Consider the following 120,730-nt stretch of genomic DNA (forward strand, 5'->3'; position numbering starts at 1 on the left):
AGATACTTGAAAAGAAATGCCTATTTTTTTGGAACTGTGAACAAACTGAGCCTTTTATTTCTAAGATACTCGTTTGTTACTTGTACTATGCTGTTATGAACTATTGTGGAATATTGGTGTTGGACCCGACCACTTTTTGTTAGCTCGTCACTACTTTCACCCTAAGGTTAGGTTTGTTACTTATTGAGTACATAGGGTCGGTTGTACTCATACTACACTTCTGCACCTTGCGTGCAGATGTTGGCTGCTGATGTTGTTGTGTTCGATGAGAGCTGGATTTGAAGATGTACCTGCATCCCGGTTGTAGCTGCCTCTTGTTCGTGGTAGCCTTAGATCTATAAAAATTATGTTTATGTACTTTTTCAAACAGACGATGTATTTATTTCATTTCAGCTTTGCAAACTCTATTCTTAGAAGCTCATGATTTGTACTACTAGTTCTTGGGGAACGTATAAGATTCAGATAATGTCTTTACTTAATTGCTTTATTAATTGTTATTGGAATTGGTTAGTGGTTAACTGGCTTACCTAGCGGGTTGAGTTAGGTGCCATCACGACTAGTTGGATTTTGGGTCGTGACAAGGTGGTATCATAGCTCTAGGTTCATAGGTTCTACAAGTCATGAGCAATTGTCTAGTAGAGTCTTGCGGATCGGTATGATGACGTCCATACCTATCTTCGAGAGGCTACGGGACATTTAGGATATACTTCCCATCTTTCATTCCTTATCGTGCGGCATCGATTCAGCTTGGAGCATAACTCTTGAATTCCTTCCACACATTCGTATGCGCATGTGAGCGCTCGGTATCAGCTGTGCATCGATAGCTTGTGATTCCATGGTTAAGGAGAGAGATGAGATTTTTGCGTGCTGATGATGGGCAATCTGGAGGACGTGAGGCCGGGTTTTGACTGTAGCTTGAGCACGGAGATTTCGATTGTGTGAGCACGTGCTTTTGGGATTTATAGGCCCGTTGGTGTCCCTATTAGTGGAATATGTGATTGGATAACTATGTGGTGAGTATGATGAGACTGCGAGATGTGTTCAGATTGTTCGGATGTGACGAGAAGAGTTTACTTGAGATGTAGCAAGGACTATGGGGTGTTTGATTTCTGTCTTGATTTGGCGTATGGTCTTAAGTTATAGGCGTGTTGTGGGATCTCATGTTGTTTAGTTGTGGGGTGAAGTAGATTCTCATGTCTTGTTAATGAATTCAAAATCGAGAAGATTAAGTGATTGCGTAGGAGACGTGACTGTGGAAGGGTATAGAGAGATGTCAGTTTGAGGCAAAGCAGGTGGGTTATCTCCTGCGAGGCGTCTTGAGATTGTGTGATCTCTATAATATTTTGTAGAGAGTTATCTTTTACCAGTGAATGATATATGTTGCAATTTGAGTTTGGATCGCTTGTGGAAGTTGGCTTAACCATCACGAGGATGAACGCGAGATTTGCAGATGATTTAAGGTACTAGATGGTTTGTGTTGCATGAGCGGATGAAGGATTTAATGGAATCTCACTGTGGTATTATGGTAGTAATGGGGTATGGTTATTGTAGGTAATCAGATGTTTTATTCCATGGCTTTGAGCCAAGTGGGTGAGTCTGCTATTCACGAGCTGATTGCACGGTTATGTGTTGTATTGGTTTCGTTTCGGGGTATACTGGTGAATCAGTTATGACTTACAGAGGTCGAGATCGAGGATGACTTGGCTAAAAGAATTTCTGGATACAGGTTGTATCACACTCTATGGGTATATGGGAATCATAAAATAATTGAGGGGTTATTCGCGAAGGATGTAGTGTACATTGAGTAGAAATTTGCTCGGTTGCTTAGGAGTGTGGGTTACTCCCTTGGGTGTTGGTGTGCTAATGGAGCATAGGTCGTTCGGTCCGTTTGGTCAGTTTAATTGAGATTTGAGTAGAGTGGATGACTCTCGAGAATGGTTCTAATGGATTCAAGACTTATATGTAGCGATTTGGAATTTTCAAGATTTGTATATGACTAGAAACTGAGAGTTACATTGGATGGTATCGAGACTTGTGGCATTTTATACCATTGTGGGTTATGCATTTCAGCATCAAGAAGGTGAAGGAAACAGTTTTAGGTTCACATAAGGTCTCTCTAGAGTGGGTGTCGCGCTTGTGGTGCTTTGAGGTGCTTAAGAGGGAAGTCAGCGGCTTATGGGCCTTAGGGCATTGTGGTTTTATACTAGGGTCTCTTGTGTGGTGAATTTTGGTTAAGGATCGTGGTGTTCTAGCAAGGAGAAGTATCAATTTGAAGGCAACTTGGAAAAGACTTGGAGAAATAGGACAACTTGGTAGTATGTTGGATCAGCACAATAATGGATATAATCGGTTCTTTGGGTACTTATGATGTGGCTAGTCTCTACAGGTATTTCGTGGCAATGCTCTTGGGTTTTGGCGACCTGCGTGGCTGGGTTGAGTTAGAGAGATTCAGTTCTGATAGTTTGGTTATGTGCAAATGGGCTTCGAAGAGTTCTCAATGGTTTCTACCATGGTTCGAGGAGTATATTTCCTACTGGCGTGAGGAGCATGTGGGTATAGTGGTTTTCTCCTAGTTGAAATCAAATGGAAGGTCCTTGGCTAATTGAGCATATAGTTGCTTGTGACTCGTAGTGGACTACGAAGTTCTCATATTTTTCATATGATGGCATGGTATACGCGGTGCATTGTGTGGGATTGTGATTTACATGAGCGAGATCACAATTCAGTTTTGAAGGGAATTGTGTCATCTGATTCTCCATGGTTATGGTAATGCACTTTGAGTACTTGATGTCGGATTGCGTGTGGTTATTGATTTGAGCATGGTGGCTGAGATATTTCATATGGATCAGTGTTTGGATGGGGTCACGCATTGCAGTAGAGTTATGTTGAGATATGATCCCTTGTGTTAGATTCGTGAGTTTTGGTTCTACGATGTGTGATAGGTTCTTAGCATTGCGTTGTGGTGGTACTTGTTGAACTTGCGGGATGGTTCTCTCGTTTGAGTCATTTTTGTTTCTTTCCATGATTTGAGTATATTTGGAATGTTGCTTATTGGTGCACGGATTGCACGGGTTATGGATTTAGATTGTATTGATGTGGCATGTCACTAGAATGGTTGTGTTGGATAAGATGAGATCAATGGACCTAGAATGGATACTATCGGAGTTGATTACAACATGTTTGGAAGGATAATATCGAAAGTCGGCTTAAAATTGGCTATAATTCTTGTCGAATGAGAGGGAATTCCATGATTGGTTGATCTGATGAATGGTTATGAGTTCTGCGTGTTTCTTTCATCATCGGCAGTGTATGAAGTTTTAGAACGAGGTTTTTTTTGACATAAGGTTTATTACCGATATTGGGTGGTTTTGAGCAGCTACTGTGATTAGAAATTATTGCTATGAGTATTTGAGTTATACAGTATATCATGTGATTACATTTTGGATTATGGTTACAGCTTGTTCAGACTTATACAGTGTGTAGATCGGAGATTCTGACCTTATAGAAATTCCAGATGTTGGAAATTGGATTCTAAGGCTTATGGGCTAAGGTTGGAGTAATGATCTTCAGTTATGTTGTGTTGTCGGGCCTATATGGAATAGGGTGACGTGGGTGTTACACCCCATGTTTTCGTACGTGAAAGTACGCCATAAGTAAATTGATGAAAGCTCGGAAATGCGATGTTACATTTTGCGTTTTCGTACGTTAAAGTTTCGTCGTAAGTTAATCGACGTACACTCGGGAATGAGATTATTTTTTAGATTATAAGTATTACGCTATTTCAAACAAGTGATAAGTAAATTCGTGAAGGTGAGAGGGTAAGCAAATCGAAGAAGATGAGTTTCGTCGAAGTTTGACATTTTGAGATAAAATACGGTCCAAGCTATAATACCCCGTATTTATGGACTAGTGCCATACAAGGTACCACATGACCATGATAGTAGATGTATAAAGTGTGTTAAGAGTGAGTAGTATTTTAAGTAATTTGAGATAATTCTTAATTATGTGGGTGATTGATTAACTATTGGATTAGTGAAGGATTAATAAGTTGATTAAGGAAAAGGGTGAATTATTGGATAGGCTTGATAAAGGCCCAACGTGGCATCAACATATGATCAATTAAGTGACTCTTAAATCACATTGCAAGGTGGAAAAATTGAAGGAATTTTGGTGGCTAAGTAAGCCTTATCAAGTGGGGCCCACACCCAAAGATTAAAGAGACATCTCTAATTCATTTTGAATCTTTACAATATCAAAGAAGGCTTCAGCAAAAGTCATCCAAAGTTATACTACGAGACTTCTTAGAATAATAGCAACGGGATTTTACGATTCCAAAGGAGTACGATGCAATCTTTCTCAATAATATCATACGGATTTTCCCCTACTTCGATCCGCCATCACGTGTTTTGTCCCGATTGTCGGGTGTTGGAAGGATTGTCAAGAGAATCGGCTCAGGTATGTTAAGGCTATCACTTTTTTCCTTTTGGCATGATCCATACGATACAAACGAAACGAGCAAATGCACAACTTCCATAAATGACTCTATTCATAGAAATGCTAGAGATGCTTATGTTCTTGATTTTTCATGTGTCCTATTATTCTATCATCTGTTCATGGGTCTCAAAAAATATGCAAGTTGATAAAGTTTACTTCATGATATTAATCAAAGGCATAATGGTCTTATGACATTCCGAAAGATTTTATTGACGTACTTCTCATGCATTGCATTCATTTATACATGTACATTGACCCATGACCAGATGGCATTATATACGCTTATATTATATACATATGGGATATGGAAAAAGGTTACATCGTTATATACTGTCACACCCCAAAACTGAGGAGCGCGATCGGTGCTCAACCGAGTGAACTCGACCGAGCAAGCCTGTTAAATTTCCTTTTACCCAAACTCATCCACGAATGAAGATAATACATATTTTCATTAATTAGACAAAAACGTGATCATGGTCTACAATACCAACTCATTACCAATAGTTTGCATCATTTTTAAAGTCTCAAATGGGACAAGTAATACAACCACAACATAACATAGTTTGTCTTTCCCAGCACCAATACTCAACCCACACTATGTATACGGAGCCTCTATAGATAAAGAAGAGTACAATGATAATGCCGGCAACAAGGCCCCGTCTATACCTCAAACAGAATACACAAAGAACAAAAGATACATGACCCCGGGATGAAGTGGGGCTCACCAAGTCAGCTGGCAAGAAGTTGTACTGTTATCACTGATCAATACCTCCTGCTGTGGAACCACCTGCATCCATTTAAAGATGCAGCGCCCCCGACAAAATGGACGTTAGTACCGTTGAATAGTACTTGTATGAAAACCAAAGATCAATTTAAGAATTTAGAAATACAATATGAATATGATGAATCAAGGTGACTATAGAATGATATAGCTAACCGTTTAAACCAGAGCAAGCCTATTAAGAGCTATCAATAACATTTATAGGATTTAAGATGAGACCCTCTATAACCATCTTCAAACAAAGTGGCCCCGCCGCCTCACCCGATGTATGCAGGAGAGGTGTAAGTACAATACCACAACTCTACTTAAGTAGCCCTGCCGCCGCCACCCCGATGCATGCGGGTGGATGTATAACCACAGTACTAAGAACCTACACAAAACGGCTATGCCGCCTCACCCCAATGTACGAGGGTGGAAATGCATCAACGATACCAATACCAACACAAAGCGGATATGCCGCCTCACCCCAATGTATGCGGGTGGAAATGCATCAACGATACCAATACCAACACAAAGTGGCTATGCCGCCTCACCCCAATGTATGCGGGTGGAAATGCATCAACAATACCAATACCAATATAAAGCGGCTATGCTGCCTCACCACAATGTATGCGGGTGGAGGTGCAGCCCCACAATACCATAATCCCTACACAAAGCAGTCATGCCACCTCATCCCAATATATGCGGGTGGAGGTGTATCACAATCCCAATCTCTACACAACTTGGCATAATAACTTTCACATAAATCACGACTTGAATTTATAAAATGTGGATACACAATCCATAGTTTGAAACACATCCTCAATTTATAATGCAATATGATAAGAGCATTTGAAACACGAATTGAACATATATCTTCATCACAAAACTTATCAGAATACTCGATTTGTAATCAACATCTTGGAACTTACAAGGATAATGGGAATTCCAATTCTTAAGAAGAGTTTAGCCAACATACCTCACTTGAGCTTCCTTACACTCTAAATGTTCCGGAATTCTTATCAACTTCAATCTATTTTAGAAATATAACAAGTTGAACCAAAATTAGGACGATGATAATGGTTCTAGCTCATTTGAGCATTTTATCAAACACTAGGTGTGCATTAAGGTTTCAAGGTCCTTTTATGGAGGATTACATCATCCCACAACCCAATCTTTACCATTTTTAGCTCAACAATCTTCCTACACCCTTTGATAACACATGTATGTAAAATAAACAAGTCTCATGCCCAAAACTTATCTTGCTACTTACCCATTTCTAGACAAAATTCAATATTGAGGGTTAGGGTGTAGAATCTTACCTCTAGGATCAAGACCTAGTGAGTTTCCCTTCTTAATATTCCAAAACTTGAGCAAGAATTGAAGAACACCTTCTCACTCTAGGGCACTCTATCTCACTCTAGAATGTTGGATTATAGCTCAAAAATGGTCCAAAGAGTGTATTTAACGAAGTAGGGTCGGATTTTAAAAACCCAAAAATAGAGCTCCGGAACAAGGTCTGCGATCGCATAATCGATATGCGGACAGCATATCGGTCGCATAATCATTGACCAAAACAGCCAAAAACATGTCTGTGTCTGCGATCACTATGCGGCCCGTAGACCTATTCTGCAGTCGCATAATGAACTGCAGAACAGTTATGCCATCGCATAGTCAACCGCAAAATTTCATCCAAACTGGCCCTCTCCTGCCTCACTTCTGCGGCCATTATGCAGCCTGCAGAATGATTTTGCGGTCACATAATGGACCGTAGAAACGCATCTTTCTGTCAAAAATTTTTCTTTACTTTCTGGTGGATTGTTCAACCCAATTTGGCACCACGAAACATTATTTTTTTCTTTTGCAAAATTTTACGGGGCCTTACATAAACGCACTACCACCTGATCAACTGGTATACGTTGATGATTTGCCCACAGTGGCCGAGATGATATGATGGGATGCCCTCAGAGGCTTGATGATGTTATGAACGCATATACCTATGTATGGTATGGCATTTATATGCACATACATGACATTATAAATATGAAATGATTTACAGAGCTATTCAGACTTACATGTTGAGTCTTTTACTCCATGTTTCTCTATGTCTTTTATTTACTAATTTTCATTCCTTACATACTTGATACATTATTTGTACTGACGTCCCTTTACCGGGGGATGCTGTGTTTCATGCCCGCAGGTCCCGATAGACAGGTTGAGAGTCCTCCAAGTAGGCTATCAGCTCAGAGGAAGATGTTGGTGCGCTCCATTTGCTCCGGAGTTGCTTGTATGGTCAGTATGATTAGGACATGTATTGATTAGTATGGCGGGGCCCTATCCCGACCTTTAAGACATTTATGTATCCTTAGAGGCTTGTAGATATATGTCGTATATGTGAAAGATTGTATGGCCTTGTCGGCCTATGTTTCAAGTATATAAAGGATCACATTGGTCTTATAGGCCCGTATGAGTTTCTATATCAAGATGGGTCGTTCTATGTCGGGTACTCCCTTATGTTTACTCTGGTTATCTCATGACGCCCCTTCTGGCCCACTTACCTATGATGATATAATAAGAAAAGATGCCTTATGTTGGTACTCAGTTGAGTAAGGTACCGGGTGCCCGTCGCGGCCCATCGGTTTGGGTCGTGACAAAAGTGGTATCAGAGCAGTTCTATCCTAGGGAGTCTACAAGCCGTGTCTAGTAGAGTCTTATTTATGGGTGTGTTGTGCACCACACTTATAAGCAGGAGGCTACAAGGCATTTAGGACTGTCACTCTTTCTTCTTACTCTAGATCGTGAGATAGAGCTCAGTTGTAAGAACTCAATTTCCTAAACTCTATCTTATTCAGAATACGACGATGCCTAAGATGGTTGGTAAGAGATTGAATATGGCTATAGAAGAGTTGAGTCAGAGGAACTCAATTTTTCATGATGCTTATGATGAATAAATGTAAGGACTTTAGTAGATCATATGGGTACTAAGATATGTAAGCCTCTTGATAAGGAGCCTTAAGGAAAGAATATCTATCCACCCCTATGGTGAAAGGCAATGACAAATTCAGAAGATAGATACAAATTTTAACAAGCAAAAGAAGCAAGATGAAAAAGGGTACGAAGTACCCAGCTAATGAATATTATCGTAGAAGAATATAAGCCTTTTGAGTTACCTTCAACAATAACAGAGGTATGTACAATTGGCCACACCCACCTCATTTATGCCCTATGGGCACTAATAGAAGTAGTATAAGAGAAGGCAGGATATCAGAATCTAGCTAGGTTTAGGGTAACCCAAAATGGTGGATGCATTATTAGCGTTAGCTGACATTTCCAAAGGATATTGCAAATGTGATAATAGCTCTCCTTGTGAGACACCCAGAGGGTGCACTCTAAAATAGTACAGCTAGATATGAGTACTACAAAGATAGGCACTAGAAACCTTGAAGGGATAAATATTACCTTAGTATGGCTCTCGTCCCCGTAGAGAAAGAATGTTAGGCAACCCGAAGAGCCAGTATATGGTGCAAGGGAGCTAAAGGCAAAGGAATATCTTGTTCGTGTTTTCAGGATAAAGTGATAGAAATAAATGTTAGTGGGAAATAAGAAGAGAGTTAATGAAGCATTATGAGTAAGATGTGATACATGGATGACAATGGTAGATCAAAAAGATGACAGTATTATAGTCTATAGTCAAGTGAAGGAAAGAACGAGAGGTGACAGGCTTTGAGACAACAAAAGAGTATAGGCCATAAAGTCATATCCTCATTTCGAGAAATAAGTTCGTGACTCCAACGCGACTACTAGAAGGAAAAATTAGACCCTAGAGTAATACAAATCAAGTATGGGCTGGTGAACAAGGTAAACTAAACATGAATAAGGTATCATGTGAATTTTAGATTGCGTTCCGGTGATAATAGAATGGACGATAGAAGAATAACCTTTAAAGGTCATTCAGAAAGACGCTTCCCTAAAGCAAGCCATGTGAGCAAAGTTAAGCTTAAGGGACTGTATGTGCCAATTACACTAGGTGTCTCGCCCGTGAGTAAGGAATTTGGTTATCCTTGGTACAAAAGGATTACCACGAGGCGAGTAAGGGTCATCGATGATGTGAAAAGATGCCAAAGATGAAGAGGTAAAACATCTATACGTAGATCATCATAGAACTAAATCTTAAGTACTCCCCTAAAGGGGGGAATATGGAGTGATGTGGAATTAAGTTAAAATTAAGTGGTTTTAGTAACTATGGAATGGTAAAGGAGGAATGCGATAAACATGAGAAAGGAATGAGATTACATTTATCCAAATCCTACAGATATGCTATGATTCCATAACATTATGCAAGCACGACGTCAAGGAAAGGAAGTAAGGGTACCTGCCCGAGATGTTATTGATAAATAAGGAGCCAGTGCGAGACGTAAGTTTAAATAAAGGAAATAACCCAAGAAAGATTACGCGGAATATTTATATGAGAATGGGCCAACGAGTAGTTAGTAATTGATTCAGGAAGAGCCTAGTTATGGCTAGACCAGAGGATACAGACAAATCAACAGATCGTGCAAGATAAACATAGTGAACCCCTATTGATACCCAATTTTGCCCTCATAGTTTTTTCAAAATATATACATGCCATCAAAATAGCATTTTATGCATCATTATTTAGTTTACAAATCTATACAAACATTTCCTATAATTTTCCATATTTTTAGAGCTCTTAAATTAATTTTCTTGCATTTAAATTATATAAATATCTAGTAATTATCCCTTTAAATTATTTTGTGATGTCTTAGTTACCTAAAATTATTATTTTGCACCTATAATATATGTTTCAAATATTTTATTTCATTCCATATAATTATATTAGCATTTTAAGCTATTTATCTAATTTTGCAATAATGACCTATATTCATACACAATTACTCTTTATTTTATATTAGTTGTGTCAAAATAGCATACTTATATTTTTTATAATACTAAGTTATTATTTTAACCATTTCAGTGCATAAATAATATTTTCATTTATCTATTAAGCATTGTTTATAAACCATATTGTTAACATTTTGGGTATTTAAATAATAGCCCATTCTAACCAATTTTGGACCACATTAGTGGCCCAAAACTACCCAAACCTTATCCCAGTCCCTCCCAGCCCAAAGCCAAATGGCCCTTAGTCTCAAACCCGGTCGGTACCCATCTCAAATAACCCGTCCCATTTTTCTTGTGATCCTGGCCGTTGATCTCAAATGATCAACGACCCATAATTAACCTACCCGTTTTATATTACCCCTCACCCTAAAGATCCATTTTCGCCCGTCCGCCGCCCCCAAATCCTCTCGAACCTTCTCCTCTCTCCACAGAAACCCTTGCCTCCCCCTCAAACCTCTTCAAATCCATCTCAACCATGGATTCTCTCCATGATTTCCTTACCTTCTATGTGTTATCTCATTATTTTCTACAAAACTATGGTATCACCTAGTACATGCCTAAACATGGCAAGTACTATCTCTAAGAATCCGGCCATTTGACTTCAATCGCTTGAATCTGGACAGTATTTAGTCCATAACATCATGACCATGGCTATATGGGTCCGATTAGCCAAGATCTTCGGCCAATCTTTGATTTCTGTCAATTAGGGTTTACCTATTGTTTCCTTTAATCCGATTTTTATTGATTCTGCATGTTAATACTTCCTTATTTATGTTTGATTTTACAGTTTTGCTTGTTTACTGGTTCGGTTTCTGTCACTATATAAACCCCTCCCCACCCCCTTTGAAGCGGACGGGAATCGATATACTTTCACTAAAACAATTGGAGCTTTGTTCTGTGATTCCCTCATTCTCTTGTTCTGTACTTCATTTTGGCCGGCTGAAAGCCAAGGCCCTTGAGATTCTGTTATTCGAAATTTCTCTTAGTGTGAGCATTTCCCGGAGTTCTTCTAAAGCTCTTGGGAACTTTGACGCATTGAGATTTTGGGTTCTTGTGGAATTTTTGTTCTTTGTTGTTGTCCGTTTAACTGGTAAGTCGCTTGATCTTTTGCAATTTCATTTTTTATGTGTCTCTGATTTGCATGTTCCCTCGCTTCTGAAATCTATGGCTTAATATGTTTTCTAGGCTACTTTTATGCATAACTCTGTTAGCTCTACACTCATTTTAAATCTCTCTAGCATTTAACTCCTCCTAATGCTGCTAGTTTTGAGATTGTCTATGTCTAACTTGGATAATCTGAACCCTCCTAAGCTCGTTTAGCTAGTGTATTGGTGTCTGAATGTTCATGAATATGCTTACCTGCCTTTTCTTGAATCTCTGTATGAATGCCTCACATATATAATAACCTGTGTTAAGACCTTCACTGTTAACTATGACTTGTTTCTCTGCTATTGTGTCACTCAGCATGCTTACTTGATCTCATACCCCTTTAATGATGACTTTAAATTATATAACTGTTATCTCAACTTGTTTTCCCTACCATGTTTGAACTGTTTCGATATTAAGATGAATCCCTGGCATAACTTAGACCTTCAATAGTTAATTAGTCTACTGGTCAATACTTGAATGCCTACGTTTTCCATTTGACATGAGTTTATTTTCACTCTGTTCTGAATCTCTGCAATGATTGTCTTGCATATGTAATATTTTCTAATATGTGTTAAGATTTTTCTATCAACAATGACCTTGCTTCCCTGCCAATATGTCCCAACATATCTTTGGCTAACTTAATTCCTTGTTCCTTCAGTGATTACTTGACTTGTCACAATGTGTGCTCCCCTATCATGTCTAAATGTTGTCTTGTTTCCTGATGAGAGTTAACATGTCTGTTTCATAACATCAAGATTTATACTTAGCACAATCTCGACCTTCTTTAGGTAAACAGTCTACTGGGTCGATGCTAGAATACCTACATGTGTTATTTAACATTAGCTTACTCTTCACTCTATACTTAATCTCTATGATGCTCGTCTTGCATACATAATGTGTTTTAATGTCATAAGACCTTTTCCCTCAGTTGTGATCTTGCTTCCATGATAATATGCCCCCAGTATGTCTTAATCCCATGTTCCTTTAGTGATTGCTTGGACTGTCATAATGTGTGCTCCCTATCATGTTTGAATGCAATCTTGCCTCCTGATGAGAATTAACATGTTTGTCTTATGATACTAAGATTCATGCTTAGCTTAATCCAAACCTCTTAGGTCCCAATTGGGTTAATGTCATGAATGATAATCTATGCATATTTTGCAAGCCTATTTCTTTCCCAATTTCTTTCAATATGAGGCTATCTATGTGGTGCTTTGCTATCCTGCTGAACCTACTGGCCTATTTGATTAATTACTTTATATGCTCAATTTGGTTATATCTACTTTAGGATATGAATGTATCTCCTAACTTCTGTCCATATTCCTCACTGGCAACTTATGATGTCCTGAATTCTTCATTCTTAGCCGGCTAAAAGCCAAGGCTACCTAGGTTCTATTATTGGCCTCCCTAGTGTGAGCACTACTCGGGGTCCACTTGAAGCCCTTGTGAACTCTGACACACTAGGGTTTGGTCCTAGTCATTCTCTCAACCTCTAAAACTATCCCTATTACCCTATTTCCCTGTCATGTACTGCATATCTATATTGGTTGTTCCATGTGGTGCAACTGTTGGTGCTGTGGCTCATTTGAATGGGTATGGTCTATTCTATGGACCCATGATCGTGTATTGAACATGGCTCTTTGTTGAAGGCCCAGTAAGGCTGGGTATTTATTCATTTTATTTGGGCCTACTGTGGGCATGTTCACAGTTATGTAATATTTTTACTCATTGTTGGGCCTGTAATAATCTTTGTATAAATAATTGGGGTTGTTAGTAAAAGGGAATGGGGGTAGATTTTAATATTTACATGCGATGGGTAGATGACATGCCTATAGGACTTGATAATGTGTTTGCTATATGTGTTGTTCAATTACATGAGCACTGTAAATATCATGACATTAGGAGAAGCACACACGCATTGCTTGTTTACCATTAAACATGAGTCCAAATGCTATGTCTACTGCTACGTGGTTATAGACAACATGCCTATAGGAAGTGAGCACTCTTTCAATTTGCATGACTGCTTTCAACCGCATTAGAAACCTATCTATAGAAACAAAATGAATATTCCTTCAATTCACTTCAGTTATTCACTAGGAATCATTCCTATAGGATTTTGATCATTTCATTTGCTATTGTATCACATTGTTCTCTAGAAATCTTGTTCATAGGACTAAATAAAACAAGCTCTAAAGTACTATGCGTTAGAGATCCTGCCTATAGGAAATAATTGCTCGCTATAATTGGTTAATGCTAGAACATTCAAACACTGCTTCATACACGTTGTATGAATAATTCAGGGACCCTTTCCCGAGCAGATTTTGATTTACCCAACCGCGTAGATCACATAGGCATCGCATATATAGGATTGGTAACTTAAAACTCTCAACAATTAGCTTATGATACCCGCATGATTCTGTCTATAAGCTATATCCTGCATCTGAAATGACTTGCATACTTTGATCGCTTAGAAAGCATGTCTATAGGATTCTGCAGATTCCTGGTCGGCAGATGTGTTTGCGTGCATTTATTGCTTAAGTGCGGAGGCAAACTTGAGCCCCCTTTATTGCCATATTTGAAGTCCAATGTGTTTTGTATGTCGCCTAGCTTTATCATTTTGAGCAGCTTAAGTTTAAGTCTAGAACCATCCAAAGTAAAGGTCCAATACCTCCTGGACCATAGGTATGGGACGGGTAGTGCACGCATAGGGTACGACCTATAATTGAATTAGAACGCTTTTAGGTAACAACTTTAACATAGTAATCGGGTAGCAGGAGATGATAGTCTGTGCTCGCTGAATAATATGAGTAACACCCCATCTTGAGGGAGTTATGAAGTATTATTTATGTTGCACGGGGTAATCCTTTAGGCTAAAAAACTTATGACCCCCTCCTCTTTGTACGTTTTTATTAGATCTAAATAGTTGTATTCTTATATTCACACTAAGATCTATATCAATCATACTGAAATAAAGTTCTGTGACTTCTGAACTCCTTTGTTTATTTGATCACCTAGCTTAATCATAATCCACATAATCTTAAGTTCAGTCGGGACCCACAGTTATAGACCTCGAAGAGTGCCTAACACCTTCTCTTTGAGGTAATTTGAGCCCTTACCCGATCTTTAGTGATGCTGACTAGTCAAACAAAGTCACTTGCATAATAGGTGCCCTAACATACCTTAAACCTTTAGGTGGCGACTCTCCTCTTTTAATACCTCCTTAAAAGAGTTATCATATGTCGAAACCCAATTTCGCGAGAAGAAAAGGGGGCGCGACACCATGGCGACTCTGCTGGGGATTTACACTTAGGCTCTTACCATAATGAACTTGGCTTATGTGGATTACATTCTTTGTTACATGAACATCCTTTCCCCTACTCCCCTTTATTTTTTTTAATCTGCTACGACATGCACATCCCTTCCCCTACTCACCTTTATTTGTTTAAATCTGCTATGACAGTCACATCCCTTTCCCCTATTCACCTTTACTTGCTATGACCGCTCTTTTATCTTGTCAAAATTGCTATATCATGCCTACTTCCTTAACTGCTTTATTACATTCCCGCATATAATTTTATGAACTAAACTAACTCCTTCCTTTTGTCTTTCTTCTATATTCTTTCCATGTTTACCTTTGTTATATTATTTACTGCTTTTACATATCATGCAAATACTTGACAACGTGTTATTATTGCTGCATGAAGCATGCTCCACATCATACTCCACTCGTGCCAACTATCATCATAGCGTCACTTGATGAGTGTCCGCGCTCTTCCAAAAATTACCGTTTTAAATTGGAAAGGCTTATTTGCGGTAGACTAGTCGATCAGCGGTGCAATCAACGGTCCCGTGCCTTTCCCTCTCAAGTTGTCCACTTGGGAGTACTAGTCTAGACCATTCTAGAAACCCTACTCCAACTTGAAATGTACATGAATCATGCTAAACCTAGTACGGGTTGAAGCGTTATTAACGTAACAACCCGCTAAGATGAACCTCGTCCAAAGTCCGACGGGATTTCCACAATCCCAATGGATGCTATCATACTATGTGAATTACTTGGAGAAAAATATGCCAACGTGTTGATCATTATTACGTAAACATTTTTGGCTTTAATGAAATGACGCAAATGTTGGCATCAATTTTTTCCAAGTCTACGTGTCGCTTAGGCCTACCTCGGGCACAATGAGGTCCCCAAATTAGGACGCGAATTATTGCATGACTTTGTGAAATATGTTTTAATATCGCAAACACTCTTTTAATATTCCTTACTAACTTAGTTACCTTTTTCTTTTTCTTTCTTTGATTATTCCCATTCCCAAAGGTTGGTTCGTGCATACTGGCATCTTCTCAAGAACTGGACTGCTGCACCATCTCAAGCCCGTTGAGTTCCTTGGTAGCCTGGAAAATTAGCATGAATTACATTAAAAAATAGTTTTGAGCATTTGAGACATTTTTCAGTATTCTGTTTTGAAATAATTGCTCGAATCATCGAACTGCACTTAGTATGTCGCCTTGGGGTGCACCGGTGTTATTCATGAAGAAGAAGGATGGGACTATGCGGATGTGCATTGATTACCGCCAGTTGAACAAAGTTACCATTAAGAACAAGTACCTGTTGTCACGTATTGATGATTTGTTTGATCAGTTGCAGGGTGCCAGGGTGTTGTCTAAGATCGACTTGAGATCGGGTTATCATCAGTTGAAGATTCGTGATTCAGATGTTTCGGAGATGGCTTTCCGAACTAGATATGGCCACTATGAGTTTTTAGTGATATCCTTTGGATTGACTAATGCCCCAACAACATTTATGGATTTAATGAACCAGGTGTTCAGGCCATACATTGATTCATTTGTCATTGTCTTCATTGATGACATTTTGATCTACTCGCGTAGCATGGAGGAGCACGAGCAGCATTTGAGAGTGGTGCTCCATACCTTGCAGGAATAGAAGATATATGCAAAGTTCTCCAAGTGTGAGTTTTGGTTGGATTCGGTGGCATTCTTGGGACATGGTGTATCAGGCGAGGGTATTAAGGCAGATCCCAAGAAGATCGAGGCAGTTCAGATTTGGCCTCGTCCTACCACAGCGACCGAGATCAGGAGCTTCTTGGGGTTAACAGGTTATTATCGCCAGTTTGTAGAGGGCTTCTCATCTATTACAGCACCTTTGACTAGATTGACCCAAAAGGGTGCTCCATTCCGATGGTCCGATGATTTTGAGGCGAGCTTTCAGAAGCTCAAGACCGCATTGACTTCAGCATCGGTGTTAGTGTTGCTTTCTAGTTCAGGGATGTATAATGTGTATTGAAATGCTTCACACATTGGTTTGGGTTATGTATTGATGCAGGAGGGATGAGTTATTGCATATGATTCACGTAAGATGAAGCCTCACGAGAAGAATTACCATGTACATGATTTGGAGTTGGCTGCGATAGTTCATGCTCTCAAGATCTGGAGGCATTATCTTTATGGGGTGTCCTGTGAGGTTTACACCGATTATCGTAGCTTGCAGCATTTGTTCAGGCAGAAAGATCTCATTTTGAGGAAGCGCAAGTGGCTTGAATTACTAAAAGATTATGATATTACCATCATTTATCATCCGGGCAAGGCGAATGTGGTTACGGATGCCTTGAGAAGAAAGGTGGAGAGTATGGATAGTTTGGCATTCATTTCAGCAAAGGAGAGGCCACTAGCTTTGGGCATTCAGTCCTAGGCTAACAGATTTGTGATGTTGGATATTTTAGAGCCCAGTCGCGTTCTTGCATAAGTCATCGCCCAATCTTCACTATTTGAGTATATCAAGGCTCGTCAGCACGATGACCCGCACTTATTGGTTCTCAGAGAGACGGTGCTACAGGTTGGTGCCAAGGAGGTTACTATTGGTGAGGATGGTGTTCTTCGACTCCAGGGTTGTCTATGTGTTCCTAATGTTGATGTAATGAGGGAAAAGATTTTAGAGGAGGTGCACAGTTCTCGGTATTCTATTCATCCAGGTGCTATGAAGATGTACCCGATCTGAGGCAACATTATTGGTGGCGGTGGATGAAGAATGACATAGTCGCGTATGTAGTGAGGTGCCTAAATTGCCAGCAGGTTAAGTATGAGCATCAGAGGCCAGGTGGACTATTCCAGCAGATGGTTATACCTTAGTGGAAATGGAAGCGCATCACTATGGACTTCATAGTTGGGTTGCCACGTACCTTGAGGAAGTTTGATGCAGTTTGGCTCATTGTCGATAGGTTGACCAACTCGGCACACTTCATTCCGATTGTGACCACGTATTCTTCAGAGAGATTAGCCAAGATTTATATTCAGGAGATTGTTCGGTTGCATGGTGTGCTTGTTTCCATCATATTAGATAGAGGTCCTTGGTTTACTTTGCATTTCTGGAGGGCAGTACAGAGTGAGATGCGAACCCGGGTAGAACTCAACACAGCCTTTCATCCGCAGACCAACGGGCAGTCAGAGCGGATGGTTCAGATCTTGGAGGATGTGCTCAGAGCATGTGTGATTGACTTCGGAGGGCAGTGGGATCGATTCTTGCCTTTGGCCGAGTTTGCTTACAACAACAGTTGTCAGTCCAGCATCGAGATGGCTCCATTTGAGGCATTATATGGTCGATGATGTCGTTCGCCCATCGGGTGATTTGAGCCCGGCGAGGCTAAGTTATATGGTACTAATTTGGTGAAGGATGCATTGGAAAAGGTAAAGTTGATCCAGGAGCGACTTCGCACATCACAGTCCAGACAGAAGAGTTACGCAGATCAGAAGACGTGTGATTTATCATTTATGGTGGGCGAGAAGGTCCTCTTGAAAGTCTCGTCGATGAAGGGAATCATGAGGTTCGGGAAGAAGGACAAGTTGAGCCCAAGGTTTATAGGTCCATTTGAGGTGTTGAGATGAGTTGGAGAGGTTGCTAATGAGCTTACTTTGCTTCCCAATCTATCGGGAGTTCATCCGGTTTTTCATTTGTCTATGCTCCGGAAGTATCATGCCGACAGGTTGCATGTGTTAGACTACAACACAGTTCAGCTAGATGAGAGCCTGGGTTATGAGGAAGAGCCAGTTGCCATTGTTGACAGGCAAGTTTGCCAGTTGAGGTCCTGTCACAATCCAAGATCCAACTAGTCGTGATGGCACCTAACCCAACCCACTAAGTAAGCAGTTAACCACTAACCAATTCCAATAACAATTAATAAAGCAATTAAGTAAAGAAATTGTCTGAATCTTATACGTTCCCCAATAACTGGTAGTACAAATCATGAACTTCTAAGGATAGAGTTTACAAAGCTGAAATGAAATAAATACATCGTTTGTTTGAAAAAGTACATAAACAGAATTTTTATAGATCTAAGGCTACCACGAACAAGAGGCACCTACAACCGGGACGCAGATACATCTTCAAATCCAGCTCCCATCGAACACAGCAACATCAGCAGCCAACATCTGCATGTAAGGTACAGAAGTGTAGTATGAGTACAACCGACCCCATGTACTCAATAAGTAACAAACCTAACCTTAGGGTGAAAGTAGCGACGAGCTAACAAAAAGGGGCCAGGTCCAACACCAATATTCCACAACAGTTCATAATAGCAATGTACAAGTAACAAATGAGTATCTCAGAAATAAAATGCTCAGTTCATTCACAGTCCCAGAAAAATAGGCATTTCTTTTCAAGTATCTCAGTGAAAACCAAAATCTTTTACCGAAAAAGCCAAAATACAAGTAAGTTTGAAAACTGTGATTTTTCCCAAAAAGAAATCCATTCAAAAATAAATAAGATGTTTCATTTTCCTTTCAGATAGCAAGTGTAAGATGCCTCTCTATGCCCATATGTAAAAATGTATGAGAAGTCATAAATGACGAGATACTATACAGCATGAGGAAAAATACATCTCTATGCCTGTATGTCAAGTGTGCATGCCAAATGCAACGCAAATCAGTGATAAAGATCATATGCATACTCTCAGAGTAACAATTCACTCCGTCCTCCCAGTCACTCACCACTCGTCACTCGTCACTCGTCACTCGTACTCAGTAGGTACCTGCGCTCACTGGGGGTGTGCAGACTCCAGAGGGGCTCCTACAACCCAAGCTCTATAATACGCACATATAACTCACATGCTGCACGGACAACTCACGTGCCATAATATTAATATCTGAAATAGCACGGATAACTCACGTGCTACACGGACAACTCACGTGCGATAGTAGTCCAATCTAACCCGTTGCGGCGTACAGCCTGATCCCATAATCATCCTCACAACCAGGCCCCTGGCCTCACTCAATCATCAATCTCTCCTGTCTCTCGGGCTCACAATGTCATGATACCAGCCCGAAAACAATGATATGATGCATCAATAAATAACAACAGAGACTGAGATATGATATGCATATGAATACGTATGACTGAGTATGTAATACAATGAAAGCAGATTACTCAACAATAGAAATTACCTCAGTGGGTCCCAAAAGAATAAGCATGTAGCCTAGACATGGTTTCTAACATAATCACAGCTCGATAGTCTAGTACGTAGAGATTTCATAATTTCAGACAAGTTCAGGTAACTACACAGTACCACAGAAATAACAGAAATCATAGTTCACACGATGCACACCCACACGCCTGTCACCTAGCATGTGCGTCACCTCAAAATCAAACACAGAATACGTATATTCAGGGTTCATACCCTCAGCTCCAAGATTAAAAGAGTTACTTATCTCGAACAAGCCAATTCCAACACCGAGCAAGCCAAGCGATGCTCCAAAATGCCATCCTGTGCGTTCCGACCTCTGAACGGCTAGAAACTAACCAAAAACAACTCAAGTACATCAAATAATGCTAAAGGAACCAATCCTGATCGAAAAGATCAAATCTTGAATCAAAAGCCCAAAACCGGCCAAAAGCCCAACCCGGGCCCACACCTCAGAAACCGACAAAATTTATAAAATCTAACAACCCATTCAATTACGAGTCCAACCATAATAGTTTCACTCAAATCCGACTCTAATTCGATGTTCAAAACTCAAAAATTTATATTATGAAACTTTAGGCCAAAACCCCCAATTTCCTCTTTAAAATTCACAATTCAATTACCAAAAACGAAGATAGATTCATGAAATATAACCATAACCGAGTAGAGAATACTTACCCCAATCCTTGTGATGAAAATTGCTCCAAGAATCGCCTCAATCCGAGCTCCATAGCTCCCAAAATGTAAAAATGGCTGAAACCCTCGAAATAGAGTACTTTATACTTCTGCTCAGGCATCCTATTACGCGAACGCGGGAAGTCCATCGCGAACAGTCCATCGCGTTCGCGATGAACAAAAAAAACACTACCACTAAAAGCACTACGCGTTCACGAGACACACCACGCGAACGCGATGACCACTGATGCAAAGCTTCGCGAATGCGACTCACCTTTTGCGATCGCGTTGAAGAATTCTCCAACTCCCAGCTGCCAAACCTCAACACCACGCGAACATGATCCCCCACACGCGAACAAGAAGAAGACTTGCCCCAACTCTACGCGAACGCGGGCCAATATTCGCAAACGCAATAAAGAAATGCCACTGCCATCAAAATACACTACGCGTTCAGGATACATGCCATGCGAACGCAATGAAGGAATGAGACACCAGAAACCAGCAGAACACAGTAGTGAAAACATGAAGGAAAATGATCTGAAATCAATCTGAAACACACCCGAGCCCCTCGGGACCCGTCCTAACATACCAACAAGTCCCATAGCATAACACGTACCTACTTGAGGCCTCAAAACACACCTAACAACATCGAACTGATGAATCAAACCTCAACTCGAAATCAATGAACTTTGAAACTTCAAACTTCCACAACCGATGCCGAAACCTATCAAATCACATCCGATTGACCTCAAATTTTGCACACAAGTCACATTCAACATTACGGACCTTCTCCAACATCTGAAATCAGAATCCGACCCCGATACCAAAAGTCCACTCCCGGTCAAACTTTCTAAAATTTCAATTTTTGACATTTCGAGCCAAATTCAACCACGGACCTCCAAATCACCATTCGGATGCACTCCTAAGTCCAAAATCGCCCAACGGAGTTAACAGAACCATAAAAACTCTAATCTGAGGTCAAATGCTAAAAAGTCAAACTTGATCAACTCTTTCAAATTTAAAGCTCCCTAGTTGAGAATCATTCTTCCAAATCAGTCCCGAATATCCGAAAAACCAAAACCGACGATTCACATAAGTCAAAATACCTCATACGGAGCTACTCACGCTGTAAACTACCAAGCAAAGTGCAAATGCTCAAAACTATCGGTCGGGTCGTTACATCCTCCCCCACTTAAACATACGTTCGTCCTCGAACGTGACCAGAGTTGTTCTCAAAACCATCAACTGCCGTGTAACCTTACCATGCACACACCCAGGGTTGATCCCACTGTCACGACCCAAACCGATGGGCCGCGACGGGCACCCGGTACCTTACTCAACTGAGTACCAACATAATGCATCTTTTCTTATTACATCATCATAGGTAAGTAGGCCAGAAAGGGCGTCATGAGATAACCAGAGTAAACATGAGAGAATACCCGACATAGAATGACCCATCCTGATATAGAAACTCATACATGTGACATACGGGCCTATAAGGCTAATGTGATCCTTTATATACTTAAAACATAGGCCGACAAGGCCATACAATCTTTCACATATGCGACATATGTCTACAAGCCTCTAAGGATACATAAATGTCATAAAGGTCGGGACATGGCCCCGCCATACTAATCAATACATATCTTAATCATACTGACCACACAAGCAACTCCAGAGCAAATGGAGCGCACCAACATCTTCTGCTGAGTTGATAGCCTACTTGGAGGACTCTCAACCTATCTATCGGGACCTGCGGGCATGAAACGCATCGTCCCCCGGCAAAGGGATGTCAGTACTGTAAGGCCTCGTAAAATTTTGCAAAATAAAATAATGTTTTGTGGCGCGGCTCAGACTTTTTGGATTGAACAATGTACCGAAAAGTAAAGAAAAATTTTTGGCGGCAAAGTACATTTCTGCGGTCCATTATGCGACCGCAGAATCCCTCTGTGGATCGCATAATGGCTGCAGAGTGAGGCAGTTAATTGGGTTAGTTGAAAGCAATTATGTGGTCGACTATGCGGCCGCATAACTGTTATGTCGTGTACTATACGACCACAGAACATTTATGTGGACCGCATACACAGACAAATTTTTTGATCATTTATGTCAGCAATTATGCGACTGATATGTGGTCCGCATATCCATTATGCAGTCCGGAGCTTCATTTTTTTATTTTTAAAACCCAACCCTACTTCGTTAAATACACATTTTGGGCCATCTTTGAGATATAATCTGACATTTTAGAGTGAGAGAGAGTGCCCCAGAGTGAGAATGTGTTCTTCAATATTTGTTCTTCAATTCTTGCTCAAGTTTTGGAAGATTAAGAAGGCAAGCTCACTAGGTCTTCATCCTCGAGGTAAGATTCTACACCCTAAACCCTAATTTCAAAATCATCTGAAAATGGATAATTAGCAAGATACTTTTTGGGCATAAGAGTTGATTATTTTACATGCATGTGATATCAAGGGGTGTAGGAAGATTGTTAAACTAAGCATGGTAAAGATTGGGTTGTGGGATAATGGAATCCTCCATAAAAGGACCTTGAAACCTTGTGCACACCTAGTGTTTGATAAAATGCTCAAATGAGCTAGAACCATGATCATCTTCCTAATTTTGATTCAATTTGTTATATTTCTAAAATAAATTGAGGTTGCTAAGAATTCCGGAATGTTTTAGAGTTTAAGGAAGCTCAATTGAGGTATGTTGGCTAAACTTTCTCTCTTGGAATTGAATTCCATAATGTTCCTGTGAGTTTCAAAGTATGGGTTGCATATTAAAATGTTGTGGCTTTGAATCGTATTTCAAATGAAAGCTAGTATGCCAAATTGTGTGAGAAAATCTCAATATTCTTAAGACTCTTAATTGCTCATATGTGTACCTAAAGTCTTGATTGGGAATGTCTTATTGTTGATAACCTATAAAGATAGTTGGAAGTAAAATCAGTGAATTGGGGATATAAAGTGTGGCCAACGTGCCAATAGTGAAAGTTATACTTGTGATCAATGGTGCCAATAAAGAAAAATAATGTGAGAAAGATTATGAAATGAGTTTGACTCAACTATTCCAAAATTGACTTCGACAATATAATAGGCTAAAAGTTTATGAACTCAAGTGATGCACATATGTGGCTGTTTTAGCTAATGCTATGCTTTGTAAGTAATTTTCAATGTGTTTTGCGTTCTTATATATCCGTGTGTGGAAATTGTGTATGATTTTAACTTGTGCTTCGATTGCCAATCATTTTACTCCATTTATTGGAAAGAAATCGATTGTGTTTAAAGCCTTCATTTTACTTCATTGTGATATGAAATCCTGTGGACGGTCTATGAAACGCATAGGTACATTGTGTTTTGAAATCCTGTGGACGGTCTATGAACGCATAGGTACATTGTGATATGAAATCCTGTGGACGGTGTATGAAACGCATAGGTACATTGTGTTATGAAATCCATTGTGATATGAAATCCTGTGGACGGTCTATGAATCGCATGGGTGCATTGTGATATGAAATCCTGTGGACGGTCTATGAACGCATAGGTACATTGTGTTATGAAATCCATTGTGATATGAAATCTTGTGGACTTTCTATGAAACGCATATGTGCATTGTGTATAAGAGGTATAGGTGTATGGTATGAATAAACACTATGAACGGTCTATGAAATGCATAAGTGTATAATATGATATGTGAACACTAAGGACGGTCTAATGACACACATTATAGGTGCCCCTTTTGTTATCCTTGTTTGTAGAGGTTTTTTCAATTACATTATATTATGTGTTCCACGTATAGATCATATGGGCATTCTATTTTGAAAGAGGATTTCTAGCTATACATACTAGTGCTATTCGACAGTACTAACGTCCCTTTTGTCGGGGGCGCTACATCTTTAATGGATGCAGGTGGTTCTACAGCAGGTGGCATTGATCAGTGATAGCGGTACACTCTTTTCAACTGATTTGGTGAGCCCCACTTCATTTTGGGGTCATGTATCTTTTGTTTCTCATGTACTTTGTGGTTGAGGTATAGCCGGGGCCTTGTTGCTGGCATTTCCATATTACTCTTCAGTTGTACTTAGAGGCTCCGTAGGCAGTTTGTGGGTGGTATTTGATGTTGGAAATTGGATTAGAACTATTGGTATTTGGCAACATATTTTTCATTAAATCTATAAACTCGTACTATTTTAGAAATATTGAATGATGCTGCTAATGGGAATGAGATGGAAGCGGTTAATGAAATCTCTTCAGTATTTGATTAACGGAGTACATCTCCTCTTTATTTGCAGATGAATTTGGGTGGAATGAAATCTAATAGGCTTGCTCAGTCGGGTTCACTCGGTTGAGCACCGGTCGCGCTCCTCGGTTTTGGGGCGTGACAAGTACAAATAATGTACCGAGTATGTAAGGAATGAAAATCAGTAAATAAAAGACATAGAGAAACATGGAGTAAAAGACTCAATATGTAAGTCTGAATAGCTCTGTAAATTATTTCATATTTATAATGGCATACATGTGCGTATAAATGCCATACAATGCATAGGTATATGCGTTCATAACATCATCAAGCCTCTGAGGGCATCCCATCATAACATCTCGGCCACTTTGGGCAAATCATCAATGTATACCAGCTGATCAGGTGGTGGTGCGTATATAATGTAGTAACCTTTTCCCATATGCCATATACATATAATATACGCGTATATAACGCCATCTGGTCATGGGTCAATGTACATAAATAAATGAATGCAATGCATGAGAAGTACGTCAATAAAATCTTTCGGAATGTCATAAGACCATCATGCCTTTGATTAATATCATGAAGTAAACTTTATCAACTTGTGTATTTTCTGAGACCCATGAACAGATGATAGAATAATAGGATACATAGGAAATCAAGAACATAAGCATCTGTAGCATTTCTATGAATAGAGTCATTTATGAAAGTTAAGCATTTGCTCGTTTCGTTTGTATCGTATGGATCATACCAAAATGAAAGAAGGGATAGCCTTAACATACCTGAGCTGATTCTCTTGACCATCCTTCCAACACCCGACAATCGCGACAAAACACGTGACGGCTTATCGAAGAAGGGGAATATTCGTATGATATTCTTGAGAAAGATTACGCCGTACTCCCTTAGAATAGTAAAATTCCGTTGCTATTATTCTAAGAAGTCTCGTAGTATAACTTCGGATGACTTTTGCTGAAGCCTTCTTTGATATTGTAGAGATTCAAAATGAATTAGAGATGTCTCTTTAATCTTTGGGTGTGGGCTCCACTTGATAAGGCTTATTTAACCACCAAAATTCCTTTAATTTTGCCACCTTGCAATGTGATTTAAGAGTCACTTAATTGATCATATGTTGCTTCCTCGTTGGGACTTTATCAAGCCTATCCAATAATTCACCCTTTCCTTAATCAACTTATTAATCCCCCACTAATCCAATAATTAACCAATTACCCATATAATTAAGAATTATCTCAAATTACTTAAAATACTACTCACTTTTAACATACTCTATACATCTTACTATCATGGTCATGTGGTACCTTGTATGGCACTAGTCCATAAATACAGGGTATTATAGCTTGGACCGTATTTTATCTCAAAATGTCAAACTTCGACGAAACTCATCTTCTTCGATTTGCTTACCCTCTCACCTTCACGAATTTACTTATCACTTGTTTGAAACAGCGTAATACTTATAATCTCAAAAATAATCTCATTCATGAGTCTACATCGATTAACTAACGACAAAATTTTAACGTGCGAAAACGCGAAATGTAACCTCGCATTTCCGAGCTTTCATCAATTTACTTATGGAGTACTTTCACGTACGAAAATATGGGGTGTAACATCATTCCTCCCTTTGGAACATTCGTCCTCGAATGTTGAATGATGCACTTATCATAACCATAACCTATAGCTCTTGCGAATACTTTAGTACTCTACTTGCCATCTAGGAAACTGTTCTGTGAATAAATCCAAAGGCCAGGGCATTCCCCCCTTTAGGCCTCTTTCTCACACTACGACTTGTGGTCAGAATTCTTCCAATCTTGTAACTATTGCTACCTTCTATCATGCAGTCTGTACGACTTTGACCTTGTATGTGCGTTTATGCGACTCTTCTCTCTTTTTTCCACCAGCATTTAGCCAATCTCTAGGCCTCACTTTGTGAACATATATGGAATTATAACAAGTTGTACCTATGGGCGTCTATGGTTGTACTACATCTAAGTAGATCATAATATTTACCATAACTCTTGCCGCGATTTATCGTTACTGAAGTCTGCTACCAAACTCCAGGTTACGTTCGTTGCTTATCCCATATGTATAAATCTATGTCCCTTAAAGCTTCCTCATTACTGTTCATCTTATGAATGACGGCCTAATCTCATCTGATACTTTGTAACTTTCATCCATCCATTGTTGATTTACCTCAACATTGATCTACAATCGACCACTGATAACTTGAAACCTTTTGCGTAATCACTAGGGCTCACATTGCATCAAGGAACATTTGAAGTGATTTTCCTGATCCACCTAGGGGCGTAACCATACTTCCATAAACGTTTTTCATAGCATCCCAATAATCTCGTGCCGTCCGTGAAATCCTTTTTTTTCTTCAAATCATTACTCAATCAAAGGCCCAAATGTCATCCTTTATCTATCACAATTACACCCTTATTCTACTACCACAGCAGCATTCCATCTCTTCTAAATGCTATTAGTCTTAGACTCCTTTGAGTTCACTCAGGCTATACTGAACTTTCTATAACTTAGAGAAACCATTATCTCTCTTGTTTTCCCAGGCTTAACCCCGAGGACTTATCCATTCTCATCACCTTCTCACTCGCCTTTCCTTATCCTTACCAATGTCTTCCTAAAACCTTGCCGCTCTACCATATTTTAGCTTGCGACCTACACATATCTATTTACACAACTCGCAATCTTCCTTCAACTTACTTGCACCATAGATTTCCTTATGTTATTCTGGAATATCAAGCGAGACATCACATCGTCTCTAACTCTTCTTTACTCTTTTAACTAGACCTCTCGATACCTAGAAACCATAGGCTAGAAAATATGCCACTGACGATGCCGCTATCATTCCTGGATACTGAATCCCCACACTTCTAGCCTTTTATTCGAAGTATGGACTATACACAACCTTCTGCATGTGAGTATCTCGTACGTTGTTCACCTTTACCTTACTTACCTTAAAATCTCAAATTGCATCGTCTATCTCTTTCATGACTTCCCTTCCACATAGGTATAATTCACATCCACAACTTGAAGCTCTATTATAATACTTGCATCTCTGGTGCATACACGATCCGGTGGGAGCTTTATACTGACTTGTTATGAGGCTGGTACTCTTCTAACTGGTTTTCTCGTAGAGCTGTTACAGAATATGGTTGTTGTACTATCTCTCTTGTAACTCTGATATTAAGAGTGATTCTGCAATGTTCTCAATCATGATTTCTAATTTTCTGGGTCCAATAATCAGACTCTTTATTTACTTAGTTGATGTAACTCTTTAGTTTCCTCTTCCTTCTGATCAGCCTTTATGTAGGCTTAAGCTATCTTTCGATATGCGGCTCATGGTATTAGTTATTACTTTAGCTTTTCATGGACGCTATGGAATATCCATGATACAATCTTCTAACAATTCAATCCTTTGTCTATGACCTGGACTCAGTTCTATCATTTAACTTATACCGGAGTCTTCTACGGTTGTATCATTGTCAACATATATGCTGCATGGATAATACTCCGAAATCTTAAGTGCATTCATAATGTAACCAACTCTGGATTATTGATCGAATAATTCCTTTTTTCCTTCTCAACTTTCTTTAAACGTAAGCTATTACTTTTCCTGGTCTTTCCGCCCCTTGTTGTACGAATGCTTGGCTTATCTTAGTGCCCACATATATTGGAATTCCATACAACCTATATGATCTTGAACATCACCTTTGATTTTACTTCCCGTTCATTGGCCACGGTAGGTGCCACTTTCTTATGGAGTGCATATAATGTTGTAGTGAGACTATTCTTACACGACCATTTCTTCTTCAAGTTACTATGCTTAGGTTGAAGCCTTCTCCCTTATTTCATCAACTTGTCTTTCATTGTAGTACTTAGGGAGGACCCTCTGACTCTTGTAAAGCTGCGAGCTTATTACATTGCATATTTGACAGAATTTTTGATGTTCTTCCTCGCCTATAATTATCCGTAGTTACTTACCTTCATGCCCTTGTGCTTGTAGGGTTGCTTCTGAACTGATATTTTGACTGTCTTCACAGTGGCACTCTTTTCTATTTCTGTAACACTCATACGGTACCTTTAACTATCCCAACTCCTATCTGAATATTTCTCAAGGCTCACGATGTCATATCTGCTAGACTGAATTCCCCATGTTGGGGTTGTCGTGCCCCCTTTCTTCTAGCAAAATTGGGTTTCGACATGTGACAACTCTTTTAAGGAGGTATTAAAAGAGGAGAGTCACCACCTAACGGTTTAAGGTGTGTTAGGGCACCTATTATGCAAATGACTCTGTTTGACTAGTCAACGTCACCAAAGATCGGGTAAGGGCTCAAATTATCTCAAAGAGAAGGTGTTAGTCACTCTTCGAGGTCCACAACTGTGGGTCCTGGCTGAACTTAAGATTATGTGGATTATGATTAAGCTAGGTGATCCAATAAAGAAAGGAGTTCAGAAGTCACAGAATTTTATGTCAACATAATTGACATAGATCTTAGTGCGAATATAGGGAAACAACTATTTAGATCTAATAACGACGTACAAAGAGGAGGGGGGTCCTGTGTTTTTTAGCCTAAAGGATCACCTCGTGCAACATAAATAATACTTCGTAACTCCCTCAAGATGGGGTGTTACTCATATTATTCAGCGGGCACAGACTATCATCTCCTGCTACCCGATTACTATGTTAAAGTTGTTACCTAAAAGTGTTCTAATTCAATTATAGGTCGTACCCTATGCATGCACTACCCGTCCCATACCTATGGTCCAGAAGGTATTGAACCTTTACTTTGGATGGTTCTAGACTTAAACTTAGGCTTCTCAATATGATAAAATTAGGTGACATACAAAAACACATTGGACTTCAAATATGGCAATAAAGGGGGCTCAAGTTTGCCTCCGCACTTAAGCAATAAATGCACGCAAACACATATGCCAATCAGGAATCTGCAGAATCCTATAGACATGCTTTATAGGCGATCAAAGTATACAAGTGATTTCAGATGTAGGATATAGCTTATAGACAGAATCATGCGGGTATCATAAGCTAATTGTTGAGAGTTTTAAGTTACCAATCCTATATGTGCGATGCCTAAGTGATATACGCGGTTGGGTACATCAGAATCTTCTAGGGAAAGGGTCCTAGAATTATTCATACAATGTGCATGAAGCAGTGTTTGAATGTTCTAGCATTAACCAATTATAGCGAGCAATTATTTCCTATAGGCATGATCTCTAATGCATAGTACTTTGGAGCTTGTTTTATTTATTCTTAGTCCTATGAACAAGATTTCTAGTGAATAATGTGATATAATAGCAAATGAAATGATCAAAATCCTGTAGGCATGATTCCTAGTGAATAACTGAAGTGAATTAAAGGAAAATTCATTTTGTTCCTATAGGCAGGTTTCTAATGCGGTTGAAAGCAGTCATGCAAATTGAAAGAGTACTCACTTCCTATAGGCATGCTGTCTATAAATACGTAGCAGTAGACATAGCATTTGGACTCATGTTTACTGGTAAACAAGCAATGCGTGTGTGCTTCTCCTAATGTCATGATATTTACAGTGCTCATGTAATTGAACAACACATATAGCGAACACATTATCAAGTCCTATAGGCATGTCATCTACCCATCGCATGTAAATATTAAAATCTACCCCCATTCCCTTTTACTAACAACCCCAATTGTTTATACAAAGATTATTACAAGCCCAACAATGAGTAAATATATTACATAACAGTGAACAGGCCCACAGTAGGCCCAAATAAAATGACTAAATACCCAGTCTTACTGGGCCTTCAACAAAGAGCCACGTTCAATACACGATCATGGGTCCATAGAAGAGCCCATACCCATTCAAATGAGCCACAGCACCGAGTGTTGCACCACTTGGAACAACCAATATAGATATGTATTACATGACAGGGAAATAGGGTATTAGTGATAGTTTTGGAGGTTGAGAGAATGACTAGGACCAAAGCCTAGTGTGTCAGAGTTCACAAGGGCCTCAATTGGACCTCCAGCAGTTCTCACACTAGGGAGGCCAAGAACAGAACCTACGTAGCCTTGGCTTTCAACCGGCTAAGAATAAAGTGTTCAGGACAACATAAGTTTCCAGTAAGGAAAATGGACAGAAGTTAGGAGATACATTCATATCCTAAAGTAGACAAAATAAAATTGAGCATATAAAGTAATTAATCAAATAGGCCAGTAGGTGCAGCAGGATAGAAAAGCACCACATAGATAGCCTCATATTGAAAGAAATTGGGGAAGAAATAGGTTTGCAAGATATGCATAGATTATCATTCATGACATTAACCCAATTAGGACTTAAGAGGTTCGGATTAAGCTAAGCATGCATTTAATTATCATAAGACAAACATATTAATTCTCATCAGGAGGCAAGATTGCATTGAAACATGATATGGAGCACACATAATGACAGTTCAAGCAATCACTGAAGGAGCAGGGGATTAAGACATAATGGGGCATATTAGCAGGGAAGCAAGATCACAGCTGAGGGAAAAGGTTTTATGACATTAAAACACATTATGTATGCAAGACGAGCATCATAGAGATTCAGTACAGAGTGAAGAGTAAGCTCATGTTAAATAGCACATGTAGGTATTCTAGTATCAACCCAGTAGACTGTTTACCTAAAGAAGGTCAAGATTGTGCTAAGTATAAATCTTGATGTTATGAAACAAACATGTTAACTCTCATCAGGAAACAAAACAACATTTAGATATGATAGGGGAACGCACATTGTGAAAAGTCAAGTAATCACTGAAGGAACAGGGAATTAAGTGAGACAAAGACATGCTGGGACATACTGGTAGGGAAGCAAGGTCATAGTTGATAGAAAAATCTTAACATAGATTAGAACACATTACATATGCAAGACAATCATTGCAGAGATTTAGAACAGAGTGAAAATAAACTCATGTCAAATGGAAAACGTAGGCATTCAAGTATTGACCAGTAGACTAATTAACTATTGAAGGTCTAAGTTATGCCAGGGATTCATCTTAATATCAAAACAGTTCAAACATGGTAGGGAAAACAAGTTGAGATAACTGTTCTATAATTTAAAGTCATCATTAAAGGGGTATGCGATCAAGTGAGCATGCTGAGTGACACAATAGCAGAGAAACAAATCATAGTTAACAGTGAAGGTCTTAACACAGGTTATTACAGATGTGAGGCGTTCATTACAGAGATTTAAGACAAAGTAGGTAAGCATATTCATGAACATTCAGACACCAATACACTAGCTAAACGAGCTTAGGAGGGTTCAGATTATCCAAGTTAGACATAGACAATCTCAAAATTAGTAGCATTAGGAGGAGTTAAATGCTAGAGAGATTTAAAACGATTGTAGAGCTAATAGAGTTGTGCATAAAAGTAGCCTAGAAAACACATTAAGCCATAGATTTCAGAAGCGAGAGCACATGCAAATCAGAGACACATAAAAAATGAAATTGCAAAAGATCAAGAGACTTACCAGTTAAACGGACAACAACAAAGAACAAAAACTCCACAAGAACCCAGAATCTCAATGAGTCAAATTTCCCAAGAGCTTCAGAAGAACTCCGGGCAATGCTCGCACCAAGAGAAAGTCCGAATAACAGAATCTCAGTGGCCTTGGATTTCAGCCGGCCAAAATGAAGTATAGAACAAGAGAATGAGGGAATCAAAGAACAACACTCCAATTTTTTTAGTGAAAGTATATTGATTCCAGTCCGCTTCAGAAGGGGGTGGGGAGGGGTTTATATAGTGATAGAAATTGAACCGGTAAACAAGGAAAATTGTAAAATCGAACATATATAAGGAAGTATTAACATGCAGAATCAATAAAAATCATATTAGGGAAAAACTTGTTAAACCCTAACTGACATAAATCAAAGACTGGCCGAATATCTTGGCTAATCGGACCCATATAGCCATGGTCATGATGTATATGGACTAAATACTATCCAGATTCAAGCGATTGAAGTCGAATGGCCAGATTCTGAGAGATAGTACTTGCCATGTTTAGACAAGTACTAGGTGATACCATAGTTTTGTAGAAAATAATGAGATAACACACAGAAGATAAGGAAATCATGGAGAGAATCCATGGTTGAGACGGATTTGAAGAGGTTTGAGAGGGCGGCTAGGGTTTCTGTGGAGAGAGGAGAAGGTTCGAGAAGATTTGGGGTCGGCGGACGGGCAAAAATGGATCTTTAGGGTGAGGGGTAATATAAAACGGGTAGGTTAATTATGGGTCATTGATCATTTGAGATCAATGGCCAGGATCACAAGGGAAACGAGGCGGGTTATTTGATACGGGTACCAACCGGATTTGAGACTAAGGGTCGTTTGGCTTTGGGCTGGGATGGATTGGGCTAAGGTTTGGGTAGTTTTGGACCACTAATGTTGTCCAAAATTGGTTAGAATGGGCTATTATTTAAATACCCAAAATTTTATCAAAATGATTTATACATAATGCTTAATAAATAAATAAAAATATTATTTATGCACTGAAATGCTTAAAATATTAACTTAGTATTATAAAAATATAAATATGCTATTTTGACACAACTAATATAAAATGAAGAAAAATTGTGTATGAATATAGGTCATTATTGCAAAATTAGATAAATAGCTTAAAATGCTAATATAATTATATGGAATGAAATAAAATATTTGAAACATATATTATAGGTGCAAAATAATAATTTTAGGTAACTAAGTCTTCACAAAATAATTTAATGGGATAAATACTAGATATTTATATAATTTAAATGCAAGAAAATTAATTTAAGAGCTCTAAAAAATATGAAAAATTATAGAAAATGCTTTTATAGATTTTTAAAGTAAATAATGATGCATAAAATGCTATTTTGAAAGCATGTATATATTTTGAAAAAAGTATGAGGGCAAAATTGGGTATCAACAGCTGCCCCTCTTTACCCCGGAATGATGAAAGAGTTGTCGGGTAAAGAATATGATGACCAATTTTGGCCGAATTGAGTGAGGGATGGTGTGATTTAAAAAATGGGCACTGAACCCTGGTTCATGAGTTGCCTACATATCCCTGGTATTACGGGAATCAGGTCGTGTGTAGTTCTGGATCTAATGGTGAACTGAACCGATGGAGTTGTCATAGGAATGGTCGTATGCTTCGGAAAGGGTCCTTTAGGGTAGGACAATATCAGATGAATTTATACAGAATCGTGAATGCGAATCTGAAACGTTATGGATGTATCTCAAAATGAGTATCTGAACGGTTATCAAGTAAAAGTGGGTAATTGATGGTGATTGGTTGCGTTTGAAGTAATTGCAGGATGTGAACGTTGAACAGAAATCGGAGCAAAGATTGCTCCCGTTAGGAGAACGGTTACTTCTTGGATTACCTGCAAAACTTAAAACACGATGCATGCAATATATATGGGTTATTGCGAAAATTCAAACTTGATGCAAATTCCCTTTGGACCATGAAGATTGTCTTTGGACGGTGAGGATGATGTCCTTAGACCATGACATCCTGGGCCATGAATCATGTGATAAGGGATTCGCAGGCTATGAAATGATGTCCACGGGCCATGAAAATGGTGCCTCTGAACCATGACTCCTTTGAATAATGATGTGCAATACTGAGAGATCCTCAGGCCATGGAATGGTGTCTTCCGGCTATGACGATTATGCCTTCAGACTATGACGCCTTTGGATAAAATGGCGATATTTCAGCCTATGAAGTGCAAAGATGTAACGCTTGGTCACATGCGAAGATGAGACAAGACAAGGCTAAGTCTTGTGTAAGATGAGGGCAGTGCTTAGTCCTAGGTGAATAGAGGATAGTGCTAAGTCTTAGGTGGTGTAGTGGGGATAGTATTTAATCTTGAGGAAAAGGCAGTGCTTAGCCGTATGCAAGAGGGGGGGGGGGGCAGGGCTTAGCCTCATGCAAAATAGGAGACAGCGCTTAGTCTCATGCAAAGAATGTAGTGCTTAGCCTTGTGCAGTTAAGGAGGCAATGCTTAGCCTTATGCAGTTAAGGAGGTATGTTTAGCCTCGTGCAAATAGGAGACAATGCTTAGTCTCATGCAAAGAAAGGAGACAATGTTTAGTCTCATGTAAGGAAAGGCGCTGCTTAGCCTTATGCAGTTAAGGAGGCAATGCTTAGCCTTATGCAGTTAAGGAGGCGATGCTTAGCGTCATGCAAATAGGATACAATGCTTAGTCTCATGCAAGGAAAGGCGATGCTTAGCCTTATGCAATTAAGGAGGCGATGCTTAGCCTCGTGCAAATTGGAGACAATGCTTAGTCTCATGCAAAGAAGGCAGTGCTTAGTCTTGTGCAGTTAAGGAGGCAATGCTTAGCCTTATACAGTTAAGGAGGCGATGCTTAGCCTCGTGCAAATAGGAGACAATGTTTAGTCTCATGCAAAGAAAGGAGACAATGCTTAGTCTCATGCAAGGAAAGACAGCTCTTAGCCTTATGCAATTAGGGAGGTAGGCTTAGCCTCATGCAAAATAGGAGACAATGCTTAGTCTCGATGTAAGGAAAGGCAGAGCTTAGCCTTATGCAGTTAAGGAGTCAATGCTTAGCCTTATGCAGTTAAGGAGGCAATGCTTAGCCTCGTGAAAATAGGAGACAATACTTAGTCTCATGCAAAGAAAGGAGACAATGCTTAGTCTCATGCAAGGAAAGGCAGCGCTTAGCCTTATGCAATTAGGGAGGCAGGGCTTAGCCTCAAGCAAAATAGGAGACAATGCTTAGTCTCGATGTAAGGAACGCAGAGCTTAGCCTTGTGCAGTTAAGGAGGCAATGCAGTGCTTAGCCTTGTGCAGTTAAGAAGGCAATGCTTAGCCTTATGCAGTTAAGGAGGCGATGCTTAGCCTCGTGTAAATAGGAGACAATGCTTAGTCTCATGAAAAGAAAGGAGACAATGCTTAGTCTCATGCAAGGAAAGGCGGCGCTTAGCCTTATGTAATTAGGGAGGCAGGGCTTAGCCTCATTCAAAATAGGAGACAATGCTTAGTCTTGATGTAAGGAAAGGTAGAGCTTAGCCTTGTGCAGTTAAGGAGCCAATGCTTAGCCTTATGCAGTTAAGGAGGCGATGCTTAGCCTCGTGCAAATAGGAGACAATGCTTAGTCTCATGCAAGGAAAGGCGCTGCTTAGCCTTATGTAGTTAAGGAGGCAATGCTTAGCCCTATGCAGTTAAGGAGGCGATGCTTAGCCTCGTGCAAATAGGAGACCATGCTTAGTCTCGATATAAGGAAAGGCAGTACATAGCCTTATGCAATTAGGGAGGCAATGCTTAGCCTCATGCAAAAATAGGAGGCAAGTGGAAAAGTATTTCTTAGCTGAAGATATTTGTGCTAGATAATCTGAAGGCAGTGTCTTGATGTATCTGCGAGTATCGTTATCTTATTGTACCTGCATTCAAAGAAATATTGTGAGTTCTTTGGGGGAAGGTTGGTTCGCGTTTTTGTCTTCTGCCTTGCCTGTGCTCCTATCTTTAGATCCTGTTTGAGTTACCCTGGGTAACATCTTGTTGTTTATAGAAATAAAGTTTTTCGAAAAAAATGCGTGCATTTGATGCATGTAGTTATTTAAAATATAGTAGTATGCAATATCAACTAAGTTATATGAACCAATGACCGTGACATATTTTAGAGACATTACGACTTCCTTGCTCTAGAATTTTGTGGGTCCTCCTCAAAATTTTGCCCCAGTTTAAAAGCAATTCTTTGATTGTTCTGCGTATGAGGAAATTGGCTGGACTTGCTTTCCTCAAAATTCTGCCCCAGTTTCTGACCATGGCAAAAATGAAGATTTTATTAAGATGTGACCGAACACACAGGGCTGCCTACGTATATCCTATTAAACTGGAATCAGGTCAAGCGTAGTTCAGTTACATCGAATGAAGAAATGTAAACAATCTAAACATAGTATATCTTGACTGTGTCTGAGTTGATAGGTTTTGGCCAAACATCTCCGTCCATCTCTACGAGTATGAGTGCTCCTCCTGTTAGTACTCTGTGAACCATGTAAGGCCCTTGCCAATTGGGTAAAAATTTCCCTTTGGCTTCATCTTGATGCGGGAAGATCCGCTTCAGCACCAGCTGCCCCGGTGTGAATTATCTAGGCCTGACGCTTTTGTTGAAAGCTCTGGACATTCAGTTCTGGTAAAGTTAACCGTGATATACTGCGTTCATTCTTTTTCCGTCAATGAGATCCAGTTGCTCATAACGACTTCGTATCTATTCTGCATCACTGAGTTCAGCCTCTTGTATGATTCTCAAAGAAGGAATTTCTACTTCTGCGGGAATGATGGCTTCAGTGCCATAGACCAGCAAATAAGGAGTTGCCCCGGTTGATGTGCTAACCATGGTACGATATCCAAGTAGGGAAAATGGTAATTTCTCATGCCATTGTTGGTGATTATCTACCATCTTCCTTAATATCTTCTTGATGTTCTTATTGGTGGCTTCCACAGCTTCATTCATTTGTGGCCTGTATGCTGAGGAATTTTTATGCTTGATCCTGAAGGTTTCACACATGGATTTCATCAAATCACTGTTAAGGTTGGCGGCGTTGTCGGTAATGATTGATTCGGGTGCCCCGAATCGACAGACAATACGATCCCTAACGAAATCTGCGACGACCTTTTTAGTTACAGCCTTGTAAGATGTGGATTCAACCCATTTTGTGAAATAATCTATGGCCACTAGAATGAACCTGTGCCCATTTGAAGCGGCGGGTTCAATTAGACCGATGACATCCATCCCCCAAGCAGAGAAAGGACAAGGTGCACTTGTTGCATTGAGTTCATTGGGTTGCACTCGTATCATATCCGCATGTACTTGGCATTGATGACACTTTTGGACATACCTGGTGCAGTCAGTTTCCATAGTCATCCAGAAATATCCTGCTCATAATATCTTCTTAGCTAGAACAAAGCCATTCATGTGTGATCCGCAAGTTCCGGCATGTATCTCTTCAAGCAATTTGGATACTTCCAAGGTGTCGACACACCGCAATAATCCCAGATCTAGAGTCCTTCTATACAGAATTCCTCCGCTTTGGAAAAATTGGTTGGATAATCTTCGGAGTGTGCGTTTCTGAGTATGATTTGCGTGCTCCGGGTACTCTCCTTTTGCCAAACATTCTTTGATGTAGTGGAACCAAGGATTTCCATCCATTTCCTTTTCAACATGAGCACAATACGCTGGCTTATTATGAATCACTACTAGGATAGGATCGATGAAATTCTTGTCTGGGTGTTGTATCATGGAAGATAAGTGGCCAATGCATCTGCGAACTCATTCTGGATTCTCGGAACATGTTTAAACTCTATTTTTGTGAATCTCCTCATCAACTTTTGTACATAGTACAAATATGGTAATATCTTGGTATTCTTTGTAGCCCATTCTCCTAGAACCTGATGTACCAAAAGGTTTGAATCTCCAATTACCAGAACTTCCTGAACGTTCATGTCGATGGCTAACCTGAGTCCTAAGATGCAGGCCTTGTATTTTTCCATGTTGATAGTACATGGAAACCTGAGTTTTGCGGATACTGGATAGTGTTGACCCGTTTCTGACACTAAAACTGCTCCAATACCCACTCCTTTTAAATTCGCAGCCCCATCAAAGAATATTCTCCAACCATCATAGGCTTCGGTGATATCTTCTCCGACGAATGATACCTCTTCATCGGGAAAATACGTTTTCAGTGGTTTGTATTCTCCATCTGCAGGATTGTTTGCCAGATGATCCGCCAATGCTTGCCCTTTGACCGCCTTCTGAGTTACATAGATAATGTCAAACTCACTCAATAGTATCTGCCATTTTGCTAACTTCCCCATAGGCATGGGTTTCTGGAAGATGTATTTTAGCGGATCCATCCTTGATATGAGATATGTGGTGTAGGCACAAAAGTAGTGCCTCAACTTTTGAGCTATCCATGTCAAAGCGTAGCAGGTGCATTCCAGCAAAGAATACCGTGCTTCGTAGGGTGTGAACTTCTTACTCAGATAGTATATGGCCTGCTCTTTTCTTCCCGTCTCATCGTGTTGTCCCAAGACACAGCCGAAATTCCCATCTAGTACAGATAAATAGAGTAGCAGAGGTCTCCCAGGTTCCGGTGGGACCAGAACAGGTGGTTTGGATAAATATTCCTTGATCTTGTCAAAGGCTTTCTGGCACTCTTCAGTCCAACTTGTTGCAGCATCTTTCTTCAATATTTTGAAAATCGTTTCACAGATCACAGTTGATTGTGCTATGAAACGGCTGATGTAATTGAGATGCCCTAAGAAACTTATCACATCTTTCTTGTTCTTCGGATGTGTCAAATCTTGGATAGCCTTGACCTTTGATGGGTCTAGCTCAATTCCTCGGTGGCTGACAATGAACCGTAGTAGTTTTCCAGCAAGGACTCCAATAGCACACTTTGCGGGGTTCAGTTTCAAGTTGTACCTTTGAAGTCGATCAAAAAATTTCCTCAAATCTGCTATGTGATCTGTACCCTTTTTAGATTTGATGATGACGTCGTCCACGTACACCTCTATCTCCTTGTGTATCATGTCATGGAAAGTGGTTGTCATGGCCCTCATATAAGTGGCTCCAGCATTCTTTAGGCCAAACGGCATCATTTTGTAACAATATACTCCCCATGGTGTAATAAAGGCTGTCTTTTCGGCATCCTCTTCATCCATCCAGATCTGATGATATCCCGCAAAGCAATCCACAAAGGATTGAAGTTCATGCTTGGCACCGTTGTCAATCAGTATGTGTATATTGGGCAAAGGGAAATCATCTTTGGGACTTGCTCTGTTTAAATCCTGATAGTCGACACACACTCTGACCTTCCCATAATTCTTTGGAACCGGCACAATGTTAGCCAACCAGGTCGGATATTCAACTACTCTGAGAACCTTGGCTTTGATTTGCTTGGTGACTTCCTCTATTATTTTCAAACTCATATCTGGCTTGAACTTTCTGAGTTTCTGCTTTACCGGTGGACACATAGGGTCGGTAGGTAGTTTATGAGCCACTATGGACGTGCTCAAACCTGTCATATCATCGTAGGACCATGCAAAAATATCCCTATACTCTTTTAGAAACTGGATGTATTCTTCCTTTCTCTGATGGTGATAGATGAATGCTTACATGCATTTCCTTGATTGTTTTGGAGTCTCCCAAAAATACTGTTTCAGTCTCATCCAAATTGGACTTAGGCTTGTTTTCAAAATTTTCCAATTTTCTGACAACTCCCTCGGGTATTATATCCTCTTCCAGATCCTCTGAATCACTATCATTATGTTGTGTTATCTCATTACATGTCATAGTCGTAGGTTCATCGAGATAAGTAATAATAACGTTGTAGAGAGAGAAAATGTAAAGGATAATAATAAATACTAAAAACAACAATACATTGATAAAGATTTAAAATGTCAAATAAGTGCAGTTCGATGATTCGAGCAATTATTTCAAAACAGAATACTAAAAAATGTCTCAAACGCTCAAAACTATTTTTTAATGTAATTCATGCTAATTTTCCAGGCTACCCAGGAACTCAACAGGCCAGGGATGGTGTACCAGTCCAGTTCTTGAGAAGATGCCAGTATGCACGAACCAACCTTTGGGAATGGGAATAATCAAAGAAAGAAAAAGAAAAAGGTAACCAAGTTAGTAAGGAATATTAAAAGAGTGTTTGCGATATTAAAACATATTTCACAAAGTCATGCAATAATTCGCGTCCTAATTTGGGGACCTCATTGTGCCCGAGGTAGGCCTAAGCGACACGTAGACTTGGAAAAAATTGATGCCAACATTTGCGTCATTTCATTAAAGCCAAAAATTTTTACGCAATAATGATCAACACGTTGGCATATTTTTCTCCAAGTAATGCACATAGTATGATAGCGTCCATTGGGATTGTTGAAATCCCATCGGACTTTGGACGAGGTTCATCTTAGCGGGTTGTTACGTTAATAACGCTTCAACCCATACTAGGTTTAGCATGATGCATGTACGGTTCAAGTTGGAGTAGGGCTTCTAGAATGGTCTAGACTGGTACTCCCAAGTGGACAACTTGAGAGGAAAAGGCACAGGACCATCGATGGCACCGCTGATCGACTAGTCTACCGCAAATAAACCTTTCCAATTTAAAAGGGTAATTTTTGGAAGAGCGTGGACACTCATCAAGTGACACTATGATGATAGTTGTCACGAGTGGAGTATGATGTGGAGCATGCTTTATGCAGCAATAATAACGCGTTGTCAAGTATTTGCATGATATGTAAAAGCAGTAAATAATATAGCAAAGGTAAACATGGAAAGAATATAGAAGAAAGACAAAAGGAAGGAGTTAGTTTAGTTCATAAAAATATATGCGGGAATGTAATAAAGCAGTTAAGGAAGTAGGCATGATATAGCAATTTTTACAAGATAAAAGAGTGGTCATAGCAAGTAAAGGTGAATAGGGGAAAGGGATGTGACTGTCATAGAAGATTTAAACAAATAAAGGTGAGTAGGGGAAGGGATGTGCATGTCGTAGCAGATTAAAACAAAAAAAGGTGAGTAGGGGAAAGGATGTGCATGTAACAAAGAATGTAATCCACATAAGCCAAGTTCATTATGGTAAGAGCCTAAGTGTAAATCCCCAGCAGAATTGCCATGCTGTCGCGCCCCCTTTTCTCCTAGCGAAATCGGGTTTCGACATATGATAACTCTTTTAAGGAGGTATTAAAAGAGGAGAGTCGCCACCTAACGGTTTAAGGTCTGTTAGGGCACCTATTATGCAAGTGACTCTATTTGACTAGTCAACGTCACCAAAGATCGGGTAAGGGCTCAAATTACCTCAAAGAGAAGGTGTTAGGCACTCTTCGAGGTCTACAACTGTGGGTCCCGACTGAATTTAAGATTATGTGGATTATGATTAAGCTAGGTGATCAAATAAACAAAGGAGTTCAGAAGTCACAGAACTTTATTTCAATATGATTGACATAGATCTTAGTGTGAATATAAGGATACAACTATTTAGATCTAATAACAACGTACAAAGAGGAGGGGGGGTCCTATGTTTTTTAGCCTAAAGGATTACCCCGTGCAACATAAATAATACTTCGTAACTCCCTCAAGATGGGGTGTTACTCATATTATTCAGCAGGCACAGACTATCATCTCCTGCTACCTGATTACTATGTTAAAGTTGTTACCTAAAAGCATTCTAATTCAATTATAGGTCGTACCCTATGCGTACACTACCCGTCCGATACCTATGGTCCAGGAGGTATTGGACCTTTACTTTGGATGGTTCTATACTTAAACTTAGGCTGCTCAAAATGATAAAACTAGGCGACATACAAAACACATTGGACTTCAAATATGGCAATAAAGGGGGGTCAATTTTGCCTCCGCACTTAAGCAATAAATGCACGCAAACACATATGTCGATCAAGAATCTGCAGAATCCTATAGACATGCTTTCTAAGCGATCAAAGTATGCAAGTGATTTTAGATGCAGGATATAGCTTATAGAGAGAATCATGCGGGTATCATAAGCTAATTGTTGAGAGTTTTAAGTTACCAATCCTATATATGCAATGCCTATGTGATCTACGCGGTTGGGTACATCAGAATCTGCTAGGGAAAGGGTCCCAGAATTATTCATACGACATGCATGAAGCAGTGTTTGAATGTTCTAGCATTAACCAATTATAGCGAGCAATTATTTCCTATAGGCAGGATCTCTAACGCATAGTAATTTAGAGCTTGTTTTATTTATACTTAGTCCTATGAACAAGATTTCTAGTGAACAATGTGATACAATAGCAAATGAAATGATCAAAATCCTATAGGAATGATTCGTAGTGAATAACTGAAGTGAATTGAAGGAAAATTCATTTTGTTTCTATAGGCAGGTTTCTAATGCGGTTGAAAGCAGACATGCAAATTGAAAGAGTGCTCACTTCCTATAGGCATGTTGTGTATAAACACGTAGTAGTAGACATAGCATTTGGACTCATGTTTAATTGTAAACAAGCAGTGCGTGTGTGCTTCTCCTAATGTCATGATCTCTACAGTGCTCATGTAATTGAACAACACATATAGCGAACACATTATCAAGTCCTATAGGCATGTCATCTACCCATCGCATGTAAATATTAAAATCTACCCCCATTCCCTTTTACTAACAACCCCAATTGTTTATACAAAGATTATTACAGGCCTAACAATGAGTAAAAATATTACATAATAGTGAACAGGCCCACAGTAGGCCCAAATAAAATGAATAAATACCCAGCCTTACTGGGCCTTCAACAAAGAGCCACGTTCAATACACGATCATGGGTCCATAGAAGAGCCCATACCCATTCAAATGAGCCACAGCACCAACTGTTGCACCACATGGAACAACCAATATAGATATGCAGTACATGACATGGAAATAGGTTAATAGGGACAGTTTTGGAGGTTGAGAGAATGACTAGGACCAAACCCTAGTGTGTCAGAGTTCACAAGGGCCTCAATTGGACCCCGAGCAGTGCTCACACTAGGGAGGCCAATAATAGAACCTAGGTAGCCTTGGCTTTTAGCCGGCTAAGAATGAAGAATTCAGGACAGCATAAGTTGCTAGTGAGGAATATGGACAGAAGTTAGGAGATACATTCATATCCTAAAGTAGACATAACTCAATTGAGCATATAAAGTAATTAATCAAATAGGCCAGTAGGTTCAGCAGGATAGCAAAGCACCATATAGATAGCCTCATATTGAAAGAAATTGGGGAAGAAACAGGTTTGCAAGATATGCATAGATTATCATTCATGACATTAACCCAATTGGGACATAAGAAGTTCGAATTAAGCTAAGAATGAATCTTAGTATCATAAGACAAACATGTTAATTCTCATCAGGAGTCAAGATTGCATTCAAACATGATAGGGACCACACATTATGACAGTCCAAGCAATCACTGAAGGAACAGGGGATTAAGACATACTGGGGGCATATTATCAGGGAAGCAAGATCACAGCTGAGGGAAAAGGTCTTATGACATTAAAACACATTATGTAGGCAAGACAAGCATCAAAGAGATTCAGTACAGAGTGAAGAGTAAGCTCATGTTAAATAGCACATGTAGGTATTCTAGCATCGACCCAGTAGACTGTTTACCTAAAGAAGGTCCAGATTGTGCTAAGTATAAATCTTGATGTTATGAAATAGACATGTTAACTCTCATCAGGAAACAAGACAACATTTAGACATGATAGGGGAACGCACATTGTGACAAGTTAAGTAATCACTGAAGGAACAAGGAATTAAGTGAGCCAAAGAAATGCTGGGGACATATTGGCAGGGAAGCAAGGTCATAGTTGATAGAAAAATCTTAACACAGATTAGAACACATTACATATGCAAGACAATCATTGTAGAGATTTAGAATAGAGTGAAAATAAACTCATGTCAAATGGAAAACGTAGGCATTCAAGTATTGACCGGTAGACTAATTAACTATTAAAGGTCTAAGTTATGCCAGAGATTCATCTTAATATCGAAAAAGTTCAAACATGGTAGGGAAAATAAGTTGAGATAACTGTTCTATAATTTAAAGCCATCATTAAAGGGGTATGAGATCAAGTGAGCATGCTGAGTGACACAATAGCAAAGAAACAAATCATAGTTAATAGTGAAGGTCTTAACACAGGTTATTACAGATGTGAGGCATTCATTACAAAGATTCAAGACAAAGTAGGTAAGCATATTCATGAACATTCAAACACCAATACAGTAGCTAAACGAGCTTAGGAGGGTTCAGATTATCCAAGTTAGACATAGACAATCTCAAAACTAGCAGCATTAGGAGGAGTTAAATGCTAGAGAGATTTAAAACGAGTGTAGGGCTAACAGAGTTGTGCATAAAAGTAGCCCAGAAAACACATTAAGCCATAGATTTCAGAAGCGAGAGCATACGCAAATTAGAGACACATAAAAAATGAAATTGCAAAAGATCAAGCGACTTACCAGTTAAACGCACAACAATAAAGAACAAAAATTCCACAAGAACCTAAAATCTCAATGCGTCAAAGTTCCCAAGAGCTTCAGAAGAACTCCGGGAAATGCTCACACTAAGAGAAAGTTCGAATAATAGAATCTCAGTGGCCTTGGCTTTCAGCTGGCCAAAATGAAGTACAGAACAAGAGAATGAGGGAATCATAGAACAAAGCTCCAATTGTTTTAGTGAAAGTATATCGATTCCAATCCGCTTCAAAGGGGGATGGGGAGGGGTTTATATAGTGACAGAAACTGAACCAGTAAACAAGCAAAACTGTAAAATAGAACATAAATAAGGAAGTATTAACATGAAGAATCAATAAAAATTGGATTAGGGAAAAAATAGGTAAACCCTAATTGAAAAAAATCAAAGATTGGCCGAAGATCTTGGCTAATCGAACCCATATAGCTATGGTCGTGATGTATATGGGCTAAATACTGTCCAGATTCAAGCGATTGAAGTCGAATGGCCGGATTCTGAGAGATAGTACTTGCCATATTTAGGCAAGTACTAGGTGATACCATAGTTTTGTAGAAAATAATGAGATAACACACAGAAGGTAAGGAAATCATGGATAGAATCCATGGTTGAGACGGATTTGAAGAGGTTTGGGGGCGGCTAGGGTTTCTGTGGAGAGAGGAGAAGGTTCAAGAGGATTTGGGGGCGGCGGGCGGGCGAAAATGGATCTTTAGGGTGAGGGGTAATATAAAACGGGTAGGTTAATTATGGGTCATTAATCATTTGAGATCAACGGCCAGGATCACAAGGAAAATGGGACGGTTTATTTGAGATGGGTACCGACCGAGTTTGAGACTAAGGGTCGTTTGGCTTTGGGCTGGGAGGGACTGGGATAAGGTTTGGATAGTTTTGGGCCACTAATGTGGTCCAAAATTGGTTAGAATGGGCTATTATTTAAATGCCCAAAATGTTAACAATATGATTTATAAACAATACTTAATAAATAAATAAAAATATTATTTATACTCTGAAATGCTTAAAATAATAACTTAATATTATAAAAAAATATAAGTATGCTATTTTGACACAACTAATATAAAATAAAGAGCAATTGTGTATGAATATAGGTCATTATTGCAAAATTAGATAAATAGCTTTAAATGCTAATATAATTATATGGAATGAAATAAAATATTTGAAACATATATTATAGGTGCAAAATAATAATTTTAGATAACTAAGACATCACAAAATAATTTAAAGGGATAATTACTAGATATTTATATAATTTAAATGCAAGAAAATTAATTTAAGAGCTCTAAAAATATGGAAAATTATAGGAAATGCTTGTATAGATTTGTAAACTAAATAATGATCCATAAAATGCTATTTTTGATGGCATGTATATATTTTGAAAAAAACTATGAGGGCAAAATTGGATATCAATAGGGATTCACTATGTTTATCTTGCACGATCTGTTAATTTGTCTGTATCCTCTTGTCTAGCCATAACTAGGCTCTTCCTGAATCAATTACTAACTACTCGTTGGCCCATTCTCATATAAATATTCCGCGTAATCTTTCTTGGGTTATTTCCTTTGTCTTAACTTATGTCTCGCACTGGCTCCTTATTTATCAATAACATCTCAGGCAGGTACCCTTACTTCCTTTCCTTGACGTCGTGCTTGCATAATGTTCTGGAATCGTAGCATATCTGTAGGATTTGGATAAATGTAATCTCATTCCTTTCTCATGTTTATCGCATTCTTCCTTTACCATTCCATAGTTACTAAAATCACTTAATTTTGACTTAATTCCACATCACTCCATATTCCCCCCTTTAGGGGAGTACTTAAGATTTAGTGCTACGATGATCTACATATAGATGTTTTACCTCTTCATCTTTGGCATCTTTTCACATCATCGATGACCCTTACTCGCCTCGCGGTAATCCTTTTGTACCAAGGATAACCAAATTCCTTATTCACGAGTGAGACACCTAGTGTAACTGGCACATACAGTCCCTTAAGCTTAACTTTGCTCACATGGCTTGCTTTAGGGAAGCGTCTTTCTGAATGGCCTTTAAAGGTTATTCTTCTATCGTCCATTCTATTATCGCCGGAACGCAATCTAAAATTCACATGATACCTTATACATGTTTAGTGTACCTAGTTCACCAGCCCATACTTGATTTGTATTACTCTAGGGTCTAACTTTTCCTTCTGGTAGTCGCGTTGGAGTCACGAACTTATTTCTCGAAATGAGGATATAACTTTATGGCCTATACTCTTTTGTTGTCTCAAGGCCTGTCACCTCTCGTCCTTTCCTACACTTGACTATAGACTATGATACTGTCTTCTTTTTGATCTACCGTTGTCATCTATGTATCACATCTTACTCATAATACTTCATTAACTCTCTTCCTATTTCCCACTAACATTTATGTCTATCACTTTATCCTGAAAACGCGAACAAGAGATTCCTTTTCCTTTAGCTCCCTTGCTCCATCTACTGGCTCTTCGGGTTGCCTAACATTCTTTCTCTATTGGGACGGGAGCCATACTAAGGTAATATTTATCCCTTCAAGGTTTCTAGTGCCTATCTTTATAGTACTCATATATAGCTGTACTATTTTAGAGTGCACCCTCTAGGTGTCTCACAAGGAGAGCTATTAGCACATTTGCAATATCCTTTGGAAATGTCAGCTAACGCTAACAATGCATCCACCATTTTGGGTTACCCTAACCCTAGCTAGATTCTGATATCCTGCCTTCTCTTATACTACTTCTATTAGCGCCCATAGGGCATAAATGAGGTGGGTGTGGCCAATTGTACATACCTCTGTTATTGTTGAAGGTAACTCAAAAGGCTTATATTCTTCTACGATAATATTCATTAGCTAGGTACCTCGTACCCTTTTTCATCTTGCTTCTTTTGCTTGTTGAAATTTGTATCTATCTTCTGAATCTGTCATTTCCTTTCACCATAGGGGTGGATAGATATTCTTGCCTTAAGGCTCCTTATCAAGAGGCTTACATATCTTAGTACCCACATGATCTACTAAAGACCTTACATTTATTCATCATAAGTATCATGAAAAATCGAGTTCCTCTTACTCAACTCTTCCATAGCCACATTCAATCTCTTACCAACCATCTTTCTAGATGTAGGCATCGTCGTATTCTGAATAAGATAGAGTTTAGGAAATTGAGTTCTTACAACTGAGCTCTATCTCACGATCTAGAGTAAGAAGAAAGAGTGACAGTCCTAAATGCCCTGTAGCCTCCTTCTTATAAGTGTGGTGCACAACACACCCATAAACAAGACTCTACTAGACACGGCTTGTAGGCTCCCTAGGATAGAACTACTCTGATACCACTTTTGTCATGCCCAAACCGATGGGCCGCGACGGGTACCCGGTACCTTACTCAACTGAGTACCAACATAACGCATCTTTTCTTATTACATCATCATAGGTAAGTGGGCCAGAAGGGGCGTCATGAGATAACCAGAGTAAACATAAGGGAATACCCGACATAGAATGACGCATCTTGATATAGAAACTCATACCTGTGACATACGGGCCTATAAGGCCAATGTGATCCTTTATATACTTGAAATATAGGCCTACAAGGCCATACAATCTTTCACATATACGACATATGTCTACAAGCCTCTAAGGATACATAAATGTCATAAAGGTCAGGACAGGGCCCCGCCATACTAATCAATACATGTCCTAATCATACTGACCACACAAGCAACTCCGGAGCAAATGGAGCGCACCAACATCTTCCGCTGAGCTGATAGCCTACTTGAAGGACTCTCAACCTGTCTATCGGGACCTGCGGGCATGAAACGCAGTGTCCCCCGGCAAAGGGACGTCAATGCAAATAATGTATCGAGTATGTAAGGAATAAAAATCAGTAAATAAAAGACATAGAGAAACATGGAGTAAAAGACTCAACATGTAAGTCTGAATAGCTCTGTAAATCATTTCATATTTATAAAGTCATGCATGTGCGTATAAATGCCATACCATGCATAGGTTTATGCGTTCATAACATCATCAAGCCTCCGAGGGCATCCCATTATATCATCTCAGCCACTGTGGGCAAATCATCAATGTATACCAGTTGATCAGGTGGTGGTGCGTATATGTAAGGCCCCGTAAAATTTTGCAAAAGAAAAAAATAATGTTTCGCGGTGCCGAATTGGGTTGAACAATGTACCAGAAAGTAAAAAATATTTTTGGCAGAAAAATGCATTTCTACAGTCCATTATGCGACCGCGAAATCACTCTGCGGGCCGCATAATGGCCGCAGAAGTGAGGCAGGAGAGGGCCAGTTTGGATGAAATTTTGCGGTCGACTATGCGACGGCATAACTGTTCTGCAGTTCATTATGCGACTGCAGAACAGGTCTGCGGGCTGCATAGTGACCGCGGACACGGACATGTTTTTGGCTGTTTTGGTCAACGATTATGCAACCGATATGCGGTCCGCATATCGATTATGCGATCGCAAACCTTGTTCCGGAGCTCCATTTTTAGGTTTTTAAAACCCGACCCTACATCGTTAAATACACTCTTTGGACCATTTTTGAGCTATAATCTAACATTTTAGAGTGAGAGAGAGTGCCCTAGAGTGAGAAGGTCTTCTTCAATAATTGTTCTTCAATTCTTGCTCAAATTTTGGAAGATTAAGAAGGGAAACTCACTAGGTCTTCATCCTAGAGGTAAGATTCTACACCCTAACCCTCAATTTTGAATTTTTTCTAGAAATGGGTAATTAGCAAGATAAGTTTTGGGCATGAGAGTTGTTTATTTTACATACATGTGTTATCAAAAGGTTGTAGGAAGATTGTTGAGCTAAAAATGATAAAGATTGGGTTGTGGGATGATGGAATCCTCCATAAAAGGACCTTGAAACCTTAATGCACACCTAATGTTTGAGAAAATGCTCAAATGAGCTAGAACCATTATCATCGTCCTAATTTTGGTTCAACTTGTTATATTTCTAAAATAGATTGAAGTTGCTAAGAATTCCGGAACATTTAGAGTGTAAGGAAGCTCAAGTGGTATGTTGGCTAAACTCTTCTTAAGAATTGGAATTCCCATTATCCTTGTAAGTTCCAAGATATTGATTACAAATCGAGTATTCCGATAAGTTTTGTGATAAAGATATATGTTCAATTCGTGTTTCAAATGCTCTTATCATATTGCATTATAAATTGAGGATGTGTTTCAAACTATGGATTATGTATCCACATGTTATAAATTCAAGTCGTGATTTATGTGAACGTTATTATGCCAAGTTGTGTAGAGATTGGGATTGTGATACACCTCCACCCGCATATATTGGGGTGAGGTGGCATAACCGCTTTTGTGTAGGAATTATGGTATTGTGGGACTGCACCTCCGCCCGCATGTATTGGGGTGAGGCGGCATAGCCGCTTTATGTTGGTATTGGTATTGTTGATGCATTTCCACCCGCCTACATTGGGGTGAGGCGGCATAGCCACTTTGTGTTGGTATTGGTATCGTTGATGCATTTCCACCCGCATACATTGGGGTGAGGCGGCATATCCGCTTTGTATTGGTATTGGTATCGTTGATGCATTTCCACCCTCGTACATTGGGGTGAGGCGGCATAGCTGCTTTGTGTAGGTTCTTGGTACTGTGGTTATACATCCACCCGCATACATCGGGGTGAGGCGGCAGGTCCGCTTAAGTAGAGTTGTGGTATTGTACTTACACCTCTCCCGCATACATCGGGTAAGGCGGCGGGGCCGCTTTGTGTGAAGATGGTTACAGAGGATCTCATCTTAAATCCTATAAATGTTATTAATAGCTCTTAATAGGCTGGATCTGGTTTAAACGGTTAGCTATATCATTCTATTGTCTCCTTGATTCATCATATTCATATTGTATTTCTAAATTCTTAAATTGGTGTTTGGTTTTCATACTAGTACTATTCAACGGTACTAACATCCCTTTTGCCGGGGGCGTTGCATCTTTAAATGGATGCAGGTGGTTCCACAGCAGGAGGTATTGATCAGTGATAACAGTACACCTTCTTCCCAGCTGACTTGGTGAGCCCCACTTCATCCCGGGGTCATGTATCTTTTGTTCTTTGTGTATTTTGTTTGAGGTATAGACGGGGCCTTATTGCCGGCATTATCATTGTACTCTTCTTTATCTATAGAGGCTCCGTATACATAGTGTGGGTTGAGTATTGGTGCTAGGAAAGACAAACTATGTTATGTTGTGGTTGTATTACTTGTCCCATTTGCAACTTTAAAAATGATGCAAACTATTGGTAATGAGTTGGTATTGTAGACCATGATCACGTTTTTGTCTAATTAATGAAAATATGTATTATCTTCATTCATGGATAAGTTTGGGTAAAAGAAAATTTAACAGGCTTGCTCGGTCGAGTTCACTCGGTTGAGCGCCGATCGCGCTCCTCGGTTTTGGGGTGTGACAGTATATAATGCTGTAACCTTTTCCCATATCCCATATGCATATAATATAAGCGTATATAACGCCATCTGGTCATGGGTCAATGTACATGTATAAATGAATGCAATGCATGAGAAGTACATCAATAAAATCTTTCGGAATGTCATAAGACCATTATGCCTTTGATTAATATTATGAAGTAAACTTTATCAACTTGCATATTTTTTGAGACCCATGAACAGATGATAGAATAATAGGACACATGGAAAATCAAGAACATAAGCATCTCTAGCATTTCTATGAATAGAGTCATTTATGAAAGTTATGCATTTGCTCATTTCGTTTGTATCGTATGGATCATGCCAAAAGGAAAAAAGGGATAGCCTTAACATACCTGAGCCAATTCTCTTGACAATCCTTCCAACACCTGACAATCGCGACAAAACACGTGACGGCGGATCGAAGTAGGGGAAAATCCGTATGATATTATTGAGAAAGATTGCATCGTAATCCCTTAGAATCATAAAATCCCGTTGCTATTATTCTAAGAAGTCTCGTAGTATAACTTCGGATGACTTTTGCTGAAGCCTTCTTTGATATTGTAGAGATTCAAAATGAATAAGAGATATCTCTTTAATCTTTGGGTGTGGGCCCCACTTGATAAGGCTTACTTAGCCACCAAAATTCCTTCAATTTTGCCACCTTGCAATGGATTTAAGAGTCACTTAATTGATCATATGTTGATGCCACGTTGGACCTTTATCAAGCCTATCCAATAATTCACCCTTTTCCTTAATCAACTTACTAATCCCCCACTAATTCAATAATTAACCAATCACCCACATAATTAAGAATTATCTCAAATTACTTAAAATACCACTCACTTTTAACACACTTTATACATCTTACTATCATGGTCATGTGGTACCTTGTCTGGCACTAGTCCATAAATACGGGGTATTATAGCTTGGACCGTATTTTATCTCAAAATGTCAAACTTTGACGAAACTCATCTTCTTCAATTTGCTTACCCTCTCACCTTCACGAATTCACTTATCACTTGTTTGAAATAGAGTAATACTTATAATCTCAAAAATAATCTCATTCCCGAGTCTACGTCGATTAACTTACGAGGAAACTTAAACGTACGAAAACGCAAAATGTAACATCGCATTTCCGAGCTTTCATCAATTTACTTATGGCGTACTTTCATGTACGAAAACATGGGGTGTAACACCCACGTCACCCTATTCCATATAGGCCCGACAACACAACATAACTGAAGATCATTACTCCAACCTTAGCCCATAAGCCTTAGAATCCAATTTCCAACATCCGGAATTTCTATAAGGTCAGAATCTCACATCTACACACTGTATAAGTCAGAACAAGCTGTAACCATAATCCAAGATGTAATCACATGATATACCGCATAACTCAAATACTCATAGCAATAATTTCTAATCATAGTAGCTGCTCAAAACCACCCAATATCATTAATAAACCTCATGTCAAACAAAACCTCATTCTAAAACCTTCGTACACTGCCGATGATGAAAGAAACACGCAGAACTCATAACCATTCATCAGATCAACCAATCAAGGAATTCCCTCTCATTCGACAAGAACTATAGCCAATTCTAAGCTGACTTTCGATATTATCCTTCCAAACATGATGTAATCAATTTCGATAGTATCCATTCTAGGTCCATTGATCTCATCTTATCCAACACGACCATTCTATTGACATGCCATATCAATACAATCTAAATCCATAACCCGTGCAATCCGTGCACCAATAAGCAACATTTCAAATATACTCAAATCATGGAAAGAAACAAAAATGGCTCAAACGAGAGAACCATCCCGCAAGTTCAACAAGTACCACCACAACGCAATGCTAAGAACCTATCACACACTGTAGAACCAAACTCACGAATCTAACACAAGGGATCATATCTCAACATAACTCCACTGCAATGCGTGACCCCATCCAAACATTGATCCATATGAAATATCTTAGCCACCATGCTCAAATCAATAACGACACACAATCCGACATCAAGTACTCAAAGTGCATTACCATAATCATCGAAAAGCTAATGACACAATGCCACATAAAACCCAAAAGAACATAACCCATACGCCATCAACCATGCAATACCCAATTACTCATCTCGCTCAAAATCTGCTATAAAGCCCAAATAGAACCGCACCAGGTGTGCTTATAACCAACGGATCACAACTCCTCGTATCATAGAAGAGTAGCTCACAGATCATTTCAAGACACGAATAAGCTCAACAACAACTGAATGGCACATCCCTCAACAATAGCAGTATGGAGCCAACCAATCCGGCTCGGTGTAGAATACACATCCTAATTGGGCCTACCAATGGACCCCCAAATAGACTTCGGGCACCCACAAATAGATAAATAACCCTCCAAAAGCCCACAATGACTGAATCATAACACATACTATCATCTGGCTAGCTTCAGCCATGACTTCACACTCCATACCCATGAAACAATCTGCTCTTGAGAACAACCAGTCTCCAAATCCATAGAACACATGAATCACCACATCTTATCCCAACTCCACCGCCATAATGTCTAACACATCTCTCATACACGATCATCCCACGAGAAATACTTCTAAAATTCTTCTATGCCACATAGCAAATTTGAATATCAGCAGTGGATCAACCAGGAGAGTGTCGCAGTATCAATGAAGTATCCATAAATCAAAACACATTGCCCCTTCTGAAATGTATACTCTCATCAAGCCATACCAAGTAGTAATATCATTCACCTAGTCCTTTGAAACTGTCCAAGCTGCCGAAGAATTTTTATGACCTTCCCTTCAAAACTGAATTGTGATCTCGCTCATGTAAATCACAATCCCACACAACGCACCGCATATACCATGCCATCATATGAAAAATAAGAGAACTTCGTAGTCCACTCCGAGTCACAAGCAACTACATGCTCAATTAGCCAAGGACCTTCCATTTGATTTCAACCAGGAGAAAATCACTATACCCACATGCTCCTCACGCCAGTAGAAAATATACTCCTCGAACCGTGGTAGAAACCATTGAGAACTCTTCAAAGCCCATTTGCACATAACCAAACTATCATAACTGAATCTCTCTAACTCAACCCAGCCACGCAGGTCGCCAAAACCCAAGAGCATTGCCACGAAACACCTGTAGAGACTAGCCACGTCATAAGTCCAAAGAACCGATTATATCTATTATCGTGCTGATCTAACCTACTACCAAGCTGTCCTATTTCTCCAAGTCCTTTCCAAGTTGCCTTCAAATTGATACTTCTCCTTGCTAGAACACCACGATCCTTAACCAAAATTCTCCACACAAGAGACCCTAGTATAAAACCATAACGCCCTAAGGCCCATAAGCCGCTGACTTCCCTCTTAAGCACCTCAAAGCACCACAACCGCGACACCCATTCTAAAGAGACCTTATGTGAACCTAAAACTGTTTCCTTCACCTTCTTGATGCTGAGATGCATAACTCACAATGGTATAAAATGCCACAAGTCTCGACACCATCCAATGTAACTCTCGGTTTCTAGTCATATACAAATTTTGAAAATTCTAAATCGCTACATATAAGTCTTGAATCCATTAGAACCATTATCGAGAGTCATCTACTCTACTCAAATCTCAATTAAACCGACCAAACGGACCGAACGACCTATGCTCCATTAGCACACCAACACCCAAGGGAGTAACCCACACTCCTAAGCAACCGAGCAAATTCCTACTCAATGTACACTACATCCTTCGCGAATAAGCCCTCAATTATTTTATGATTCCCATATACCCATAGAGTGTGATACAACCTGTATCCAGAAATTCCTTTACCCAAGTCATCCTCGATCTCGACCTCTGTAAGTCATAACTGATTCACCAGTATACCCCGAAACGAAACCAATACAACACATAACTATGCAATCAGCTCGTCAATAGTAGACTCCCCCACTTGGCTCAAAGCCATGGAATAAAACATCTGATTACCTACAATAACCATACCCCATTACTACCATAATACCATAGTGAGATTCTACTAAATCCTTCATATGCTCATGCAACACAAACCATCTAGTACCTCAAATCATCTGCAAATCTCGCGTTCATTCTCGTGATGGTTAAGCCAACTTCCACAAGCGATCCAAACTCAAATTGCAACATATATCATTTATTGGTAAAAGAGAACTCTCTACAAAATATCATAGAGATCACACAGCCTCAGGACACCTCACAGGAGATAACCTATCTGCTTTGCCTCAAACTGACATCTCTCTATACCCTTCCACAGTCACGTCTACTACGCAATCACTTAATCTTCTTGATTCCGAATTCATTAACAAGACATGAGAATCTACTTCACCCCACAACTAAACAACATGAGAGATCCTGAGAGATCCCACAACACGCCCATAACTTGAGACCATATGCCAAATCAAGACAAAAATCAAACACCCCATAGTCCTTGCTATATCTCAAGTAAACTCTTCTCGTCACATCCGAACAATCTGAACACATCTCGCAGTCTCATCATACTCACCACATAGTCATCCAATCACAAATTCCACTAATAGGGACACCAATAGGCCTATAAATCCCAAAAGCACGTGCTCACACAATCGAAATCTCCCTGCTCAAGCTACAGTCAAAACCCAGCCTCAAGTCCTCCAGACTGGCCCATCATCAGCACGCCAAAATCACATCTCTCTCCTTAACCATGGAATCATAAGCTATCGATGCACAGCTGATACCGAGCGCTCACATGCGCATACGAATGTGTGGAAGGAATTCAAAGAGTTATGCTTCAAGCTGAATCAATGTCGCACGATAAGGAATGAAAGATGGGAAGTATATCCTAAATGTCCTGTAGCCTCTCGAAGATAGGTATGGACGTCATCATACCGATCCGCAAGACTCTACTAGACAATTGCTCATGACTTGTAGACCCTATGAACCTAGAGTTGTGATACCACCTTGTCATGACCCAAAATCCAACTAGTTGTGATGGCACCTAACCCAACCTGCTAGGTAATCTAGTAAACCACTAACCAATTCCAATAACAATAAATAAAGCAATTAAGTAAAGACATTATCTGAATCTTATACGTTCCACAAGAACTAGTAGTACAAATCATGAGCTTCTAAGAATAGAGTTTGCAAAGCTGAAATGAAATAAATACATCGTCTGTTTGAAAAAGTACATAAACAGAATTTTTATAGATCTAAAGCTACCACGAACAAGAGGCAGCTACAACCGGGACACAGGTACATCTTCAAATCCAGCTCCCATCGAACACAGCAACATCAGCAGCCAATATCTGCACGCACGGTGCAGAAGTGTAGTATGAGTACAACCGATCCAATATACTCACTAAGTAACAAACCTAACCTTAGGGTGAAAGTAGTGACGAGCTAACAAAAAGGGGTCGGATCCAACACCAATATTCCACAATAGTTCATAACAGCATAGCACAAGTAACAAATGAGTATCTCAGAAATAAAAGGCTCAGTTTGTTCACAGTTCCAGAAAAATAGGCATTTCTTTTCAAGTATCTTAGTGAAAACCCAAATCTTTTACCGAAAAATCCAAAATACGAGTAAGTTTGAAAACTGTGATTTTTCCCTAAAAAGCATTTCAACAATAAATAAGATGTTTCATTTTCCTTTCAGATAGCAAGTGTAAGATGCCTCTCTATGCCCATATGTAAAAATGTATGAGAAGTCATAAATGACGTGATACTATATAGCATGAGGAAAAATGCATCTCTATGCCTGTATGTCAAGTGTGCATGCCAAATGCGATGCAAATCAGTAATAAAGATCATATGCATACTCACAGAGTATCAATTCACTCTTTCCTCCCAGTCACTTAGCACTCGGCACTCGTCACTCGTCACTCAGCACTTGTACTCAGTAGGTACCTGCGCTCACTGGGGGTGTGCAGACTCCGGAGGGGCTCCTACAGCCCAAGTGCTATAATCCGCACGGATAACTCATGTGTTGCACGGACAACTCACGTGTCATAATATCAATATCGGGAATCGCACAGACAACTCACATGTTGCACGAACAACTCACGTGCTATAGTAAGCTAATCTGACCCGCTGCGGCGTGCAACCCGATCCCATAATCATCCTCATAACCAGGCCCTCGGCCTCACTCAGTCATCAATCTCTCCAGTCTCTCGGGCTCACAATGTCATGATACCAGCCCGCAAACAATGATATGATGCATCAATAAATAACAACAGAGACTGAGATATGATATCCATGTGAATGCGTATGACTGAGTATGTAATGTAATGAAAGTAGATTACTCAACAACAGAATTAACCTCAGTGGGTTCCAACAGGATAAGCATGTAGCCTAGACATGGTTTCTAACATAATCACAGCTCGATACTCTAATACGTAGAGATTTCATAATTTTAGACAAGTTCAGGTAACTACACAGTACCACAAAATAATGGAAATCACAGTTCACACGGTGCACGCCCACACGCCCGTCACCTAGCATGTGCGTCACCTCAAAATCAAACACATAACACATATATTCAGGGTTCATACCCTCAGCTCCAAGATTAAAACAGTTACTTACCTCGAACAAGCCAATTCCAACACTGAGCAAGCCAAGCGATGCTCCAAAATGCCATCTCGTGTGTTTCGACCTCTGAACGGCTCGAAACTAACCAAAAACAACTCAAGTTCACCAAACAATGCTAAAGGAACCAATCCCGATCGAAAAAGATCAAATCTTGAATAAAAAGCCCAAACCCGGCCAAAAGCCCAACTCGGGCCCGCACCTCGGAACCCAACAAAATTTACAAAATCCAACAACTCATTCAATTAAGAGTCCAACCATACTAGTTTCACTCAAATCTGACTCCAATTCGATGTTCAAAACTCAAACATTCATATTATGAAACTTTAGGCCAAAACCCCCCAATTTCCTCTTTAAAATTCACAATCCAATTACCAAAAACGAAGGTAGATTCATGAAATATAGCCAGAACGAGTAGAGAACACTTATCCCAATCCTTGTGATGAAAATTGCTCCAAGAATCGCCTCAATCCGAGCTCCATATCTCCCAAAATGTAAAAATGGTCGAAACCCTCAAAATAGAGTACTTTATACTTCTGCCCAGGCATCCTCTTACACGAACGCGGGAAGTCCATCGCGTTCGCAATGAACAAAAAAAACACCGCCACCAAAAGCATTATGCGTTCACGATACACCCCATGTGAACGCGATGACCACTGATGCAAAGCTTCGCGAACGCGACTCACCTTTCACGATCGCTTTGAAGAATTCTCCAACTCCCAGCTGCCAAACCTCAAGACCACGCGAATGCGATCCCCCACATGCGAACATGAAGAAGACTTGCCCCAACTCTACGTGAACGCGGACCAATATTCATGAACGCAATGAAGAAATGCCACTTCCATCAAAATACACTACGCGAACGCGATGAAGGACTGAGACACCAAAAACCAGCAGAACATAGCAGTGAAAACATGAAGGAAAATGATCTGAAATCAATCTAAAACACGCCTGAGCCCCTCGGGACCCCATCCTAACATACCAACAAATTCCATAGCATACCACAGACCTACTCGAGGCCTCAAAACACACGTAACAACATCGAAACTATGAATCACACCTCAATAGAAATCAATAAACTTTGAAACTTCAAACTTCCAACACCGATGCCAAAACCTATCAAATCACGTCCGATTGACCTCACATTTTGCACACAGGTCACATTCGACATTATAGACCTGCTCCAACTTCCGGAATCGGAATCCGACCCCGATACCAAAAGTCCACTCCCGGTCAAACTTTTCAAAATTTCAATTTTCACCATTTCGAGCCAAATTCAACCACGGACCTCAAAATCACAATCCGGACGTGCTCCTAAGTACAAAATCGCCCAACAGAGCTAACGGAACCATCAAAATTCCAATCTGAGGTCGAATGCTAAAAAGACAAACTTGGTCAACTCTTTCGAATTTAAAGCTCCCTAGTTGAGAATCATTCTTCCAAATCAGTCCCAAATAACTTGAAAACCAAAACCGACGATTCACACAAGTCAAAATACCTCATACGGAGCTACTCACGCCCGTAAACTACCGAGCGAAGTGCAAATGCTCAAAATGACCGATCGGGTCGTTACATCCTCCCCCACTTAAATATACGTTCGTCCTCAAACATGCCCAGAGTTGTTCTCAAAGCCATCAACTGCCGTGTAACCTTACTATGCACACACTCGGGGGTGATCCCACGTCACCCTATTCCATATAGGCCCGACAACATAACATAACTGAAGATCATTACTCCAACCTTAGCCCATAAGCCTTAGAATCCAATTTCCAACATCCGAAATTTCTATAAGGTCAGAATCTCGCATCTACACACTGTATAAGTCAGAACAAGCTGTAACCATAATCCAAGATGTAATCACATGATATATCGCATAACTCAAATACTCATAGCAATAATTTCTAATCACAGTAGCTGCTCAAAACCACCCAATATCGGTAATAAACCTCATGTCAAACAAAACCTCATTCTAAAACCTTCGTACACTGCCGATGATGAAAGAAACATGCAGAACTCATAACCATTTATCAGATCAACCAGTCATGAAATTCCCTCTCATTCGACAAGAACTATAGCCAATTCTAAGCTGACTTTCGATACTATCCTTCCAAACATGCTGTAATCAATTTCGATAGTATCCATTCTAGGTCCAATGATCTCATCTCATCCAACACGACCACTCTAGTGACATGCCACATCAATACAATCTAACGTCATAACCCGTGCAATCCGTGCACCAATAAGCAACATTCCAAATATACTCAAATCATGGAAAGAAAAAAAATGACTTAAACGAGAGAACCATCTCGCAAGTTCAACAAGTACCACCACAACGCAATGCTAAGAACCTATCACACACCGTAGAACCAAAACTCATGAATCTAACACAAGGGATTATATCTTAACATAACTCTGTTGCAATGTGTGACCCCATCCAAACACTGATCCATATGAAATACCTCAGCCACCATGCTCAAATAAATAACCATGCGCAATCCGACATCAAGTACTCAAAGTACATTACCATAACCATGAAGAAACAGATGACACAATGCCACATAAAACCCGAAAGAACATAACCCATACGCCCTCAACCATGCAATACCCAATTTCTCATCTCGCTAAAATTCTATTATAAAGCCCAAATAGAACCGCACCAGGTGTACTTATAACCAACGGATCACAACTCCTCGTAGCATAGTAGAGTAGCTCACAGATCATTTCAGGACACGAATAAGTTCAGCAACAACTGAATGGCACATCCCTCAACAATTACAGTATGGAGCCAACAAATCCGGCTCGGTGTAGAATACACATCCTAATTGATCCTACCAATTGACCCCCAAATAGACTCCGGGCACCCACAAATAGATAAATAACCCTCCGAAAGCCCACAATGACTGAATCATAACACATACTATTATTTGGCTAGATTTGGCCATGACTTCACAGTCCATACCCATGAAACAATCTGCTCTTGAGAACAACCAGTCTCCAAATCCAAAGAACACATGAATCACCACATCTGATCCCAACTCCACCAGAATGTCTAACACATCTCTCATACACGATCATCCCACGAGAAATACTTCTAAAATTCTCCCGTGCCATATAGCAAAATTTGAATATCAGCAGTGGATCAACCAGGAGAGTGCCGCAGTACCAGTGAAGTATCCATAAATCAAAACACATTGCCCCTTCTGAAATGTATACTCTCATCAAGCCATACCAAATAGTAATATCATTCACCTAGTCCTCTAAAACTGTACATGCTGGCGAAGAATATTTATGACCTTCCCTTCAAAACTAAATTGTGATCTCGCTCATGTAAATCTCAATCCCACACAATGCATCGCATATACCATGCCATCATATAAAAAATACGAGAACTTCGTAGTCCACTTCGAGTCACAAGCAACTACATGCTCAATTAGCCAAGGACCTTCTATTTGATTTCATCCAGGAGAAAATCACTATACCCACATGCTCCTCACGCCAGTAGGAAATATACTACTCTAACCGTGGTAGAAACCATTGAGAACTCTTCGAAGCCTCTTTGCACATATCCAAACTATCAGAGCCAAATCTCTCTAACTCAACCCAGCCACGCAGGTCGCCAAAACCCAAGAGCATTGCCATGAAACACCTATAGAGACTAGCCATGTCATAAGTACCCAAAGAACCGATTATATCCATTATTGTGCTGATCCAACCTACTACCAAGTTATCCTATTTCTCCAAGTCCTTTCCAAATTACCTTCAAATTGATACTTCTCCTTGGTAGAACACCATGATCCTTAGCCAAAATTCACCACACAAGAGACCCTAGTATAAAACCACAAAACATCTGATTACCTATAATAACCATACCCCATTACTACCATAATACCACAGTGAGATTCCACTAAATCCTTCATCCGCTCATGCAACATAAACCATCTAGTACCTCAAATCATCTGCAAATCTCGCGTTCATCCTCGTGATGGTTAAGCCAACTTCCATAAGCGATCCAAACTCAAATTGCAACATATATCATTCACTGGTAAAAGAGAACTCTCTAAAAAATATCATAGGGATCACACAACCTCAGGACACCTCACAGGAGATAACCCACCTACTTTGCCTCAAACTGACATCTCTTTATACCCTTCCACAGTCACGTCTACTACACAATCACTTAATTTTCTCGATTCTGAATTCACCAACAAGACATGAGAATCTACTTCACCACACAACTAAAAAACATGAGAGATCCCTCAACACGCCCATAACTCGAGACCATACGCCAAATCAAGACAGAAATCAGGCACCCCATAGTCCTTGCTACATCTCAAGTAAACTCTTCTCATCACATCCGAACAATCTAAACATATCTCATAGTCTCATAATACTCACCACATAGTCATCCAATCACAAATTCTACTAATAGGGACACCAACAAACCTATAAATCCCAAAAGCACGTGCTCACACAATCAAAATCTCCGTGCTCAAGCTACAGTCAAAACATGGCCTCAAGTCCTCCAGACTGGCCCATCATCATCACGCAAAAATCACATCTCGCTCCTCAACTATGGAATCACAAGTTGTCGATGCACAGTTGATACCGAGCGCTCACATGCGCATACGAATGCATGGAAGGAATTCAAATAGTTACGCTTCAACCAGTCGAAGAGGCAACTTAGGAGACCGAAAAGGACATGCGGAGCACATATCCACACTTATTCAGCAATCCAGGTACGATTCTAGACCCGTTCGAGGACGAAAGTTTGTTAAGAGGTGGGTAATGTAACGACCCGACCGATCGATTTTCTTTCTAGATCCCTATTCCCTTAATTAAGACTTCCTGTATGTGATTTTACTTTTTTATGACTTACGGGAACGGTTATTTCGGGCCTGGAAGGGTTATGGTTGAAATCGGAATACTTAGTTCCTTAATATTGGCTTTAAATGGTTAGGTTTGACTTGGGTCAATATTTGTAGTAAACGACCTCAGAATTGGAAGTTGATGGTCCCAATAGGTTTGTATGATAATTTTGGACTTGGGCGTATGTTCGGATCGGGTTTTGGATGATCCAGGAGCGTTTCGGCACTTAATATTGAAAGTTGGCACATTAGAGGTTTTTCAGGTTCTTCAAATTTGGTTTGCGGTAGGTTTTGGTGTTATCGAGGTCCGTTTGGGATTTCAAGCCCGAAAATAGTTTGGGTGGTGATTTGTGACTTTCCCATAAAATTTGGCATTATTCCGAGTTGATTCGATAGGAATCGGATGCGCAAAAGTGTTTCTTGACGTTTTTGAGTTTAATAATTTGATTCATGCGTTTTGGCGTCCAATTCATACTTCTAGATGTTATTTTTCTATTTCGAGTGTGTGAGTGGGTCCGTATTATGTTGTTGGATGTGTGAGTGTTATCGGATGGGATCCCGAGGGCCCCGGGTATGGATCAAATTGGAAATCCGACTTAGATTTGGCTCTGGGGACTGGTGGTGCACAAGTTTTAGTGCGCCCGCACCTGCGAGATTTTTGGCCGCAGATGCGAGCTTTTGATCACAGAAGCGGGTTTGGGCGAGTGGTCAGTGGCCTGCAAAAGTGGAGGAATTTCCACGGAAGCGGTCTCGCTTCTACGATGAAAGGGTCGCAGGTGCGAGAAGGGGCTGGCCAGGCCTGGATCGCAAGTGCCACGCGGCTTCCGCAGAAGCGGGGGCCCATCCGCAGAAGAGAAGGCAAGTGGCCTGGGCTAGGACCACACCTGCGATGTATTTTTCGCAGGTGCGCCTCCGCAGATGCGCCTTAGGATCCGTAGAAGCAAAAATCGTTGGGGCAGTGAGGGCTTTTAATGTCTAGACTTAGGCGATTTTAGCTCATTTCTTTCATCTCTTGGGCGATTTTGGAGCTCTTTGAAGAGGGGTTTTCACCTAGCACTTTGAGGTAAGTAATTTCTATACGAGATGAGTTTAATACATATATTTTGGGTAGATTCTTAGCATATAAAGTGTAGAAATTGTGGGTTTAGTTGAAAAACCTAGGTTTTGATAAAAATGAGATTTAACCAAGAAAATGATTATGGAATTGGGTGAAAATTATATATTTGAGTTCGTGAGGTTATAGGTAACAATTATCATCGAAATTTTCCTGAATCTCGGCACGTGGGACCGGGGGTGAGCTTTGAGATGAGGTAAGTTTCTTGCCTAACCTTGTAAGAGGAAATTTACCCCATAGGTGATTTAAATTACTATTTGCTCCTAATAGTGGGGGCTACACATGCACGAGGTCATGAGAGTCCGTACGTAGCTACTAATTATGCTTAAGTCCGGGTAGTCTAGGACCCAAATCATGAGATATTTGTAATGTTTGCACTCTATTTGTTAATTTAAGTGCCTAAATTATTTAAACTTGATGAAGGATTCATAAAGACCAAATTTCACTTACTTGGAGTTTTGGCGGGTTACTTGACCGTTAACAGAAATTGTGCTTCTTTGTGTATTAGCCTTGTAATAGCTTTTAAATCAGATATTCATAAAGTATTCTCTCTTTTTGTGGAGCGGGACGAACGCCTCAGCAGTATAATAGATGCATCTATGGTTCATGCTGCTCAACCCTCGGCAGTGTACATATTATTCTAAATTGGGCCGTACGACCTCGGCATAAATCGTGCGTGTTAATTATTGGAACTTGAATACATTTGATATTATTTTCATGAATTGAGAGGTTATAATTTATTTATTTGCTCGAAATTTACTTGGAATTAGTATGTGTTGGTGGAAGACTTTTGGAATTTACTATTAGTTAAAGAATCATTTAATCACTGTTGCTATTTTGTTTATATTATTATTCACATATTCTATGCTTATTTAGCATTCATGTATTTTATTGTTAGCCCATAGTAAGTGTCGATGTCGACCCCTCGTCACTACTTTTTCGAGGTTAGATTGGATACTTACTGGGTACATATTATTTATGTACTCACACTACACTTCTGCACTAATCGTACAGGATCTGAGGCAGGTGCATCTGGCAGTCATTCCGGTGCGTACCTCCGTTACCCCGAGGCTTAGTGTTGAGCTGCTTCCTGAGTCCGTTCTGCAGCACCCGGAGTCTCTCTTTTGCATTTTATTTTCTGTCTACTCTATTTCAGACAGTAGCTTAGTGTTTTGTATATTCTACTAGTTACGCATACACTTGTGACACCAGGTCTTGGAACACATGCTAGTAGACTTTATGGCTTTTGAGCATTTATTTCATTGCATTTGCTCTTACATTGGTTTTTGCCTTACTTTATTAAATTTTCTACTCCTTGTTTGGTTAATAAATGAAATTCAACTACTTTGAAATTATTGAAAAGAACAATTGCATGGTTAGTTCACCGTTGGCTTGCCTAGCGGCGACGTTGGGCGCCATCACGGCCTATAGGAGAAATTGAGTCGTAAGACGGTCGTTTTGAGTGTATTAGCCCCGACCCCCTAATTATTGCCTTCTAAGTGTTATACTGTGGTTATGTGACTTGTCGGGAGGTATGGTTTTTGGTTTCGGAGTGAAATAGGATACATAGTCCCTAAATTGGAAGCTTAAGTTGAAAAGGTTGATCGGATATTGACTTATGTGTAGACGACTCCGGAATGGAGTTTTGATGGTTCCGTTAACTCCGTTGGGTGATTTTTGACTTAGGAGCATGTCCGGATTGTGAATTGGAGGTCCGTAGTTAAATTAGGCTTGAAATGGAGAAGGTTGGAAATTGGTGGAATTTTGGGAAGTTTGATCGGGAGTGGACTTTTTGATATCGGGGTCGGATTCTGATTCCTAAAGTTGGAATAGGTCTGTAATGTTAATTATTACTTGTGTAAAAAATTTGGGGTCAATCAGACGTGATTTGATAGGTTTCGGTATCGGATGTAGAAGTTAGAAGTTCTAAAGTTCATTAGGCTTGAATCGAAGTGTAATTCGTGGTTTTAGCATTGTTTGATGTGATTTGAAGGCTCGACTAAGTTTGTATGATAATTTAGGACTTATTGGTATATTTGGCTGAGGTCCCGGGAACCTCGGGTGTGATTCGGATCGTTATCGGATCATATTTACACTTGTGAAATCTGCTGAAGCTGGGCTATTCTTGTGTTTTCGCACCTGCGGAGCGATTGGCCGCAAGTACGGGCTCGCAAAAGTGAAATCTTGATCATATAAGCGATTTTGGTAATGCCCAGCAGTGGTCGCAGAAGCAGGAAATTTTTCGCAGAAGCGGCTTCGCTTCTGCGATGGCAGGAGCACAAAAGCGACAGGGGTCGCAGGTGCGATCCCATATCCGCAGAAGCGGTCACGCAAATGCGGGCCCTTATCTGCAGAAGCGGAAGCCCTGAACTTAAGTGTTTTCCGCACCTGCGATGGTTTTTCTGCAGATACGGCATCGTAAAAGCGATTCTTTGTCCGCAAATGTGGAAAGTGTTGAGCATAGAGGTTAAAAATCGAGGGTTTGCCATTTTCTTCATATTTTGGGATATACAGCTCGGGTTGAGGCAAGATTTTGAGGAATTTTCAGTGAAAACATTTGGGTAAGGATTCTTGACTCATTTTTTATTATATTCCACTAATCTATCTTCGATTTCTTCATTTAATTAAAGATTTGGGTTGAAAAATTGGGGAAAAAGTGTAAACGTTCTTAGACCGAATTCTTGAGTTTTGAAAGGCGAAATGGGATCGGATTTGAATAATTCTTGTATGGTTGGATTCGATATCGAATGGGTGTTTCGATTTTATAATTTTAGTCAGGTTCCGAGATGCGGGCCCATGATGACCTTTTGGGGCGATTTTCCAATTTCTTCCTAAAATCATAATTTCATTATTTAGATTAGTTCTTATAGATATATTTATAGTATGTAATTGTTTTTGACTAGATTCGAATCATTCGGAGTCGGAAAGTCGAGGGAAAGGCCTTCTTATTGATTGATTGAGCATGGTTTGAGGTAAGTGACTTGTCTAACCTTATGTGGGGGAAATTCCCCTTAGGATTTGGTAGTGTTATGGTAATTTGCAATATGTGAAGGCCGTGTACGCGAGGTGACGAGTGCGTACTCTAGCATGTGTAGTCATCATGTTTAGCCTAATTTCACATGTCTCTGTGTCTTATCTCCTATTTGCAATTTGTACAACATGCTTAGTTAAATTACCTGCTTCCTTGATTCCGTATTCATTATTTAACTATGGGATTCTTTGCTTGAAATATCATTGCTTCAATTGTTATGTTTTGGTTTTCGTAATTATTGTTGAGGTGATTGTTTGGTTGTGCCACGAGGTTTCTGCCGTGCGGGTTGTTATTGTGGCACGAGGTTGCTGCCGTGCGGATTATTATTGTGGCATGAGGTTTCTGTTATGCGGATTATTATTGTGGCACGAGGTTTCTATCGTGAGGTTATTATTGTTTGCACTAGGTTTATGTCGTGTCGTTGTGATTATTGACACACATGGGTGGTACAAGGAAAGATTGTGAGATATTTACTTTTGAGACTACGAGGCGGTACCTTGGGAGTGCCCCTATTGATTTCCTCTATTTGCTGCATTGTTTGTTGTTGCTGTTCCTTAACTTGTAAGATTCTTGCTTCCTTACATGTGTATTTGTCTTCTTTGATTCTATGTTGTTACCTTCCGTAAATTTCTATTGTTACACTTCCCTGTCATTTTATTATATCATTATATATTCTGCCTTGTTTCTTATTATTCCCAGTAGGGCCCTGGCCTGACCTCGTCACTACTCTACCGAGGTTAGGCTTGGCACTTACTGGTTACCGTTGTGGTGTACTCATACTACGCTTCTGCACATATTTTTATGCAGATCCAGGTACATCCTATCAGCCTCGATATTAGATGTTGTGCTGCTACTTGGAGACTTCAAGGTACACCTGCCCACGTCCGCAGACCTTGGAGTCCCCTTCTATCCCGTCTTTTCCTTGTTTCTTTATGTTTTGATAAAGAGTGATGTTTAGGATATTTGCAACATTATATCTAGAGCTTGTGACTTATATCTACCGGGTTTGGGGAGTTGTATACACTTTGAGTTACAATTTTTACTTTATACAGTTGCTGACGTTTTGAGCTTTTAGATTATTATTTTAATTATTCTGCATGCTTGTTAGGCTTACCTAATCTTAGAGACTAGGTGTCGTCACGACATCCTACGGAGGGAAATTGGGGTCAAGACATATTTGAAATTGCGCAAATCATTTATCTCTTAATATATAAAATTTAAACTTACATACTACTTCAATATATAAGACTTTGATATCCAAAACTAAAAATTATGACAAAAAATAAAAAAGTACGTCATATGACAATTGCAATAAAAGTTAAGATGTCATTGTTTTATTTTTACTTTTCATAGAATTTCTAAACCATGTTATTTCTCTCTAATTTATATAGATGACCCTAAATCAAAGAATTACTCAATTGCGAAAAGCAAAAACAATAAAGTGAAGTAACAATACCTTTAGAGAACTTTGCTTCTTGCTACAGCAATACCATAATTTATGGCCAATACTCCCTAAAACATTTATGCCAGGGTGTTCGACTAAGGAAGCCATTCACCTTGTTAGGAGATTGATGGAACAATATAGGGAGAGGAAGAGGGACCTGCATATGGTGTTCATCAATTTAGAAAAGGCTTACGATAAAGTCCTGAGGGAGGTTCTGTGGAGATATTTTGAGGCTAGAGGGGTACCTGTGGCCTACATTAGGTTGATTAAAGATATGTACGAGGGAGCGAAGACCTATGTGAGGATAGTGGGAGGGGTCTCGGACCATTTTCCGGTCATAATGGGGTTGCATCAGGGGTCGGTACTGTAACACCCCGAAAAACTTTGAAGAATTTAAGTGTAAAGCCCGATAAAATTTGCAAAGAAAATAATGTTTCATGGTGCCGGACTAGGATTACGTGTTTGAGGATTGTAGAAATTCTTCGCGGCGAGTAAGCTCGCCGCGGCTCGGACCTTTTGGGTTGAACAAAGCACGGGAAAGTAAAGGAAAAATTTTGACAAAAAAGTGCATTTCTGCGGTCAATTATGCGACCGCAGAATCACTCTGCAAATCGCATAATGGCCACAGAGTGAGGCAGTTAATTGGGGTCAGTTGGAAGCAATTATGCGGTCGACTATGCGACCGCATAACTGTTATGTGGTGTACTATGCGACCGCAGAACAGTTATGCGGACCGCATAGTGACCGCAGACTCAGGCAGATTTCTGGTCATTTTGGACACCAATTATGTGACCGATATGCAGTCGCATATGCAACCGCAGAACCTGTTCCGGAGCTTCATTTTTGAATTTTTAAAACCCGGCCCTATTTCATTAAATACACTCTTTGGGTCATTTTTGAGGTATAATCAGAGAGAGTGCCCTAGAGTGAGAAGGTGTTCCTCTATAATTGATTCTTCAATTCTTGCTCAAGTTTTGAAAGATTAAGGAGGAAACTCACTAGGTCTTCATCCTAGAGGTAAGATTCTATACCCTAACCCTCAATTTCGAATTTTGTCTAGAAATGGGTAATAAGCAAGATAATTTTTGGGCAAGTGGGTTATTTATTTTACATGCATGTGTTATCAAAGAGTGTAGAAAGATTGTTGAGCTAAAAATGATAAAGATTGGGTTGTGGGATGATGGAATCCTCCATAAAAGGACCTTGAACCTTAATCCACACTTAGTGTTTGATAAAATGCTTAAATGAGCTGAGACCATGAATATCTTCCTAATTGTAGTTCAATTTTGTTATGTCTCAAATAGATTGGGATTGCTAGAATTTCCGAAACGTTGTAGTAATTTAAGGAAAGCTCAATTAAGGTATGTTGTCTAAACTTTCTCTCTTGAAATTGAATTCCATAATGTTTCCGTGAGTTTCAAAGTATGGGCTGCGTATTAAGATGTGGTGGCATTGAATTGCATTTCAAATGAAAGCTAGTATGCCAAATTTTGTGAGAAAATCTCAATATTCTTAAGATTCTTAATTGCTCATATGTGTACCTAAAGTCTTGATTGGAAATGTCTTATTGTTGATAACCTATAAAGATGGTTGGAAGTGAAATCAGTAAATTGGGAATATAAAGTGTGGCCAATGTGCCAATAGTGAAAGTTATGCTTGTGACCAATGGTGCCAATGAAATAAAATAATGTGAGAAAGATTATGAAATGAGCTTTGACTCAACTATTCCAAAATTGACTTCGACAATATAATCGGCTAAAAGTTTATGAACTCAAGTGATGCCCATATGTGGCTATTTTAGCTAATGCTATGCTTTGTAAGTAATTTTCAATGTGTTTTGCATTCTTACATATTCGTGAGTGGAAATTGTGTATGATTTTAATTTGTACTTCGATTGCCAATCATTTTACTCCAATTATTGGAAAGAAATCGATTGTGATTAAAAGCCTTCATTACTAATGAATTTAAAGTTGTGATTTCCGGAATATTCTACTTGTTGATAATTATGATGATGATCTATGAAAGGGAAGAAATGAAAGTGTAGAATATGAAATACGGCCATTGCGCCATGAATAAAGAATCATATGTATGGCCAAGAGAGCCAATGAAATAATAATGTTGTAAGCGGTTGAAAGTACGGATTAGGTGATATGTGGTGTGAAAGGTTATGAGATGTACGTATTTGTACTTTTGTTTCCAATGTGTTATGAAACCCTATGGATGGTCTATGAAACGCATAGGTAAAATATGTTATGAAACCCTATGGATGGTCTATGAAACGCATAGGTATATTGTGTTATGAAACCCTATGGACGGTCTATGAAACGCATAGGTATATTGTGTTATGAAACCCTATGGACGGTCTATGAAATGCATAGGTATATTATGTTATGAAATCCTGTGGACGGTCTATGAACATATAGGTACATTGTGTTATGAAATCCTGTGGACGGTCTATGAAACGCATAGGTACATTGTGTTATGAAATCCTGTGGACGGTCTATGAACGTATAGGTACATTGTGATATGAAATCATGTGGACGGTCTATGAACGCATTAGTACGTTGTGTTATGAAATCCATTGTGATATGAAATTGTGTGAACGGTCTATGAAATGCATAGGTGCATTGTGTATAAGAGGTATAGATGTACGGTATGAATAAACACTATAGACGGTCTATGAAACGCATAAGTGTATAATATGATATGTGAACACTAAGGACGGTCTAATGAGACACATTATTAATGCAGACAATAGGTGCCCCTTTGTTGTCCTTATTTGTACAGGTTGTTTCAATTACAATATATTATGTGTTCCACGTATAGATCATATGGGCATTCTATTTTGAAAGAGGATTTCTAGCTATACTTACTAGTGCTATTCGACAGTACTAGCGTCCCTTTTGCCGGGGGCGCTACATCTTTAATGGATGCAGGTGGTTCTACAGCAGGTGGCATTGATCAGTGATAGCAGTACACTCCTTTCAACCAATTTAGTGAGCCCCATTTTATTTCGGGGTCATGTATCTTTTGTTTTTTATGTACTTTGTGGTTGAGCTATAGCCGGGGCCTTGTTGCCGGCATTTTCATATTACTCTTCAGTTGCACTTAGAGGCCCCGTAGACAGGTTGTGGGTGGTATTTGATGTTGGGAATTGGATTAGAACTGTTGGTATTTGGCAACATATTTTTCATTAAATCTATAAACTCGTACTATTTTGGAAATATTGAATGATGCTGTTAATGGGAATGAAATGGGAGCAGTTAATGAAATCTCTTCAGTACTTGATTAACGGAGTACATCTCCTCTTTATTCATGAATGAATTTGGGTAGAATGAAATCTGACAGGCTTGCTCAGTCGGTTCACTCAGTTGAGCGCCGGTCGCGCTCCTCAATTTTTGGGGCGTGACAGGTACTCAGCCCTTTTTTATTTGTCCTGGCGATGGACGTACTGACTCGCCACATCCAAGAGGAGGTGCCGTGGTGTATTTTAATTGCAGACGGCATTGTTTTAATTGACGAGACGTGAGATGGTGTTAACGCGAGGTTAGAGGTGTGGGGACAGACCCTCGAGTCTAAAGGTTTCAAGCTGAGCAGAACCAAGATAGAATACTTAGAGTGTAATTTTAGTGGTGCTACTCAGGGAGTGGAAGGGGGGTGAGGCTGGATTCATAAATCATCCATAGGAGGGGGAGTTTTAAGATGTCACACATCGTATTGGGGCGGTATGGATAAAATAGAGACTTGCTTCCGATATTTTGTGTGACAAGAAGGTACTACCAAAACTTACAGATATGTTTTATAGAGCGGTGGTCAGACCGGCTATGTTGGGGCTGAGTGTTGGTCAATCAAGAGCTCTCACATCCATAAGATGCAGGTAGCAGAGATGAGGATGTTGAGATGGATGTGCGGGCACACTAGATTAGATAGGATTCGGAATGAAGTTATTCGGGATAAGGTGGGTGTAGCCCCTATTGAGGACAAGATGCGGAAAGCACGGCTTAGATGGTTTGGACATGTGAGAAGGAGAAGCACAGACGCTCCGGTAAGGAGGTATGAGAGGTTGACATTGGAAGGCCTTAGGAGAGGTAGAGGTAGGCCGAAGAAGAGTTGGGGTGAGGTGATTAGGCATGACATGGCGTAGCTACAGCTTATTGAGGACATGACCCATGATAGGAAGGTGTGGAGATCGAAGATTAGTATAGTAGGTTAGGTAGTCTAAATTATTTATATCGGTAATGTTAGTATGTACTCCCGCATTTGGTTGGTAGTAGGCTTATTTGAATTTTTTTTATTTTTTTATCTTGTTTGTTGTGTATGCTGCTTTTACATGATTTTCGGTGTTGTCCCGTCTTGTTTCTTGTTATTGTTGTGGTACCTATACTTGCCTGAGCAGGGTCTATTGAAAACAGCCTCTCTACCTCCACAAAGATAGAGCTAAGGTCTGCGTACACACTACCTTTCCCAGACCCCACTGTGTGGGATTATACTAGGTATGTTGTTGTTGTTGTTGTTACTCCCTAAAATATTTATAACGAATAATGTGGAATAATGACATCTTTTATAAGAATAACTGACTTTTTTTTTTTTTTCATGGATTCATGAAATAAATCTGAATCATATACAAACCGGAGAAGAATAACAAAATGAATCATATTGTTGTCCAAAAAGAAAAAGGCTACTATACGTACCATATTATGAAATTCCATAAGCATATTTTATGGAATATGAAGTTTGGGTCCTCTCTGTCTTTATTTTATGGAATATCGTAAGCATATTAACTATTTGTAAACTACAAAAAGGAAAACAATTAAACATATTTATGAAAGAATACAATTTTCAAATTAATAAGAAAATAAGTCTAACTATACAATAAAAATATGGAGACCCAAAAAGGAATTTGACTCAAAGTAGGATCAACTTTATAGGCTATGTGTAGTTTAAAAGGAAAAGAAATCAAGTCTAAGTGATTTACAATTATATTCTTAAATTCTATAAATATTTAAGGTTATAAAAGTCGATTAATATTTTGCGGATATTTTAGTCATTTAACATTTAGCATAAATTATTCGTGCTTTTATAATAATATAGATAGATATAGATAGATTAACTTGAGGTCAATCCGTCAATGGAGGAACTCATAAACTTCAAATTTTGAATCCACTTCTAATTGATGGGCATTTTTTTCTCGACCTCAAGCAAAATAAAATGCTTAAGAAATATTGCAAAAAAAAAAAAAAAAAAAGGGTATGCTACATAGTTACATGATGAAACTTGAGTGCCCTGCCAAAGTTTCATCTTTTGACTAGGTTTCTCAGATGATGAAATCAAATGTTACAATTGACTATAGGTTTTTCTTCTTTTCTTTTAGTGTTTTTGGGGGGGTTTTCCCTTTTTCATTTTTGCCATACTTTTTCTTTTGGATACATTTTGAACTTAGAACTTGTTTTGTAGGGAGGAGTGGGGAGATAAAAAGTGACCCATATCTTTTTCTTTTCCTCTTTTTCAATTTAACTTATATACATTATCAATGTAAATAATATTTATATTATTAATAAATTTGATATATTATAACAGGTTAATTATTTTATGTTTCAGGTTATTATTTTCAATTGTTACGATAAATTTTTAAAATTATCTATCAATTTATTATAAAAAATAAAACTCTTTTTATATTTAATTTTTTTTCTTATTGATATGGGTCACTCGCTTCCACTATAACTTGTAGCCTTCATCAAGTGGGCAACATGGTGACTATGGTTGCCAAAAGGGATCCCACTTCTTATGTGTGTGTGTGTGTTTGTTTTTTGGCCCTTTATCTTTTCCTCAGGTGAAATTGGTACAGTTTTCTGTGTGTTAAAAACATGAATGACTGCTATATTAGTCTCTGCCCCTATATATCTTTTTCAGTCCACGAATATAGTGGAGGATCAAAAAGATTGTCAATCGTTACGAAAGGATTCGATTTTCCTTTGATCATATTGTCATAATGTCAAGATCAATTTATAACAATGTCATTTCAGTGATGTGATTAATGAATCTTCGTGGACATTTACCTGTTATATTTAGTGGCAGAGGCAGAATTTTTGCTGAGAAAATTCAAAAAAGAAAAAGTTAAAAATTTAAAAGAAACTAATACGGCTAGTGGAGTTGAACATGTCTCACAAAGGTTTTTGAACCCTGTTGACCACTAAGCTATGTATTTGGGCAATGTCAAGACAATTCAAACTATAAGAAGATACTTAAGAAGATACTCTTAAGTAGTTCGCGTAATCGCATTTTAAGTGACAAGATTCAGCTCGCTTACAAAAATAAATAGCTTCATATCTTGAAGTGGAGATTTACCTAGTGCTTTTTCTCATACTTAGCTAAAGAAGCAACATGGAGTGAAGTAGACATACCGTAGGAATTAAGAGCAAAAGTTTCAATAATAATACTGCTATAATATATTTTGTAAGCGGATACATGAGTTGACTTAAGTCGTGCTAGGCACTGTCCTAAGAAACTATTTCAGCAGTATGAAATATCTCCCCATAATTAAATAAGTCTGCCTCTATTTAAGAGAATAGAGAAATCAACAAAATATAAAATTACAAATCTAGTTAGTAGAAAGAAAAAGGAAGAACTAGTGTGTAATGCTAATTAAATATTATAGAATTAGAAGGAAGAAGAGGGACGTACGAGAAGATTTCAGATGATTACAATGAATGGCTAATGAAGGCTATTTATAGTCATAAGTGCATGTTTCTATCCTTGTGAATGATTGCAACGTGGCTATCTTCATTTGTCACTTCTCCAAAAGGAAAGTGCCATTTATCTGTAGGCTTAAAGGTTGGCTGCCACATTTTGGGTAGTAAGACCACTTGTCTTTTACCTTTTCATGCAATGACATTTGTCAAACAATTATATATAAATCCTTTTAAAATATTAATACAATTTGGCTGACAAATAATACAGTATTTTAAAAGATTTTATTTTTTGGAATAAAAGTAAAATTTGCTGGATTTGTTTGATCCAAATATAATAGGTTTGGTGTCTTTTGGACTATGAACCAAACTTAGATCAATAAAACTTAACTCACAGAATTACTGGTGAAATATAATATTTCTATGAACCAATAATTCTTATTGTAAGTCAGAAATTTTATTAATCACATTTTGACCCCCGTAATTTTGTTGTTCAAAGCGGTTTTGCGCCACTAGGCCATGCGCATGCCTGGTAATTCATGAAAGCTCTAGAGACTAGGCCAAAATCTCATAGGAGCGGCCCATTCCACTCTCATATAGGTGAATTCATCAAGTGTATACTGCTATTAAATACACCATAAGGACTATGAATTTCATTAAGATTTATTACTCATCCTCTCAATTAGTAGCAGTCAAGCACTCTCTTTTAGTGCTTCAGTGCCAATATCGACTTGTTATTACCCATATGAACCTACTTCATGGGATCTCCAATCACATAGGTTGGGTTACCATCTCTATTGACAACATGTCGGCCTTAACCCCATCTCTTTTGAGGTTTGAAAAATTAATTTTCTTCCCACAGGTTTAGTCAGAGGATCGGCCAAATTTATCTCTGACTTCACATAGTCAATGAAAATTATTCCATCTCTCAACAGTTGTTTTATGACATCACGTCTCAATTTCATGTGTCTACTTTTACAATTATAAGATTTATTCTTTGTTATAGCTATTGCCGCTTGAAAATCACAGTGTATAGACACAGGAGGCAATACGTCCTTTATCAAAGGGATATTAGCTAAAAAGTTTCTTAGTCACTCAGCCTTAGAACCAGCTAACTCCAGATTTACAAACCCCGATTCTATAGTCGATCTAGCAATGATCGTCTGTTTAGCTGATTTCCACGATATGGCACTACCACCAAGGGTGAATACATAACCATTAGTGGATTTTGTCTCATCTGAATCAGAGATCTAGTTTGCATCACTGTACCCTTCTAAGGTAGAAGGAAATCCACTATATAGGATACCATAATTCATGGTTCCTCTCAAATATTTCATTAGTCTATCTAATACAGACCAATGATCCTTGTTGGTATTATGAGTATATCTACTCAGTCTACAGACATCATAGGCTATATCAGGCCTTGTAAAATTCATTAAATGCATCAGACTCTCAATAATCTGTGCATATTTAGACTGAGCAACTGGGTCACCATTATTCTTTTTCAACTGAGAGTTAGCATCAAAAGGAGTGCTCACGGGTGTGACATTAAAATATTCAAACTTCTTAAGAAGTTTCTCAACATAATGTTGTTGTGACAACATTATTCCATCTTCACTCCTTATAACTTTAACTCCCAATATTGTATTTACTTCACCCACATCTTTCATATCAAAATTAGCAGACAAAAATAATTTAGTACTTTGCACAATATTTAAACTTGTACCAAATATAAGCATGTCATCAACATATAGACATATTATCACATAATCATTGTCTACTACTTTAGTATAAACACATTTATCCACCTCCACTGAAGAAAAACTGTCTCTCAGTAAGACTTGTTCAAATTTCTTATACCACTGCTTGTTTAAGGCCATAAAGAGATTTAATTAATTTAGAAACTTTATTTTCTTGTCTAGGAATGACACAGCCTTCAGGTTTAACCATATAAATTTCTTCTTCTAAATCATCGTTTAGAAAGCAGTTTTGACATCCATTTGGTGGATAAAAAGCTTACGGATTGAAGCTAAGGCAATTAAAACTCGAATAGAAGAAATTCTAATCACTGGTGCAAATGTATCAAAATAATATATATTTTGTTTTTAAGAAAATCCTTTTGCTACTGATAGTAAGATATAATTATGTAGTTTAGCTACTATTTGCACTCTAACTTAGCTGCACTTTATTGATATTTGAATGTTAAATGATAATAAATTGCTCTAATTAAGAACTTTATGCTTTGCAGGAGTAATTTCGGGCTATGAAGATGTTAAAGAGTATTTTGGAGCTAATATGGAGCATTGAAGGTCAATTGGAGGTTAGCGCGCTTAAAATGAAGAAAGAAACAAAGCTGCAGAAAATCCTCCGGGTGCGTGGTCTATGCGCGGCCGCGCACGTGCTTCCGACAAAAATCGTTCAAGGCCAATTTTGTAATTTGAGAGGCAATTAACCTTGACCTATATGAAGCCCAGCTCGCCCAGAAAGAGGGTATCTCTATTTTTAGAAGAACTTGGGAGGCAAGAACACAAAAGAAGCAAGAAGGGAAATTCTCCTATGAGTTGTTCATCTTCTTCTTCTTAATTCCATTGTTGGTTATGACTTCTTATATTATAATCTTGCATAGTAGCATGAGTAGCTAAACCCGTCATCTAGGGTTGATGGAACTAATTGTTGGATAAAGTCTTGATTACGTTTTGATATAATTGAGCTATTTTTACTCTATAATTGTTCAACTATATATTTTTTGTGATTAATTGATAGGGCCCTTGATTAATTGTGTCTAGTTGTCTAGTGTTGCTTGAGAAAGAATACTTGATTAGATTGTTGTTGAACAATGCCACTTTCGAGTAAGTTAAGAGATTAATTACCTGAATTTAAAAGCGGGATTAGAGATAACGAAGCTTTGGTATGATATTTATGAGTTGTACAAATTATCAACTAGAGTAGTTCGAGAGAATACTTCTAGTAAATTATCGTAATTGAACGAGAGATAAGTACGGTAAGCAAGAACTCATCATCTTTATAGAGTGTTACAGTGAGATTATAGCTAACGTGTTAGGAATTAATCCGAAAATTGGGAAAATCAATAACCCTAGATTCCTTTACCCTTGAATTCAACTTCATTCTTGCTTATTGATAGTTTTTATTGTCATTTTTTCTTAGTTAAATAATTTCTGTTAATTATCAAATAAAATCTTGAACTTTGAAAATTGTCTGAACTTATAATTAGCGATACTAAAAGTTGTAGCAAATAGATTAGTTCCATGTGGGATTCGACTTCGGACTCTTGAACCTGATTATTTTTGCAGCGACTGCGTAATCTTTTTTATAAGGCATAGCTGAGCGTGATTAGCTACTAACCGAGCTTTATATTTATCTAAAGATCCATCAAGATTAAATTTCTTTTTGAAAATCCATTTAGAACCAATAGGCTTTGCACCATAAGGTAAATCAGTTAAAATCCATGTGTTATTTTTCAAAATAGAATCAACTTCCACTTTTATTGTCTCTTTCCAATAATTAGCTTCTGAAGAAGATATAGCTTCAAAATAATTTGATGGTTCATTATTGATAAGAAAAGTCTGAAAATTATTTTCATAAGAAAAATATTCTTTTTTAGGCCTTTTGCTCCTTCTCAGTTCCTCATTAGAGGTAATTTTATTATTTATTTCAATAGGTTTATGAGAAATTTTATCAGATAGTGGATAAATATATTCAAAGAACCCAGCATTCTTTATTTCAATTATAGTATTGCAATCAAGCACATTACTTTTTAAAATAAGAAATCTATATGCAGCACTATGTTCAGCATATCCAATAAGTATGCAATCGGCAGTTTAAGAACCTATTTTTCTCTTTTTAGGTTCAGGCAAAAGAACTTTAGTAAGGCACCCCCACACTTTTAAATATTTCAAGTTAGGTTTATAACCCTTCCACAATTCATAAGCAGTTTTGTCAGTTATGCTATGTAGTATTCTATTTTGTAAGTGACATGCAGATAATATAGCTTCACCCCACAAATTATGAGGTGCATTAGAACTAACTAGCGTAGAGTTCATCATCTCTTTTAATATTTTATTTTTTCTTTCAGCTACTCCATTTGACTCGGGTGAATAAGGTGAAGTTACTTTATGAATAATCCCATTCTTTTCACAAAAATTATTTAAAAAGAAATATTCTCCACCTCTATCATATTTAATTCTCTTGATTCTTCTACTAAGTTGATTTTCAACATAAGTTTTATAAGAAATAAAAGCATTAAAGGCATCATCTTTATTTCTAAGCAAATACAACTTAGTAAATCTAGAAAAATTATCAATAAAAGTCACATAATATCTTTTACCACCTCTAGTCATAGTCTGCTTTAAATCACCTAAATCAGTATGAATCAAGGATAATAATTCAGTTTTTCTATTTAGAGAAAAATAAGTCTTTCTAGCACTTTTAGCTTCAGTACATATTTCACACTTGTCTATATTGTTTGAGTCTAAACCAGATATTAAGCTTAGTGACTGCATTTTTCTTATATATGCAATATTAATATGTCCTAGTCCAGCATGCCATAAAGAAATAGACTCAACCATATAAACAGAAGCAGATACATTTCCATTGATAACATCAGAAACATTAAGTACAAAGAGTCCTTGGTTACAATAGCCCTTTCCCACAAACACATTATTTTTGGTCATTATGATCTTATCAGATTCAAATGACACTTTCACTCCGGCTCTTCCCAATAAGGATACAGAGATCAAGTTTGCCCCCATAGTAGGAACATGCAGTACATCAACAAGGGCTAAAGTTTTTCCCGAAGTGAGTTTCAGGAGAACTTTACCCTTACCCAAGACTTTGGTAGTACTTGAGTCTCCAAGGTAGACCTTTTCTCTATCATCCTCTACAGGAGTATAAGAGGAAAATGCTTCTCGATTTGCACATATGTGCCGAGTAGCCCCGGAGTCTACCACCCATTCTTTTGCATATGCTACAATGTTTACTTGAGAAATGACAGCTGCAATAATATCACCTCTTTAAGCTAAGTTAGCCTTAGGAGTATTAGTTTTTCCTTTGTCATTTCCTTCTTTGTACCTGCACTGTGAGGCATGATGGCTTGGTTTTCCACAAATAAAACAAGAGCCTTTTTTTCTTTTAAGGTTAGAATTTTTAGGCTTGTAACCTTGAGACTTATTCTCGTACCTTTTGCGGTTGTTATTGCTGCTCTGCACTAAATTTGCTTTAAGAGCTATCATCCTAGCTTTGGCAGACTCTTTTCGGTTGGAATCTTCAATTAGGATGTGGGTCACAATTTTCTCAATGGTGAAATTTCTCTGTTTGTGCTTGAAGTTATTTTTATAGTCCCATGAGTCAGGCAGCTTCTCAATCAACACTCCAGCAGCAAACTTTTCTGGTAAAGACATCCCCTCGGTCTTCAAATCTTCTAGCAATTTTTGATATTCGTTGATTTGCACGTTCATCTCTTTGAAATCTCTCAACTGCCACTGATAAAAATTTTCTACTACAAATTTTTGTTTTGCAGCATTTTCAGCAGTGAATTTTTTAATTAAGGCTTCCGAGGTACCTTTTGCTTCCTTATAACTGCAATACACGTCAAACAGTTCATTAGAAATAGTTTTCAATATGGTATGACGGCATACCTTGTTGGCATGTTGCCATGATTTCACTATTTTATTATCAGTGTTTGCACTAGGTTGTGGATACAACAGTGCATGTGCAATACCATGGATATCAAGCAGTGAGAAAATACGTTCTTGCCAACGCTTGAAATTTTTATTGGCGAAAATTTTAATTTTTGATACATCTGGAAATGGCCTGGCATATGGTAGTGCAACTAGGGTTGGAACAGCAGAGGTAGCACCAATATTGGTAGTATCAGTAGTATTTTATGCATCAGTGTTGTTTGTCATAGTTTCTTAGATTGTAGGAAGTGAGAGCAAAAGTTTCAATAATAACACTGCTATAATATTCTTTGTAAGCGGATACACGGGTTGACTTGAGTCGTGCTAGGCACTGTCCTAAGAAACTATTTCAACAGTATGAAATGTCTCCCCAGAATTAAATAAGTCTAACTCTATTTAAGAGGATACATGAATCAACAAAATATAAAATTACAAATCCAGCTAGTAGAAAGAAAAAGGAAGAACAAGTAGTGTGTAATGCTAATTAAATATTATAGAAAAGGAATTAGAAGGAAGAAGGACGTATGAGAAGATTTGAGATGATTAGAATAAATGGCTAATGAAGGCTATTTATAGCCATAAGTGCATGTTTCTATCCTTATGAATGATTGCAACGTGGCTATCTTCATTTGTCACACATTTTGGGTAGTAAGACCACTTATCTTTTACCTTTTCATGCAATGACATTTGTCAAACAATTATATATAAATTCTTTTAAAATACTAATACAATTTGGCTGACACATACTATGTCTCCAGTTATTTTATGTGACAACTACTGTTCCGCCAAGCACTAATAGGAAAAAGCAATAAGCATTGGAAAGGAGTAATCAAAGTTAAAAGAAAAGGCAGCTACGAGAATTATCAATTCTGGTCTCGAGCATAAACAATGGAGTAACATTAGTACCAGAATGATTACTCTCTCCAGAGAGATTTTCAACAAAGTGTTTAAGTCCGCTATGAGATCACTCAATTTACAACAAGCAGGACTCACCTCTACATGACACTAAACCACGAGACAGCAGAAATAAATTCTAATCAGAAGATTAGGGAAAATAGCCAAAGATAGTTGTATCATGCTGTCCAATGCTGTTTGCCTGTTACCAACAGCTATTTGATATTTCATATTCATCCGAACAATCTTGCTTTATATGCGACCACGGAGTAGAGCATCTTTTTTTAGAGAATCACATTGATCAATATACTTAGAGAATGTTGTTACCACTGACTCTGAGGCCCATTATGACATTAATGCTCCCAAATTGACATTTCCTTCATTATTCATCACTAGTAGCGACAGGGGTTAAATTAGACAGCAACATGGAGGCTGACAAGAGAAATACAGTGCTAACCACAACATAATTACCACCTGTAGAAGTTCGTCTAAGTGAACAATTTCAGCACTGACACTATGCATCAAATCCAAATTCATAAAAACACACACTACACCAACAAGGGGATGCAGCGGCAATAAAAAAGGGAATTAGCGGCAATAACAATAGCCGCTACATCATTTACCGGCCATTGATCTTTAGCCGCTGAAGCTTGATCGGTAAAGCCTTTAGCAGCGTTTATCACAAAAGCTGGTAAAAGGTATGATTTATTGCCGCTAAATATAATTTGCTTTAATGACAATTGTTTGCGACAATTATTATGACTACTAAATCCAAGCTAAAACAGCTACTAATGCTCTTTTAGTGTCCATTTTTATAGCCGCTAAATTCAAAAAAAAAATTATCGCTAAAAGTGTATACCTTTAGTGGTAATTATTTTGTGACAATTAGAATGGCTATAATATCTCTTCTGAAAACGTATTAGTATACCTTTTAGCATCCATTTTAATGGCTAATAAATTTAATTAAATTGCAGCTAAAAATCATCTTTAGCAGCAATTATAATGGCTACAATATCTCCTATGAAAACATCATAATTTGCACTTTTATTATCCATTTTTATAACCGGTATATCCTATTAAATTGGCGCTAAAAGTCACAAGCTATAACAGCAATAGTTTAGCCACCATTAATAATAGCTACTACATCCGTTCAAATAAGGTTCCAAATGACAAAACATAATAATATTAATTCATAAAAACATAATGTATCTCATTAAATCTTAACAAACAAAAGGAAGTACTAACCCAAAATATTAATATCACGGTAACTTAAAAAATAAACTTATACTGTTTGAAGTAAATAGCTAATGTTATTATATGACTAATCCCAACGAATAATAGTCTTCAAGTAATATTTGCAACTCTTCATCATATTAAAATCTTTGACCCGCTAAATTATCGATCATCAAACTGTATGACCTGAAATTATAAAATAACTATGTCAATAAATAAAATATATGAGTACGGTAGATGTATGCATAAGCAAGCAAATCTTCTTCTATTAGCGATCACTAAATATAAGAGGAATACAAGATAGAGATGATAACACCAATGTAGACAACAAAAACATATAAATTTTATGTAAGACTTGGCGGGATTTCACTTAAGAAGAAGCTGTAGTTCTTCTGTAAACCTCAATTTTTGTGCTGTCAAAACACTGCCCCAAGCTAAAGTTTTTTTTTTTTAATGTAGAATAACAGTTCAATTTTTTGTCTCAAAACCAGCTCAAACTATCCAAATTTCCCAGTTGAATTTCAAAACCTAATGTTAACCAACTAGTTCAGAGCTGTTGTATATTGAAAATAATGCAGGAGAAACTAATTCACAACTGAAGATTACTACTCCGCTAGCTTTCAATGAAGAACCAATTCATACAATCCAAACAGAGATATAATAATACGCGGTAATCTTAAGTAATTCTACTTTCACAAACTAAAGTTAACACATTTCACTGATCAACATTTTGGAAAGATAAATGGCTAGGGAACTATCTTCTAATCAGGTGCGGTGATATTGGGCATATTTCGATATGTGTTGATGTTACTTTACCCATGTTTTAATCGCTTTTTGATGCTATTTAATCTTAAAAATGTCCAACATGGTTTAATTATTAGTTTTATGACTAATTGAGTTGTATGTGATGATTTAGGGTGTTTGGAGTGCAAAAATATGAAGAAAGGGTGTTCTAGCTAGAGAAAGAGGGGTTGGATGCGTCGCATCCAATCTAGAAAAAAATCAAATTTCATGCACCCTTAGCAGTAAAGTCGGCCCATAGCATCCGCCTTAGCATCCGCACCTGGGCAAAGCTGAGATAGAGGAACAAAGGGTGGATGTGAAGCATCCACCCTAGCATGCGAAGCTGAGAAGTGGAGGACGAGGTGGATGCGACGCATCCACCCCAGCATCAATCCCTGAAGCTGATTTGGATTAGAAATAGGAGAACTTTGGCCCACGATTTTTGTACGCAATATATAAGCCAAAAACGCCTCTTTTAGGTCATCTAACATATTGGGAAGGGGAAAATAGCCACGACAAAGCTTGAGAACCACAGAATTCATCTTGAGTTCTTATGTTTCCTTCTTTTATTGATTTTTATGCACTCTTATGAATTTTTTGATGATTGCATGAACCTGAGTGGCTAAGAACCCTATTATTCTAGGGTCATGGGTATACATGAATGTTGACGTTTGAGTTTAATTTGACAAAGTTGATTTTATCATATTGGGTTATTTATTTAATCCTGTTTTTAATTAATTTGCTGAGTAGCTAACAGTGAATTACTATCTACGAATCTAGAGTTGAACTCGAAAGTGGAAATTCTAGATTGCATACAGAAATTAAATAAAGCAAGTTCTTGAACCCGGGCATCGGGGAATGGATTCGCAGTTATGATAGAAATATACCTAATAGTCTTGCTCGGTTGAAATACAGGAAGTGTAAATACATTCTTGTATATATTAATTCCATAGACATATAGGCATTTAGTTAGCTTGAATAGGCGAGTAAGAACTCGACAGATTCTTATAAGTAATATCAACCTTGTCAATCAACAATCCAGATAAATCAATTAGTTATTTTAAGCTAAGAATGCAACATGATTGTTAGATAACCCATGACCCTGGAATATTATCTCCTATTGATTGGTATTCGAAATTATTTAAGTGTTGTGGTTGATCTCTAGTATTTCATTACTTGATAGTTTTTAGGTAGTAAATTAGAAAATTATCTATTTTGTGAGAAATCGCTTGAATCGATAAGTTATTTGAGTTTGAGTTAGTCAAAAGTTAATCATAAGTCTTCGTGGGAACGATACTCTACTCACTACTATATTACTTGATGACCACGTATACTTGCGTGAGTGTGTTTGGTCGCAACAAATTTTTGGCGCCATTGCTGGGGATCTAGAAATTAGCTACTTGACTGAGTTAAGCTTTTATTACTTATTTGTTCAAGTTTTAATTTTCAGTTTGCCTTGTTTGTGTTAACGCAGGATCTTCTCTTGAATGCGGAGGAGTAGAAGTGCAAACAACCTCCTTCCTTTTGATCCAGAAATTGAACGAACACTTCATAGAGTGAGAAAGAAAGTCGAAGCTAGAAAGAGAGTTGGACATCGTAGTTCAACCACAATCAATAGAGATGGCAGGTAATAAAGAGCGTCCGGTGATAGAAGCCGCAAGGCCCAATCTTGCTAATATGACTCAGGCTATCGTGAAGCCTGATATCACTGGGCATTTTGAACTCAAATAGTACATGGTACAACTGATTCAGTCCACAAGGCAATATGTAGGTCTATCTCATGAAGACCCGCAGAGACACATTCAGAACTTCTTGGAAATTACGGACACTTACAATTATCCAAACGTTTCCAAGGATTATGTCAGACTGACACTATTTCCCTTTTCATTGTTAGGGGAAGCTAAGGAATGGTTGCAAAAGGAGCCCGCGAACTCAATCCACACTTGGGATGATTTAGCAAGGAAATTCCTAATCAAGTTTTTCCTAACTAAGAAGACAAAATCGTTGAGGAGCCAAATTCTTGGGTTCCAACAACGGGATGGCGAGACACTTCGTCAAGCTTGGGAAAAATACAAAAAGCTACTCAGAGACTGCCCGCATCATTGTCAGACTGATGAGGTATTGGGTCACACTTTTTTTGATGGGCTAGATGAGGCATCAAAGATGAATCTTGATTCAGCTTGTGCGGGTAGTTGCATGGCGAGGCCGTACAGTGAAATTCAACTCTTGCTAAATAACTTCACTGCTAATGATCATAATTGGCAAGGAGATGTGGACGCAAGAAGAGCAATTAAACAAAAGGCAGCTGGGGTGATTGAGCTTGATGACTTCTCAGCCATGAGAGCAGATATTGCAAAGCTGGCAAATCAGATGAACAGAATGATAATGCAACAAACACAACAAATGCAACATGTACAGCAAATGTCTATTTACTGCAAACTATGTGGTGACAGTCATATGAGTGACATGTGCCCCACGAATCCTGAATCTATATACTATGTGGGGCAATAAAATAGAGGTCTGATGAATCAGCATGCACAATATGGGAACACTTACAATCCAAATTGGAGGAATCATCCTAACTTCTCATGGGGCAGAAATCAACAGAATCAAAATCAGTATAAGCCTCAAGAAAATTTCAATCAGCCTCAGAAGCCACCCCAACAAACAGAAGAGAGTACGAATGACTTGCTAAAAAAATTATTGCTTGGCAATCAACAGCTCAGGACCGATTTCAGAAATCTTGAGAGGCAAATGGGGCAATTAGCAGCAAATCAAAATACTAGACCTACAAGTTCTCTTCCCAGTGATACAGAGAAGAACCCTCAAGTTAATGCAGTTACACTCAGAAATGGGAGGGAACTAGAGGAAGTGCCAAAGAAGAGAAAGGACAAACCTATACCTGAGGGGGAGCTGACCCCTAAGGCAATACACGAGTAAAAGAAAAATGATGCAAGTTCAGAGCCAGTGGAGGCTGCAAGGCCGCCACCACCTTTCCCCCAGAGATTGTAGAAAAAGAATGACAATCGCATGTTCAACAAATTTCTCTCTATGTTGAGTCAGGTTCAATTAAATATTCCATTGGTGGATGTACTTCGTGAAATTCCAAAGTATGCTAAGTACATAAAATATATAGTGGCTCACAAGAGGAAATTGACTGAGTTCAAGACAGTTGCACTTACTGAGGAGTGCACTTCAAGGGTCCAAAACAAGCTTCCTCAAAAGCTTAAGGATCCTGGCAGTTTCACCATCCCGGTGCGAATCGGTAATATTGATGTGGGTCGTGCTCTTTGTGATTTGGGGGCGAGCATAAATCTGATGCCATTGTCCTTGTTTAAGCAATTAGGTCTGGGAGCTCCAAGACCAACCACTGTGATGTTGCAATTAGCTGATAGGTCCATAGCCTACCCTGAAGGAGTGATTGAAGATGTGCTGCTGCAAATTGGGAAGTTTATCTTCCCAGCTGACTTCATTATTCTAGATTTTGAGGCTGATGAAAGAGTTCCAATCATATTGGGACGACCTCTCTTGGCTACTGGTGATGCAGTAATTAAAGTGAGAGAAGGAAAAATGATTATGAGGGTAGACAACGAGGAAGCAGTCTTTAATGTCTACAAAGCGATCCAACTTCCCCGCCACTATGAGGAGCTCTCTATGATATCTGTTGTGGAGGTGGATGAGCAACTTCTTGACACGAGTGTATATCTAGACGATTCTCTAGAAAAAGCACTCATGTTGTTTGATAGCTTGATGATTGATGATGAGGTTGAGGAGATGATGCATATCCTAGATGCATCATGTGCTTACATGCAAGGAATACACCCGTTTGAGCCCCTGAATAGGCCAAGTGGGCCTCCTCCAAAGCCGTCAATTGAAGAAGATCCAAAATTGGAGCTCAAACCCCTACCCCCTCACCTTCAATATGCTTATTTGGGTAGTTCTTACACTTTACATGTTATTGTTTCTTCTCACTTGTCTAAATTGCAGGAAGAAAAGCTATTGAGGGTGCTACGTGAGCACAAACGAGCAATTGGGTGGACAATGTCTGACATTAAAGGCATTAGTCCAGCTTTCTGCATGCATAAAATCCTCATGGAGGATGGACACAAGCCAAGTGTAGAGCAATAACGCCGACTAAATCCAATCATGAAAGAGGTGGTAAGAAAAGAAGTGATTAAGTGGCTTGATGCAGGTATTGTATTTTAAATCTCTGATAGCAAATGGGTAAGCCCCGTTCAATGTGTGCCAAAGAAAGGGGGGATGACTGTAGTAGTTAATAAAAATAATGACTTAATTCCTACAAGAACTGTCATTGGATGGAGAATTTGCATAGATTATAGAAAATTGAACAATGCCACCCGAAAAGACCACTTTCCCCTCCCATTTATTGACCAAATGCTTGATAGGTTAGCTGGCCAGGAATATTACTGTTTCCTGGACGGTTATTCGGGGTATAATCAGATTGCTATATCCCCATAGGACCAAGAGAAAACTACATTTATGTGTCCTTATGGCACATATGCGTTCAAGAGAATGCCCTTTGGTCTTTATAATGCACCTGCGACTTTTTAAAGGTGTATGATGGCTATTTTTACTGACATGGTTGAAAGATTTGTAGAAGTGTTCATGGATGATTTTTCTGTGTTTGGATGTTCTTTTGATAATTGTTTAATGAACCTTGATAAAGTGCTTGCTAGGTGTGAAGAGACGAACTTGGTGCTAAACTGGAAAAAATACCATTTCATGGTACATAAAGGTATAGTCCTGGGGCACAAGGTGTCCAAAACTGGTTTGCAGGTGGACAAAGCGAAGGTGGAGGCGATTGAAAAATTTCCCCCACCGACATCCGTCAAAGGCATTCGCAGTTTCTTGGGCCATGCAGGTTTTTATCGTCGTTTCATTAAAGATTTTTCGAAAATTTCTTCTCCTTTGTGCAGGCTTCTTGAGAAAGATGTCCCCTTCAAGTTTGATGATACCTATCTGAAAGCATTTGAGGAGCTGAAGGGAAGGTTGGTGACTACACCAATTATCATCACCCCAGATTGGGCGCATCCATTTGAGTTGATGTGCGATGCAAGTGGCATAGCAATCGGAGCTGTTTTGGGGCAAAGGAGGGATAAAATATTTCACTCCATTTATTATGCAAGCAAAACTATGAATCCAGCTCAGATGAATAATACAGTTACTAAAAAGAGTTGCTTGCAGTGGTGTGGGCGTTTGACAAGTTTAGATCCTATCTAGTGAGAACCAAAGTCATCGTCTACACAGATCATTCAGCTATCAGAAACTTGTTTGAAAAGAAAGACGCCAAGTCGAGGCTGATTCGTTGGGTCCTCCTCTTGTAATAATTTGACTTAGAGATCCGAGATCGAAAAGGGACAGAAAATCAAGTGGCTGATCACTTGTCCAGATTAGAAAGTCGAAACCATGTAGTTGAAGGAGGGTCAATCAAAGAAATATTTCCTGATGAGCAGTTATTAGCAGTCACCTCAGGTGAAGCCCTATGGTATGCGGATTATGTGAATTTTATTGCAAGTGGGGTGACGCCACTAGAATTGACACCTGATAATAGAAGAAGATTCTTACATGATGTGAGGCTCTACATGTGGGATGAGCCATTCTTATATAGGCAGTGCACAGATCAGTTGGTGCGAAGGTGTGTTCCTGAGAAAAAGATGAATGCTATACTGCATGACTGCCATGCTTCGCCATATGGAGGTCATCACAGCGGGGATAGAACCGCCCAAAAAGTGCTACAATCAGGTTTCTATTGGCCAAAATTGTTTAAGGATGCACATGCCTTTATTAAAAATTGTGACAGATGCCAAAGAACCGGAACTATCACAATGAAGCACGAGATGCCCTTGCAAAATATTCTAGCAGTAGAGCTTTTTGATGTTTGGGGGATTGATTTTATGGGACCGTTCCCATATTCTAATGGGAACAGGTACACCTTGGTGGAGGTCGACTATGTTTCTAAGTGGGTGGAGGCCATTGCTCTTCCTACTAATGACACAAAGGTAGTGGTAATCTTTGTGAAGAAGCACATCTTCACACGTTTTGGGACTCCAAGAGTGTTGATAAGCGACGGGGGAACTCACTTTTATAACAAATTGCTGAATAATGTTCTTGAAAAGTATGGAGTTAAGCACAAGGTTTCCACTGCCTATCATCCCCAAACGAGTGGTCAAGTAGAAATTTCCAACAGAGAGGTAAAGCAGATTTTGGAGAAAACAGTAAGTGGGAATAGAAAGGACTGGGCCGGGAAGCTGGATGACGTATTATGGGCATATCGCACTGCATACAAGACCCCCATAGGTACTTCTCCGTACAGGTTTATTTATGGGAAGGCGTGCCACTTGCCCGTTGAGCTTGAACACAAAGCCTATTGGGCGATTAAAAAGCTAAATATGGAGATGGACTTGGCCGGTGAGAATAGATTGCTACAACTCAACAAGCTTGATGAATTTCGATTGCATGCGTATGAAAATGCCAAATTGTATAAAGAAAAGACAAAGAGGTGGCATGATAAGTACATCCAACATCGTGAGTTTGAGCCAGGTCAAGAAGTTCTCTTGTTTAATTCGAGGCTAAAGCTTTTTCCCCGAAAGCTTAAATCTCGATGGTCGGGTCCGTTTGAAGTGGTTAGTGTGAAACCTCATGGGGCGGTGGAATTGCATGATACGAGTGCCAATGCGACATTCTTGGTAAATGGCCAGAGAGTAAAACACTATTGGGGTGGTGACATTGCACGTCACAAGACCTCGATGGATTTGGTGGAGGCGTGAAGAACGTGTTGTGTCGTGCCGTGACATTAAATCAGGCGCTTCTTGGGAGGCAACCCAAGCCCTGTCTTTTGTTTTCATAGTTAGTTCATTTTTTTAGGAATTAGTTCTTGTATGTATTTATCAAAAAAAAAAATCCAGGTATGGGAAAACAGGGTGGATGCGTCGCATCCCCCTCAGCATAAAAAAATTGACGGACCAATTGCTCAAGGCAGTGAAGTCTGCCTATAGCGTCCACAGCCGCGTCCAAAACAATTTCAGAGAAAGCAATTGGGACACGTCACGTCCAAGCTCGCACGCACAGGTAAGTGTTATATTTTAATACATCACAAGCCTCAACATCCCAAAAATTCCTCTTCCGAGACCCTCCCTCTCATATCACTTGAAACCACCGCAACTCCTCTCCCTCGCACCACCACTGCCTCACCCCAAACGCGACAGGTATGTATCTTCTTCCTCGTTCTTTCTTTTTCTTCTCTCTCCTAATTCTCTTCTCTTCTCTCTCTCGCTGGTAGCAACAGAAAAAAAATAGAAAATAGAGGACTTTTCCCTACGACGGACTACCTAGACAGTTCTCTCGAGGGATTAAGGTACTTAGAAAAATACAAAAAGATTTTCATTTGATTCTTGAAATTATTGTTAGTATTAGGAGATTGACAGAAAACTAAAGAAAAGCACAAAAATAGAGTAGTAGCCTTGAGTAGTTAGTAAATGTTCTTTAGGTAGTAATAATTCCCTGTGGTTTTTCTTTGTGCCTCGGTTCTTTTCCATGGGATGTATTTTGAACCGGGTAGTAATTGTTTATTTTTAGAGTAGATTAGGAATTTAGGGAATAAAAGGAGCAAGAATGATGAACCTAGGCGCCCTTGACTTGTTTGATAGTAGCATATTTATGCTTTGGCATGTGTAGTATCTTCTGTATGATTTGAAATTATTGATGATGCCTTGTTAAATTGGATAGCATGTTTTGTGGTGCCTATGTCTCGTTTACATGACTTATGTTCACCTTGTGCTTAATGTTTAATATCTTGTTGCTCCGTGAATACTTACATTGTTTGGGAGTCGGAATGTGACCGTCCTTAATGACTCATGTGCCATGTGTAGTAAGGCTTTTGTGTAGTCCATGTATTGTACTTGTGTCTAGAACTTGCCCGGTATGTGAGTTGAAGCGAAATTTGAGGTGATGCTCGGTTTGAAAAATGATTTTAGGCTTTCTTTGATCTTTTTGAGCTTATTGCTTATCATAAATAAAATGTATCCCTAGTTAACCATTTTGAGCCTATTGACTTTTATTTGGTACCCACATTACAAGCATATATCCTTTTTATTCTTAATTGACATTGTTTTGATCCTTTTACCTCTTAAAGCACTTTAATTGTTAGATGAGCGCTAAAAGAAGTAAGAATGGACTAAGTGTGGGGTGACTTTTGAGTGGAATCAATGAAAGGAAGAAAGGTGCACTTATTTTGTAAAATACTATACCACTAGCAGAAATTGAAAAAAAAAACAAAAAAAAGGAAAAATAGAAATGAATAAATTGTTGTCTTGTTCTTGCTAGTGGGTATGAACTAAAGTAGTGCTTAAAGAAGAAGGGACGGTTTTGGAGGTGATATTATTTGTGAAATTGAAGTGGTGTTGAAGAAAATACGCTTAAAGAAATTTTGTAATGTATTAAAGTGTTTAGGAGGGTGAGTCACTATTCCTTAAATATATCCTACCCGTCCCTTAGCCCACATTACAACCATGAAAAAGTCCTAATTGATTTTAGATCGAGCGAGCTTACATTAGTAGAGATTTATATTAAGGGCAAGCCTATGGTATCAATTGCATGCATGTGACTTCTTTGTGAGAGTGAGCGATTTTCTTTGATATATGTGAGTCATTAAAATATATTTGATCATGAGATTCGAGTGTGTGGATTGAACTCGCTCTCTTATTCTTGTTGTGAGGGCACATGATTTCACGAGGGATAGGTAACGTTATTAGACTACTCTATGATGTTGGGTGTTCAAGCCATGAGTGCATTGTGCTATTGAGTCGGTTTTTGAGGTTATGATTGTTGTGAGCATGTTGTCTTTGTTTGAATATTTTTAAAGAATGAAATAAGTAAAGGGAAGTGTATGTGATGCATATTCTAGAGCCTAATTGTTGCAAATAACCATGGTCATAGGTGTAGTGTGCTTTGAATGATAAGAGCTTAATGTTGTTTCATCTACTATAGTGATGGTTTGTTCGAGGACGAACAAAGATTTAAGTGTGGGGTGGTGATGTTGGGCATATTTCGATATGTGTTGATGTTACTTTACCCATGTTTTAATCACTTTTTGATGCTATTTGATTTTTAAAATGCCCAACATGGTTTAATTATTGGTTTTATGACTAATTGAGTTGTGTGTGATGATTTAGGGTGTTTGGAGTGCAAAAATATGAAGAAAGGGTGCTCTAGCTAGAGGAAGAGGGGTTGGATGCGTCGCATCCAATCTAGAAAAAAATCAGATTTCATGCACCCTTAGCAGTAAAGTCGGCCCATAGCATCCGCCTTAGCATCCGCACCTGGGCAAAGCTGAGATAGAGGAACAAAGGGTGGATGCGAAGCATCCACCCTAGCATGCGAAGCTGAGATGTGGAGGACGAGGTGGATGCGACGCATCCACCCCAGCATCAATCCCTGAAGCTGATTTGGATTAGAAATAGGAGAACTTTGGCCCACTACTTTTGTACGCAATATATAAGCCAAAAAACGCCTCTTTTAGGCCATCTAACATATTGGGAAGGAGGGGAAAAGCCACAACAAAGCTTGGGAACCACAGAATTCATCTTGAGTTCTTATTTTTCCTTCTTTTATTGATTTTTAAGCACTCTTGTGAATTTTTTGATGATTGCATGAACATGAGTGGCTAAGAACCCTATTATTCTAGGGTCATGGGTATACATGAATGTTGACGTTTGAGTTTAATTTGACAAAGTTGATTTTATCATATTGGGTTGTTTATTTAATTCTGTTTTTAATTAATTTGCTGAGTAGCTAACAGTGAATTACTATCTACGAATCTAGAGTTGAATCGAAAGTGGGAATTCTAGATTGCATATAGAATTAAATAAAGCAAGTTCTTGAACCCGGGCATCGGGGAACTGATTCGCAATTAAGATAGAAATATACCTAATAGTCTTGCTCGGTTGAAATACAGGAAGTGTAAATGCATTCTTGTATATATTAATTCCATAGACATATAGGCATTAAGTTAGCTTGAATAGGCGAGTAAGAACTCAACAGATTCTTATGAGTAATATCAACCCTGTCAATCAACAATCCAGATAAATCAATTAGTTATTTTAAGCTAAGAATGCAACATGATTGTTAGATAACCCGTGACCCTGGAATATTATCTCCTATTGATTGTTATTCGAAATCATTTAAGTGTTGTGGTTGATCTCTAGTATTTCATTACTTGATAGTTTTTAGGTAGTAAATTAGAAAATTAACTATTTTGTGAGAAATCGCTTGAATCGATAAGTTATTTGAGTTTGAGTTAGTCAAAAGTTAATCATAAGTCTTTGTGGGAACGATACTCTACTCACTACTATATTACTTGACGACCACGTATACTTGCGTGAGTGTGTTTGGTTGCAACATGCGGATGCCGTACTACAGAAGGCTCATGAAATGGTTGTGGACAGGCTGGGGAAAACTGGTGCCTTGGAATTTAACAAGCTTCTTCTTATATTGGGTGCTTGCAATTTAATTCTTGGTACATAATTTTGAGGAATCATAGTTGTCACTGCAACTAGGGAATGTTTTTAATGAATGTGTCTACTACAAACAATGTTGTCATTGTCAAACAACTGGACACATGGGATTGATTGATTGATCTTGATTGAAAATGAGAAAAATGTGAATATTGATAGTAATTGATAGTAGTAATAATGATAAAGATTGAATTTATTTTCCAGTTGGGAATAAAAAGGGTAATCTTCATTATATTGAAATCTTTGACCCGCTAAATTATCGATCATCAAACTATATGACCTGAAATTATAAAATAACTATGTCAATAGATAAAATATATGAGCACGGTAGATGTACGCATAAGCAAGCAAATCTTCTTCTATTAGCGATCACTAAATATAATAGGAATGCAAGATAGAGATGATCACACCAATGTAGACAATAAAAACATATAAATTTTATGTAAGACTTGGCGGGATTTCACTTAAGAAGAAGCATTAGTTCTTCTGTAAACCTCAATTTTTGTGCTGTCAAAACACTGCCCCAAGCTAAAGTTTTTTTTTTTTAATGTAGAATAACAGTTCAATATTTTGTCTCAAAACCAGCTCAAACTATCCAAATTTCCCAGTTGAATTTCAAAACCTAATGTTAACCAACTAGTTCAGAGTTGCTGTATATTGAAAATAATGCAGGAGAAACTAGTTCACAACTGAAGATTACTACTCCGCTAGCTTTCAATGAAGAACCAGTTCATACAATCCAAACAGAGATATAATAATACACAGTAATCTTAAGTAATTCTACTTTCACTAACTAAAGTTAACACATTTCACTGATCAACATTTTGGAAAGATAAATGGCTAGGGAACTATCTTTTAATCAGGTGCGGCGGCCGTACTACAGAAGGCTCATGAAATAGTTGTGGACAGGCTGGGGAAAACTGGTGCCTTGGAATTTAAGAAGCTTCTTCTCATATTGGGTGCTTGCAATTTAATTCTTGATACATAATTTTGAGGAATCATAGTTGTCACTGCAACTAGGGAAAGTTTTTAATGAATGTGGCTACTACAAACAATGTTGTCATTGCCAAACAACTGGACACAGGGGATTGATTGATTGATCTTGATTGAAAATGGGAAAAATGTGAATATTGTTAGTAATAGATAGTAGTAATAATGATAAAGATTGAATTTATTTTCCAGTTGGGAATAAAAAGGGTAATCCTTTTCTAAAGTTTGGCTGGCACTGGATAAGGCTAAGAGCTCCAGCAGATTGAAGGTGAAGGAGATAAATTCATGCCATAAATCCTTATACAAAAGATAACATCAGGGAGTAAGTAATGGAAAACTATGTATTGCTTATTGTTAGCAGATACAAAAAATCACCTGGATTTTTAATTAGATACCACTGTTCAACCAGAATGGAATGCCCCCTATGTGTGCAGCAAGAAACTCTAGTCCTGTTCAATTTATAGTGAATTACCAAAGTTATATGATTGAGCTGGTGCAATCTTCATGTCACGACCCAATTTCCTTCCTAGGATGTCGTGATGGCACCTAGTTTCTAAGACTAGGTAAGCCTAACAATTTTACAAAATAACTGAATATAAAGTTGAAACTCAAAGCTCATCATCTGAAATAAATAAAACTGCGATTCGAAATAGTTACAATTCTCAAAACCCCTTAAAAATAAGTCACAACTCTATAGAGAAAATACTAAGTACCTCTATATATCAGAGTCTAATAAAAATAAAGAAGGCAACATAATAAAGATAGAGGGGGACTCCGAGATCTGCGGACGCTGGCAGATGTACCTTGAAGTCTTCACGTACGGGCTAGCTCACTGGTACCTGTTCTGGTAAGCAGTACCTGGATCTACATAAAAAGATGTGCAGAAGTATAGTATGAGTACACCACAACGGTACCCAGTAAGTATCAAGCCTAACCTCATTAGAGTAGTGACAAGGTCAGGTCGGGGCTCTACTGGAATTAAAAGGAAACAAGGTAAAAGATATAATAATATAATGAAATGACTGAGAAGTAAATAATGAGAAGTTACAGAAAGATAACAACACAACAAATAAAGGTAAACAACAGAGACGCTCCCGAGATACCGCCCCGTAGTCCCAAAAGTAAATACATGAAAGAGGAGCTCCCGAAGTACCGCCTCGTAGTCCCAAAAGTAAATATGCAATAGGGGCGTTCCCGAGGTACCGCATCATAGTCCCAAAAGTAAATACATAATAGGGGCGCTCCCGAGGTACCGCCACATAGTCTCAAAAGTAAATATGCAACAGATAACCAATGGGAAACTGAAATTTCAGCAAGGAATCCTATAGTTAAAGACTGAATACAAATCAAGAAAGCAAGAAATCTAACTAAGCATATTGCACAAATTGCAAGTAAGAGATAAGACACGTAGACATGCGACATTAGGCTAAACATGATGACCACACATGCTAGAGTAACTCAGTTAAGGAATTAAAAAGGAAACCACTTAGCAAGAATAGGATTTTTAACATTTAACCCGAGTACGCACTCGTCACCTCGCATACACAGCCTTCACGTATTGCACAGCCTTCACGTATTGCAAATACCATAACAGTACCAAACCTAAGGGGAGTTTCCCCCACACAAGGTTAGACAAGTTACTTACCTCAAACCTCGCTCACTAAATCAATAAGAACGTCTTTCCTTCGACTTTACGACTCTGAACGGCCCAAATCTAGCCAAAAGCAATTACATACTATAAATATAACTATAAGAAACTAATCTAAATAATGAAATTATGACTTTTTAACAAGGAATTAGAAAATCGCCCCAAAACGTCGTTATGGGCCCACGTCTCTGAATCGGGTAAAAGTTATAAAATACGAACACTCATTCGATATAGAGTTCATCCATACCAAAATTACTCAAATCCGATATAAATATCTCGATCAAAGCCTCAAAATTCAGCCTAAGGATTTTTCCACCTTTTCCCCAAATTTCTCAACCCAACTCCTTAATTAATTGAAGAAATTAATGATAGATTAGTGAAAATTAATCAAAAACGAGTCAAGAATCGTTACCCAAATGTTTCCTCTAAAAATCTCTCGAACAATCGCCACAAACCGAACTCTCTAGGTCCAAAAATGGATAATGAAATCTAACCCTCGAAAATCCCCTTTTCTGCCGAGTTAAACCGCTTCTGCGGTTCATTTAGCCGCTTTTGCCTTCATCTAACCGCATCTGCGGAAAGTCACTGACGCTAACCAACTGCTTCTGCGGTCGCAAATCCCCCTTCTGCGGGTGCGCATCTGCGTGAACTCGTCCGCTTCTGCGGACCGGCCTCCCAAGCTCTCGTCTGCTTTTGTAGTCATTCTTCCGCAAAAGCGACTCCGCTTCTGCGAGCTCCTCGTTACACCTGTGACCACTGGCCACCCTCTTCAGCTCTGCTTCTAAGCTCGCACTTGCAGGAAAGATTCCGCAGGTGCAATTGCACCAGAAGGCAGAATCCCAGCAAATGCTTCAAGTCCAAATTTGATCCGTTAACCATCCGGAATCCACCCGAGGCCCCCGAGACCTTAACCAAATATACCAACCAGTCCTAAAATATCATACGAACTTAGTCGAGCCCTTAAATCACATCAAACAACGCTCAAAACACGAATTGAGCATCGATTCAAGCCTAATGAACTTTAGAACTTCTAACTTTTACATTCGATGACGACACCTATCAAATCAAGTCCGATTGACCTCAATTTTTGCACACAAGTCACAATTGGCATTACGGAACTACTACAACTTCCGGAATCGGAATCCCACCCCGATATCAAAAAGTTCACTCCCGGTCAAACTTTCCAAGAATCATCCAATTTTCCAACTTTCGCCAATTAACGCCGAAATGACCTACGGGCCTCCAAATTAACATCCGAACATGCTCCTAAGACCAAAATCACCATATGGAGCTATTGGAACCGTCAAAACTCTATTCTAGACTCGTCTTTATAAAAATCTAACTACAGTTAATTCCTATGACTTAAACTTCTATTTTAGGAACTATGTGTCCCATTTTACTCCGAAACCAAAAACCAAACCTCCCAGCAAGTCACGTAACCACATAATGAAATAAAGGGAGCAATAAATAGGGGTTCGGGGCAAATACTTTCAAAACGACCGGTCGGGTCGTTACATCCTCCCCCTTTTAAAACAAACGTTCATCCTCGAACGAGTATAAAGACATACCTGAAGTGGTAAAAAGATGAAGATAATGGCTGCGCATATCAATGTCGGTCTCCCAAGTTGCCTCCTCAACCGGATGACCCCTCCACTGAACCTTCACTGAAGCGATGTTCTTAGACCTCAACCTTCGAACTTGCCTGTCCAGAATGGCCACCGACTCCTCAACATAAGATAGTTTCTTGTACAACTGGACTGATCTGAAGTCTAACACATGAGACGGATCACCGTGATACTTCCAGAACATGGAAACATGGAACACTGGATGAACTGCAGAGAGACTAGGTGGTAGTGAAAGTCTGTAAGCCACCTCTCCAACCTTCTCAAGAATCTCAAAAGGCCTGATATATCTAGGGCTCAACTTACCCTTCCTCCCGAACCTCATAACACCCTTTATGGGCCAAAATCGGAGCAAGACCCTCTCCCCAACCATGAATTCAACATCACGTACCTTCCGATCCGCATAACTCTTCTGTCTAGATTGGGTTGTACGAAGTCAATCCTGAATCAATTTAACCTTTTCCAAAGCATCCTGAACCAAGTATGTACCCAATAGCCTAGCCTCGCCCGGCTCAAACCAACCCACTAGGGACCGGCACCGCCTACCATATAGAGCCTCATACGGTGCCATTTGAATGTTTGCCTGATAACTGTTGTTGTAGGAAAACTCCGCAAGTGGCAAGAACTGATCCCAAGCACCCCCAAAATCCATCACACATGCATGACGCATATCCTCCAATATTTGAATAGTGCACTCGGACTGTCCGTCCGTCTAAGGTGAAATGTTTTACTCAACTCCACCGGAGTAACCAACTCATGATGTACGGCTCTCCAGAACCACAATATAAACTGTGTACCCCGATCATAGATGATAGATACCGGTACGCCATGAAGCCTGACAATCTTGCGAATGTAAACTTGAGCCAGCTGCTCCGAAGAGTAAGTAGTAACCACAGGAATGAAATGAGCTGACTTGGTCAATCTATCCACAATCACCCAAACTGCATCGAACTTCCTCTGAGTCCGTGGGAGCCCAACAACGAAATCCATAGTGATCCGCTCCCATTTCCACTCCAGAATCTCTAGCTTCTGAAGCAATCCACCTGGCCGATGATGCTTATACTTCACCTGCTGATAATTTAGGCACCGAGCTACATACTCCACTATGTCCTTCTTCATCCGCCTCCACCAATAGTGCCGCTGCAAGTTCTGATACATCTTCGCGGCAACTGGATAAATGGAGTACCGCGAACTGTGAGCCTCCTGGAGAATCAACTCACGCAAACCATCTACATTGGGCACACATAGCTTGCCATACATCCGTTATACACCGTCATCTCCAATAGCGACTTCCTTGGCATCACCGTACTGAACCGTGTCCTTAAGGACAAGCATATGGGGGTCATTATACTGACGTTCTCTGATATGATCATAAAGAGAAGACTGAGAAACCACACAAGCCAAAATCCTGCTCGGCTCGGAAACATCCAATCTGAAAAACTGGTTGGCCAAGGCCTGAACATCCAAGGCTAAAGGCCTCTCTGCTACTGGTAGATATGCTAAACTGCCCAAACTCTCCTCCTTGCAACTCAAGGCATCGGCCACCACATTGGCCTTCCCGGGACGATAGAAAATTATGATGTCATAATCCTTAAGCAGCTCCAACCATCTTCGAGGTTGCAAGTTAAGATCCTTCTGTTTAAATAGATGCTATAGACTCCGATGATCGGTGTAGACCAATATGCCTTTCAGATATGCCTTTCGGATAAACTTTATCAACTACATATTTTTCTGATACCCATGAACAGAAGATATAATAATAAGACACATGGGGAATCAAGAACATAGGCACCCCTAGTGCTTCTATGAATAGAGGCATTTATGAAAGTTGTGTGTTTGCTCATTTCGTTTGTATCATATGGATCATGCCAAAAGGAAAGAAGGGATAGCCTTAACATACCTGAGCTGATTCTCTTGACAATCCCTCTAACACACGTCAATCGCGTCGAAACACATAACGGCGAGATCGAAATAGGGAAAAATTTATATGATATTCTTGAGAAAGATTGCACCGTACTCTCTTATAATCGCAAATCTCACGCTGCTATTGTATTATGAAGATTCATATGAATTCATTTTTGAGAATTCATCCGTCACCTAGCAACCATAACATCACACTTAATGATTTAGGGAAAATCTCTTATAATTGTGGGTTCATAAGAACTTTTGAAGCTACATCCATAACTTAGTAAACATACACATCCCTCTTAAATGATGTAGGAAATCCTCTTATCTTTATAATTTGTGGGCCCCACTTTTGTGGATTATTTTACCCAAAAATCCCCTAATTATGCCACCTAATTACATACACCAAAGAGTCATTGTTACTTATGCCCCTTGCTGCCACGTTGAGGATGATGTCTCCTTTAAGCTTATCCACCAAAAATCAATTACCTTGTAAACCTCCCACTAAAAATAAATAATTAACCAATTATCTATATAATTAAGAATTATCTCTAATTACTTAAAATACTAATCACTTTTAACATACTTTATATACCTTACTATCATGGTCATGTGGTACCTTGTAAGGCACTAGTCCATAAATACCAGGTATTATAGCTTGGACCGTATTTTATCCCAAATTGACAAACTTCAACGAATACTCATTCTTTGATTTGTTTACCCTCTAATCTTCACGGCACTCACTTATCACTTGGTACAAATAACATAAATACTTATAACCACAAAAATAATCTCATTCCCGAGCTTACGTCGATTAACTTACGGCGAAACTTTAACATACGAAATGCGGGATGTAACACCTCAATAGAGTAGTGATGAGGTCAGGTAAGGGCCCTATTGGAATTAAAAGTAAACAAGGCAGGAGATATAATAATATAATGAAATGACTGAGAAGTGAACAATGAGAAGTTACAAAAAGATAACAACACAGCAAATAGAGGTAAACAACAGAGGCGCTCCCGAGGTACCACCTCGTAGACCCAAAAGTAAATACACGACAGGGGAGCTCCCGAGGTACCGCCTCGTAGTCCCAAAAGTAAATACACAACAGGGGCTCTCCCGAGGTACCGCCTCATAGTCCCAAAAGTAAATATGCAACAGATAACGAATGGGAAACTGAAATTTCAGTAAGGAATCCTACAGTTAAAAACTGAATACAAATCAAGGAAGCAAGAAATCTAACTAAGCATGTTGCACAAATTGCAAGTAAGAGATAAGACACATAGAAATGCGACATAACATGATGACTACACATGCTAGAGTAACTCAATTAAGGAATTAAAAAGAAAACCACTTTCTAAGAACCAGATGTTTAACATTTAACCCGAGTACGCACTTGTCACCTCGCGTACACGGCCTTCACGTATTGCAAATACTATAACAGTACCAAACCTAAGGGGAGTTTCCCCCACACAAGTTTAGACAAGTCACTTACCTCAAAGCTCGCTCAACCAATCAATAAGAATGACTTTCCCTTGACTTTCCAACTCCGAACGGCCCAAATCTAACCAAAAGCAATTACATACTACAAAAATATAACTATAAGAAACTAATCTAAATAATAAAATTATGACTTTAACAAGGAATTAGAAAATCGTCCCAAAAGGTCGACTCAGGCCCACGTCTCGGAATCATGTAAAAGTCACAAAATACAAACACCCATTCTATATCGAGTTTACCCATACTAAAATTACTCAAATCCGATACAAAAATCCATATCAAAGCCTCAAAACTTGGCCTAAGGATATTTCCACCTTTTTCCCAAAATTCTCAACCTAAATCCTTAATTAATTGAAGAAATTAATAATAGATTAGTAAATATTAATCAAAAACAAGTCAAGAATCCTTACCCAAATATTTTCTCTGAAAATCTCTTGAAAAAACGTCAAAAACTGAGCTCTTTAGGTCCAAAAATGGATAATGAAATCAAACCCTCGAAAATTCCCTTTTCCTCCCAGTTAAACCGCTTCTGCGGCGCCGCTTTTACGATAATCCAACCGCATCTGCGGAAAGTCACAGATGCTTGTGAGCACCTAATTTTTGACTATATTTGAATTTTTATCACCTTCTACTATGTAAATATTTTAAGAAATTTAATATATATATTTTTTAGCTTTGTTACCTTTTTTTAGGGTAAAAGAATTAATAATAATTTAAAAAGTCAATAATTACTATTAGTATTATTTTTATTTTTATCTTTATTTTAAATAAAATGAATTAAAAAACTGACAAAAAAAAAAAATTAATTAATTAATTTTATTTAAAAAAAAACAAATTTCGGATGGGAATTAAAAAAATTGTAAAAGTAGAAATATAAAATTAAAAAGTAAAAGTAAAAGTAGGTATAAATTGTTTAATAAATAAATAAAAGTAAAATAAGTGGGAAATGAAAAAGAAAAGTAAAAAAAGTGAGATTTAAAATATATTAAAAGTAAAAAAAAGTGAGAAATTAAAAAATAAAAGTAAAGAAAAGTGGGAAATTATTTTTTAAAAAAATAAGAAAAATGGGAAGTGGAAATTGGTTTTAATTAAAAAAAATCTGAAAATTCCAAAAAATTTTCTATAAATAGAAGAGAAATGTGAGGAAAAAAGGGAGGAGAGAAAAGAAAAGAAGGAGGGAATTGAGAGAAATATTTTTGCTTATTCTACGCTAAAGGAATTTCTATTTGTGTCATCCTTTCTTCGGCTTTCTTTCAAAAAATCCAGAAATCCATCACCTAACTCCAACTCCGAACCAACTAGAATCCAAGCTAAAAATCACGACAAAAACGAGCCGAAAATCCAGCGAAATAGTCCCCTTTTATACAAAAAACAACAGCTCCAAAGTTGAGTCGTCGCGTTCGAGTTCCGTTTGTCGATTTTGGTCGAGGCTCCATTTGCATCCTTATCCATTATCCGAGCTTCAAACAGTCTTGTAAAGGTCCATTTCTCCCATCATTATTTTGTTAAGATATTATGCTTGAATATATAATTTGATCTTATTTAGCTTCATGAAGATTGAAATATTTTTTTTCTGTATTAATTGTTAGGTCTCATTAGCTTTGTTAAATTTTGTTACTTTTTTGTTTAAGAAAAAGATGATTGGGCCCAGTTGTTGGGCTTTGCTTAATGAAATATGTACTACTGCAATTGACTAATGGATAGTGGAGTAGCTTGATGAACTAGTAACTGGGCATACTCATTAATTGGCTTTAAAAAGCCAATTGTGCTATGATCAACTTTAAGTTATCTGGGCCAGAATAATTAAGAGCAAAAGCTGATCATTTTACACAATTGATTTCATAATTCATGGCCTCACAATAATCTCAAACTTAGGATTTGAGCAAATTATGAACATCGTAGCTTGTTTTAGGCGCGATTAGTAATAAATCATCGTGACTATGGGTACGGTTCCCGTGGCACGGTCACGATACATAAATTCAACTCAAGTGCGCGTTTCACTCAACTTGACCCCAACTTCAAATAATTAAAATAAACATGTTATGAATCGCGGGTGCATTTCACGTGACGCGATTTGCAATATGTACAAAAACAAGCGAGTGCGCGACATCGCGACTTGTTCAAATAAATTCCATAAATACTAAAAGGGTTAAAAATAAATAAAAGTGGTATAAAAGCGGTAACGCATAAAAGGTTTTAAACATGTAATAATCAGGAAATTAAGACAAGTGTAATTGTAAAGCGACCGTGCTAAAATCACGAAACTCGGAAGTGCCTCACACCTTCTCCCGGGTTAACAGAATTACCCGGTCTTCTGTGTTCGCAGACCATAAATAGAGTCAATTTTCTCGATTTTGGATTTTAAAATAAATCGGTGACTTGGGACACCATAAATTATTCCAAGTGGCGACTCTGATTAAATAAATAATCCCATTTAGAATAATGTCACTTAGATTGAAAAAACTCCCCTATCCCCCGGGAAAAAGGAGGTGTGACAGCTCTGGCGACTCTGCTGGGGAAACGAACCCAGAACTTCTGGTTCAGGGTTCAGAATTCGAGCTTAGATGACTTTTATACTTGGTTTTTGTTTATTATCTGATTTTTTTACGTGTTTGAGTCTAATGTGCTAATTGTTGCTCTTTACCGCTTTGATATTGCCGTGAACTGTTTATAAACTGTTACGAAAACCCTTATTCTCTCAGAGTCTTCTAAATCTTCTGGGAAGCGTGCGCTTCGCATGGCTTCTTTTCTGTTAGAGTCATACCCTAATTTTAGAACGAGGATCGAACAAGTTGCAAAGCCGGTGAAGCTTTTGTATTCCCGATATGCTGCCCCACTTCGGCTCGAGTTGTCCGCTCAGGTAAGCCAGGTCTAGAACAATACACCTAGGATTTAAACTTAGAATGACATAACCTCATGCCGGATCCCTAGTAGGTATGTTTGTTTGCATCATGTGCATTTGACTTTGGGGACTCAACACACGAGTTGTGTCCTTCTAGGATAGGTGTACCCAATATAAAAGACCATCCTGATGCATTTTTACGTGCTACTTGTGCATATGTTTCTTTCGGCTTGCATGTTGACCGGTTTCTAGAATAGGGAAAGAAAATAAAAAAAATTAAAAATTAAAAAAAAAAACAAGAGTGAAAGGTAGGTATTTGAAAAATTCTGAAACTCTGCCGAATTGTTTTTTTTAAAAAAAAGAAAGAAAATAAGCCAATGTTTACAAAAGTCATATTTTCTTGTTGTGTCAAAATTTACCGAACTACGCGGGTCTGATTCTCATCGGATGTGAGATACGTAGGCAAACCTCATCGGTTGCGGCCCCAATTTTTAAAAATCTAAAAAATATTTTCCTTTAATTCATTCTTTAGGAGTCTTTTCTTAGAAAAATTCAAACAAATAAAAATAAAAAAAAATTTAAACCCAAAAATATTATTTCTTTGTAGAAGTCTTTCATTCAAAAAAGAAAAAAGAAAAAAAATCAAATCAAATCCCAAAAAAATATTTTCCACCATTTTTAGAAGTCTTTTGCCCAGAAATTCAAAAAAGAAATCGTAAAACAAAAATCCAAAAATATTTTCTTTCTTCTTTAGAAGTCTTTATTTTGAAAATTTCAAAAAAAATAAATCAAAACCAAAAATTCAAAAATGTTTTCTTTCCTCTTTAAAAGTCTTTCCTTCGGAAATTCCAAAAGAAAAAAAATGAAATGCAAAAAAATAAATAAATAAATAAATAAATAAAAATTATATTATTTTTCTAAACGCTCTCATAGTCTGAGTGTTATAAAAAGTAAGTAAAAAAAGTTAGTTTATTTACTCTATTTCTGATTTTCCCGAACTACGCGAGATCTGATTCATGCGGCGTCATGATACGTAGGCAATCCTCATCGGATTCGATCATAGCCATAAACAAATTGAATGAATAAATAAATCGAAAAAAATAAAGAGAGAAAAAATGAGTTAAAAAGAAAGAAAAGAGTGGGAAAAATAACAGAAAAAACAAAGAGCAAAAAAAAACAACAGTGAAAAAATTCAAAAAAAATAGAAAAAAGGAAAGAAAAAGAAAAGAAAAGAAAAGAGAGAGCCAGAAATTGAAATGATAGAGGTATAGAATGGAAAGAGACATTTAAAGGCTTGGATAAAACATGCAACTGTTCAAACACATGGTAGAAGCGTTTAACTGTTAGGTGCATTGCATCCTAACGTGCGATTTCCTATCTGTTAAATATCTCAAAACTAACAAGGTTGTTGGGTGTGCAAATTAGTCAGGTTCCGTTCAGGTGGTTGGTTTTGTTGGTAATCTTGTTTCCCATCCTTACTTCATAAGATTCAAAGACAAGGTTCATATGGCCTCCGAAAGTCATCTACCAATTATCGATCCTGAGGATAGCCCAGCACCGGTTATTCCACAACCAGAATCAGCAGCTGCTGAAGAGAATAGGATATTGCGTCTCCGCATGTTGGAAATGTGGGACGCCTGGTCCAGTGGTATGGAATCGCCAAGTGTAATCCCTGGGTTCCCTGAATTGATCCCCAGGTCAGGGGAGACTACCAATGCCCCTGTGCCCAACCCGTTCATCCCATGTGGGTACCCTCTAATGCTGTTTAACGATCCCTGAATGCCTTCTGTGGTTCGCCCCCAAGCTCTGGTTTCAAAGGCACCGCCAGCAATGTTCTCTGCAACACCAGTCTGCACCACAACAATACCAACAATACCACGGTCGTATGTTGAGCCTCCAATGTTCACCTTTCAGGGTCCACTGTTTCAACCAGAAATAACATATGTGACCCCGTACTCCTTTACTTAACCTCCGCAGTGTGATTTCTCGGTGGGGCAAGAAAAGGTTGTCAAGAATCCCGAGCAAGAGGAAATGGCTCAGAAGATGGAGAGCCTGGAGCAAAGTCTAAAACACATGCAAGGCCAAAGCGGCCAAAAGAGTGTCTCATACTCCGACCTGTGTATGTTTCCCCATGTTCACTTGCCGACTGGCTTTAAGATGCCAAAATTTGAAAAGTACGACGGGCACGGAGACCCGGTCGCTCATCTGAAATGATACTGTAACCAGCTGAGGGGTGCTGGTGGAAAAGAGGAGCTGCTAACGGCTTATTTTGGAGAAAGCCTCACTGGAATCACTTCTGAGTGGTATATGGATCAAGATATTACCCATTGGCATGTATGGGACGATATGGCCCGAGATGTTGTCCGCCAGTTCCAATATAATGTGGACATCGCTCCCGACAGAAACACTTTGTCTGATTTTAAGAAGAAAACCGTGGAAAGTTTCCGCGAATACGCTGTCAAATGGCATGAGCAAGCTTGCCAGAGTAAAGCCTTCAATGGACGAAGCAGAAATGGTTGCAGTATTTCTACAGGCCCAAGAGGTGGATTACTTACAGAACATGATGTCCGCTATGGATAAGTCGTTCGTTGAGGCTATCAAAATTGGGGAAATGGTTGAAAACGGTTTAAAAACAGGTCGAATCATGAGTCATGCTGCTTTTAAGGCCACATCACAGGCTGCTCAGAATGGTTCGGAGGGTTTGATGACCAGAAATGAGAGAGAAGAGGGAGCCATGATGGCTTCGAGCTCGAGGGGGGTCCGCAGGTCATTCAGCCAATCATATGTGCTTCCTAAGGTCCCACCATACTATTATCCCCTTCAAGATGCTGCTTATGTCATGGCACCGCCTCCCTATGCGGTGATGAACGCGCAACCTTACATGCGGCCGCATCATTATACACAAAACCGAGCTCTACCTCCCAGAAATGCCCATCCTTACCAAGCTCCAAAAAATCCTCAACCAAATGTCCCCCCAGTACAATCCTCGCCCAAGAGAGCCTTTCAGAAAGAATCAGTTCACCCCTATTGGTGAATCTTATTCAAGCTTCTTCCAAAAGCTAATCAGGCTAGGTCTGCTGCAGCCAGTGGCCCCGAACCGGCCGAACCCCGAATCCCCCTCGCACCGAGCTGATGCTATATGTGAATACCACTCTGGAGCAGTGGGACACAGTACGGAGGACTGTTGGACTCTCAAAAGGGCAGTTGAAGACTTTATTGAAGCTGAAAGAATCGTTCTTCGGGACAAATAGGCTCCTGATGTGATGAACAATCCTTTGCCTGTTCACAACAATCGGCCAGTAGTCGGAATGATTTTTGAAGATAAGGAATTTGATCTGGCACTGAAGGCCATTTGAGCCATTGTCGAGATAGAAGAAAAACCAAAAAACGGTCGCCAAGCTTGAATGTTCCCCATCAGACGGGAGTCTCGGTAGCCAGTCTTGCTATCCTATCTGCGTCCGGATTATCTCAAGGTGTGATCCGAATGTTTTACTTCATTGTCTTACTTTCCGATGTAAACCCCTTCTATCTTTAAAACTCAACAAAACAAAAATTTGGAAATAAAAAATCAAATGAAATTAATATTTCATTGTCCAGAAATGTCTCTTTTCTTAATTTTGTCACTTCTCTTATTCTTTCTTCAGTTCTGTTAAATGCAGATTTCAATAACATGACATGCTTGCGGACTTCATGCTCAGACCCTAAAACGTTGTCAGACTCCGAAATAATGAATCAAGAATTAGAATGCAATCAAGATAGGTTTAAGGAAATAAAATAAAGAATCGAAACAGCTAAAGAAAATTGGCTTCGGATTGGAATGTCCCATACATTATAACGAGATGTACTGCCAAAAGAGTGTGTCACTCGTAGGAAACATCAAAGGAAATGTCCCTGAAATAACTGTCAATGCACATGTAGTCAAAAAGTACTATGTTTGATCCTCCATAAAATATTAATGTTCTCTGGTTGGGATGACGAAGGCTTTCATTCTCGCTACCCAAACACCATTAACCATTTTGTAAACCCTTTGAGCCAGTTACTCTTCTTTGATTACCCTCTTTGGAACCTGAAAGTGTTATTAAAAAAGGAAAAGAAATAAAAATGAAAAAAGAAAAAAAGAAAAAAAAGGGAAAGTGAAAAGAAAACAAAACAAAAGAAATCAAAAAAAACGTTTCTTGAACTACGTTCGACTTGATTCCGAAAGGATACGTAGGGTTCAGTCACACCAAAAGAAAAATCCACACTTCCCCCGAAGTGAAACTGGGGAAGATGATATAATGGTTTGAGGATGTTTTCGCCTGAAAGTTTCCAAAGTTGTAATTCAGTCCAAATCCTGTTCAAGTCCTTCCGATCAATCGGCAAAGAGATTCGAAATGGGAGGATACAGTTACTTGGATCTGATTCAACCAAATGAGAGAGTCTTATCGCTGAAAACTCTCACGGGCACCGTAAGGCGATGTTAATCATAGAAATTAAAAATGAGAGAGTCTTGTTAGTGAAAACTCGCAAAGAGCACTATAAGGCGATGGTGATAAGAGGAATGAGAGAGGTCAATTGGTAAAAACCCGCAAACGGCGCCACTGATCGAAAAGAGGATCCTCACAACCATCGGCATCAACAGAGTCCTGGCGGGGTTTCTCGATTTTGAGGCAAAAGTTGTGATGAATTTCTGAGAGTCGGACGATTTACATGGGTCAGGAATCCAGTCCAAGAGGCATGTCATGTTCATTGAAGTCCGCGTGTAGTCCAGATAAGTCCTTCTTTCCTTTCCCCGAAAGGCATACCTCTTGTCCAAATTCATTTATCCATTTCATTGTTTGCTTTTCTTTGAATCCCTTTCGGTCTAACTCTGTTTCGAAACTAAGACAAAGAAAGGATGGCAAGACTGATTTACAGGGTTCTCACTTGATACAAGCCAATATGCAAAAAAAAAGGCATCCAGCCTCGGTAGGGGCATCAAGTCGACTCCGACTGGCCATGGTGGCCGATGCTTCAAAATCAAAAACTGTTGAAAGAGGAAATTTAAAGTCAAATACCCACAAAGGCAAAATAAAGTTGAAAAGGTTAAGTCCCACGTGATTGACCGTCATGGAAAAGTATGGAAAAGCCAGAGGTTTCTCCAAGGTTATAAATGCAATTGGTATTCAGGAAACAACCAGCTGTAGCTAAAAGGGCCGAGATCAAGTGACTGAAACTATCAAGGCCACAAAACCAACCACCGTTTCAAACTGACAAATTGTTCTTTGTTTGAAAAAATAGGAAATAGGTGCAATTCAAAAGCAACCTTGCAAGAAGCAGGTGTAACCAAAAAGAAATTGCGCAAAGGCTAGAAATAGTTTTGCAGCAGCCACTCCAACAGGGAAGTCTCCTCCAAAAAATTCTTTCCTTCATTTACTCATTCTCTGAAATAAAAAAGAAAACAAAAAAATGATGATGAAAAGGATAACCAAAAAAAAAAAAAGAAGAAGAAAAAGTTCAAAATCATGGTAGTATAGGGTCTCCCATCCCTAGCTGCATTTTTCCAACATAGGGTCTCCACTCCCTAGTTGATTCTATTTTAGACATAGGGTCTCCACTCCCTAGTCTCTTTTCCAATATAGGGTCTCCACTCCCTAGTTGATTTTATTTTAGACATAGGGTCTCCACTCCCTAGTCTCTTTTTAATTTAGACATAGGGTCTCCACTCCCTAGTTGAAGTTATTTAGACATAGGGTCTCCACTCCCTAGTCTCTTTTCCAACATAGGTTCTCCACTCCCTAGTTGATGTTTTTCCAACATAGGGTCTCAACTCCCTAGTTGATGATATTTTAGACATAGGGTCTCCACTCCCTAGTCATTTTTTTCAACATAGGGTCTCCACTCCCTACTTGATGATTTTCCAATATAGGGTCTCCACTCCCTACTTGATGATATTTTAGACATAGGGTCTCCACTCCCTAATCTCTTTTAATTTTAGACATAGGGTCTCCACTCCCTAATCTCTTTTTCAACATAGGGTCTCCACTCCCTAGTTGAAGTTATTTAGACATAGGGTCTCCACACCCTAGTCGTTTTTCTAACATAGGGTCTCCACTCCCTAGTTGATGATATTTTAGACATAAGGTCTCCACTCCCTAGTCTTTTTTTATTTTAGACATAGGGTCTCCACTCCCTAGTCTCTTTTTATTTTAGACATAGGGTCTCCACTCCCTAGTCTCTTTTCCAACATAGGGTCTTCACTCCCTAGTTGAAGTTATTTAGACATAGGGTCTCCACACCCTAGTCTTTTTTCCAACATAGGGTCTCCACTCCCTAGTTGATGATTTTTAGACATAGGGTCTCCACTCCCTAGTCTCTTTTCCCACATAGGGTCTCCACTCCCTAGTTGATGATTTTTAGACATAGGTTCTCCGCTTCCTAGTCTGATTTTCCAACATAGGGTCTCCACTCCCTAGTTGATGTTTTTAGACATAGGGTCTCCACTCCCTAGTCGCTTTTCCAACATAGGGTCACCACTCTCTAGCTGATAATTTTTAAACATAGGGTCTCCACTCCCTAGTCTGCTTTTCCAACATAGGGTCTCCACTCACTAGTTGATGTTTTTAGACATAGGGTCTCCACTCCCTAGTCGCTTTTCCAACATAGGGTCTCCACTCCCTAGTTGATGTTTTAGACATAGGGTCTCCACTCCTTAGTCATTTTTCCAACATAGGGTCTCCACTCCCTAGTTGATTTTATTTTAGACATAGGGTCTCCACTCCCTAGTCTCCTTTCCAACATAGAGTTTTCACTCCCTAGTTGATTTGATCTTAAATGCAAGGTACACCACTCCCTGATATATTTGCCAATATAGGGTATCACATTCCCTTGCTTCTTTTTCCCAACATAAGGTACACCAATCCTTAGTTGAGACATACTTTTGATAATAAAGGAATACCATCCAAAAATAAAAACATGACTTTTTCGGGGTACACCACTCCCGACCTTTTATTTCTTTCAATAAAGAAGTAGATTAGAATTTTATTACAATAACTCAAGAAATTTTTCCAGTGCAAATTGGGGCAGAAAAATTTCATTCGGTTGTTTGTTTTAGTGTCTGAGTAGGTTTTACCTCAAGGCACAGGGTTCGAGATGACCAAAAGAAGAAGTCTCAATTCAGAATAAAAGAAAAGAAAAAATAAGTGAATCCAAAATGCAAAAGCATTTGAAAAGATGTGGAATGCTTAAGACATGACTGAAGCCACGAGCATTGGAGTCCCGTTTTGATTACAAGAAGCTATAGAACAATAAACTGGAACCCACAGCTAGTGAGCATCAAGGTTTAGATCAGAGTCTGCATGAAGAACCAGTCAAAACTCAAGATCAAGTTTCAGAAGACTCATAGATAGGAATCTTGTAACTCATAACTGATAAACTTGTTTAGTTTCTTTTTTATTTTGATATAATAGCAGGACAACGGACCGGAGCCTCGACAGAACTTCACCTGACTCCTCAACTCATCATCCACCATTCTTCTTGAACTACACGCGACCTGATTCCCCTATAACCCGGGATATGTAGGTTGTCCAAAATCAGGACTCGGTTGCACCCTATCTTTTATTTCTTTTCCTTTTGAATAATGGTTTGGTCAAAAATTTATCACATGACTCACTTAGTCTTTGCCTGAAAACTCTTCATGTTTCAAAGCAAAGAGGGGCAGCTGTGAGCACCTAATTATTTATTATATTTGAATTTTTATCACCTTCTACTATGTAAATATTTTCATAAATTTAATATATATATTTTTTAGCTTTGTTATATTTTATTAGGGTAAAAAATTAATAATAATTTAAAAAGTCAATTATTACTATTAGTATTATTTTAATTTTTATCTTTATTTTAAATAAAATGAATTACAAAACCGAAAAAAAAACTTAATTAATTAATTCTTTTTTGTTTAAAAAAAAATTTCGAATGGGAATTAAAAAAAAAGTAAAAGTAGAAATATAAAATTAAAAAGTAAAAGTAAAAGTAGGTAAAAATTATTTAATAAAAAAAGTAAAAGAAAGTGGAAAATTAAAAAAAAAAAAAAAAGTAAAATAAGTGGGAAATAAAAAGAGAAAAGTAAAAAAAAGTGGGATTTTAAATATATTAAAAGTAAAAAAAAAAGTGAGAAATTAAAAAATAAAAGTAAATGAAAGTGGGGAATCATTTTTAAAAAAGAAAAAAAAAAAGAAAAATGGGAAGTGGAAATTATTTTTAATTAAAAACTAAAAAATAAAAAACATAATAAAAAACAAATCTGAAAATTCCAAAAATATTTCTATAAATAGAAGAGAAATGTGAGAAAAAAAAGGGAGGAGAGAAAAGAAAAGAAGGAATGAGGGAATTGAGAGAAATATTTTTGTTTATTCTACGCTAAGGGAATTTCTATTCATGTCATTCTTTCTTCGGCTTTCTTTCGAAAAATCCAGCAATCCATCACCTAACTCCAACCCCGAACCAACTGGAATCCAAGCTTAAAATCACGACAAAAACGAGTTGAAAATCTAGTGAAATAGTCTCTTTTTGTACAGAAAACAACAGCTCCAAAGTTGAGTCGTCGAGTTCGAGCTCCGTTTGTCGATTTTGGTCGAGGCTCCATTTCCATCCTTATCCATTATCCGAGCTTCAAAACAATCTTGTAAAGTTCCATTTCTCCCATCATTGTTTTGTTAAGATATTATGCTTGAATATATAATTTGATCTTATTTAGCTTCATGAAGATTGAAATATTTTTTTTTCTGTATTAATTGTTAGGTCTCATTAGCTTTGTTAAATTTTGTTATTTTCTTGTTTAAAAAAAAGATGATTGGACCCGGTGGTTGGGCTTTGCTTAATGAAACATGTACTACTGTAATTGACTAATGGATAGTGGAGTAGCTTGATGAACTAGTAACTAGGCATACTCATTAATTGGCTTTAAAAAGCCAATTGTGCTATGATCAATTTTAAGTTATCTGGGCCAGAATAATTAAGAGCAAAAGCTGATCATTTTTCACAATTGATTTCATAATTCATGGCCTCACAATAATCACAAACTTAGGAGTTGAGCAAATTATGAACATCGTAGCTTGTTTTAGGCGCGATTAGTAATAAATCATCGTGACTATGGGTACGGTTCCCGTGGCACAGTCACGATACATAAATCCAATTCAAGTGCGCATTTAACGTGACGCGATTTGCAATATGTACAAAAACAAGCGAGTGCGCGACATCGCGACTTGTTCAAATAAATTCCATAAATACTAAAAGGGTTAAAAATAAATAAAAGCGGTATAGAAACGGTAACGCATAAAAGGTTTTAAACATGTAGTAATCAGGAAATTAAGACAAGTGTAATTATAAAGTGACCGTGCTAAAACCACGGAACTCGGGAGTGCCTCACACCTTCTCCCGGGTTAACAGAATTCCTTACCCGATCTTTTATATTTGCAGACCATAAATAGAGTCAATTTCCTCGATTTGGAATTTTAAAATAAACCGGTGACTTGGGACACCAAAAATTATTCCAAGTACCGACTCTGATTAAATAAATAATTCCATTTCGAATAATATCACTTAGATTGGAAAAACTCCCCTATCCCCCGAAAAAAAGGAGGTGTGACAACGCTGACCAACCGATTTTGCGGTCGCAAATCCCTCTTTTGCGGGTGCGCATCTGCACGAACTCGTCCGCTTATGCGGACCAGCCTCCCAAGTTCTCGTCCGCTTTTACGGTCATCCTTCCGTAGAAGCGACTCCGCTTCTGCGAGCTCCTCGTCGCACCTACGACCACTGGCCACCCTCTTCAGCCCCGCTTTTGCGCTCGCCCGCTCGCTTCTGCAAGCTCGCACCTGCGGGCAAAATTTCGCAGGTGCGATTGATCCATTAACCATCCAAAATCCACCTGCGGCCCCCGGGACTTCAACCAAATATACCAACCAGTCCTAAAATATCATATGAACTTAGTCGAGCCCTCAAATCACATCAAACAATGCTCAAAATACGAATTGCGCATCGATTCAAGCCTAATGAACTTTAGAACTTCTAACTTCTACATTCGATGCTGACACCTATCAAAGTAAGTCCGATTGACCTCAATTTTTGCACACAAGTCACAATTGACATTACGGACCTATTCCAACTTTCGGAATCCGACCCCGATAGCAAAAGGTCCACTCCCGGTCAAACTTTTCAAGAATCATCCAATTTTCCAACTTTCGCCAATTAACGCCGAAATGACCTATGGACCTCTAAATCAATATCCGGACATGCTCCTGAGACCCAAATCACCATACGGAGCTATTGTAACCATCAAAACTCCATTTCGGAGTTGTCTTCACACAAATCGAACTACGGTCAATTCCTACGACTTAAACTTTCATTTTAGGGACTATGTGTTCCATTTCACTCCGAAACCAAAAACCAAACCTCCCGGCAAGTCACGTAACCATAGAATGAAATAACAGGAGCAGTAAATAGGGGTTCGGGGATAATAATCTCACAACGACCGGCCGGTTCGTTACACTTTATCATGTTCTGCTCATAGTTGTACTAACATAATACATTTCAATCAATAACTGCTAAAATTATAAAGCAATCCAACATTCTGGGGGATCTTGTATTTTGTTATCACAAGTCACAAATACTCTGGCAAATAAAATTTAAAGAGAGCAAGATGTTTTTTGGGGAGTGGGGGGGGGAGGGGTAGGTGAGGAGCAATACTCATTTCTTACAACGATCAATTTAACATGCTTTGTAATGACCCGGCCGGTAATTTCGAGTATTAAAGTCCTGTTTCCCCCATTTACTACTCATTTTGTTATTTACATTTGTTATGTAACTTGTCGGGGTAATTGGTTCAGGTCCGGTGAGGTTTTGGAATGAATTGAGACACTTAGTCTCAAGGATGAAATCTTAAGTTGAAATAGTTAACCGGATGTTGACTTATATGTAAATGACTCCGGATCAGCATTTTGATGATTTCAATAGCTCTGTATGGTTATTTTAGACTTAAGAGTGTGTCCGGATAATTATTTAAAAGTCCGTAGTCGATTTTGGCTTGAAATAGCGAAACTAGGAAAATAAAAGGTTTGGAAGTTTAACCGAGAGTTGACTTTATTAATATTGGAGTCGGAATTCAATTCTGGAAATTATTATAGGTCTGTTATGTCATTTATGACTTGTGTGTAAAATTTTAGGTCAATCGGATTTGATTTGATAAGTTTCGGCATCAAATGTAGAAGTTGGAATTCGTTAGTTTTCATTAGGCTTGAATTGGGGTGCGATTTATGGTTTTAGCGTTGTTTGATGTGATTTAAGGCCTCGACTAAGTTTGTATGATGTTTTAGGACTTGTTGGTGTAATTGGTTGAGGTCCCGGGGGCCTCGAGTGAGTTTCGGATGGTTAACGGATCGAAAATTTGACTTGGAACAAAGCTGGGAACTTTTTGCCTTCTGGTGCAATCGCACCTGCGGAATTATGCTCGCAGGTGCGCTGCCGCAGGTGCGGATGGCTAGGCGCAGAAGGGGAATGGGGCTGTCCTGGGGCTGCGTCGCAGGTGCGTGAAGACTTCCGCATCTGCGAGCCCGCAGGTGCGAGCCAGGCTCCGCAGATGTGGAGTGATGGAAGGGCGACCAGCGTCGCAGAAGCGAAGCAACGACCGCAAAAGCGAGTGTGCAGAAGCGAAGAAAGTAGGAGAAGCGAGGGAGGACCTCACATCTACGAGATTGCAGATACGGCTAATTTAATCGCAGATGCGAAACCCCTAGGCAGAGTACAAAACAGAAGGGTCCGAATTTTTTGTCATTTTGGAACTTTCAAGCAAGGTTTGGAGCGCTTTTTCATAAAGAATTCACAGAAAATCTTGAGGTAAGTCACTTATGACCATTTTTAGTCGATAATATTGAATTATCATTGAGTATTCCGACTAGATTACGTGTTTTGAGGTGTAATTCGAGAAATTGGGCCTAGGGATTTCAAATAAGAATTTAAGATTTGGAGGTCGAGTTGATGTCGGAATTTGGTCTATTTGGTATGGTTGGACTCGTGGTTGAATGAGCGTTCATATTTTATAACTTTTGTCGGGTTCCGAGACATGGGCCCCACTGTTGATTTTTGGGTGAATTTTCGGATTTAATTGGGAAAATTTAGTATTTTCATATGAAAAATTTAATTGTTACTAGATTCGAGGCGTTCGGAGGCCGATTCGCGAGGCAAGGGCTTTCTAGCGGAGTGATTTGAGTTTCTTGAGGTAATTATCGTATTTAAACTCGGTTGAGGCACTAGTTGCCTAAAATGTTGTGATAGCCACGTGCTTTTGGGTGCACACATGTGTGGGGATGGTCCCATGTGTGGGCACCGGGGTTATGTATTCATGTTTGGGTTGTGCACGGGATCCTATAAGCCCAGAAATGACTGTTAAGCTTCGAGCTTCGATATCTAACACGTGATAAAAAATTTATGTGATCTAATTAAACCATTATGTGTTTACTCAGAGGTTTAAATCGCAGAACAAACTTGATAAATGCTTTTTCATTGATGAAATTTTTGGATTAGCTATGATAGCACACTTCGCATATGCCTACACCTTAGCATGTTATTTACACCAGTCCAGGGATAGAAAAATCTTATTTCATTCATTATATGCATGTACACTTGCTTTATTGCTTCTGTATGATATTTTGGACCGGGGCCTGTGGCTATGCCGGGCGGATTATGTTATTGGCACGTGAGTTGTCCGCGCAGCACGTGAGTTGTCTGTGCGGATCCATATATTGATATTATTGACACGTGAGTTGTCCGTGTAGATTTTATTGTTAGCACGTGAGTTGTCCGTGCAGCACGTGAGTTGTCCGTGCAATGTGTGAAACTTATTTTTTTTTTTATCATTATCTGATTTACTTATTTTCTTTCCCCTACATGCTATAATACTGTTGAGCAGGGTAGTTGAGAATCAGTGAATACGCACACATGGATATTCATATCACGAAACCTTCGGAGTTAGCTTTAAACCTCATATTATGTTAATCCAAAAGGATAGAGTTGTACTGATTTAACTGGTGAATTCAACAAATTAAGCTTCTCTTACCTTTACCTATTTATTTGCGATACTTATTGAGTTGGTTATACTGACACTACACCATGCACCTCGTGTGCAGATCCAGGTACTTCCGAATACGGTGGTTGTTAGATTTGGGGATTTATTTGTTAGAGACTATCGAGGTAGCTGCTTGGCGTCCGCAGACATTGACTCTCTTCCCTTTCAGTTATTTGTGTTGTTTTATATTGCCAGACAGTATTTTTTTATCACTCAGACTGTGTTGTCATTTAGATGCTTATGTACTTAGTGGCACCGGATTTTGGGAGTGTATTGTATAAAGAAAGTATTTTGTATCAAAATTTTGGAGGATTTTACTCTTAAAATTATTTATTGTGTTTCAAACTTAAAGAAATTTGTGGTTTATCGAGGTTGTCGGCTTGCCTAGTATTAAGATAGGCGCCATCACGACAGGTGAGATTTTGGGTCGTGACAAGTTGGTATCAGAGCCTAGGTTACATAAGTCTCATGGGTCATGAGCAAGTTTAGTAGAGTCTTGCGGATCGGTATGGTGACGTCTGTACTTATCTTCGAGAGGTTGCCGAACCCTTAGGATACTTTCACGTTCTTGTATTGTGTCATGCGAATTTGTTAACTCTAGAAACTAAAATTCTGTTATTCTATTCTCTCACTCATAGTGAGGACACCTACTACCAGATCGGACGGCCAGTCACCGGTTAGGGCCACGAGAGGTTGGGATCGTGGTAGCGGCCGAGGTGTAGCTCGTACAGCAGTTAGAGCAGCACCTGTAGAACTACCAGTTGTCCCAACTCAGGAGCAGGTTCCAGATATAGTTGATTTGGCGGGACCAGCTCACGCACCAGTTATGCCTATTGTGATTCTAGGCCTTCAGGAGGCTTTGGCCCAGATATTGACTGTTTGCACTGGCCTTGCTCAGGTGGTTTTGGCTCAGGACGCACCAGCCACTTCTCAGGCCGAGGGAGGTACTTATACCCCTGTCGCCCGTACTCCAGAGTAGGTAGTGTAAGGGCTTCAGATACCGGGGGCACTACCAGTCCAGCCGGTTACAGCTACTCAGACCCAGGTGGGTCCTACTATGAATGACGAGGAGCATAAGAAACTAGAGAGGTTTGAGAGACTCCGTCCTCCATCATTCAGTGGAACTGAGTCAGAGGATGCCTAGGATTTTTTGGACAAATGCCAGCGGATTCTTTGTACAGCGGGTATCCTGGAGACCAGTGGGGTCTCATTTACTACTTTTCAGGTGACCGGAGCAGCCTTCAGATGGTGGGAGACTTATGAGAGGAGCAGACCAGTTGGTGCAGCACCACTTTCATGGCATGAGTTCTCCGTATTATTCTTGGAGAAGTTTGTGCCATAAATCCTCAGGGAGGAGCTGCGCAGGTAGTTCGAGCATCTATGTTAGGAGGACCTATCCGTGACTCAATATGAGATGCGGTTTTCAGAATTGGCTCATCATGCAGTTTGGTTGGTTCCCACTGAGAGGGACAAGATTAGGAGGTTCATTAATGGCCTCAACCAGCAGTTCCATTTTGTTATGACTCTAGGGAATATAGCAGGTGCTAAATTCGATGAGGTGGTTGATAGTGCTCGGCGGCTAGAGATGGTCCGTATTCAGGAGCGTGAGGAGAAGGAGGCCAAGATGTCTCGTGGTCCGGGTAATTCTAGCGGTGTTCCATCACATGGCTCGTCCAGCCCTATCACAATAGGGGTCGTCCCTATAGGCCCGCTCAGATGGCTCGTCCAGCCCAGCGTGGTGCATCAGTTAGCCACGGTTCTTACAGTGCTCGCTCAAGCCAGTCCTCATTCAGTGCACTACCAGCGTAGAGTTTGCACCATGCCTCGTCTGCTCAGGTTTCTACAGGTAGTGCCTCGGGTTATCAGGAGTAGCAGCTCCATCAGAGGAGGGGTTATTTCGAGTGCGGGGACTTGGGTCATATCAAGAGAGATTGCCCTAGATTGTTGAGCTAGGCTCCACAACAGAGTTCTCGATCGATGGTACCAGCACCAGCAATTCCACCACCCATCCAGCAAGCTCGGGGAGGGGCTCAGGCAGCTAGGGGTCACCCAAGAAGGGGAGGCCGATCATGTGGCGGTCATGCCCGATTCTATGCTATTTCTGCCAGGTCAGATGTTGTTGCTTCCGATGCAGTGATCACAGGTATTGTCTCAGTGTGCCACAGGGAAGCTTCTATATTATTTGACCCTGGTTCCACATATTCATATGTGTCATCATATTTTGCTCGTTATCTGGATATGCCCCGTGAGTCCTTAGTCTCATCTGTTCATGTATCTACCCCGTGGGCGATACTATTATTGTGGACCGTGTATATCGATCATGTGTAGTGACTATTGGAGGACTGGAGACTAGAGTTGATCTCTTATTGCTTAGTATGGTTGATTTCGATGTAATCTTGGGTATGGATTGGTTGTCTCCATGTCATGCAATTCTAGACTGTCATGCAAAAATCGTGACGTTGGCGATACCGGGGTTGCCGAGGGTCGAGTGGAGAGGTTCTCTATATTATGTTCCTAGCAGGGCAATTTCCTATTAGAAGGCCCAACGGATGGTTGGGAAGGGGTGTTTGTCATATTTGGCCTTTGTGAGAGATATTGATGCAGACACTCCTACTATTGATTCTGTACCGGTAGTGCAAGACTTTCTGGATGTATTTCCTGTAGACCTGTCGGGTATGCCACCCGAGAGGGTTATTGACTTGGTGCTGGACACTCAGCTCATTTCTATTCCTTCGTATCGTATGGCACCAGCTGAGTTGAAAGAATTGAAAGAACAACTTCAGGAACTTCTTGATAAGGGGTTTATTAGGCCTAGTATGTCGCCTTGGGGTACACCAGTTCTATTTGTGAAAAAGAAAGACGGTACTATGCGGATGTGCATCGACTACAGGCAGTTGAACAAAGTTACAATCAAGAACAAGTATCCTTTGCCACGTATTGATGATTTATTTGACCAGCTTCAGGGAGCGAGGGTGTTCTCTAAGATTGATTTAAGGTCTGGGT

The 120,730-nt window shown here is 39.0% G+C and overlaps 1 protein-coding gene and 1 long non-coding RNA gene across 3 annotated transcripts; both read right to left on the reverse strand.

Moving 5' to 3' along the window:
* Positions 1-38,022: 38,022 nt before the first annotated feature.
* LOC138899972 (uncharacterized) lies at positions 38,023-38,640 on the reverse strand. The gene has a single exon (XM_070186674.1). It carries the CDS (start codon positions 38,638-38,640, stop codon positions 38,023-38,025), a length of 618 nt encoding a protein of 205 aa, XP_070042775.1.
* Positions 38,641-79,591: 40,951 nt separating this feature from the next.
* On the reverse strand, positions 79,592-82,275 carry LOC138900627 (uncharacterized). 2 transcript variants are annotated; one of them, XR_011411740.1, is made up of 2 exons: positions 81,694-82,275; positions 79,592-80,599 (listed from the first exon to the last, which is right to left on the reverse strand). It is a non-coding gene; the product is annotated as an uncharacterized lncRNA (long non-coding RNA). The 2 variants fall into 2 exon arrangements; XR_011411739.1 differs by lacking the exon at positions 81,694-82,275 and adding an exon at positions 80,742-81,681.
* Between the last annotated feature and the right edge of the window lie 38,455 nt (positions 82,276-120,730).

This window comes from Nicotiana tomentosiformis, chromosome 10, assembly GCF_000390325.3.
Source record: "Nicotiana tomentosiformis chromosome 10, ASM39032v3, whole genome shotgun sequence".
NCBI classification, from domain to species: domain Eukaryota; kingdom Viridiplantae; phylum Streptophyta; class Magnoliopsida; order Solanales; family Solanaceae; genus Nicotiana; species Nicotiana tomentosiformis.

What these genes read in the sequence shown, in the direction of transcription:
- LOC138899972 (XM_070186674.1), bottom strand. Translation starts at nt 38,640, where the DNA reads ATGGATCCGCTAAAATACATCTTCCAGAAACCCATGCCTATGGGGAAG.